The sequence below is a fragment of the Chiloscyllium plagiosum genome, chromosome 29, assembly GCF_004010195.1.
Source record: "Chiloscyllium plagiosum isolate BGI_BamShark_2017 chromosome 29, ASM401019v2, whole genome shotgun sequence".
Lineage (NCBI taxonomy): Eukaryota > Metazoa > Chordata > Chondrichthyes > Orectolobiformes > Hemiscylliidae > Chiloscyllium > Chiloscyllium plagiosum.
The window spans coordinates 20,624,855-20,747,435 of NC_057738.1; the positions used below are offsets into that span (position 1 = coordinate 20,624,855).

Consider the following 122,581-nt stretch of genomic DNA (forward strand, 5'->3'; position numbering starts at 1 on the left):
TGGATGCATCACTGTCAAGATTAGAGTGTTGTTGGAAAAGCACAGCAGGTCAGGCAGCATCCAAGGAGCAGGAAAATCGACACGATTCTAATCTCCAGCATCTGCAGCACCCACCTCCGCTTAGATGTATCACTACCTGGTATGGCAAGTGTACCATTCAAGATCAGAGACGGTTACAGAGAGTGGTGAACTCACAAAGGCCAACCTCCCATCTGTAGAATCCATCTACTAGGCCCGCTGTCAAGGAAAGACCACCAGCATTGTCAAAGATCCATCCCACCCTGGCAATGCTTTTCTACAACCTCTACCATCAGGGAGAAGATACAGAAGCCTGAACACGTGCACCAGCCAGTTTTGAAACAGTTTCTACCCTAGTGTTGGTAGAACACTGAATGGACTCACAAACTCTTAACATTTGCCTGTACCTGTGTTTTTGTTTTTGCTACTGTTTATCTATTATTTACTTATCTTTGCTATTTAACTTTATGATCTGCCTGTATTGCTAACAAGACAAAGCTTTTCACTGTGCCTCGGTATACGTGACAATAAATGAAATTCAATTTAGGTATAGACAGGATAGGTCTAGTGAGTCCTTAGAAGATTATAAACGCAGTAGGAGTACACTTAAGAGGGAAATCAGGAGGGTGAAAAGGGAACATGAGATATTTTTGGTAAATAGCGTTAAGGAGAATCCAAAGGGTTTCCATAAATACATAAAGACAAAAGGGTAACTATGGAGACAATAGGGCCCCTCAAAGATCAGCAAGGTGGCCTTTGTGTGGAGCTGCAGGAGATGGGGCTGATACTAAACGAGTATTTTGCATCAGTGTTTACTGTCGAGAAGGACATGGATGGTATAGCATGTAGGGAAATAGGTGATGACATCTTTAAAAATGTCCATATTACAAATTATGTCTCGCAAATTTGACTGGGTTTTGTAAAGAAGTAACAAAGAGGATTAATGAGGGCAGAGCGGTGGATGTGATCTATATGAACTTCAGTAAAGCTTTCAACAAGGTTTCTCCTAGGAGACTGGTTAGCAAGGTTAGATCTCATAGAATACAGGGAGAACTAGCCATTTGGATATAGAACTGGCTCAAACGTAGAAGACAGAGGGTGGTGTTAGATGGTTGTGTTTCAGACTTGGATAAATAGCCTGTGACCACTGGATTGCCACAAGAATCGGTGCTGAATCCACAACTTTTCTTCATTTATATAAATGATTTGGATGTGAGCATAAGAGGTATAAGATAGTAAGTTTGCAGATGACACCAAAATTGGGTGTAATGGACAGCGAAGTAGATTACCTCAGATTACAATGGGATCTTGATCAGATGGGCCAATGGGCTGAGGAGTGGCAGATGGAGTTTAATTTAGATAAATGCAAGGTGCTGCATTTTGGGAAAGCAGGTCTTAGCAGGACTTATACACTTAATGGCAAGGATCTAGGGAAAGTACAAAGAGACCTTGGAGTGCAGGTTCATAGCTCCTTGAAAGTAGAGACACAGGTAGATAGGATAGTGAAGAAGGCGTTTGGTATGCTTTCCTTTATTGGTCAGAGTATTGAGTACAGGAGTTGGGAGGTCATGTTGTGGCTGTACAGGACATTAGTTTGGCCACTGTTGGAATATTGCATGGAATTCTGGTCTCCTTCCTATCGAAAGAATGTTGTAAAACTTGAAAGGGTTCAGAAAATATTTGCAATGATGTTGCCAGGGTTGGAGGATTTGAGCTACAGGGAGAGGTTGAAAAGATGGGGCTATTTTCCCTGGAGCGTCGGAGGCCAAGGGGTGACCTTATATAGGTTTATAAAATTATGAGGGGTATGGATAGGATAAATAGCCAAAATATTTTCCCTGGGGTGGAGGAGTCCAGAACTAGAGGGCACAGGTTTAGGGTGAGGGGAAAGATATAAAAGAGACCTAAGGGGCAACTCTTTCACGCAAAGGGTGGTACATGTATGGAACGATCTGCCAGAGAAACTGGCGGAGGCTAGTACAGCTGCAACATTTAAAAGGTATCTGGATGGGTATGTGAATAAGAAGGGTTTGGAGGGATATGTGCTGGGTGCTGGAAAGTGGGAGTAGATTAGGTTCGGATATCTGGTCAGCATGTACAAGTTGAACTGAAGGATCTGTTTCCATGCTGTACATCTCTATGACTCTAACCCCAACTCAGCACACAAATCCTTTATTGTTTATTGTTTAGATCATAAAGAAGATATGGGAGGGCCTTTGGGCAATCTATCTACCTTAGGATCAATAAGACAACTGAAATCCCCTCCTAAGATCACATATTAAGATGCAAGGTTAACCAGCTTAGAAAGTATATCGGTCAAGAATTTAAGTGGGTGGGCTGGGGGAACAATAAACATTTGAAATCCTGTATTCTTCCTCATGTATCAAAGCTTTGAGGATTACAAATCTCCCGTGTGTTGCTTTGAATCATTCTAATAACTTAAATGGGTGATTCTTTTTAACTAGAATGGCCACCCCTCTACTCCTCTTATTGAAAGCTGAAAAATAAACCCAGTCATACCCATTCTGTTGCAGCTTCAAATGCTCTGCATCATCCAAGTGTGTTTCTTGTAATAAGGCAACATCCACCCTTTCCCTTTTAAGGCTGGAAAGTACCTTCTTTCTCCTGAATGGCTCCCCTTCATATTCCAGGTGCTCCATTTAAACACATCCTTAGCCATAACCTTCTATAGCACCGTTTAGACTCCAGAGAAGAAGAACCTGAACTACAGATTGCTGAGCTTTAATGCAAAAGAATCCACAAAACCCAAAAACTACACAGACTAAAATAACTACAGCCAACAAATCTACAAAACGTACAAAAACTCTATACAGCAAACACAGAAAAACAAAAAAAATCGCCAAAGGCACTGATTGGAGGAATTTACACCCCTATTCAAACAGGGTACCTACACATCCTACAACCCAACTACCCTCTCAACTCTTACCAGCTAGGGTCGTCACATACTTTGACCACCCGGTAGAGAAAAAACAAATACCAAGAGCAAGGTTAGTACTAGAAACAAGTAAACTAAAAATAAATATGTCACCCAGCCCTTAACATAACTTAGAGATTAAAGATAAATACTCTATCCATCCCGGACATCATTTCTCACAACTTATTACCAGAAAGAAGACTCCACCAAGTCCTTTTTAAAGAAAAGCAAACCCAAACAGCTCTGTCCTCTACGCCTATTCAGTCGTTCGACGTAAGTCAACGTGTCCACAAAGTTCTTTGCATTCTCTGACGAGTCGAACAAATGTATGGAACCATTATGATTAATCTGAAGCATCTCTGGATATCTTAAAGAATACTGGATCCCAAGCTCTCTCAATCTCCTCTCGATGCCATCATAGGACTTCCTTCTCCGGACCACTGCTGCCAAGAGGTCTTGAAAAAACATGACCCTGGAGCTGCCACATATCAACACGCTCAAGTCCCTCCCCTGGGCTCTAGAGGCTTCCATGACCCTCTACTTGTCTTTATAATGATGGAACCTTACCAGGACAGGACGTGGGCGCTAATCTGCACCTGGCTTTCGTGTCGCAATCTGGTGAGCTCTTACAATTGTTATTCTTCCCGTCTCAACCTCCAAATCAAGGAATTCTGGGAACCACTTCTCGAAGAACTCCACCGGCTGCTCACTTCCATCCCCTCCAGTATGCCAACAATGCACAGGTTCTTTCTTCTACCCCTGTTTGAGATTGTCTACCAGATCCAATAAACCATGGACCTGTGTTCCCAGGGGTTCAATCCAGCTCTTAGAGGAGTCAGTCTCTGCCTCTACCTCTGCAGCCCAGCACTCGAGCTCATCAGTCCTTTTTCCCAGGTCTTGCAGCATAACAGATACAGGAGCCAGCTTCTCTTCATTTTTTTTCCTGGATCTGCTTCCCCAGGACCTCACGAGATTTGGCCAGCTTCTCAAGCAGGGTCTGGTGAAGTAAGCAAGCCCGCTGCTTCAGTAGGCTGGGCTGTGGTCCCGGCCCCAGGTGAGCTTCCTCCATTTTTTCAGCATTCTCCAGCTGCAAGGACAAAGGTAAGTTAATTTTTTCAGGTTTCTACTACCCTTACTGTGTTTTTACTCACAGTAAAGTGTTGAGGATGGGTTCTGGCTCTGTCAGGGCGGTGTTGCAGCGCGGATCCCAGCAAATGCAATTCTAACAGGATGCCGCCATCTTGGATCCTCCACGTTTCATATTCTAAGCATTTTCTGATGAATTCTTTATTGCATTTATTAGTGATTATCTTATTTTGAAGATACCTAGTTCTAAACTGTCATATATGCATTCATTTGCACATAACGGTTCCTCAGGGATGCCCCCACGTTCTTTACAACAAATGGATTCTTTTTACAGTCAGCATAAAAAACAACAACAAAATGTACAGAATAGCAAAAAAAACTGCAAATCTTTGGAACAATGCAACTTTATTAAGCATGAAAATGATCAGTGTGGAATATATGAAGATTTTTGTTGGAGAGGTAAATTGTTGCTTGTTCTCTGTGTTAAGTTATACTTTTTTTAACCAATATTGAACATAATCTTGCAGGAACAAAAAGATTATGTTTAGTCATTTTGGAACTGCATTTGCTTCAGGTTGCTTTTTATTAAGTCGTTTGAAGTTTCTGGGTTGTATCAATCCACCTTGCTTATCCCTGAAACAAAATAGAAAAATCAAGTGATTAATAAACGAATTACTGTATCCTCCAAGATGATGAGAGAAAAAAATCATCAAATTCAGGTCTCATAATCTAAAGTACAACTTTACTGCATTCCATCACTTGCCATGTTACACACTATCATTTTCTATAAGAATATATCATTAAAAATAGTTCTAAAAGTCTCTTTCTTAGAGATAATTAAATTATATCTATTTCTGCACTTCGTTATTACAAAAATACAATTGCAAGGTTATGTCATTATTAAGTATGGATTGCCAGTACTAGCACCTTATTTAGTTAACTAGGCAGTATTAAACTAGGTGGAACAAAAGGACAGAAAGGACACACAATATAATGATCATCAATAGTAAGCATTGGAGCAACAAACTCTAAACTCATGTGAAAATATCCTTAACAAGAGTTGTGGGGCATGAGAGTTACAGGTCACACTTTCTTTCAAATATGTCCAAATAATTCCTTTCTAATGTTACATGGTGTTTTAGCGCCACAGAGAGGAGTGGCTATTCCTGGTAGCTAGTTGAACAAAGACAATAATGCTATGAACCACTTGATTCTGTTTACGTGATGAGGAAATGTAGTTACAGTGTGGTTAAGGCACTTAGCTGAAGCACGTTTGGATGAATGCATTGCTGACAAGTATTCCCAAATACACAGATTGTTAGCTGAGCGAGGGTGGGGTTGTGATAGGGAATCAGCAGATTTCCTTACCCATGTTTGACCTGATGCCATGAGACTCCATGGGATCCAGTGTTCATGTCGAGGATTCCCAAAGGAACTCCCTCCTGACTGTGTTGCCACCTCTTGTAAAGGACACCTCATTTCCTCTTTATCTTACAGCATACTTCCTCAAAGGATTGCCTTAAGAGTAAAGTATTCCAACAGCAACAAGGGAAGCAGCAAATAGCAATGTCCCCAATCATTAACAGTGGCACCTTGACTCAATGTGTTCACATAGGATGAAAACTGATGAAGTGTACAAAGTGAGACTTGCATTAGAAGAACAGAGACTTCAGAGGGTTACAGGGTGAGAGAACATTGGAGACATAAGGAGAAATTTGTATACACAGGTGAAAATACTTAAATATACACGTTGTTACACCAGGAGCTAACATAGGTCAGTGAGCACTCTAGGCCATGGGAAAACAGAACTTGAGTGACAGAGTGCAAACCTGAATTGGCTGCTATTGTAAATGGGCTGTATAGTTGCAGCTGTGATCCACCTGACTGCAATGTTCTGCCAAACACCACTGGCCCACATTTCTTGCAATGACACCCTCATCTTCAGGAACCTACCTGCAAAACTTAAATCATCTATGCCAGTGAGGTGTCAGGGTAGGCCCAGCAAGCAGCTGTAGCTTGACAGTTGCAAGAGACGCAAGGCAAGGATGCTAGCCCATGCCTGGCCACTGTGAACCACCATGGTTCCCCAGTGAAGAAACATCCCAATTTTAAGATTCTCATCCTGGTTTTTAAATCCTTCCTAGGCCTTAACATTTCTAACCCCGTAATCTCTTCAAACACCCTAAGCCTGCAAGATACCTACACTCCTCTAATACTGGCCTCATTTGCATTTCCAGTTTTAATTGTCCCACCATTATACTGATGTCTTCAGTATTCTAGCCTCCGAGCGCTTGAATATGCTCCATACATTTTTCTGGCTCTCTGCTTTGCTTTCTTCCTTTAACACTCCTTAGGTTTTGGTCCTCCATAGAATACCTTCACATGGCTCATTGTAATGTTTAGCTCAAAATACTCCTGTGAAGCACTTTGCGATATTCTAAAATATTAAAGCTGCTGCATACATAGGTGTTGGTGGTGTTGCGAATCAACTTCTAAGACTCGGTCACAAGAATAAAGATTTGATTTCTGTGGATAATTTGAAATGTACATCAAACTCAAAGGTCACCATGACTTGGAGGTGCCGGTGTTGGGCAGGGGTGGACAAAGTTAAAAATCACACAACACCAGGTTACAGTCCAACAAGCTTATTTCGAAGCGCTGCTCTGAAAGCTAGTGTGCTTCCAAATAAACCTGTTGGACTATAACCTGGTGTTGTGTGATTTTTAACTTAATCAAAATCAAAAGAAATGTTGAAGAGGATGAGAATGGAGGCAAAATAAAGTGGTAATGTTCCCGGAATTGTTGTTCATCATTTATCTACTAAGAAATTATGCTTATCTGATAGTACTTCCCTATACCACTACAGTAAATGCTCATGCTGTGCTCAATTTCTCATGCTTTGCTGTAACGAGCAACAGTGCATATAAAGGTTACTGTGTTTTCATTCAGTAAGATATATGTATGTATGAACCCCACAGTTACTGTGACAACGTGCAAATGGACTTGCAAAAATTGATTATATCAAGTACAGTACTCTGCATTTTTAACACATACATTACAGATTTCAAAATTTCTACTTCAAAGTTATATTCAGATGGAGATAATTTCCTGGGATAAAGTTTTAAAATGATGCACTTTTTAATACCTTATATAGGAAAGCTTATCAATTACTGGAAAAGATTTGAAGGAGGCAGGAAACCATGATTCCTTGATTTAAGAAACAAAATCATGAACTGCTGGAATAACTCAGCTGGTCAGGCAATACCTACCGAGAGATAGCAGAATTAATGTTTCAGGTTCAGGGACTATTCTTCAGCCTACATTAATTTATCATCATCTACACAAGCTGCTTAATCTGATACCTCTCAATGTTTTTTCAAAGAAATATTTGGTTTTGTCCCTTTTCCAGTAATGCAAAGTCTTAAATAAAGGAAAAAGCCAAAGAATTGCAGATGCTTGGAAATCAGAAACAATGTCATAAATTGCTGGAAAAAACTCAGCAGGTCAGGCAGCATTTTTGGAAGGAAAGTAGGGTTAATGTTTCTGTGATTTTTAACTTCAATTCTAGAGACCTTTTAATTAGTTTCCTTTTGAATTTGTCCTTCAGTATTAGGTATTCTACTGTTTTTACAAGCAAAGACTAAGGTAGAATACTTACTAAATATCTTTGCACTTCTGATTTTATTGATCACAAGATTTCATCTTTCCTCCCCCTTTAACTTAATGTTGACCACCGGCTTGTTTTCACTTTCTTTTTTTCTGATTATATCCTGATTATATATCTCACAGCATTCTTCATATTTTCCCTACCTTTACATCATAAGCCTCTTAATGTTTTGCTGTCATTTCCTAATCATCGAATCTCATCTAGGCTGGGCTATATTCTTTTTCATGGACATTAGCTCATTTCCAGTCAAACGCATTTATCCTCAAATTCTATTTTGCTCTACCTATTTTCAACCTGAACTTAAGTTACTGTCATTCCTATATTCAGGTAATTGTTCTGAAGAAGGGTCACTTGTCTTGGAATGTTAATTGTGTTTTCTCAGCACAGATGTTGCCAGACCTGCTGAGTTCTTCTAGGAATTTGTTTTTCAGATCTCCAGCATCCACGGTCCTTCGATTTATTCAGGCATACAATGTCTAATTCATTACCAAGAACAGATCCGACAACAGCATTCTTTCATGGCGGGTACGTCACATGCTGATAATCAAAACATGGAGTTGCCAACCCTCCAAGACTGTCTTGGCCCCCAGAAATGGAAGATTAATTTCTGTGACTATGCATCAAAGAAACCAAGTGAAAAACCATTGGAGCATGAAACAAATTGCACTTTTTTATTTTCTTTGAACAATTTCATTTATTCATAATAATATAATTGAAGCTTCCTTTAAAAAAAATAGGCCTTTTCTATTAACATTAAAAATCACACAACACCAGGTAATAGTCCTACAGGCTTATTTGGAAGCACTAACTTTCAGAGTACTGCTCCTTCATTAGATTAGTCAAGACTAATCTAATTAGGGGAGAATTTTCTTTCATGTTGGCACATTATGAGTGTGTCGGGGAATATTGCTTCTAAATGAAACATTGTAATAAAACCTCTAGAAATATAGGAGAAAGTGAGGACTGCAGATGCTGGAGATCAGAGTTAAAGAGTGTGCTGCTGGAAAAACAGCCAGTCAGGCAACACCCAAGGAGCAGGAGAATCGATATTTCGAGCATAAGCCCTTCATCCTGATCAGGAAACGCTGATTCTCCTGCTCCTCACATGCTGCCTGACCAGCTGTGCTTTTTCAGCATCACTCTCTTCGACTGTAGAAATATAGCCAACCAGAGTGAATAAACCTAAAGGAATAGTTGAGTTGATTTGAAGATCCCCTCTCAATTTTAATTCAAAACTTTGTCAATAAGCTTCTTTATGCTAGTTACAGATAGATTATTTAACTCTGAGAGCAGTGATTTCTACCTCACAAACAGTGTCTGTGTCTTGCACTTCCACTCCCACTCTCACCATTGTTTCTTGCCTCTACACTAGCACAGTGCTATACTGGGCTAATGAATACTATTCGAGTCATAGATGTTTACAGTATGGAAACTGGCCCTTCAGCCTAACTTGTCTATGCTACCCAGTTTTCACAATTAAACTAGTCCCATTTGCCTGTCCTTGGTCGATATCCCTCCAGACCTATCCCATCCATAAACCTGTCCAAATGTTGTTTAAATGATGAAATTGTACTCGCCTCCATCACTAAATGTGGCAGCCCATTCCAGACACTCACCACCCTGTGAGAAAAAAATTGCCCCCATGGACCCTTTTGCATCTTTCCCCTCTCACCTTAAGCCTGTGTTCACTATTATGAACAGCTTCACATTAAGAATATCCCAACACAACTGTTGAGTTTCTTTTTAAATCTATTCAGATGTACTATTTAATGGCATAATCAACTGAATATTTGGAGGATACCATTAATGCATTGGAAAAAGGCATTGCCACTATAGGTATGTATTCTGGAGGATAAAATTTGGATGTAGACATTTAATGAAATTACAGCTGTTCTTAAAATAACTAAAAACACACACAAAAACCAACTTTGAAAATCAATTCTCTTAGCAAAAATGCCTTTGGCTGGCTCAACTGATTTACCATAAACAAACTTGAGAACAACAAACTGGGTAGTGGGTAATTTGTTATGTAGCATGCTGTCACATGAATTGTGGCTGAAGTCACTGAATGCTATAGGCAGCAGCTATTGGCCTAAATGTAATTGCTCATGCTTCTATCCTTGAATTAATTCTGTCCTTTAATAAAACTAACAGTTAAGAAAACTGCTCACTATATATAGTTCTGTTGTAGTTTGTTAAAGATGAATAATCAATTGATAACTTATATTGCAATGTTACAATCACATGCTAAGCTAAAAATTGTAAAACCAATTACTTGTAACTGTGCATGGAGGAACAGTCAGCATTTAGATAAGTTTGAGTCTTCCATTTAAATCTGTCAGTGTTTAAAATCAGTGTTTCACTTTTGGAATGCTTGTAAATCTTCTCACCAATGTTCTATCTTCTGGTTTACAAAATTTAATCCATCCCACAAAAGATCAGAAATAAATTTCTGTGTGAATTGTTCCACAGTCCTAAATGTTATTTTCAGCTCCAATATGTCGTTCAGCTCCAACTCCAATGCAGGTAATAGATTAACTATAGATTAAATTTTGTTTATTTATTCACAGGATGTGGATATAATTTGTTAGGGCATTTCAGCATTGTCCATCCTTGAACTGCACATTCCAGGAGGTGAAAAGTATAGTTACACCCACGCTGCTGTTAGGTCGGAAGTTCCAGGACTTTGACCCAACAACTCTGAAGGAATGAAAATGTAAATCCACGTCATGATGGTGTGAGTCTTGGAAGGGAACTTGCAGGTGGCAGTGCTCTCATGTATCTGTTACCTCTGTCCTTCTGATGGAGGTGACTGCACTTTGGAAGGTGTTGTCTTAGGACCCTCGATGCATCATAGAGTCGTAGAGATGTGCAGCATGTGCAGCAGACCCTTCGGTCCAACTCGTTCAAGCCGGCCAGATATCCTAACCTAATCTAGTCCCATTTACCAGCACTTGGCCCATATTCCTCTAAACCCTTCCTATTCATATATCCATCCAGATGCCTTTTAAATGTTGTAATTGTACCAGCCTCCACCACTTCCTCCGGCAGCTCGTTCCATACACGCACCAACTTCTGTGTGAAAAGTTGCCCCTTAGGTCCCTTTTATATCTCTCCCCTTCTCACCCTGAACCTATGCCCTTTAGGTCTGGACTCCCCCACCCGAGTGAAAAGACCTTGTCTCTTTCTCCTATCCACACCCCTCCATAAGAGTTTCTGCAATGCATCCTGTAGATGGTACAGTGCTATGCGTCAGTAGTACAGGGGCTGAATGTTGAAGGTGTTAGACAGAGTGGCAATCAAGTAGGCAGGCTCACATCTCCCACATTGCTGCCACATTAATTAGGTTTAGCAATTGCTATGAATCTGACCAGATCACTGATGGCTTCCAAGCCCACCAACATGTGCCATACTGAAAGGATTAAATCCAATTTGTTAATTCTATTCATTTGCTTATAGATGCTACTGTAGGCCTGTTCAGTATTTCAAACGTTTTCTGTTATTATTTCCACTACATCCTCTGGTTGGCTCTCCACAGATACTAACCAGTCTGCTGATAATTTTGAACACTTCTACTTTATTTCAAATTGCCAACATCCATGGCATTTTGCTTTTGTACTGATATATAACAAGTACATTAAAGTTGGTACATCAAAATTCAGAAAACATAGATACAACAAAATGCTTTGTGCAAATAACTATATCGTGGCATTGTGGGGTTTGTTTACCTACAACAATTAGATTCCGTGGCCTTAAAATGACCAACAAACTTGAAAAAGTCTACTTCAGTGGAATAATTAACAAAAATATTATGTAAAGCACAATTCTTTAATCAGTTTACTGCATGAAAAGTCACAGGAACCCAATTGAACAAGAGAAATTACTTGGATTGATATAAGGATGAGTTAAAGTATTTTATTTTGTTCATTCAAAGGATGTGGACATTGCTGGCTGGACCTATATATAATGCCCATCCCTAGGTGCCATTGAGCAGGTGGTAGTGAGCTGTCTTCTTGAACCACTGGAGACTAATTGGTGCTGGTAGACCCACAATACTGTTTGGAGCAAATTCCAGGATTTTGACCCAAGGGCATTGAAGGAATAATGATTTATTTCCAATTCAGGTTAATTATCATCTAGGAGGAAAACTTGCAGGTGGTGGTGTTCCCATATACTTGCTGCCCTTGTTCTTCTAGATGGAAATAGTTGTGTTTGAAAGCTGAATTGAATTGAACTTATTGTCACATGTACCAAGGCACAGTGAAAAACTTTGTCTTGCAAATAATACAGGCAGATCACATAGTTAAGTGGCACAGATACGTAAATACGTAAACAGCAGCCAAAACAAAAACACAGGTACAGGCAAATGTTAAGAGTTTGTGAGTCCATTCAGCATTCTAACAACAGTAGGGTAGAAACTGTTACGAAACCAGCTGATGTGTGTGTTCAGGCTTCTGTACCTTCTCCCCGATGGTGAAGATTGTAGAAAAACATCACCAGGGTGGGATGGATCTTTGAGAATGCTGGCGGCCTTTCCTTGACAGTGGGCCTGGTAGATGGATTCTATAGCTGGGAGGTTGGCCTTTGTGATTGTTGTGGCTGAGTTCACCACTCTCTGTAACTTTCTCCAATCTTGAATGGTACAGTTGCCATACCAGATAGTGGTACTTCCAGACAGAATGCTCTTGATGGCGCACCTATAAAAGTTGGCAAGGGTTTCACCCTTGGAAGGAAATGCCAAATTTCCTCAGCTGCCTGAGGAAGAAGAGCCGTTGTTGGGCCTTTGTAACCAATGCGTCCACATGAAGAGTCCAAGAAAGCTTGTTATGGAGGACCACTCCCAGGAGCTTGGCACTCTCCACTTGTTCCACCTCTGTGCTGTTAACGTGTAGGGGGCATGAGTAGCATCACGCTGAAAGTCAATAATGTGTTCCTTGGTTTTGCCGGCATTGAGAGCGAGGTTGTTCTCAGTTCACCATTTTTCTAGGTCTTCCACCTCCCGTCTGTAGTCTGTTTTGTCATCATCTGAGATTCGACCGACTATGGTGGTGTCATCAGCGAACTCGTAAATGGCATTTGTATTTGGCGACGCAGTCATGGGTATACAGTGAGTACAGTAGGAGGCTGAGTACGCAACCCTGGGGGGGGCTCCAGTGTTGAGTGTTAGTGAGGATGAAATATTGTCCCCAATCTTCACAGGTGCTGCCTAAGAGGCCTTGTGAATTTCCACAGTGCACATTATAGATAGCGCACACAGCTAACATGGTCAGCAGAGGTGACAGCGAATGTTTGTGATGTGAATTAAGCAGACTACTTTATTGTGGATGGAGTCCAGCTTCTTGAACATTGTTGGAGATGCATTCAGCAAGGCATCCATCACACTCCTGATGTGTGCCTTGTAAATGGAGGATAATAGAGAGTCAGAAGGTGGATTAGTCACTGGAGAGATCCAAACATCTGACTTCACAGTATTTATATGGTTAGTCCAGTTCATTTTCTAATTAAAGATAAATTCCAAGTGATTGATAGTATGGGAGTAAGTGATGGTAATGCCATTGAACATCAAGGATGATGTTTAGATTATCTCTTGGTCATTGTCAGTCACTTATTTAGTGTTATGTTACCTACCAATTATGGCTGAAGCTTGAATATTCTCCTGGTTTTGTTGAACGGGCTGATACTATCTGAGGAGTCATGAATGTTGTTGCAGACTGTGCAATCATCAGTGATCATTCTCACTTCTGACCTTATGGAAGGAGGGTTGTTTAGGAAACAACTGAAGGGGGGTGGACCCAGGACACTACTCTGGGGAACTCCTGCAGTGATGTCCTAGAACTGAGATGACTGACCTCCAACAACGACAAACATCTTCATTTATGCAGGTATGATGCAATCAGTGGAGATATTTTCCCCAGATTCCCATTGACTCTACAATGAATTAATAACACTTAAATGGGTAGATGAAACCCAGTAAATCTATGCTTTTACTGGATGTTGATCCAGTGCACTTTGATCTCCTCTTGAACACAATGCCCAGAATCCTTTGATCCACTTAAAATGTCTTAAGACATTGTGCTCCATTTATATTTGAGGGAGATAATCCAGATGGAGTGCCGATTTCTGGATTGGGAACCTGGAAATGGCCATAGTTAGATTTTCAAAGAGCCAGCAACTTGATAGGCTGGCTCCAACAGTCCAGAGCAATAAAGGTCAAGTTGGAGGGCCCGAGATTCGAGCGGCATGGTGGCTCAGTGGTTAGCATTGTTGCCTCACAGCACCAGGGACCAGGGTTTGATTCCAGCCTTGGGTGACTGTCTGCGTGAAGTTTGCACATTCTCCCCTTGTCTGTGTGGCTTTCCTTTGGATGCTCCGGTTTCCTCCCGCAGTCCAAAGATGTGCAGGTCAGGTAAACTGACCATGCTAAATTGCCCATTGTGTTCAGGGATGTGTAGGTTAGGTGCATTAGTCAGGGGTAAATGTTCAGTAATCAGGGATGGGAATGGATCTGGGTGGGTTACTCTTCAAAGGGTTGGAGTGGACTTGTTGGGCAAAATGGCCTGTTTCTACACTTTAGGGAATCTATGATTCTAGGTCAGTGGCAGCACAAGTCAGGAGTGTAATGGAACTGCCCACTTGCCTGATTGAGTGCAGCTCCAAGAAGACCCAAGAAGCTGACAGTTCGCGGCAAAGCAGCCATCTTGATTGTCATCACATCCTCAAAACTCCATTCACTCCACCACCAAGGATCCTTAGACAGCAATGGTCAAACCTATGGCTACTTCCATCCAGCAGGACAAGAGCAGCAGGTGCATGGAATCACCTCCACCTGCAAGGTCTTCACAAGCCACCCACCATCCAGACTTGGAAATACACTACCTATCTTTCAGTATAGCTGGGTCAAAATTCTGCAACTCCCTGTCAGCATCATGGGGGTTAAGCAGAATTTGTGCCAATTTCTAAGGTGTTTATGTTAATAACTGACTAACCTTAAATATTTAATATGTGGCCATTTGGAATGCCATTAAAAAGAGTCATGATAATACGAACTTTTTGTAAAAGTAATCTGAGTTTAACTTGTGTTAGAAAATGGCTGCTACATGTCACCTAATTATAGAACTACAACTTCAGTGTGGATTATAGAGAAATGCACAGACCTGGAAAGACTGATAAAATATCAGGACTTTGTAAACAGACAACGGAGGTATAAGAATTCAAAGAGAACGTCAAAAGTCAAACGACACCAGGTTATAGCTATGCTACTTCTTAAGGGGCATGGTCCGCTCCTGATGAAGAAATGGACTCCTGAAATATTCCAATTTCAAATAAACCTGTTGGACTATAACCTGATGTTATTTGATTTTTGACTTTGTCCACCCCAGTCCATCTCCACTTCAAAGAGAACAGCAGACAACAGGAAGAACTTCAAAGTGACTCACCATAACTTACTGCTTTGTGGCACCCTTAATTCCTCAACACACGCCTGTTACTCAGTTTTGAACTGTATAAAAACAGTCAAGGTGCCAAACTCCAGGAAGAAGGCACTCGGAGGTAAGGGGCCGGGGGGGGGGGGGGGGGGGGGATGATTTGATTGAGGGATGATAAAGAGAAATGAAAAGGAACCATCTGTTGTGTTGAAAGAAAATCAAGCAGTGTGTAAAATCACAGAACTAGAGATGAACAAATAATCTTCTCTCTCTCTCTCTCAAACTACAATTGAGTTCCATTTGTATAAGAAAACACCAGCTAACCTATGGAAGCCATCACAGCTGTTGCATCTGATTTCCTCCTCATTTTAGCAAGAACGATCTCAAGCAACAAACTCCAACAATATACCACAGGAACTTATCAGACATTTCTCAGTATAAGTATTCTTTTGTCTTATCGGTATTTGATTTAATCTCAGTACCTCTAATTTTTTCAGTTAACATTTTTATCCCTTTCATAACTTTATCTCAGGGAGGGATTGGCAACGTGGTAAATATCACTAGACTGGTAATCCAGAATCCTAGACCAATATTCAGGGGAAACGGGTTTGCATCCTACTATGGCAGATGGTGAAATTTGAATTCAGTAAAGTTTAGAATAGAAATGTGGTCATGTAATCACTGTCGATTGTAATAAAAACCCATCATGTTCATGAATGTTCTGTAGGGGACGAAATCTGCCATCCTTATCCAGGCTGACCTACGTGTGACTCCAGACCCACAGCAACGTAGTTAACTCTTAACTGCCCTCTGAGCAATTAGAAATGGGCAATGATTGCTGACTTAGCCAGTGACAACTGCATCCCATGAATAAATAATAAAAAAGTTCTGAAGGAAATTAATTAACTTTTAAGCTGTTGAGAAAAAGCTTGACTGCTAATCTACTTAACTTAAATCATATGTTTTAAAAATGAGGCAAAAAAGGTCACCAAACAAGCACAGATTACTAACCAAGTGGCAGATAAATCAATATGGTTTTGACAAGATGGTTAAAAGTTTTGCTCTGTATTGACTGTATCTGTTACGTATATGTAAAATGTCAATGAAGTATACATGTTGATTGGTGTCACTTCTGAAGCCAAAGCTAAATCTTACACCAATTCTGAAGCAATTATACCATTTCACTTCTAAAACAAAATAGGAGCACAGCCTTCACACACAGTCTAACTGTGAAGTACAACTGTCCTATTCAAAATAATGAGGTTGGTAATTATTTTTCTATTGTATAGATTATGCTTTAGTGTGAAGACTCCCAGTGAAATTCAGTGATCTCTAGAGGACAGTTCTGCTGATAACTTTAATGAGCCTGTACAGGAACAGAAATGTTAAATAAGATAATTAAAAGCAATCCCATGACACCAGCTTGCACATCCTGGAAACACACATTTATCATTCAGTTGTGTAATGATAATTTTGTATTCAACTGAAGATCAGAAGGGTTTGTTTTTAAAGCAGTCAACACAAAGGTGACTATTTTGAACATTTTGGTTCTGATATAACAGAATATATGAAACATAGGGTGAATTATTGGCTGTTTAAAAGATACGTTTCGCCCACCAAAATAAGGGCTCCTTATTTCATTTTACATTCCAGATTCAGGTCTATTTATAAATTTCAAACAATCTCTGACCCAGGAAATCTTTATTACCTAGGCTCACATCTTTTGGAACCAGGATCCCTAATTTTGCTACAGTGAAGTAAAGGTCAACATTGACAAAAGGACTCACAGATAATCAGAAACATGATCTAGCAGACTAGCATGTTTACGTGGTATCCTGATTCCTGTATGAGAGTGCCGATAATCCGACTGAGTAGAATTTACCTCCTTTAATACCTTGTAAATATGCAAACTTTAGAGGGATAATGGGAGGAGGTGGCCCTTGCACGTCAATAAGGTCTTAACTACATTGACATAATGGATGAAAGTGCAGACAAGATTCAAAAGTACCTCATGAAGCAATTATCTACATTCACTAACAATATTATGTTAGTCAATATAATGCAATTTAAAATAGAAAGTTGGAAAGGGCTACATAGGTATACAAAGTAAGTCTGTAACTCTTTGGCAAGTGGAGTTCAATGTGGAAAAGAGTGAGGTTATCTATTTTGGACTTAAGAATAAGTAGATATTTTCTAAATGGAATAAAGCTAAAGTTGTGGATGAACAGAAAGAGATTTGAAGATCCAAGTACGAATATTATTAAAAAAAACCTAGTGAGCAAGTACAAGACATAATTTAAAATATGAACAGTCAAAATTAGAGTGGTGCTGGCAAAGCACAGCAGGTCAGGTAGCATCCAAGGAGCAGGAAAATCGATATTTCAGGCAAAAACCCTTCATTAGGACTTTCCTGACTCTAATCTCCAGCATCTGCACTACTCATTTCCACCCTTAAAATATGAACAGTATATTTAAGCTTTTATCTCGGAAGATCTGGAATATGAAGGGTGAAAGGTATGTTACAGAATTCCGATTGGTACCCACCTGGTTGATCACATATAACTCCAAGGTGTGCATCAGATCCACCAGAATGATAACCAGCACTGTAAGTGTTAAATTATAGACACAGGTTGCTTATATGCTTATATTTCCTAGCATATAGAGTATTCAGGGAAGTTCTGATTGATGTGTCAAAGATAATCAAAACTTTTAATGGGCTAGACATAGATAGATAGGTTCCCCTAGTGGGCAAGTCCGGAATACGGGAGCATAATCTTAAAATGAAGGCCAGGTAATTCAGGGTGATGCTAGAAGTTACTTCTTCACACAAAGGATAACGGAAATCTGGAACATAATCTCAAAAAAAAAGCTGTTGAGGCTGGTACAATTGGAAAATGAATATGAAAACCAATATTGGTTGGATCCTGAGCTCTTGGCATCTGAGCTCACAGAAAATACATCAGAAATGTTTTTGGAGGGTATAGGTTATACAAACAGGCTGGACAGGTTGGGACATTTTTCAATGGAGTGTAAGGGGTTGAGGGGTGATCTTATAGCAGTTTATAAAATCATGAGGGGCATAGATAAAAAGGTCTCTTCCCAAGTTCAAAAGTAGGGAGCATATTTTTAAGGTGAGAGGAGAAAGATTTAAAATGGACATGGGGGCATTGTTTTTCCTCAGAATTGATGTGTGGAATGAACTGCTAAAGGAAGTAGTGGTGTTTAAAAGACATTTGGATAAGTTCATGAATAGGAAAGATTTGGCAGGATATGGGCCAAATGTAGGCAGGTGGGACTAGTTTAGTTTAGGAACATGGTTGGCATGGACGAGTTGGACTGAAGGGTCTGTTTCCATACTAGATGACTCTATGAGTGCCAAATGTTTTCCACATTCAAAGGCCAACCACATGACTGTCATCCAGAAATATGTGTTAGGCTCACCATCACTTAATAGGAAGTAACAGGTTTATAACATCTTTTAATTTTTCCAGGAGGTAGTTCTTAAAATATTCCCTTGTAATCCCTGTCAATGCAAAGCAGCACTTCCTTAGATAACCAGTTCATATGGTGACAATTAACACATACGTCAGTGCTGGAGGTCTCTCTGGTTCTCAGTATAAGCTGCGTATTGCATGAAAAGGTGCTGTGTACCCAGTTAAAAATGATTCACTGCTTCAAACTCAGATCCAGTTCTTAAAGGTTTTTGTAGTGCAAGTGATCAAAATATTAGAATCTAACACCAATGTATGACCATGCAATCACCAAATGTCCCAAAGGAGCAAGAGGTTAAAAGATAAAGATAATGTTCAATAAGTTTATTTATATAATGCCTTTATTGTTGTTGACTCTCAGTTAAAGGGCAGCTAGGCATAAGCTATAAATGCTGGCCAGTCAGTGATGCCCATGTCCCACAAGTGAAGAAAACAAAAGTAATAAAATGTCCAAGGCACTTCAAAGTGGTGTTACTAACAATATATGACAAGCCATAGAATGAAATGTTAAAATAAATGACCAAAAGCTTAATTAAAAACATAGGTTTTAAGGACTGTCATAAAGGAGGAAGGGGAGATGGAGAGACAGAGATATGTGGGGAGGGAATTTCAGAAATTAAGGGCCCAGAGAACTGAAAGCAAGGCCAATGGAGATACAGCAACTAAAACCTGTTCACACAAGCAGACACAGGTAGTTTATTCACAGCACCTCGTATTATCCACTCTCAGCTGGCGTAAAATTATACCTACAAAGAGTGAGTTATATAAAGATCAGTTTCTATTCTAAATGAAAAGCATAGCATGCCAAATTATGGAAGATAATGCCTGTGGCCTTTAAAGTTAATAAAGAGTCAAAACAAGTCCACAATGACCTTATGATAAGGACAATGCTGGTTTCCTAGCAACACAATGCATGATAGCAAGGAGGTAAGAAGCTTTCGTCAGGATAATTCCACATCTCTATTCTTGGAGTTAATTACCAAACTTCAAATTTGATTTCGCTAGATTTAATATGGAGAATTCAACCTCTACCCTTGGGATCACATTATTTGATTTGTACAGAGGAAAAACAAATACAACAAATCCCCCCATGCTATCTTTCCACATTCTTTCAGCATTAACTGAGTTTGAAACATCTCTCTGTTACATCTTATTTAGTGCACTGTCTTTTCATGTCTTCCACATCACTAGTAGGTATTGCATTTAAGAAAAATGCTTTTCCCAGTGATTTTAGTGAGCTGGACTGAATATTGAGGGCTGAAGAGCTATGGGAATAATGTCAAAACTCCAAATCTTGATGTAGGACTTTGCTCACTCTTTCTAGAGACTTAGTTGTATGCATGCATTTTTGCTTAATAAAGATATCCCTTGATTCTCTGGGATGTGGATCTGCTCCTGAATTTTTTTGGACTTTGTAGTTTCTCCTTTTTGGTATATAACTGACCAGAGTTTATTTTTGGGGTCAATAGATATGAGGTTGGAAAAGCACAGCAGGTCAGACAACAACCGAGAAGAAGGAAAGTCAAAGTTTTGGGCCGAAACTCTTCGTTGGGACTGATTTAGTTTTGCCCTTAACTTCCCATTTTTACTTCCTTCCTACATTCCCAATTTCTTTAAAGTGCTGTTTTTTAGAGTTTCCCTTGCATTTTCGCTTTGGCTAACTTTTTAGAGCTGGAAAACTGCTTTCCTACAGTGGAAACAGTCTGCTCCCCCTGTTGATCAGTATTGCCATTAGTGGTAATCCATAAAATGGCTGCTGTACTACTTTCACACTTGTTCACCAGTTGTAAAGACTTTTGAGTGGGTGGTATTGGTTTCTTTTGACCTATTTCAAGTAACTGATTCAGCCGAAACCTTGGTACTTCCCAGGTCATTGCATGATTCAACTCCCTAACTTTGGGCCTTGTGGCGTATTGAATCGCTTTTATAAAAGTTAAGTATTCCTTTGATTCTTAAAATATTTGACAGTCTTCTATTGCATACTCTGATGATGATGTGGCTGGGAATAAGCTCATTTTTCAATGATCCATATCCAAAATAAGTGACAGCCCTCTAAGAAACAAATGGATTGGATTCCCCTGGTCTCTGGGAGCTTCCATTTTGGGTTGAAATATACATAGAATGTCTTTAGGACTGAGTCACATTCAATACATAGCTCCACACTATTTCCATTCTCAATGTATGGGAAGTACGGCCCATCAGTGCAAAAGGTAAGACGGAAGTATTTGATCTTCAGTAAGAAGTGCCGAGAGGATGATCCATTTCTACTTCAGAGTCCCCAGCACCACAGATATCAGTCTTCAGCCAATCAATTCATTCCACATAATATCAAGGACTGGTTGGATTTACTGGATACTGCAAACCCTCTGGGACCTGACACCATTCTGGCAATAGTACTGAAGATTTGTACTCCAGAACTTGCTGTACCCCTAGCCAAACTGTTCCAGTACAGCTACAATACTGGCATTTATCTGACATACCAGGTATGTCCTGTACACAATAGGATAAATTCAACATGATCAATTGTTGTCCCAACAGTCTATTCTACATTATCAGTGAAGTGATGGAAGGCGCTATTGACAGTATTTTCAAAAACATTTTGCTCAGCAATAATCTGCTCATTGACACTCAGTTTAGATTCTGCCACAGCCACTCAGCTCCTAATTTCATGATAGCCTTGATTCCATCATGGATAAAACAGCTGAATTCCAGAGCTGAGGTGAAATTGACTGCCATTGATATCAAAGCCACATTTGACTGGGAGCCAGGCAAAAATTTACTCAATGGGAATCCGGGGAAAACTCCCTGATTGGTTACAGTCATACCTGGCATAAAGAAAGATGGTTGTGGTTGCTGGAGGACAGTCATCTCAACTCCAGGAAATCTCTGCAGAAGTTCCTCAGGGTACTGTCCTAGCCTCAACCATCTTCAGTTGCTTCAGCAATGACATTCCCTCCATCATAAGGTCCCAAGTGGGAAGGTTGACTCATGATTTCACATTTAGCACCATTTACAACTCGTCAGATACTGAAGCAGCCCAGGTCCAAATGCAGTAAGACTTGGACAATTCAGGTTTGGGCTGACCAATGGCAGGAGGTCCTGAGATTATGAAAGACCTGGACAGCACATCATGCACAGTGCACTTGCACATCATGCAGGCCTAAAAATATATCAATGAAACAATGGATTAAGGAGATGATCACCACCTAACGTATTCCTAAAACTTGAGATACAAAATAATATATTTACACAACTAGAAAAGTCAGACTGAAATTCAAGCTGAACTCTACAGAAATGTTTAGTTTTCTCTCATTAGTCAATGCCAGACAAAAACTAAAATTCCTATGCTTTGTCAACTTTATATGAGCACTTTATACTACACTGACCACTTTTAAAGCTCAAGCAACACTACCAATTAGTGAATAATTTGGAGCAACTTGTAATGACATTGTTACTGGATCAAGGCATAGAATCCCAACAAGTGCCAACAACTATATTCCTATTCTCTGGACTAAACTTGAAAGCATTTCAAAAAGTTAACAGACTGCATGTCACCTGCATCTTCATGCCTTAGAGGTTTCTGGTTTTAGTTTCACTTCCAACGTTCAAAAAGCATAACATTGTGGTGGATCTCTGCAAAATCTCCATGAATTCTGAGCCACAGCTGCTAAAGGAATAAGTAACATTTTTGATCAACAAGAATAGCTTAGATTTCCCATGAACCCAGAATTAACTGCACTGGATTTACGTTCATGAAATAGAGATTTTAATTCTGAACATACAATCACTCTTTGCTGATCTATCTCAGCAAAAGTATGCAATTATTAGGTCGCATTTCACCCATGTTACCATGTCTGTTCTCTCTAGATATGAAATTAAATGGGAGCATTCAGCTTTCAAATGGAGGACTGGATTAACAGATCAATGGGGGGATTGTGCATTACAGTCAAGAGATGTAAACCAGCAATTTAGGGAGGATCCAATTACAGACTCTCAGCCTCCTGTTACTGACTCATGAAGACTCATGAACATTGCTCTATCAATATGATTTACTGATCGAGTGTGTTAGCTGGCTTATCAGGTAAAGGTATGGTCAATATAGTCCCACACTCTTGCTATAGAGATGATGAGTTTAAAATGAGAGTCACCATGCCTCAGACAAGGGGCAAGATTGAGAAGGTAGGTCTTTCATGGTAACCCCAGTCAGTGTGGGAACTGAACCCACATTATTGACATTACTTCGCATTGCAAACCACCTCTTCAGCCAACTGAGCTAACCAATGAGTCATACAATGAGTTAGAAGATAAAAATCAAATTATTCAATTCTTGATATTACCCTGAAAGAACTGCATTTACAATAGAGGGATGTGACAGTGAGGAAGGGTTTATGCCCAAAATGTCGATTCTCTTGTTCCTCAGATGCTGCCTGACCTGCTGTACTTTTCCAGCACTACATTCTCAACAATAGAGGAGTGTGACAGTGGAAAGTGGCCACCAGTGGCATTCCAACTTCTGTCATCGAGCTACATTTCACAGACAATGCCTGTGAGTACAGACACTCTCAGGTCAAGCTACAAACTATCATTGAGGCATATGAGGACCTCAGATTAAACATCAGGAAAACAAGTTTATGACCAGCCAAATCCTAACAAACAACACTGCTCCCTGCCCCCACAGCTACCAAGATCCACAGTAAGCCCCTGGAGAACACGGATCATTTCCCATATCTCAGGAGTCTCCTCTCAATAAGAGCAGACATTGTCAATGAAATCCAGCATTGATTCCAATGTGCCAGTGCAGCCTTTGGATACCTGAGGAACAGAGTGTCTTAAATCCGAGATCTCAAACCCAGCATCACACAGGTGGCCTACAGAGCAGACGTGGACCCCACCCTCCTGTATCCACCAGAAACATGGAGCAAATACAACAGACACCTCAAATCCCTGGAGGGTAATCACCAACACTGCCTTTGCAAAATCCTGCAAATCCCTTGGCAGGACAGGTTTATCAGTATGAGCATCCTCTCCCCTGTCGATATTCACAGTATTGTGACCAGCTGCAATGAACAGGCCACATCATCTGCGCGCCCGACATAAGACTCCCTAAACAAGTGCTCCATTCTGAGCTCCACAATGGTAAGCAATCACTAGAAGGGCAGAGGAAATGCTACACCCTGAAAGTCTCCCTAAACAAATACAACATTTTCAACTGACATGTGGGAATTGCTTGCTCTAAACGCACCAACTGGAGAAGAAGCAGCCGCAAAGGTGCTAACCACATCGAGCATCATGAGTGGAATGCGTGAAAGCTGAGCGCAAGCAGCAGGAAAGAGCGTTTAGAGTCCAGAACAGTCCACCCATCTCCCCCCTCAAACACCACCTGCTGCACCTGGGGCAGAGCCTGCCACTCCAGGATTGGACTAGTTAGCCACTGCTGAATGCATCCCACTGGTGTGGAAGCAAGTCATTCCCAACTCTGAGAGACTGGGTTATGGAAAAAATTTAACAGATTAATTGGGTGCCTCAGTGATCCAGTTGGCTCCGCCAAATTCTTTATTCTACTTAGATCACAGTCCATTCACCCATCACCCCAGTGCTTGCTGAGCTACAATGGCCCCGGACAAACAACACCTTCACCTTAGAAATCTCATCCATGTTTTTCATATTGCTCCATAGTGTGTCGCTGGCCCACTCACCCCTCTCCCGATCCCTTTAAGTCTCCTCCAGCCTACAGCTCTTTGAAACATCTGCATTCATTTAGTTCTAGCACCTCAAGCATCCGCGATGTTAGTCAAGCCACTGTTACTGCCCATGCTTTCAGTTACCCAGGCCCTAAGCTGCTGAAATCCTTCCCCAAACTCTATCTCTCTTTCCTCTAAGACGCTCTTTAAAGTCAGTTTGATTAATGTTTTGACCACAATCCCTAATATCACTTCATGTGGATGAATGCCAAGTTTTGCAGTATAATCATAGAATCCCTACAGTGTGGAAGTAGGCCATTTGTTCCATTGAGTCCATACCAACCCTTCAAAGAACATCCAAACATATACTTGCGTGAAGTGCCTCAGGAGGCTTTGCCATATTAAAAATGCTTTATTTTCTAAAGTAAATCAAGAAAATTTAAAAACCTAAAAGCAACTTTCTGCAATGTTGATGAGGAGGAGGAGAGTAGCAAATTAACATTTTTTGATCAGTTATAACAAAGTTATCTGTAATTATTATTTTTCCTATGCACAAGACATGTTTGTGACTTCAAACATCTGGAATTTTGTTTTGGTTGTGTAATGTTATTATTAAGGTAGGTAGATAAGCAGTAGGGATTAACAAACAGCCTAAAAACAGCAGCAAAACTCAGCTCAATCCAAATTCAGCTAAGCTTATCAAATCCAAATCTAGTCTGACCCAGTAAAAGCACTATTCTGGTCAGCAGCAATGTGAAAACTTGGTTTACTGCCAATGTATGTACATCACACCATCACCAGGAGACAGTGGGCAGGGCAACAACACATCCCAATACTATTTCTTTCTTTCACAACAATGTAAAAATTCTAAATGTACTTTTATTTGTTGCAAATCACTATCAGTGATTTGTAAAGCCTTATTGATTCTAGTTCAGCACTATCAAAATTGTATATGTTTTATACTCAGTTTTTCTGATTTGTTGATTGTACTTGTTAACTACAAGACAACGTCATGCTCTACCATCTAACAGATTAATCAAAACAATAATTTCTCATATTACAAGCTATTTTTAAAAATGTATACTAGGCTTTCATAACAAGTTATTCCTAATTCTGTCAATCCCTTGGTCTTTAAAATCCATGGTCTATTGAAAAAATCTTTGGCCTGATTCTAGACTACTCTCAATGGGTGCTCCAGCACATTGTAATACAGTGTTATCTTGAGGCCTCCTTTTAAGATCTTTTTTTTATTTTTGAGGGCTACTTCTTGGTTTTCAGGGACTTTTTTTTATTCTAACAAATGTCTTTATATCATAAGGTAACATCATTGTCTGTATCTGTGTTGAATTTTATTTTAGGGGTTCCTTTTTTAGATAGATAAGATTTCAAGAAATCCAAAGACTATATGAAATCTATATGAAATTCTATAAACTAACTTTGTAAGTAACATGAGTCAACCACATTGCTATGGGTCTGGAGTTACGTGTAAGCCCAACCAGGTAAGGAAGACCAATTTATTTCCTTACAGGACATTGGTGAACCAGATAATTTTTCAATGATATTTGACAGTGGTTACATGGCTGCCATTAGTCTAGCTTTTAATTCCAGATGTTTAAAAAGAATGAATTCAAATTTCACCATTTCTCATAGAAATATAGAATCTATACAGTGTGGAAAGAGGCCATTCAGCTCAGAGAGTCTACACCGACCCTCCGAAGAGCATCCCACCCAGACCCAGCCCCCATCCTATCCCTGTAACCTCATATTTCCCATAGCTAATCCATCTAACCTGCACCTCCCTGCACAATAGGGGGCAATTTAGCATGGCCAGTCCACCTAACCTGCACATCTTTTGTGGGATTCATAACGACATTCTGACAGCATTAGCCTGGAGTTCTGGATTACTAGTCCAGTGATTTTACCATGACACCATCACCTCACCTGTCTGGTAGCTCTTGGACCTGTGGGGTCCTTGATTTTCTGGGACAAGTCTCATTGTTGGCTTGACAAATGCCTGAATGGCAAAAAGGATGTTACAGGATCTCACCGGTTCTCTGGGCAGCAGCCAAAACCTCCATCACTTCCAAAAGATTCTGCCTTGTGCTCAGATTCCCATCCTCCTGCTGAGTTTAGATTAGATTAGATTAGATTAGATTAGATTAGTTTAAAGTCTCCCTAACTGCTCTGGAAACTGAAACAATTTGGATTACTGCATAGCAGCAGGGAGGATGAGTACTTCCTGGATCAGATCAAGGGCAGAGTTGGAACAACAAAGTACTTTCTAAGAGTTGCTGAGCTGGAGCAGACAACAGAGTTATGGAAGGGCGGGGCCATAAAGGGAGTTGAAAACCAGGAAGAAAACATTAAAGACAAGGCATTGGTTGAATGACAATCCAAGCAGGTCAACAGAGGTGATAGGGGAAAGGAACTTGCTATTTGTCAAGGCACAGGCAGCAGAGTTTGGATGATCTTGTGTTTGCAAGAATATGAGAACCCAGCCAATGGTGGAAATGTAGAACTTGCTAACACAAGGAGTAGCTGAGACAAATAGCAAATGTTACATTATTTGTAAAGAAATAGGATCTAATTGTAATCCAAATATACATCCTGGCTGTTACATTTACTACTGCCTTGCAGTCAGGTGCCAAGCAACAATATATCAGTCCATAGACCATATGCAAGTAAGAGATGCAATCAATTCATGCCGCATGTTATTATTTATGAGAACCAGAAAACATAACAGTATAGTTATATTTAAGGGCTAGATAAATACATGAGGAAGAACTAACTAAAAGGATTAGCAGTTGGTTTTGTAACAAGTAGGCTAGTAGAGGTTCTATCATGACAATGGTTTATAACCCTAGTGTGTATTATGGTATATCAAAATTTTAAGTACCACATTATTTCTTTTAGACATACAAGCCAAAAGATGGCTTAGGATTTAAAGTAGGTGGTTATCTAAAAAACTTTTTGTATTACACTAAAGGAATCATAGAATGTTAAGTGTGTCAAGATAATTTCAGACAGCAACATTTCAAAGAGAGATGCTATTCAAAAATTGACCAGTGATCTCCTGTGGGTTGTATCCTAGGTTGTGAATATGATCTGAGTTGACAGAAAGGTAATTCTGGGTGAAAGACATGCGTATGTTTTATCCCTCCTGGAATTTATAGGAAAGGATTTAAAACCAATTGCAAACTCTGATCTCTGTGTATTCATGTGCTAGAGAGCTGACATGCTACTGCGCCAGAATGTGAGTCAAGTCCCATCCGCAGGGATGAGTCACAGATAAGGACTCACGTGCTGCCTCCACATGTACAGGTAAAAGGACACAAGGTCACTTTTTGACTGCTGAAGAAGGGCTTATGCCCAAACGTCGATTCCCCTGCTCCTTGGATGCTGCCTGACCTGCTGCGCTTTTCCAGCACCACATTTTTCAGCTCTGAAAACAAGGCCACTTTTGAATGAACTGCAGCAAGATTTTCCAAACAGCCACCCAACTGTCAATGTCAGTGCTATGAAAATCATCCACATTAATAACCTCAATGTTTCACACTCCATTTGTCATGGGCAAGCCAAAGACAGATTCAGATTGTTTTTAAAGTTTTAGTTTCTTGACTTGCTTCTAATTTCTAATGTGCATGTATGTGTCACATTTTATTATTGTTTCTCACAGCTTATTAGTTAATAACCGTAGCATTATCCAGCTCCTTTCAGTTCCAAGGAAGAGTCAAACTTGGATTCAAAACATTAACTCTATTTCTGTTTCCACTGATGCTGCAGACTTGCAGAATTTCTTTAGTACCTTCTGTTTTTATTTCAGATCTCCAGCATCTGCAGTATTTTGCTTTTAGCTAATAAATTCTCTCCACTTTACCTCAAGAAAATCTAGTTAAATTAGCTCCTTTTAAAATATAAAAGTACTTGGACTGGGAATAGGAATCCATGGGAGGATGGATCATTTTAAAATTAATCTTGTTGAGGGTGGGTTTCAGCAAAGTCATACAGCCTGTTTATCCTTCCGCTCCCAGGAATGTAACTTTTTGGGGTGACGGGGGGCATTATCCAATCCAACATCATCAGAAATTGAGGATAGGTGTTCAGGGATGTGTCATAAAATTCAAGTTTCGTATCAACACTGGCAAAGGTAATGTAAAATCTGTTATGTAGTCAAACGATTATAGTTTGTAGGTTGCCGGTAAAGATCATTTACACTAAAAAAGTAAAAGGTATAAAATCCAAAAATCCAGCAATTGCTCCCAAAGCTCTAAAACAAAATATTTTAAAAACATTTTTAAAAGTTCCTTTTTCACTCTTTCATCCATTCATGTAACATCATCTTCATTTATCCACTTACAATATTATGCTGCACATTCCACACTAGTATAGACTGCCCTCTATTGTTCAACACTGATTATTCATTCCTCCGGGATATAGGCTCCTTTTCTTTCTTAACCAAGCTGATGTCGTATTTATGAGTGATAAAGTCAACCAGATGCAAGGGGTAACTGCATTGAAATCAGGAGTAGGCATCCTGGCTGATTTTCTGTCCACTATTAAAGGACAATGGTCAAATATAGCATCTTTGTGGCCATGGCAACTCAGGTTTCATGATCATTTTCATTTTTATGACTCAAAGGGTCACTGCATAAATATGCAGGGACATTGAATGAATGCACTAATTAATGATTTATTGTCATGTGCATTTTACAATGAAATACAATAAAATATAGGGAAAAGATTTCATTTGTCACTATAACCCTGTACCATTTCAATAGTTTAAGAATAATAGAAAATGAAAAGATGTAGCTGAACGAATTTTGAGCCAGCTCAGAACCACCACTGCCTCATCAGACCCAACTAGGCCTGGCTCACTCTCGCTCTCACCCTGCTGAAGATGCTGAAAAAGGATTTTAAAGAGAAAAAAAAAGAAAAAGTAGCCATCTTATTCTGTTTTTAATATCAAATTTCCAGCATCTATTTTCATTATAGACCATGTAAAGAAATCCAAACTCTTCTAAAGGTATTTAAATATCAAAAGGGTAAGAATAAGAGGAGATGAGGAACCAAAGGGAGCTCTAGGCATAAAGGCAGAGGTTCAGGTACTAAATGAAAACTTTGCAATTTTCTTTACCAAGGAAGATGATGCTGCCTAGACATAGTGAAAGAGGTTACAGTTCAGATGCTAGATGGACTAAAATGCTATGGAGGAGGTTTGAGAAAGACTGGCTTACTTCAAGTTGATAAATCACCAGGAGCAGGTGAGAAAAATGTGAAGATGCTGACAGAGGTAAGGGAGGAATTTGCAGAGGCACTGGCTATAAATGTCCTATCTTCTTTAGATATAGAGGTGTGTAAGAGGACTGGAGCACTGAAATTATTTCACCTTCTGCACTATAACTATTCTACTACCTAGAATTCCTTATGAAGAATTAAAGCAAACATAGAAAGGCAAGTGATGATAAGATTCTGCTGATATTCATATCATTAGTAACTCTTAATGTAATATTGTCTTTTGGTTGTTATTCTGTATTCAATTTTAAGTTTAGTATTCAACAAGTGTCATTCTGCACTTTTTTTTAATCCATTCAATTGAAGTTAGAAGTCCCCAGAATGTCACAGCTGACTTGTATGTATACTCACACATCTTCCTGTAAAGCTTGAAGGGTTGCATGAATTTCAGACTCTGTAATTTCCTCATCCATCGTTGCTAAGTAGATGTACAAATACTTGAAGGTTTCAAAATCGATGTGGGCAGCACCTCCAGTTGGGTCAGACGTTAGGATTTCACAGGCATATTTCAAGGCACTGAATAGAGTCTTAAAAAGAATTTTATATATACGTCTGTAAAATGTGATCATATGGTTCTGTTGACGTTTACAGCATAAGTATTTCCCAATATAGTACAATATAAACAGTGCCTTTGGAATTGAGAGCTCTGCAGCTGAGAAAAGATGAGTAGAATTTCCCTGAATAAGCGAATATCCTTTAGATTAGATTACTTACAGAGTGGAAACAGGCCCTTTGGCCCAACAAGTCCACACCGACCTTCCGAAGAGCAACGCACCCAGACCCATTCCCCTACATCTAACACTACAGGCAATTTAGCATGGCCAATTCACCTAACTTGCACGTTTTTGGACTGTGGGAGGAAACCCATGCAGACACAGGGAGAATGTGCAAACTCCACACAGACAGTTGCCTGAGGCAGGAATTGAACCCTGGTCTCTGGCGCGGTGAGGCAGCAGTGTGCCACCGTGCCGCTTAGCCATGATAAACAAGGCTGATATGAATGGTGGTAACTATAATAGGAAACCTCATTACAGTATGCAATTAATAGTGTGCTACAATAAGATTTACTGACTGTGCAAGAGTGGCACAAGCAAATCCCCAGTCAATCCTAACTTCAACAATGTTTTCCCAAGTCCCACTTGCTCCTACCTTGGGAAAAAGGATTCCAAAAATCTGTACATTGGATTACTAATAGGACAAATAGGTAGAAGAAAATCATTTCAATGATGGTATGAGACAGCTATGAGTGGTGGCCTCATTCATGTCTCAGTTTTGGCACTCACTTCCTGATGTGCACATCATTTAGATAAGGTATGGGCAAGATTTTAGAGTGAGAACCCTAATGTTAGCATCAAATGGAGGTCGCTATCTCATAATACTGGAAAGCAGTCATCAGAATTCACAAATAGCATTGGCCCTCCAGAATTTTTACCAGCCTGTCAATTACGGTAAGAAAGAAAAAGAGGACACCTCCTCCTTACCCTCTAAGCAACTTTAAAACTAAAATAAATGCCACAGCCAGCAAGACTACGATCTTGCAGGAGAAGCTACTCCACAGACTGGCTAATGAGCACAGCTGAAGCTGGGTAGAAACAATGTGGTCTGCAGTCAACAGGCCACCTCTCCTTGACGCCTCACAAGCCTACATCTCTTTCAACAATTGGCCTTAACTGGCCATGTGTTCACTTCGATTGGTTAGCCACTGCTTGAAGGTAGGAATCACTGTGAAAATAGTTCAGGATCAAAATGGTCCACTGTTACTACAAGTATAATATTTTGGTTCTTTTGACAGGCAGTTGAATAGTTCTTAGTTGACAGATGAGTGTGCTGTTTATTTTACCTTACTTAACAGAATTTGATATTATTGATTAATCAGTGCTTTAGTTTTGCCCAATGGGTATATCGCTGGGGAATTTGAAATGTCTAAGCAAACAAGGGGTAAATTCAAAACATTTAATTAGGCTTGTACAAATAAACTGGATAAGTATTAATCACCTAGACACCCTTTCCAAAATTATAAGTCCTGGTGCTCCAATCCAATAAATTTTAAAATGTCATGTTTATCAACAAACTCCTTTGTAGCTTTGCTCATTCTGTAACCTTCTCCTGCCTTTTATCCACTTCCTTCAGTTCAAAAAAGTCTTGGTTCAAAAAGGGAATAGATTTGTATTGACATCATTTGATTACCATGGATTTAAATATTTTAATCCGTAGAGTGCTAACCCCTCAGGTGGTCAACTGGGTTGCCTATTCAGAAAATCCTAGGAAAATAGAGAGAGCCACAAAGATACTGGAAATACATTATTTTAAGCTCTAAGTTCTTTTATGCCATTTTAGGACCTTACAACCATCTTCCCATTGGGATGGGAGCCACAAACATGCTCTTTTGCTCTGTTTATTTGTTGATATAGTCTGAGTGGCAGGACATATCTTGATATTTTTGTGCCCCCATTAAGAGCTCCAATCTAAATTGAAGCCTCTGTTGACTGAGAGGATGACCAAAACATCTGCCTTGGTCTTTGGACTGCATTTTAAGGCCTGTCCTAAAATTCTCTTCTTCTTGATGGTTGTCAAGGACCTTATTTTAACCCAGTTATTGGAGTTAACCTATTATACAGTCTAGAAATTAGTATTCACTGACATGAAGTTGGCAATCTCTACAAAGTAACCCTTGTGGTAACTTTTATATTAAATGACATAATAGGCTTTTTATGAATACCATATTTATCACTTCAGTTCATGCCATGTACAGTAGCACTGCACTAGTTTGTTTATTAGTACAACCTAATAACAGCGAAAGTGAGAAATTCAACAAATAATGCAAATATAATGCTCTATTAATGTGTCATGAATATTTCATTGTCTATTTGGCTCATAACTTCACTGTTTTTGGCATTTTAAGGTCTGTGTTAGTTTTACAGATATAAACAGTTTACAAAATTATACATACCCCACCCAAATCGCTGCAAGCAAGTGCCAAGAATTTCATCCATTCAATCTCATTCTGTAAATTGCCCAGTTGCAGAATGTTTTGTAGTTGTTGGAATGGCAATCCTAGGTCTTTCCATTTTTCCATTATCTCAAGCTCGTCAACAATCATCTTTGAAGAGAGCTAAAGCACATAGGTACATGCTTTTAGATGTTGATTTTCAGTACAGTAATATTTAAAGACCTTCACAAATATAAAGCAAACATCAGTTCATATCCGATAACAATCTAATGCAGCTAATACAAATGCATACAGACATATATAAAAAGAGAAGGAACATTCCTTCAATTTACCGAATTGTCATTCATCAAGATATAGGTTCTGAGCAGAAGGCCCTTAAAGCCCATTTAATCTTAAACCATTTTAGCATTTAGTTTTTTTCTTTTATTCAATGTTCTGTCCCAATCACTCTTCGTTGCACTCTTCAATACCCTACTTTTAAATGACTACCTAACAATGGGGCAGCACAGTGGCTCAGTGGTTAGCACTGCTGCCTCACAGCACCAAGATCCCAGGTGACTGTGTGGAGTTTGTATATTCTCCCTGTGTCTGCATGGGTTTCTTCTGTGCTCCGATTTCCTCCCACAGTCCAAAAATGTAAAGGTCAGGTGAAGAGGCCATGCTAAATTGCCCATTGTGTTAGGTGCATTAGTCAGAGGGAAATGGGTCTGAGTGGGTTACTCTTCGGAGGGTCGGTGTGGACTGGTTGGGCCGAAGGGCCTGTTTCCACACTGTAGGGAATCTAATGGTTCCAAATTTAGAAGTGAAATATTGGTGATAAATATAGAGATCACCTATTTCAATGCCAGAAAACATTGCTGACATTCATTTTCACACTCAGGCCTCCCAAACTGTCAGTTATTCTGCTGAGGTTTTCTCCCATCTGTGATCAACACAAGACCCGCAGTCTCATTTGCTACATCTCTTGTGATCCCAGCTTATGGCATGACTAGTCAAGTTGGATCCCAGAATGAAATGAGACTTGATAGATTACATAGTTAATTTTTATTTGGTTAGCTAATGTGGTGGTTAGTCACAAACATACTCACACAAGACTGCAATTATTATTTGACAACAGAAGAAATGTTTATTACAAAAATAGAAAAGAAACAAAATAATTAATATTGATATATGACAGAAAGATCTGAACACAAACAGCAAAATAAAGTCTCAATATGTCCTTCAAAGCTTTCTCTAACAGAACCTGAAGTCCAGAGAAATTATACTCTTATTACAACTCTAAGTTTCTACTTGATCTACTCCTTTTAGTTTCTTTCTCTTTGATTTCAGAGAAAATTTTATGATGTTTTCCTAGCTTGTTGGCATAAACATTTCACTATTTCAAGGGCCAAAACATTCTGATTTCTAACTTGGAGTCTTCTAATCAAGTTCCCCAGCATCGAAACTCCACAAGACATCTCCTATGGCAACTGATTCTCCTCAACAGATCGATGCTCTTGTTTCTCCTGCGCTGAAGCCAAAAACAGAACTAGTCGATTTCTCTGCCTGTCACAGACCTACCAATGTAAACATTTTATCCATTAACAATACAGGGATTCTCCTAAGCACTTGACTGCGGTGATAAATTTAGCAAAATCATTCCCTTTGCCCTCATCCTTTTTATTTAAATTTTCAAAAATTGTATCCGATAACTGAACTAACAAACCATCTCCTTTTTCACAGACTACTCCCCTTCCTGGCCAATTCTGTGGGCCTGAGATTTTGTTACAACACGACCAGGAAACAATCCAGAGTGCTTCTCCTGCAATATCTCAGTTTCTTCCACCACTGCTGGGTGTTCTACCAACTTCATTGAGGAGAAAGTGAGGATTGCAGATGCTGGAGATCACAGTCAAGAGTGTGGTGCTAGAAAAGCACAGCAGTTCAGGCAGCATCTGAGGAGAAGGAGAATCGATGTTTTGGGCATAAGCCCTTCCAGAGGAATTCCTAATGAAGGGCTGATGCCCAAAACATCAATTCTCCTGCTTCTCGGATGCTGCCTGACCTGCTGTGCTTTTCCAGCACCACATTCTCGACAACTTCAGTGAGGCCAATATTTTTGGATCAGCCAGGTTATTCTCCAAGATAAAATCACTTCCTTCCATGGGGGTTTGTTCCATGATTCCAACTACAAGCCCTCCATTTACTAAATCATTCTTTAATGCAACACTGTGCAATTGGACTAGTTTGATATTCCACTTAGTAATATTTTCTCCTTCATAAACCTCCTATAAGACAAATGGTATCATCAGTCAGTATCAGAGACTTGCTTCATTATCTTTCAGCAATTTAATTGGTTTATCCCCTTGGTCTGAACAATGAGGAAATACGTCTCCCTTTGAATTAATATATTCAGAACCTGATTCTCATTATCAACATGTCTATCTAAGTCTTATCTAAGTCAAATTCTTTTTTCACTTCTATCTGAATTGTCACTAATTCTAGCTGTGACATCTCAATTTCAGATTTCTCTCTTTTTAATTCTAAATTCTAGCTAATTACTTTAAGCATCTCATTCTTGTGAGATCCTGCTTTTCATTATATCTTTAATTTATCAGCTAACTTTCCCAGTTTAGCCTTGGTCAAAGATATGAAACAATAAACGCTTATGTCTTCTAATTCCAGAAACATCTTAGTTACATTTAAAGTTGTTTGGGAAGCCTAATCTGTGCAATAAACTCCTGTTTTATGTTCAGAACCTCAGCGTACCTGTTACTTTTCAAATGTTGCAGATCACTCGCACTCAATAAAGCTGGATTTCAGACAAGCCTCCACTTTGTTACGATTCCAGCAGCTGGTACTACTGTATAAGTCAGATCACAGTATGAAACTGGCTTGGCAGATTCATATTGACATTTAAAGCACAGAAAGGGCTATTAGGCCCATTGTCTTCGTACCGGTCAACAAAGATCTGATTACACTAACCTTGACCTTGGAGGCTATGGCAATGCAGGCAAATGTCTAAATACTGCTTAAAAATAATGAGGATTACTCGACCACTCTTTCAGGCAGTGAGCTCCAGACTTCCACCATTACTTGGGCGATAAAAATTCTCTCAATTCTCCTTTTAGACCACTATCTCTAATGGGAAATATATGTTACTTGGTTATTAATTGTTCTGAAAATGGAGAAAATAACTTCCTATCTACCCTATTTATGCTCCTCATGATCTTATATACCTCTATCAGGTCCTATTTCAAACCTTGGCATAGCCAAGGTAAACAACTCCAGCCTATCAAAGTTTTCCTCATTTGTTTAGATTCTCCAGTGCAGGCAGCATCTTGGTAAATCTCTTCTGCACTCTCTCCAGTTTAATTTTTATTTGTTTAGTTAAAACAGTGTTAATCACCGGAACATATTCACAGAAGGATGCAGAAGCTCTTTAACAGTGCCACATGTTTATTACATAAACACAGTGAAGAGAAATACAAACCAAACAATACAGATACGGAAGACAATTTAGAAAGATCTTAACACAGATGGCAATGCCACATTTCAACCTGTTACAGAGTCAAGTCTTAAAAAAAATGTACTTCTATCTCAGCTCTTTATGCTTGTACTTAACTGACTACTTCCAGTTTCTTTTTTGTGGACAATTTTACTTATCCTTTCAAAAACTGTGTGCATGAATGTTTAACAATTTTGAAGGCCTAAACTTTCTCAGTCCTAACAACTTGAAGACTTTTTTATGTGTTCTGGCGTGGAAGATTGGAGACCAGTTCTGCTGCAGTGACTGTTCCCCTGAACTGAACTACTGTATACTCTTGTTTCTTCTGAACTGAACTGATGACTTTGTTCATTTTATGCTGCCTGTCATAAACTTCCCAATATAACCATCTTATCCATTAACACTATAGGGGTTCTTCCGAACATTTTATTGCAGTCACATACTTTCAGCTCACAATTACAAGTTGACTTCCTGACTTTTTGAAATAAAAAACTTCACAGAGCTGACCAAAATCTCACTGCCTCTATTGAAAAATCCTACTTCCAAAAATGTCAATATATGTTATACTCTTTTCATCGCACAATGCTGTAATCTCCTGTTCCTCCCTCACCTTCTACTTCCACAGCCTCTGCCTCACCAAATCATTTTTACTATTTCAACTTTGGACAGATGTGTTCTCAGCACAAACGTCTTCTGGGTTGACAAGTATAAAACCACAAGACTATAAGATCATAGGAGCAGAAATTAGGTCATTCAGTCCATCAAGTCTGCTCTGCCATTCAGTCATGGCTGATAAGGTTTTCAACCCCATTTTCCTGCTTCCTTCCCGTAATTCCTTGGCAATCAAGAACTTATCTATCTCTGTTTTGAATACACTCAACAACCTGGTCTCCACAGCCTTCTGTGGTAATGAATTCCACAGATTCACCACTCTCTGGCTAAGATTTCTCCTTAACTCCATTCTAAAGGGTCATCCACTTATTCTAAGGTTTTGCCCTCAGGTCCTCATCTCTCCTGCCAATAGAAACAGCTTTCCAATGTCCACTCTTTCCAGGCTGTTCAGTATTTTGAAAGTTTCAATCAGTACCCTTCTCATCCTTCTAAACTCCATTGAATATAGTCCCAGATCCTCAAACATTCTCATATGTTAAGCCTTTCATTCTTGGGATCACTCTCGTGAACCTCCTCTGGACCCACTACAGGGCCAATACATCTTTCCTGAGGTATAGGGTCCAAAATTGCTCACAATACTCTAAATGTGGTCTAACCAGAGCCTTATAAAACCTCAGATATATACTTCTGCTTTTATATCCTCATCCTCTCGAGATGAATAACAACATCGTATTTGCCTTACTAACTATCAACTCAATCTGCAAGTTTACCTTGAGAGAATCCTGGACTAGGACTCCCGTGTCAGAGAGTCATAGAGATATACAGCACAGAAACAGACCCTTCAGTCCAACTCGTCTATGCCGACCAGATATCCCAACACAATCTAGTCCCACCTGCCAGCATGTGGCCCATATTGCTCCAAACCCTTCCTATTCATATACCCGTACAGATGCCTTTTAATGTTGCAACTGTACTAGCCTCCACCACTTGCTCTGGCAGCTCATTCCATACACACACCACTCTTTGTGTGAAAAAGTTGCCTCTTAGGTCTCTATTATTACTTTCCTCTCTCACCCTAAACCTACGTCCTCTAATTCTGGACTCCCCCACCCCAAGGAAGAGACTTTGTATATTTACCCTATCCATGCCTTTCATGATTTCATAAACCTCTATAAGGTCACCCCTCAGCCTCCGACGCTCCAGGGAAAATTGCTCCACCTTTTCAACCTCTCCCTATAGTTCAAATCCTCTAATCCTGGCAACATCCTTGTAAATCTTTTCTGAACCCTTTCAAGTTTCACAAAGCCCTTCCGATAGGAAGGAGACCAGAATTGCATGCAATATTTCAAACTGGCCTAATCAATGTCCTGTACAGCCGTAGCATTACCTCCCAACTCCTATATTCAACACTCTGATCAATTAAGGAAAGCATACCAAAAGGTCCCTTTGCACTTCAGATTTCTAAATTTTCTCCCCATTTAGAAAATAATCCATGCCTCTATTCTTCCTACAAAGTGCATGACTTCATACTTTCCCACACTGTATTACATCTGCCACTTCTTTGCCCACCCTCCTAACTGATCTAAATCTTTCTGCAGCCTCCCCATTTCCTCAATACTACCAGCCCTTCTGCCTATCATTGTATCATCTCAAACTTAGCCAGAATACCCTCAGTTCCATCATCCAGATCAGTATGTATAAAGTGAAAGGTTGTGGTCTCAACCTCGATCCTTGTGGAATACCACTAGTCACTGGCTTCCATCCTGAGAAGGACCCTTTTATCCCCACTCTCTGCCTTCTGCCAGACAGCCAATCTTCTATCCATGCTAGTATCTGGCCTCTAACACTATGGGCCCTTATCTTACTCAATAGCCTCCTGTGCGGCACATTATTAAAGGCCTTCTGGAAGCCCAGATAGATGACATTCTTTGGCTCTCCTTGGTCTAACCTGCTCATTACCTCCTCAAAGAGTTCTAACAGATTTGTCAGGTATGACCTCCCCATGATGAAACCATCCTGATTTTGCCCTACTTTATCATGCACTTCCAAGTATTCAGAAATCTCATCCTTCACAATGGACTCCCAAATCTTACCTACAACTGAGGGAGACTAATCAGCCTATAATTTCTCACTTTTTGCCTTGTTCCCTGCTTAAACAGGGAGGTTACATTAGCAATATTCCAGTCCTCTAGGACCCTCTTTGACTTGTGATACCTGAAAGATCACTACTAAAGCCTCCACAATCTCTTCCATTATCGCCTTCAGAACTCTAGGGTGTAGCCCATCTGGTCCAGGTGATGTATCCACTTTCAGACTTTCCTGTTTTTCTAGCACCTTCTCCTTGGTGATGGCCACCATTCTCATCTCTGCCCCCAGACTCTTTTGAATTTTTGAGATATTATTCATATCTTCCACTGTAAAGACTGATACAAAGTAGTTACTCAGTTCCTCTATCATTTCTTTGTTCCTTATTACTACTTCTCCAGCATCGTTTTCTAATGGCCCAATGTCCACTTTTGCTTGTCTTTCGCCTTTAATATAGCCAAAGGAACTTTTGCAATCTTTCTTAATATTACCGGCTAGCTTACCTGCATAATTAATATTCTCGCTCCTTATTTCTTTTCTCGTTGTCCTCTGTTGAGCTTTGTAGACTTCCCAAGCCCATGGTTTCCCACTGCCCTTCACCAGACTATATACTTTCTCTTTTGCTTTTATGCTGTCCCTGACTTCTCTGGTCAGCTATGATTGCCTCATCCTCCCTTCAGTATGCTTCTTTATCCTTAGGTTGAATTTTTTTATGTCTCTCAAATTACTCCCAAAAACCCCTGCCATTGCTGTTCCACTGTCTTTCCTGCTAGGCTCCTCTCACAAATCAATTCTTGTCAGTTCCTCCCTCATGCCTCTGTAGTTGCCTTTCTTCAAGCCGTAATACTGTTACATCTGATTCCACCTTCTGATTCCACCTTCTCCCTCCCAAATTGCAGAGTAAATTCTATCATATTATGGTCACTCCTTCCTAAGGGTTCCTTCACCTTAACAAGTCTTCCTCACTGCAACACAATAAATCCAGAATTGCCTGTTTCGTAAACTGCTCCAAAAAGCCATTGTGTAGACATTCCATAAATTCCTTTTCTTGTGATCCACTACCAACCTGGTTTTCCCAATCCACCTGCACACTGAAATCCCCCATGGTCATTGTAATCTTGCCTTTCTTACAAGGCTTTTCTATATCTTGGTGTATCCTATGCCCCAAATCCTGGCTGCTGTTTGGAGGCCTGTAGATAACTCCCATTATGGTTTTCTTACCTCCCCTCAACTCTACCCACACAGATTCTACAACATCTACCAGAATTCATTTTGAATGCGGAAGAGAACAAAATAATGATTCTTGGCACGTGAACTTCCTTGCACTATTGGGAAAGATCAGAAAATATCCAACAAAGGGAGATTGTACAAGTGGACATCCCTCTAAACTGCAACCATGGTCCTATCCAGGGCACATGAACCCATATGAGAGTAATTAAAAAGCTAAAAAGTGACACAAGGATACAAATGGGCAGCATTCCTTTCTCATTCCTATCAGGTGTGTTTTGTTTGATTATCAATTTTGGGCCATCAGATCAGCTTTAATACAGGAACATCAATATTTGATCCAATTCGATTCATTACACTGTACTCCCAAATCTAGAAAGCAGCAGGCAAATAAATAATTATTATTGCATAGAACCTGTTTTGGCTCTACAAGATGACAGAAATATGGAAAATAGAGCAAGGGTAAGCCATTCAACCCACTGGGCTCATTCTTCCATTCACCATAATCATGGCTGATCCTCTATCAGAATGGTATTCCCAAGCTCCTTCCCAGTTATCCTTGATACGTTTAGTCTCTAGAAATCTACTTTCTTCATTCTTAAAAATATTCAGTCACTTGGTGCTTACAGCTCTCTGCAGCAAAGAGTTTCACAGGTTCACCAGCCTCAGCAAAGACATTTCCCCTCATCTCAGTCTGGAATGGCTTCCCCATATCCTGACGACCTCCCAGCCAAATAATATAGATAATATGAAAGATCTTAGCACAAACAGCCAGGGTAAACAAAACCGAAAATGTGTTGCTGGAAAAGCGCAGCAGGTCAGGCAGCATCCAAGGAGCAGGAGAATCGACGTTTCGGGCATGAGCCCTTCTTCAGGCTCATGCCCGAAACGTCGATTCTCCTGCTCCTTGGATGCTGCCTGACCTACTGCGCTTTTCCAGCAACACATTTTCGGGTCTGATCTCCAGCATCTGCAGTTCTCACTTTCTCCAGGGTAAACAAAATCCCTGCATCCAATCTGCCCAGTCTTTTCAAATAAAAACTGGGAACATTTAACGAGTATAAATGCAAGCAAGGAATTGTGGTCATTTTTGGCAGTGATGGTGTGTCTTTTCAGATTGTTTCTAATAGTAGTCTTAAAGGGCATTCTTTAACATTCTAGTATGGTACCTGATTGTGCAGAATCTTCAGAAGACCTGGTGTAAGACCAGTGTTATTTTTTTGAGTTGCCACTGGCATTTCATACCGTTCCTTCACTGGAAGGGTTTCACCTTTAGACAACGCTGAAAAATACCTAAATTAACAACAGTTATCAGAATGTGACATTTGTTTCAGCCATATAGTAATCTATAGGATAATTATGAATGCACCATCTTGTCACAGCTTGGAGAAGGGAGTATTTCTGATAGTATTCTTAAAGCATCTTCTACATTTTATTCCTTTACCACAGTCATTCCCCGGGCATTGGTGAAATGAAGGGGGGGCGGACAATTCTGTTCTTAATCAGAGCAAAAATGGTTCATCAATAGATGTACTTCTTGTAGGAAAGGGACGGTATTAAAACTAATGGCTATAGCTTACTTAAACTGTTTATGTTCTTTCACTGTAATCGCTCTTCTCCCACTTTTGGAAACCATGTCTTCATCAGCACCTAAATCACATACTCTGTAACTCCCTCTATTATCTCACTGTCTCCCCAACTGCTGCTACTCCCTGTTCTACCTCATCCCTCCTAATAACTTTCATTTATATTTTTCAACTTAAGCCTCTGAAAACTTTGGGATATTTTTACATCAAAGGCACGAATGGGTGAAAGTTCTTGTTGCTGTGGAAGCTCAGATAGAGATCAATCAATGTCTAATTGTTAGTGACATCAAGGGATTATGGGAAAGCATGGGAGAATGCCATTGTGGTAGGTGATCAGCCATAATCTAGAATGACAGAGTAGGCATGAGGGGCTGAATGGCCTACTGCAGTTCCTATGTTCCTATGTTTTTTGAACATACAAATGTCATGACATCACAATTTTAATTTATGCCCACAAGCTCAGACTGAATTTTGGAGTTACATAATGAAATGGCCATCTAAAGATGAAGCAAATTTGAGAGTAACTCATTCTGCCCTAGGTACATTGAATGTGTGAAATATTTGCAGTTTGCTTTAGACTTCAAGAGGAGCCAAAATCCAGTTTCAGTGAGACAAGACAAGATTCTCCAGGACAAGTGAAGACTAATTAAAACTGAAGGTAGAAATTATATTAATATGAGAACCAAACCAATCTCAGATTAAATTAACTACTTGTAATGGAAGGCCAAGTAAATAATATGAAGTAAGGCAGCAAAATGTGACCAGAGGGTCATCGGATAAAATGAACACTGAGTCATATAATAAATGATTAGAACAGGTGTCCAAAACCATGATCAGACAGATAAATTTTAAAGTGAATCGATATGGTGGAGAGGAATGTAGAGAGGCTGAGAAGTTTTGATAGGAAATTTTAGAGATCAAGTCCTAGCTAACTACATAAGTAGCTGTTCAGAGAGTCAAAAAGTGTGCGGCTGGAAAAGCACAGCCGGTCAGGCAGCATCCGAGGACCAGGGGAGTTGATGTTTCAAGCATAACCTCTTCATCAGGACTCCTGATGAACAGCTTATGTACAAAATGCTGACTCTCCTGCTCCTTGGATGCTGCCTGACCTGCTGTGCTTTCCCAGGCACCACACTCTCGACTCTGATCTCCAGCATCTGCAGACCTCACTTTCTCCCAGCTGTTCATGGAGGGCAATTAAAATGAGGAGGTGGAAGAGGCCGAAGTAGGTGGAATGCTGAAATCTGAATTGTAGAGGTGTGGACATTATCACAGCAGGGAAGGAGAGACCGAGAGGGATATGAAAATAAGTAAGAGAACTTTAAATTAATTTCCTGTCAGTCAACCACCGCAGTTCTGCCAGTGCAAAAAAAGTGTTTGAGTGGTACTTGATATGATTTAGGAAATGGAAAACAGAGAACTGGATAAGCTTAAGTCGATGGAAGGTTCAAGGAAATTGGCAAATGTAAAGAAAGTTATGGATGAGGGGTTGAATGGCAAATGCGCTGAAGCAAGGAAGGGGATGAGCACTATGACAGAGGCAAAAGCAGGTTGTCTTGGCGACAGGGAGGATTAGCAGATTACACTCTGGTTGAAGTAGGAATGCAAAAAGTCTGGTACAGTCTCAAACAATGACCAGGGAAAGACAGCAACTTGTTCACTACAGGTGAAGCTGAAAAAGCCTTCAGGGATAACATAAATACCTTATCCACACTATGGTTATTTTGTTAAATAAATAATGCTTCAAATGTACAAACAGTCTGAGTACATGTTAAGTGTTTTTTTTATTCCTGCTTATAAGTATTTGTGAATAGTTTTGCAATTTAAAAACTGAATGGCATGAACAATGAGAAGAGCTATTTATTTTCAAGGTCGCGTGCAGCAGAATGTTGAAGAATTGAAGTCTCCAGAGGGTGGAAAAGAGGGGAAGGCAGCTAGGAGAGGGAAAAAACGCATAGGTTAGACGGAGATAAAGATGTGGGTGAGAGATTTAGCATTAGGCATGTTGTGGCCAGTAGAGACAAGGTCAGGACAAACATCTAAATGACTGTTCTTTAAAGTGAGAAGTTTCTTATCCACTGTTATTACGCACCTCTGGAGGAACCTGAACCCAGGGGATACTATCACTGTATCCCAAGAGCCCCTCTAAAATAGCAAGTCTTCAGTCCCTGATTGGGAATTGAACCCGGACTGTGGAGGTGAAAGCATTGAACACTGACCACCAAGGCAGCTTCTGCTAGAATATATGGGGTCAGAAACTCAGATCAATGTCAAAGTATTAGTGACATAACAGATTTAAGCTAATTACAGAGCCTGGATTTTGGCTCTGTACTATAAAACGTATTGTCATTTAATCTGACCTGCTCTCCACCCAATAAAACACTTTCTTTTGTTTTACTAATTTCCGACCCCTGTCTCCTTCATTTTCTCAAAACCTACCATGCCTTCCATCTTTTGGAGCTAAAGACCTGAAACGTTAGGCACCTTTCCATACATGCTGCCTTACCTGCTGAGCACTTCCATTGTTTAAAATCTGTTACGCATCTAACAATTGCTGTTCAAAGAAAGGCCATCAAGCCAGAAGGTTAATTAGGTTTCTCTCCACAGATGCAGACTCTACTGGTGAATATTTCCAGCATGTTCTGTTTTAATTCTATTCTTTTACAACCTTGGCTTTTCAACTCAATGTCTCAATACAAAAAGACATGCAATTTTGAACCTGTTAGTTCCGATATACATAGGTGTTACTCACGCAGCAGACCACTGAAGAACATCACGTGGCTGGGTCCGGATGGCAGCTTTTGTAAACTGTTTTAAAATGTCCGGAAACTCAGGTGGAATTTCAATCTGCTGAGCGCAGAACATAACATCAGGAAGTGGCATGGCTGCTGTAAAGAAGAATTAAAATGAAAGACACTAAAATAGGACCATATCAGGGAAGCATAGATCAGAACCACACCTAAACTCCAGAACATTACAGCTGTGATACCCAAGTCATTTTCGCATGAACCAAATTAAGATTGTTTGATGATGGAAATCTAGTAACGTAAGTAAAACCGAAAAGTGAAAATTTAATACTAAAATCATCGAATGGTTACTTCACATACAGAAGGACGCCAATACGCCCTCTGTATCTGTGCTGGGTTGCTGCAAGAACAACTGACATAGTGCCAATCTCCTGCCTTTCTGTCTTTAGATAATGATTCAATTTATTTTATAAAGCACAATTGAGTCTGCCTCTATCACACTCTCAGGTTATGTGTTCCAGCTCCCCATTTGCTGTGCGAGCAAATTTCTTCTCATGTCACCTTTACATTATTTTACCAATCAGCTGAAAGTTGGAGCCCTGGGGCTCTCACATCCTTTCAACTAAAGGAACAGTTTCCCTCATGATTAAATTTCTTCTCAACCATCTCCCCTTCAGACAGAACAGCCCCAGTTTCTCCTGTGGTGAAGTCCCTCATCCTTTGTAAGTATTCGAATGAATCTTTTATACAAACTCTCTAATGACTTAACTTCCTTTCTAAATTGCAGCATTCAGAATTGGATGCAATGCTCCAGTTGGGGTGACCTACTGTTTTGTACAGGTTTATCATAACTTCCTTGCTCTTGTGCTCTATGTCCTTATTTGTAAAGACTAAGATGCTTTATTAACCGTTCTTTCAACCGGTCCTGTCCATTACCCACTTGCGTGGTAGGCAGAACATCTTTCTGTCTTGATGACAACATGCTTCTGAAGGAATATACCTTCCTGGGACTACTACATTGTAGCAGTCTGAAATGGCTAGCTCCAGCTCTTGCTCCAAGTTTATTCAGATATCTTACCATTCAGGATAATTTGAGGTCAAATGGAGACTTTTCTGGGGTAAAGTGCTGGTGCCATTCCAAGTATGCCCCAATAACTGGCAAATTGTACCAAATGGCATATCCTTTCACAATAGGCAGAGTACTAAGAGCACTAAGCTGAGCCTTGTTTGCAAAACTTGGAGCACAATGTCTGAAATTAAAAACGATTCCATGACCATCAGTATTTATCAAACAATCCTGAATGTGTTAAGAATTATCCAAATAATTAACTGAAGATCAGAATCACAATGTGTTCCACTTACACCTGCTAGAAGTAGGAACCAGCCAATTGCAGACAAGAGGAAAGAAACCAGGTATTTTGCCTTCTTGAATTAAACAAAAGCCCAGAGGTCAATAGTTCCCTGGCACATTTGCAACTAAAGAGCGTTGGCTTGTCAACGAATCAGTACCCTTCTGTCGTGTAGTATCAATCATTGCTCCCTTTGAAACTTGGCTTTCTTACGTCAATCATAATGAACCAAGATGAAAAGCTTCCTCAAAATATTTCTTTTTTCACCAATAATGCTTCTTTCTTATTCACTTTAAACTTAATTAAACTTTAAATGTGATTTTAATATGTGAACTAGCAGATAATCTGAATAAAGCATGTTGACTATAAGCGAATTTTCATTGTGAATATAGCTGAGTACTGAATAGTCAAACACTTGCATAAAATAATTGTCAATGGCTGCAAGATCAGTATGATATCTATTAAATAAAACATAGAATTGTTGCTTTGCTGAACTTCATGTAGAACTGGCAATTGTGTATTATACTTTGTTGGGAGTTAAACCACAGAGTATAAGGTTCTGGCATATGCTGTCAGCTGCCTGAATAACTGCTCCTTATTACTGACTGGGATGTGATTCCTGCAGGGTTCAGGAGGATGTCTGAGGCGGAGTATAGAAATGAGATCCGTGATAAAGAGGGATAATTCAACAATGCCTGGTCACGTTCTGTTGCAGGATGCAGAACCCAAAGTTCATACTGATGGCTCTTTACAATGAGGTTAAAAACAATGACTGCAGATGCTGGAAACCAGATTCTGGATCAGTGGTGCTGGAAGAGCACAACAGTTCAGGCAGCATCCAAGGAGCAGCAAAATCAACGTTTCGGGCAAAAGCCCTTCATCAGGAATAAAGGCAGCGAGCCTGAAGGGTGGAGAGATAAGCTGGAGGAGGGTGGGGGTGGGGAGAAAGTAGCATAGAGTAAATAGGTGAGTGGGGGAGGAGATGAAGGTGATAGGTGAGGGAGGAGAGGGTGGAGTGGATAGGTGGAAAAGGAGATAGACAGGCAGGACAAGTCCGGACAAGTCATGGGGACAGTGCTGAGCTGGAAGTTTGGAACTAGGGTGAGGTGGGGGAAGGGGAAATGAGGAAACTGTTGAAGTCCACATTGATGCCCTGGGGTTGAAGTGTTCCGAGGCGGAAGATGAGGCATTCTTCCTCCAGGCGTCTAGTGGTGAGGGAGCAGCGGTGAAGGAGGCCCAGGACCTCCATGTCCTCGGCAGAGTGGGAGGGGGAGTTGAAATGTTGGGCCACGGGGCGGTGTGGTTGATTGGTGCTTCCCCCACCTCACCCTTGGCCAGAAATTCAGGACAGCAACGGGAGCAACCTATCAGAGCGAACTCCCAGGTTTTCATGAGCAACTCTTAGTGGTGGTGTTTGAATGGAGGAAGTGACATCATGTATTCATAAGGGCAAGGCGAGTCAGATGAGAGCTTTGCTGGGAGAGTAACCCTGACAATGCTATGGGTTTGCATGACATGAGGCATTGGTATGCCTGCTACAGAGTCTTTGGTAGCTATCGAGGCACATGGAGCAGCCTGACTCCAATTTTGCACAAGGCTTCACACAAAATTGAGAACTCCTCCTTTCTGGTAGGGAAGTGGCAGCTAACTTCATGGTCGCACTTGTAGATCCCACAGTCAGGAAGCGGCATGTGGGAGCCAACGCCTTATCTTGCCGTGCAGGTTCACCCAACATCCCAGTGTTGAAATACTGGAAGCACCAGTGATTGCTCAAACTGAGATCATGAGGGCCATGTAGGCTCACACCTACCCATCTCAAGAGACGTCCACCAGTCTGTGCCCTTGTCGGATTAATGAGGCAAATGCTAATAGCTTCAGGGATGCAAAAGTCTGCTGGCCTCATTCAGAATGCCAACATTCGTGTTTCTATTTCTATGATTTGCCAGTTGGCTCTTAGCAAGTCATCCCAGCATGCTGTTGTATATGTTGTGTTGCTCTCGTCTAAGAAAGGGTCCTCAAGACCTCAAGCAGCTCAAAGTTATCCTATAAGGTCATCTGCAGTCTTGTCAGCCAGGCACTATAGGAACAATACACATAGGCACATAGGACAGTCAAAGTCACCAATAAAACAGCTACCAGGGAATGTACCAGTGTGAGTAGTTAGGTTTGTATATATTATTGGAAGTGTAGCTGGGTAAGGTTTCTACGGAATGGGTTTCTCTTTTTGTCAGTAACCTTTATTTCAGAATCTTGTCTAAGATGACACAATGTTGGCACAGATGATAGATTGAGAAGTTCGACATTTTGAAGCAATTGTGATCCGAGGATGAGATCTGAGTGGAACTGGAGTCTAAGCACCCACTCACAGTTTGTTGATTGAGCTTCCTCTTCCCTTCCTCCGCTTTCTCCCAAGATAGCCTCCACAGGGCTGATGACAAATTCTGTGGTTTAATGATAGTGAGGCTGTAAAACACACAGGAGATAACCATGAACTTGAAAACAACTCTTCTAAGTAATGGAGAGCTCCCACAATTGGTCTAAGTAACAAACCTACTGTTGTACGATGCTGGTAACTTAGCTTGCTCCTGACTGGTTGGCACTGCTGACCACACATCATCACGTGGCAGAGAAGAATCTTGAGACAAGGGTGAAGTGGTCATACCTTGTCAGCTATCCGCCAGCAGGCTGAAGGTGGCCGGTAGGGGTAACTGGTGCCAGTGTTCTCTGAGAGAATTTTGGGGGTTGTTGCACACCAATCAGATGTTAATGGTGTGATCTCCCTTGTAGATGTGAAACATCTCCATGTTAACATGTGGAGCCTGCAGATCCATTTACACACCTGCAATTGCATGGCATTCTGTGTCATTGTGGATTCCCCAAGTCTGGAAGTTCCAAGGGCTCTTTCCTCTGCTTCTGGCTCATCATCGAGAAGATGGTGAAGTCTCTACTCATTTTGTCACCTCCCTGATGGATAACTAACTGTGACAAACTGCTAATGTCGCCTGCTCTGAAGTGGAACAATCCACTCTAACCATGTTGACCCTGATGGCCATTGGCAGCACCTTCCTCACTGTGGTATAGCTATAGGGAAGCTGGGACATGGCCCTGTCACCATGTTCTTAGTGAAAAGCACACACCTCACATGTCCTACTTCTACCTCAGTGGCAAGTGCCCATTGATGGGTCATAAGGGTCTGCCTTCCTCTGTTGCATTTGCTCCATTTACGAATGATACCCCAGCCGAAGAGTTACCTATGTGTGCAATCGTATGAGATGGGGGAGATACTAAACAAGTATTTTGCATCGGTGTTTACTGTGGAGAAGAATATGGAAGATAGAGAACATGGGGAAATAAACAGCGACATCTTGAAAAATGTCCATATTACAGAGGTGGTGGTGCTGGATGTGTTAAAATACTTAAGGATGGATAAATCCCCAGGACGTAATCAGGTGTACCCTGGAACTCTGTGGGAAGCAATGGAAAAGATTGCTGGGCCCCTTGCTGAGATACTTGCATCGATAGCCACAGGTGAGGTGCCGGAAGACTGGATATTGGTGTTAACGTGGTGTCACTATTTATAAAATGTGGTTAAGGAAAAGCCAGGGAACTACAGATCAGTGAACCTGCCATCACTGGCAGGAGAGTTGTTGAAGGAATCCTGAAGGACAGGACTTTTATGTATTTGGATAGGCAAGGACTGATTAGGGATAGCCAACATGGCTTTGTGTCTGGGAAATCATGTCTCACTAACTTGATTGAGTTTTTTGAGGAAGTAACAAGGAGGAATGATAAAGGTAGAGTAGTGGACATGATTTATATGGACTTCAGTAAGGCATTTGACAAGGTTCCTCATGGCAATTAGTTAGTAAGGCTAGATTAGATTAGATTCCCTACAGTGTGGAAAAAGGCCCTACGGTCCAACAATTCCACACCAACCCTCCGGGAGAACTAGCCAGTTGGATACAGAACTGGCTCAAAAGTAGGAGGCAGAGGGTGGTGGTGGAGGGTTGCTATTCAGATTGGAGGCCTGTGACCAGTGGTGTGCCACAGGAATCGGTGCTGGGTCCACTGCTTTTCGTCATTTATATAAATGATTTGGATGTGAACGTAGGAGGTATGGTTAGTAAATTTGCAGATGACACCAAAATTGGTGGCTGCAAAGAAAGGTACCTCAGAGTTCAGCAGGACTTTAATCAGATGGGCGGATGGAGTTTAATTTAGATAAATGTGAGGTAGGAAGACAAATCAAGACACTATTTATACACTTAATTGTAAGGTCCGGGGGAGGGATGCTGCTGACCTTGGAGTGCAGGTCCATAGTCCTTGAAAGTGGAGTTGCAGGTAGATAGGATAGTGAAAAACTCATTTGAATGCTTGCATTTATTTATCAGTGCATTGAGAATGGGAGTTGGGAAGTCATGCTGTGGCTGTGAAAGACATTGGTTAGGCCACTTTTGGATTACTACGTTCAATTCTTGTCTCCCTGCTATCGGAAAGATGTTGAGAAACTTGAAAGGGTTACGAAAAGATTTACAAGGATGTTGCTGGGTCGGAGGGTTTGAGCTATAGAGAGAGGTTGAATAGGCTAGGCATGTTTTCCCTGGAGCATTGAAGGCTGAGGGGTGACCTTACAGAGGTTTATAAAAGGCTGAGGGGCAAGGATAAGAGGCAAAGTCTTTTCCCTGGTGTGGGAGAGTCCAGAACTAGAGGGCGTAAGTTTAGGGTGAGAGGGGAAAGATTTAAAAGGGAAATAAGCTGCCAGGAAGTACAACATTCAAAAGGTACGTGAATAGGAAGGGCTTAGAGCGATTGGCCAACTGGGACCAGATTAATTTGGGATACCTGGTCGGCATGGACAAGTTGTACCAAAGGGTCTGTTACCATGCTGTACATCTCTATGACTCTATAACTTTACTACAGTTAATGGCCCTGTTATGATTTCCTGGCAGTCTTCCCAATTCTTCTGACCTAAGTTTCAAGATTGAACACCACCTCCTTCATAAATTATAGAATCCAGCTGACCTTTGGACTGTGAGGGGAAACCAGAGCACCCAGTGGAAACCCACACAGACTCAGGCAGAACGTGCAAACTCCACACAGACAGCCACCCAAGACTGGAATTGAGCATGGGTTCCTAGCACTGTGAGCCAGCAGTGCTAACCACTGAGCCACTGTGCTGCCTGTGTCCAAATCCAAAAGGCTTACAAAACTCCTCCATTAACACAGACCACAGGACTGCCACTGACTTTGCACCAGCAAACAAAATTCTACAGTAGTGGCGGCATGGTGGCTCAGTGGTTAGCAATGCTGCCTCACAGTGCCAGGATCCCAGGTTCGATTCCAGCCTTGGGTGACTGTGTGGAGTTTGCACATTCTCCCCGTGTCTGCATGGGTTTCCTCCGGGAACTCTGGTTTCCTCCAACATTCCAAAGATGTGCAGGTCAGGTGAATTGAATTGACCATGCTAAATTGGCCATAGTTGTTAGATGCATTAGTCAGAGGGCGGGTGGGTTACTCTCCTCCCGGAGGGTCAGTGTGGGCTGGTTGGGCTGAAGGGTCTGTTTCCACACTGTAGGGAATCTAATCTAATCTAATCTAATCTAATCTACATCACACAAAAAAGATGTGTGGCTGCCCCTTTAAAGAATAGTAAATTGGGGCAGGTCCTTTGTGTAGCTGATTACATGCTCAGCTGGGAATGAGGGGATGGAGTCATTAACTAGAGCTTGTGGTGCAGTGGTAGTGCCTCTATCTCTGAGCCTGAAGACCTGGGTTCAAGTCTAACCCGTTCCAGAGGTGTGTTATATCAACTCTGAAGAGGTTGGTGAAATTAAAAATATGGATTTGGTCACAAATTCCAAGATGGCAGATCGTGAGTCAAATCTATTTCTCAAGCCTATTTGACATCAGCCTGACAATTAGTAACAAGATATGACAAGTAACAAATTTTTGTTCCCCCGAATTTGCTGCGCTTGAGAACCTGAAGTTAGAAATGCTCTTTAAACACAGGGGATGGCTAGTCCATTACCTTCCTCAACCTGTTATCTACATTGCAGGTAAAGTAGCTTACCAGACCTTAGACTGATGAAGCCATTAAATAGGCAATTGACATACAGGATCTCAGTGCACCTCCAGCATTAATCATTTGTTCTGTGGAGTGAGACAGGGGCAAACCAAGTAGTCCAGTATCTTGACTGCCCCTAACTACTGTTGTTTAGTAAGGGGAGGGGAGGGGTGAGGGGGAACATGACACTTTTGCTGTTCCATGCTTTGGTATCAATGGAACTCTCTTTGAGGACAAAATTTCACCAGGACCCTGCCTATGAGTTTTTTCTCAATCCCACTCCTGTGCACCAAACACTTTCTGATTTCAAAATGAGGTCTCTGTTTCCAACCCAACACTAGGCTTTGTTTCACTTCATTTTTTTGTCCATTGCATTTTTATTGTTTTTAAATCCAGGAGTGCTTTTACCCAAAGCTGAATGTTTGTTTTACTCCATCACCAAATCACCCATGGTATTCCATTGCTTTTTTGAATTTTTTTCAAAAACCCATCAACAAATCCCTTGTTTGACTAATTGAAGAATTAATGAATTGTAAGCACTGCCCACCAGCAGCGCTGCTCCATTGTTTTTGCCCTAAAGAAGGGTCATTGGACCCAAAACATTAACTCTGCTTTCTCTTCTCAGATGCTGCCAGACCTGATGAGTTCCTCCAGCAATTTGTTTTTATTTTAGATTTCCAGCATCTGGGGTTTTAATTTTATTATACCATATAATTTTATTAACTGTTGAATAAGCAACAGCCCCTATTATATTACAATACTCTAATTTACCAATAACCTCCAATCTTGTTACTAATGCCTCTGTTACAGGAATTTTACCAATTTTTCCTCATTTTACCAATGCCTCTGGTACACATACAATACTGTTACATCACATGCCCTAATAATGATAATAATAATAATAATAATAGTAGGTGAAATCTTATAGGGGCCTAACCAACATGGACGATGGTGAGACTGAGACATGACAGGATTGTGTGAGATAGCCAGTGAGGGCTTTCTCAACATTGGAAGCAACTTGCTATACCCTTTATGCATCTGCTATATGGCATGAGGTGTTACTTGCTAGGCAGCTGTGAGTTGCGAATTAAGGGGGGCTCTAACTTGTTAAATTCTTTAGCATCTCAGGGCACAACCTATGGGCAAAAGCTACACCCACTGCTCATCCACAGACATTGGTATCTGACATCTGCCAACACATCATGATCCTCATGGCATCTCTTCAATCCATTTATAGGACACTCAGGAAGTACAGATCCTCAGAGCTACTCACTTGCTCTGAACGCTCAATCACCTGCATGCTAATAGCATCCATGCCATGCCATGTCTATTACAATGTGCCACATCAATCAAAGCATAAAGGCTATCAGTACTGCTGCATCGACGATTTTGTTTTGCACAGATGAGTTGCTTGTCATGTTTGTCAATAGGTATCTGTCCGGTGGGAGCAGACATAGACTCAGTCATACAGCACAAAAACAGACCCTTTGGTCCAACCAGTCCATGCCGAACATAATTCCAAACTAAACTTATCCAACCTGTCTGCTCCTGGCCCATATCCCTCCAAATCCTTCCCATTCATGTAACTATCCAAATGTCTTTTAAACACTGTAATTGTATTCGCATGCACCATGTCCTCAGGAAGTTCATTCCAAACACAAACCACCCTCGGTGTAAAAAAATTGCCTCTCATGTCTTTTTTAAATCTCTCTCCTCTCACCTTAAAAGTGTGCCCCCTCGTCTATCCTAGGGAAAGGATCGTACCAATAGCTCTATCTATACCTCTCATTATTTTATAAACTTCTATCAGGTCGCCTCTCAACCTCCTACGCCCCAGTGAAAAAAGTTTCAGCCTATCCAGTCTTTCTTGATAACTCAAACCTTCCATACCGGCAACATCCCAGTAAATCTCTTCTTGATAATACTCTCTCTGGCTTGATAATATCCTTCCTATATCTGGACGACCAGAACTGGACACTCCAGAAGAGGCCTCACCAATGTGCCTTACAATCTCAACATTACTTCTCAACTCCAATACTTGAATAACTGAGTAATGAAGGCAAGCGTTCAAGTGCCTTTTTAACCACCCTGTCTATGGCACATCATGCTGTTCATCCAGCACCCACACCATGTGCCAAATATCTGCATGGCAAACACAGTACCCATTTATACAGCCATGTTGGAAAGTAGGTGGGGACTGCTCTTCAGTACAGTCAAGGGGGAATGCTATCAGTCAGGGTGGGGGTGCCGATTCCATCACTTACGGGCATAGTCTGCACACAATCCAGAGGCTGAGTCATGGCTATTTGTTTGCTTGGGCTGGGCATGGTGAGGGGATCTGTCAAACTACAATCCTAGGAGTGGCTAACAGGCAGCCCTGTAGGGCTATCACAAGCAGTCAGCGGAGTCATATATCATTAGTTGGAGAGCTGCAATGACAGCAATCAGGAGTCCAGTCAGTCATACCAAGGGGCTACTCGTCGGAAGTCAGTCAGGTCTTGGGGCAAATACAATCCTAGACTCTCTGCATTGATTATTGAGGAGGATGCAACAAGGGCACGTAGGGGCAGTGGAAGGATTACTGCCAAACGAGGAGGGGAGTCAAAGGTTGTGAGGGGAGTGGTGGGGTGAGAGAGACATATGCAAAGGTGAGAACAAGGGAAACTCAAGGTGTATGGGGATAGGCTGATATACCAGCATGATAGGCTATAGGAGGTAGAGTTCTTAGGAATAATTACCACCATGCACAGGGAGAGTCTACAGGACAAGGATGGGCCTCATTAAGATATAAGGAAGGGGCTAATCATCCTGGCATGCTACACCCAGGTGTGCTCTGCTCTGTACAACTGTAAAACCTGTGCCCACACCTCCTCCCTCACCTCTATCCAAGGCCCTAAAGGAGCCTTCCATATCCATCAAAATTTTACCTGCACATCCACTAATATCATTTATTGTATCCGTTGCTCCCGATGCGGTCTCCTCTACATTTGAGAGACTGGGCGCCTTCTAGCAGAGCGCTTTAGGGAACATCTCCAAGACACCCGCACCAATCAACCAAACCGCCCCGTGGCCCAACATTTCAACTCCCCCTCCCACTCAGCCGAGGACATGGAGGTCCTGGGCCTCCTTCACCACCGCTCCCTCACCACCAGACGCCTGGAGGAAGAACGCCTCATCTTCCGTCTCGGAACACTTCAACCCCAGGGCATCAATGTGGACTTCAACAGTTTCCTCATTTCCCCTTCCCCCACCTCATCCTAGTTTCAAACTTCCAGTCCCCTTGACTTGTCCGGACTTGTCCGACCTGCCTAGCTCCTTTTCCACCTATCCACTCCACCCTCTCCTCCCTGACCTATCACCTTCATCTCCTCCCCCACTCACCCATTATACTCTATGATACTCTCTCCCCACCCCCACCCTCCCCTAGCTTATCTCTCCGCACTTCAGGCTCTCTGCCTTTATTCCTGATGAAGGGCTTTTGCCCGAAACGTCGATTTTGCTGAAGCTCCTCGATGCTGCCTGAATTGCTGTGCTCTTCCAGCACCATTGATCCAGAATCTGTACAATTGAAGCAGGTAATGAGGTTATGTGATAGATGTTGAGAATGGGAGTAGTCTTCCCAAGAGGAGGATGAGGACATTGCGAAGGAGAAAGCTCTCCCTGAGACTGACAGAGCTTAATAGTGTCGACATCCACAAGACAAACAGCACCTGGTCAAAACTCGGGTTTCAGTAGATGAGAACTGGGTGCAACAGACCATAATTGCCTTTAAAATGTAGTTGTAGATCATCATGCCAGCGTTTGATGGGAGTGAACTGCAGCCTCTATTTGTTTCATTTGTGTTTCCTTTTTGCTGAGTGTTAATTAAAGCTGATGTTTGAAACTGTCTAATTGTTTGCCTGTATATACCGTTCCCCTGCTGGACAATGACAAGCTGTGGATCTCCATTGGGCATTGGCTATAAAGTAGTGTTGACTTGGAGAAGACATTCAGATGGGATGTGGCTAAGGATGGGTAAGCTGTGTGCCCTGTTGGTTAAACAGCAAGCAGGGTGCGAGAATGGGTGCAAAGGCATATCAATCATGTCATTATGAGCTATTAGCATTGCGATATTGTGGTTGCTGAGCCATTTGTTGCTGTTAAGGGACAATGCTGGATTGCCAATACTCATCTGGGTACAGAGTAGCTTTTAAAGATTGGCTCAAGGAATGCCTGTCCTTTATTGGATATCCAGGAAGTACCAAGTTATTCTGGAAACAGTGCATGGTAAAATGGAGCTAGACTTGGGCAGGAGGGACACCATAAGGGCAGACTGGTTAGTTAATGAGGTTCATTTGGGAAGGCATGGTGAGAAATCTTGCTATGCTTTATAGTGGAAAACCCTCCAAAAAGCTGGACTCAAACTGAATGTGGTGTACATGGATTTTAGCAAGATGTTTGACAAGGTTCCCCATTGCAGGCTCATTCAGAAAGTAAGGAGGCGTGGAATACAGGAAAATTTGGTTGCCTGGATACAGAATTGGCTGGCCCATAGAAGACAGAGGATGGTAGTAGGTGGAAAATATTCAGCCTGGATCTCAGTGACCAGTAGTGTTCCACAGGGATCTATTCTGGGACCTCTGCTCTTTATGATTTTTTATAAATGACTTGGATGAGGAAGTGGAAGGACGGGCTACTAAGTTTGCTGATAACACAAAGGTTGGTGAACTTGTGAACAGTGTGGAGAGCTGTTGTAGGTTGCAACGGGACATTGACAAGATGCAGACCTGGGCTGAGAAGTGGCAGATGGTGTTCAACCTGGAAAAGTGTGACGTGGAAGTGATTCATTTTGGAAAGTCGAATTTGAATATAGATTATAGGGTTAAAGACAGGATTCTTAGCAGTGTGGAGGAACAGAGGGATCTTGGGGGTCCATGTCCATAGATCCCTCAAAGTTACCACCCAAGTTGAAAGGGTTGTTAAGAAGGTGTATGGTGTGTTGGCTTTCATTAGCAGGGGGAATCAGTATAAGAACTGCGAGGACCTGCTGCAGCTGTATAAAGCCCTGGTTAGATCACATTTGGAATATCGTGTTCAGTTCTGGTTACCTCATTATGGGAAGAATATGGAAGCTTTAGAGAGGGTGCAGAGGAGATTTATCAGGATGCTGCCTGAACTAGAGGACATGTGTTGCAAAGAAAGGTTGAGGGAGCTAGGGCTTTTCTTATTGGAGCAAAGAAGAATGAGAGGTGATTTGATAGAGGTGTACAAGATGATGAGAGGCATAGATAGAGGGGATAACCAGAGACTATTTTTTCCAGAGCAGAAATGGCTATCAAAGGGGGGGCATAATTTTAAGATGACTGGAGGAAAGTTTAGGGGAGATGTCAGAGGTAGGTTCTTTACTCAAAGTGGTGGGTGCATGGAACACACTGCAACTGGTGGTCGTAGAGTCAGATATATTAGGGACTCTTGGATAGGCACATGAATAATAGTAAAATGAAAGGTATGTAGGTTAGTTTGATTTTAGAGTAGGATAAAAGGTTGGCACAACATCAAAGGGCGAAGGGCCTGTACTGTGCCGTACTGTTCTATGTTCTAAACAACACATAGCCAAGAAACACAAGGTTCAGCATAACATCCCTGTTTACCAAAAACAGTCCATTTCTCTATTGACCTCTTGTACAAATAATAGTTACATCACTAATATTCCAGTTATGCTACAAGATCACCGTTGTACCTAATATCTCATTAATAGCATTTTGCCATTATCACCTATTACATCACTGATATCCCACTTATAAGGCAAATTTCCTATGATTTCCCTGATGCCCTATTTTATTACTAACACCCCATTATAGCATAAATATCTTGTTATAACAATAACACCATGTTATAACTCTAATGTTCTTGTCATACTCATCACATCATGTTATATCACTGATGTTACCACTATACCAGTAACAACATGAGTAACACAATGGTATGCTTGTAATGCCCACATTATAAAAGAATTGATTGTTGAATGTCCCGCTTGTTTTGGTATCATCCTATTAAAGAACCCAAGGATCTTGCATTCATATAGTTCTTTTTCCACAGCGTCAGGACTACTGTATTATTTTAAAATCCTGTGTTGCTTTCAGAACTGGATATTCAGATGAGCCAAGGACAATTTTATGCCTTGGAAAACCTCAAAGGTTTTCTCAGAGATGACGACCAGACCATTCCATTCCCTAGGCATCATGGTAGCCCACAAACTCACCATCACACTGAAACAGCTCCTGGTGAATTTAAAGGACCCCTATACCAACAACAAGATAGAACAAATGTCATATACAAAATACCCTGCAAGGACAGCAACAAACATTACATTGGACTGACAAGCAGAAAACTAGCAACCAGGATATATGAGCACCAACTAGCCACCAAAGGAAATGACCAATTATCACTGGTATCCATACGCACAGACAAAGAGGGACACTAGTTCAACTGGGACAATACATCCACCCTGGGACACGCTACAAAAAGACACACACAGGAACTCCTAGAGGACTGGCATTCAAATTGGAACTCCATTATCAAACATATAGATTTGGACTCCATTTACCAACCTCTCAGAAACAGAACAAGAAATGATATCACCACCACAACAAACCGAGACAGATAAATAGCAAGCAGGACTGAACACCAACACTTCACCGGAGGCTCACTGATGATGTTACCTAGTGTGGTGACGAAACATCTGAGAACAAACCCAGCAGCTCAGTGAGCAAACTTCCAATCTGATCCACAACCTGAGCTACAAATCTTCTCCAAAATCTCAAAAGTAAAGCACATATCAAGACAAAGAAGACATGCAGAAAGGTCAAGAATATTTTAGTTTCCTAGCATCATATGTACAAAACTTTCCTGAAAAAGCATCATTGCTAAGAAAACTCTTAAGGAAAGGTGTACACATATGTATGATAAGAGGATTGACATATTTATGAATTACTCAAAGAAAGACTGTCATCAGAAGCGTACATACTACAGTAGAATGACTCAAGAAAGAAGACAACCTTAGAAATCGATGCATCTCAGAAAGAGCTAGGAGCTGCATTACATAAGATAGCAAACCAGAGGCATTTATATCCTATGGTCAATCACAATCTCAACCTGATTCTTTCCAACATTAAGTGTGAAATAGTTGCTCTGGTGTTTGGTATCACAAGATTCCATACCAAGATTTCCCTTTTATTCGCAAACTTCCAAAAACCGAAGCCAATGTGTAAGCACACTGATTTGCATATGTGGAATCTCCCAAAGGCCACGGTGCTTAAAGGGAATGTTGTTCCAAACATACCTATTCAGTTAGCAATTCATTGCAGATAGAGATCACAAACCATTGGAAATTATTTGGCACAAACCACTGACAAGTTACCAATTGAACTACAATGACGTTTAGTAAAAATACAGGGATATATCATTTCAATATCTGTTACAAACTTGAAACAAATATAGCTACAGCTTTGGACATGGGCTTACTGTGACCAACAGAGATTACAACTGGAAGACAAATTAGGAACCTACCAAGCAATCACTATTTTATGTCCTCCAAGACACAGAGGGAGAATGAAAGTGATGCATGACTGCTGTGTAAATATGAAACTGCCTAATCTGTACATAGGACAGGTCAGAGTCATTCTCCTCAAGATATGTGTTACCCACAGAGGTACCATAATGTGCCGTACGCCTAGATCCTACAAAGTCACAACATTGAATGGAGCAACATTGAGGAGAAACAGAAGCTAACTCATGGAACTGTACAATATTCCAATTGTGCCCAAACATACACAAAACTAAACTCTGAAAACCCAAAGATGTGGAATACAATCAGGACAACATACAATATGTTAATAACATGCAAGACTCTAAGACATTTTTAAGTCAACAACATTCAAACTTCAGAAGGCTGTGCCATCACACGACCTGAAATGATTGTCATTAGACTCTTAGACTCATAAAATCTCAAGTTTGTCAAGTCTTGTTTCTGTATAAATTGATTTTCAACTAATGCATGCATATATTCCCTCTTAATTGTTGTGATTTTATTTTTGAAAAAAGAGATATGTTGGTTATTGCTTGGAGATTTTAAGAACTAGTTACAGTAATAAGCCAAGGACTAGGAATGACACCATATGACCATCTATCCTGTGCTGTCAGCAGAACCAATGTTGGAAGGAGAGTGCATTCTTTGTTATCTCAGAGAGTTCTATTTAGATCTATAAATTAAATGTTGAAGAAATTTTCAGGCATAGTGAATCCATACTATTTAAACTGTTACATACCAATAACGCAAGAAATACAACAAAAACATCCCAAATGCCTTTAAGCCAATGGAGTATTTTGAAGTTTGGTCACTGGGGTAATGTAACTTCACTAATGTCCCTGTTGTATAAGTAACAACTCCAGATTATATCACAATGCCCTGTTTTATAAGTAACTCCCCATTATTTGAGAAATGTCCCTGTTACACCAGTGATATGTGTTATTATGACTGCATTTGCTAGATCAGTACCACAACATTGCATTACCAATATTCCTCTTATATCAGTGACACCCTGTTGCTTTACTGATATCCCTTGTTATATGAGTTACACCATGTAAAGATAGGAAAAAAGAGCACGAGTCATCCAATCTTGATCAGTTGAGGAACTAAGGTTCCAGGGAAAGGGCAGGGAAAGTGGGCATAAAGAATGTCGGGATCAGCCATGTTCCTACTAAATGGTAGGGCAGGCTCTAGGGGCCAAATAGCCGACTCCTGTTCCTATTTCTTATCAGGCCTTTGTTTGCTCCACCCATTCAGTAAAATCAGGGTTAAACCTTCTACTTGAACTCCATTTTCCTGTCCTGTCCTCATATTCCTGATTCCATTACTGCCCAAAATTCTATCAATTTCAGACTTGAATATATTCATCAACTGAGGATCGACAGCTCATTGGGATAAAGAAGTCCAGATTCACAAACCCTCATTATAGAAATCTCTGCTCATTTCAGTCCTGAAGGGCCAACTTTTTTCTGAAACTATGGCCCCCAGTTTTAGTGTTAAACAACTTTGCCATGGCTATCCTTTATAAGAATTTTATATGTTTCAATCAAGCCAGTCTTCAAAACTCCAGAAAATATAGACCCATTCTACATAATTATTTGTTATAGGACAATCCTTTCATTGCAATAATTAATTGAGTGAGCTTCAATTGCATTGCCTTTAAAGCAAGCAAATCATTCCTTCGGCTACATAATACTTCCAGATGTCTTCTCTTCACAGTCCTAGAGAATTGCAGAAAGATTTCCCTACTCTGAAATTACAACCCCTTTGCTAACAGAGACTAGCAAACTACTTGCTCTTTTTCTTTGATACTAACTTACTGTGATTCTAATACAACACCTACATTTCTCTGAATCTCAACATTTGCAAATTCCATGAACACTCCATTGTTGCATCAGTGCCCCACTTTATTGACATATAGCATTTTTCACTAATATCAAGTTGTATAAATATTAGCCCCTTATTTCACTGATTCACCCTTAATCCCTTTATCAGAAAGGTCCCAGCTATTATTACTATTGTCCCACTTAGTTCACTGATAATTGGCTCGAATGGAATCTCACTGATATCCTCTGCTTTCATCACTATTTACCTTACAATCAACGAAAACTAACGTACCAGTCTGCTGCAGGAAGGTGCGATTGCAACTCAAAGGTTTTAGACAAAGCCAGAACCCCTCAATTAACACACTCTCTCTGCTTGTTTTGATTGATGACGACACATGCAAAAATTGCCAAAACAAGCATACCCTTTGGTAGACTTTGAAAATCAATCTGGAACTAAAAATCTCCATATCAGACTGCAGTGGTTCAAGAAGGCAGCTAACGACCATCTTCCCAAGGGCAACTAGGACTAGACAGTAAATGCTGGCCCTGACAGCGATGCCCACATCCCATGAATGAATAGCAACAAATAAGCAAATTCTGTAGAGCAATAGGTCCTGCCCATTCTGCTCTATCTATGCAGCAAGAGCTGTACTGAGTACTAGCCTCAGAACATAACCACTTTTACCTCAGCTCTCTTTGAAAGCATTGGAAGACCATGACAATGTACCAGACACTGAGATACTGACCTGAGCTGGCAGGCTTAGCATCCACAACAAATTGAGACAGTCACCAAATTGGGCTGGTCTAACACTGACTTACCAAAGCATCGTTTCTGAGGAGAGCATGGATCAGGGGTTTAGTTTATGCGGTTCAAAGACCACGCTACAAGGAATTTTTGAAATTGACCTGGGAGAAGCTCACTCAGAAAAGAACACCTGGCACAACCAAATAAAAAGTGGTGTGGTCTCCTTCCAGTGCATATCAGAGGCTGAGAAAACCCAAGGAGAGGCAATCTCAAGCCAACACATCATGTAAAAATCAATTGCCTATGGTATCCTGTCCTCTGTGCAGCAGAACCCCTCAGATACTGATCAACCTGAGCAGCCATCCAAACACCCCAGAGGATGAACATGGTGACCTTAACCTCGTAGGGTTTTTTTTATATATTCACTCACAGGATATAAGTGTCTCTGGCCAGGCCAGCATTTATTGGCAATAGGACAGTTTAGAGCCAACCCACAATGCGATGGGTTTGAAGTCATGTCTGGGCCAGACCAGGTAAGGATAACAGATTTCCTTCCTTAAAAGGACATGAGAGAACCAGTTGGGTTTTTCTGCCAATGACAATGGTTTCATGGTCATCATTAGGCCCTTAACCTCAGATTCTTCAAGAAGAGGAGTTACCAGAGATGGTGTAGATCTGGAACTCACTGCCTGAAGAAATGACAGAGGAACAAATCCTCACTGCGTTTAAAATGTAACCTACAGGACTAAGGGTGAGGAAAAGGGAAAGTGGGATTTGCCAGCAGAGGCACAATGGGCAGAACGGACTCATTCTACAGCCCCACGCTGTACGTGATGCCCCCCCACCCTGACTGTGCCAATGTGTGTTGCCTGTGAGTGTATGAGAGGCCCGGCCGGCCCCAAGGAAACAGTGATGGCCAGTTACCAGCTGCCACCTTACCTGCCCGGCTCCGGCCGCTCCGCTCTGGTGGGCGGGGCCAGCGGGAAGCTGTGTTGCCATAGGACACCGGTTACTCGGGCAACCATTGTGTTCGTCTGGTTGCTCGGTTACCGGGCAGCACGCGGATGTTAGCTGACGTCACGCACAATGATGTGTGAGACTGAGCTGGAACAACTTGGACTATGCCATGGCAAGTAGGTCAGTACAACTCAATATTGGTCAGGGCTGTACAGTTCAGTCTGCTGTCGTATAATTCATTCCACTGCATATACTTCAGTGCAGAATAATTCGTTACAACTCAATTTAGTGCAATGCAGTGCAGTTTAATTCAATTCAATGTAGTATAATACATGATTCGGAGATGCCGGTGTTGGACTGGGGTGTACAAAATTAAAACTCACACACCAGGTTATAGTCCAACAGGTTTAATTGGAAGCACACTAGCTTTCGGAGCGACGCTCCTTCAATCACCTGATGAAGGAGCGTCGCTCCGAAAGCTAGTGTGCTTCCAATTAAACCTGTTGGACTATAACCTGGTGTTGTGTGATTTTTAACTTAGTATAATACAGTTCAACTCCATATATTTCAGTGCAGTATAATTCAATGCAATTCAAAAAGGTTCAGTTAAACTCAATGTAGTTCAAATACCATGCTGTATAATTTAATTCAGTTCAGTATAGTACAATTCAGTTCAGCTCCACATATTTTCGTGCACTATAACTTGGTACAACTCAATTTAGTTCTGTAAGGTTTGGTTTCAGCCTCAAAGCCTTCAAGAAGACTCAAGTCAGATTCACCCGATCCCAGGGCAAGTTCTGGTCAATCCCTCTATTAAGATCCACAGAGTAATCCTCTGAAATGTAGGGCACTTCCCTGTTTCAGGGAGCCACCTCTTATCTCAGGCTGATATCAATGCAGTAATCCAATCTGTGAACACCACCAAGATGCTCCCAGGGACGATCATCTACCACAATTGTGACATCTTTGCTGTTATCAAAATCTTTGTATTTAAGGCAGTTATCCTCCAACTCTTCTATGTGAAGCCGAAACTTAGACTACATTGACATCATCTCAGGGCCCTTTATAAAAACCATTAATGCCGTCTGAGAAGAATTCTCTGCATCAGTTGGGGAGACAGATGGACAAACATCAGCATCCTTGAAGGAATTAAATAGCACCAGGATCCAGGTCATTATCATTCGAAACCAATTCCACTTGGCTGGCCATGTGCTTAGGATGCTGGAGTAAATCTTCTTCGTCCAGCCCACAGAAGGCATTAGAGTCATAGAGGTGTACAGCATGAAAACAGACCAACTCATCCATGCTGACCAGATATCCTAAATTAATCTAGTCCCATTTGCCAATAACTGGCCCATATTCCTTTAAACAATTCCTATTCATGTACCCTTCCAGAAGCCTTTTAAATGTTGTAATTCTACTAACCTCCATCACTTCCTCTGGCTGCTAATTCCACACAAGTACCACCTTCTGTGTGAAAAGCTTGCCCCTTGGGTCCCTTTCAAATTTTTCCTTTCTCACCCTAAACCCCCAACCCAGGGAAAAGACCATATCTATTTATCCTATTCATGCCCCTCATGATTTTATAAACCTCTATAAGGTCATCGCTCAGTCTCTGATGCTCCAGGGAAAACAGCCCCAACCTTTTCAGCCCCTCTCTATAGCTCAAACCAACATCCTTGTAAATCTTTTATGAACCCTTTCAAGTTTCATAACATCCTTCCAATAAGAGGGAGGCCAGAATTGCATACAATATTCCAAAAGTGGCCTAACCAATGTCCTGTACAGCTGCAACATGACCTCCCAACTTTTATACTCAGTATACTGACCAATAAAGGAAAGCATACCAAATGCCTTTTTCACTCTCCTATTTTCCTACAACTCCACTTTCATGGAGCTATGAACCAGCACTCCAAGGTCTTTTTGTTCAGCAACACTCCCCAGGACCTTACCATTAAGTATATATATCCAGCCCTGATTTGCCTTTGCAAAATGCAGCACTTCTAATTTATCTAAATTAAATGCCATCTATCACTCCTCAGTGCGTTGACCCATCTCGCCAAGTTCCCATTTTACTCTCAGGTAATTTTCTTCGCTGTCCACTACACATCAAATTTTGGTGCCAGCTGCAAGCATACTAACTATACCTCCTGTGTTCATATGCCAATCATTTATGTAAATGATGAAAAGCGGTGGACTCAGCACTGATGCTTGTGACACACCACTGGTCACAGGCCTCCAGTCTGAAAAGCACCCCTCCACCACCACCCTCTGTCACCTCCCTTCAAGCCAGTTCTGTATCCAAAAGGCTAGTTTTCCCTGTATTACATGTAATCTTCGAACCAGTCTGCCATAAAGGGAACCTTGTTGAATGCCTTACTGAAGTCCATGTAGAACACGTCCACTGCTCTGCCCTCATTAATCCTCTTTGATACTTCTTCAAAAAATTCAATCGAGTTAGTGAGACCTGATTTCCCACGCACAAAGACATGTTGATTTCCCACGCACAAAGACATCCCCAATCAGTCCTTGCCAATCGAAATACATGTAAATCCTATCCCTCAGGATTCCCTCCAACAACTTACCCACCACCAATGTCAGGCTCACTGGTCTATAGTTTCCTGGCTTTTTCTTACCACCTTTCTTAAACAGTAGCACCACATTAGCTGATCTCCAGTCTTTCAGCACCTCACCTATTACTACTGATGATCCAAATATCTCAGCAAGGGGCCCAGTAATCATTTCACGAGTTTCCCACAGAGTTCTAGGGTACGCCTGATCAGTCCCTGGGGATTTATCCACCTTTATATGTTTTAAGTCATCTAGCACCTCCTCTGAAATATGGACATTTTTCAAGATGTTACCATCTATTTCCCCACATTCTGTATCTTCCATGTTCTTCTACACAGTGAACACTAATGCAAAATACTCATTTAGGATCTCCCCCATCTCCTGCGGTTCCACACATTGGCTTCCTTGCTGATCTTTGAGCGACCTTATTTTCTCCTTAGTTACCCTTTTGTCCTTAATGTATTTATAAAATTCCTTTGGATTCTCCTTAACCCTATTTTTTTCCCTCCTGATTTCCCTTTTAAGTATACTCCCACTACCTTTATAGTCTTCTAAGGATTCACTCAACCTCTGCTATGTATATCTGACATATGCTTCCTTCTTTTTCTTGACCAAAATATCAATTTCTCTAGTTATCCAGCATTCCCTAGACCTACCAGCCTTGCCTGTTACCGTAACAGGAATATATTGCCTCTGGACTCTCGTTATCTCATTTTTGAAGGCTTCACATTTTCTAGCTGTCCCTTTACCTATGAACATCTGCCCCCAATCAACTTTTGAAAGTTAGAATGACAGGAGGACAAAGAAATGATTTCAAAGACTCTCTGAAGGCTCCCCTCAAAACATGCAATGTAGATGCAACATCAATGCCTGGGAGACTCTCATTCAGAAATCAACTTGGAGGTATAGAAAGACATAATTCTTCAAGAACACCAGTTGGCAAGAGGAAAAGGAATCTGAGAAAGTAAGGCCAGCAATCTCAAAGCTAAGGAACAATTCTACCTTCCTGGAAACATCTACCAAATATGTGTTGGAGATGTGGCTCTAGGATCAGGCTCATCAGTCATGCAAGGATCCACAGTACCCATGACCCATAATATGGAATTTTCCTAGGTGGACAATCATACATGATAGGGAGTGATTGCCAATGATGAATTTAGTAATCATTCAGTTCCATTCAATACAGTTCCTTCAGGAATGAGGAAGAAGGGCTTATGCCCGAAATGTCAATTCTCCTTCTCCTTTGATGCTGCCTGACCTGCTGCGCTTTTCCAGCAACACATTTTTAAGCTCTGATCCCCAGCATCTGCAGTCCTCACTTTTTTCTAGATAATTCTATACTGTTCAGTTCAATATAATTCAGTACAACGCAACATAATGTAGTACAATTCAATGCAATTCAATACAGTATAATTCAAAACAATTTGATACAGTAAGTCTGTGGAGGTCAATACAGTTCAGTTTGGTGTAATTTGGAGCAAGGCGCTTCAGTACAGTATACAATTTAGTAGAGTTTTGCAGTTGTTATGGGTATGTTTTCCAAGCCAGGAATTTGATTTGCAGATGTTTAGTCCCCTTTCTAGGGACATCCTCAGTGCTGTGGAGCCTCCTGCAAAGCACTGCTATACTGTGTAGGTTGGAATTTATTTGGTTTCATTCCCGCTACTTCCAGTTGCTCGTTGCAGTGATAGGTATATTGGGTGTAGATCAATGTGTTTATTGTTGGAGTCCATGGAAATTTGCTAAGCTTCTAGGAATTCTTCGACTGTCTTCTGTTTGGCTTGTCCTATAATTGTTGTGTTGTTCAGTTGAATTTGTGGCTCTTGTCATCTGTGTGTATAGATTCTCTGGATTGCTGGTCGTGGCGTTTGGTAGCTAGTTGATGCTCATGAATGTGTTGTCTGCCTGTTTGTCATATATAGTGTTTCATGCAGACTCTGCATGGAATCTTGTATTCCACGTTTGTCCTGCACATGATGAGTATTGGGTCCTTGTTCTGGTGAGTTGTTACCTGAGCGTGGCTGTTGGTTTATGTGCTGTCATAAATCCAAGAAGCCAAACAGAGGACAGCCAGAGAATTCCTAGAAGTTTGGCACATTTCTACGGACTCCATCAATAAACACATTGACCTAGAGCCAATATACCAACCACTGCAACGAGCAACCGGAACTGGCAACCGGAAGAACATAGAACATAGAAAGGTACAGCACAGAATAGTACCCTTAGGCCCACAATGTTTTGCCGAGACTGAATCCTAATGTAAAATATAGTAACTTAACCTACGCACCCCTCAACTCTCTGCTATCCATGTGCATGTCCAACAGTCGCTTAAATATCTCCAATGTCTCTGCTTCCACCACCTCAAATGGCAATGCATTCCATGCATTCACAACTCTCTGCGTAAAGAGCTTACCTCTGATATTTCCTTTAAACCTTCCTCCTAATATCTTCAAACTATGACTTCTCGTACCAGTCAATCCTGCCCTGGGGAAAAGTTTCTGGCTATTGACTCTATCTATTCCTCTCATTATTTTGTACACCTCGATCAGGTCTCCTCTCTTCCTCCTTCTCTCCAGAGAGAAAAGTCCGAGCTTATTCAACCTTTCATACGGTAAGCTCTCCAGTTTCAGGCAGCATCCTGGTAAACCTTCTTTGCATGCTCTCCAAAGCCTCTGTATCTTTCCTATAGTAGGGCGACCAGAACTGGACACAATATTCCAAGTATGGTCTCACCAGGGACTTATACAGCTGCAGCAAAACCTCGCGGCTCTTAAACTCGGTACCCCTGTTAATGAAAGCCAAGACACCATATGCTTTCTTAACAACCCTATCCACTTGGGTGGCAACTTTGAGGGATCTATGTACTTGCACACCCAGATCCCTCTGCTCCTCCACACTGCCAAGAATCCTGTCTTTAATCCTATATTCAGCGTTCGAGTTCAACCTTCCAAAATGCATCACTTTGCATTTATCCATCTGCCAGTTCTCAGCCCAGCTCCGCATCTGTCTATGTCGCGCTGCACTATACTATCAACACCTTCAACCTTTGTGTCATCTGAAAATTTACTAACCCACCCCTCAACCTCCTCATCCAAGTCATTTATTAAAAACTACAAAGAGCAGAGGAAAAAGTGAGGACTGCAGATGCTGGAGACCAGAGTTGAAAACTGTGGTGCTGGAAAAACACAGCAGGCCAGGCAGCGTCCGATTAGCAGGAGAATCGATGTTTTGGGCATAAGCCCTTCTTCAGGAATGAGGCTGGTGTGCTAAGCAGGCTGAGATAAAGGGTAGGGGGGTGGGAATTTGGGGGAGGGGCGCTGGGAATACAATAGGTGGAAGGAGGTGAGGGTGAGGGTGATAGGCTGGAGAGGGGGTGGGGGCGGAGAGGTCGGGAAGATGATTGCAGGTCAAGAGGGTGGCGCTGAATCCAGGGATTGGGACTGAGATAAGGTGGGGGGAGAGGAAATGAGGAAGCTGGAGAAATCTACATTCATCCCGTGTGGTTGGAGGGTTCCTAGGCGGAAGATGAGGTGCTCTTCTTCCAGGTGTTGTGTGGTCAGGGTCTGGCGATGGAGGAGGCCAAGTACCTGTATGTGGTCGACAATGCTCTCCACCGCATCTCCTCCACTTCCCGCACCTCCGCCCTTGAATCCCGCCCCTCCAATCGCCACCAGGACAGAACCCCACTCGTCCTCACCTTCCACCCCACCAACCTCCAGATACATCATCTCATCTTCCGTCATTTCTGCCACCTTAAACAGACCCCACCACCAGGGAATGTATTTTCCTCCCCACCCCTATCAGCGTCCTGGAGAGACCACTCCCTTCGCGACTCCCTTGTCAGGTCCACACACCCCACCAACCCAACCTCCACTCCCTGCACCTTCCCCTGCAACAAGTGCAAAACTTGCGCCCACACCTCCCCCCTCACCTCCCTCCAAGGCCCCAATGGATCCTTCCATATCCGTCACAAATTCACCTGCACCTCTACACACATCATTTACTGTATCCGCTGCACCCGATGTGGTCTCCTCTACATTGGGAAGTCAGGCTGCCTACTTGCAGAACATTTCAGGGAACACCTCTGGGACACCCGCACCAACCAACGCAACTGCCCCATGGCTGAACACTTTAACTCCCCCACCCACTCCACCAAAGACATGCAGGTCCTTGGCCTCCTCCATCGCCACACAATGCCTGAAGGAAGAGTGCCTCATCTTCCGCCTAGGAACCCTCCAACCACAAGGGATGAATGTAGATTTCTCCAGCTTCCTCATTTCCCCTCCCCCCACCTTATCAGTCCCAATCCCCAGATTCAGCACCGCCCTCTTGACCTGCAATCTTCTTCCCGACCTCTCCTCCTTACACCTATTGTATTCCCAGTGCCCCTCCCCCAAATTCCCTCCCCGCTACCCTTTACCTCAGCCTGCTTAGCACACCAGCTTCATTCCTGAAGAAGGGCTTATGCCCGAAACATCGATTCTCCTGCTCCTCGGATGCTGCCTGGCCTGCTGTGTTTTTCCAGCACCACATTTTTCATACAAACTGCAGAGGCCCAAGAACAGAGCCCTGCAGGACCCGACTCAACACTGTCCTCCAGGCAGAATATTTTCTATCTACAACCACTCTCTGCCTTCTGTCAGCCAACCAATTCTGAATCCAGATAGCCAAATCTCCCTGTCTCCCATACTTCCTGACTTTATGAATGAGCCTACTATGGGGAACCCTATCAAATGCCTTGCTGAAATCCATTTACATCACATCCACTGCTCTACCATCATCGACCTGTCTTGACACCTCCTCAAAGAACTCAATAAGATTTGTGAAGCATGACCTGCCCCTCACAAAGCCATGCTGACTGCCTTTAATCACACTATGCTTTGCCAAATAGTCATAAATCCTATCCCTCAGAATTCTTTCCACAACTTTGCTGACCACAGACGTAAGACTGACTGGTGTGTAATTGCCAGGGATTTCCCTATTACCCTCCTTGAAAAGTGAAACAACATTCGCCTCCTTTCAATCCTCCGGTACGACTCCTGTGGAGAGTGAGGCAAATATCCTCGCCAGCGGCTTAGCAACCTCTTTTCTCACTTCCCGGAGCAGCCTAGGATAAATCTGATCTGGCCCTGGGACTTGTCTCCATGGGGAGAATGCGGGTAAGTGGAGTTGAAATGCCCATCAGCCATGATTGAATGGCGGAGTGGATTCGATGGGCCAAATGGCCTTACGTCCGCTCCTATGTCTTATGGTCTTATAATGTTTGCAAAATTTCCAGCACATCAACTTCCTTAATCTTGATTTGGTCAAGACTGTATCCCAGCTCCTCTAAGTTTTCATTTACAAATTCCCTCTCCTTGGTGAAAACTGAAGCAAAAAACTCATTTAGGGTTTCCCCTATCTGCTCAGACGCCACGCACAAGTTCCCTCCGCTATCCCTGATCGGCCCTATCTTCTCCCTGAGCATTCTCTTATTCCTCACGTATGAGTAAAATGCCTTTGGGTTCTCCCTAATCCTTCTTGCCAAGCCTTTTTTGTGGCCCCTCCTGGCTCTCCTCAGTCCATTTCTGAGCTCCTTTCTCGCAAGCCTGTAATCCTCTAAAGCTGTGCTAGATTCTTGCTTCCTCCACCTTATGTAAGCTGCCTTCTTCCTTTTGACAAGAAGTTCCTCTATTCTCGTCATCCAAGGTTCCTTAATCTTACCCCTTCTTACCTGCCTCAGAGGAACAAAGTTGTGCATCACTCACAGCAACTGCTCCTTAAATAGTCTCCACATGTCTGCTGTGCCCTTTCTGTGGAACAATTGCTCCCAGTCTGTACTTCCCAACTCCTGTCTGATAGCGTCATAATTTCCTTTTCCCCAATTAAATATCTTCCCTCGATAACTGCTCCTTTCACTCTCCAAGGCTATGCTAAATGTGAGGCACTTGTGATCACTTTCACCAAAAATCCTGACAAACTGTTCCAAACATTCCTCAACAACCTTCGTTTCTGTAGCTGTAATGCACTCTCTGATTAGCAATGCTACATCCCCTCCTCCTTTTCCACCCTCCCTGTTCTTTTTATACGTTCTAAACCCTGGAACATCAAACAACCATTCCTCCTGTTAAACCCACATCTCCGTTATGGAGACGTTACTTAAGAAGTGGGAACGAAACAAAATAAATTCTGAGACGGTACAGCAAGGCTTCACAGGAGGCTCCAGAGAACTGGGGATGTCTCTAGAAAGGGGATGAAACATCTGCAAACCAACTTCCGAGCTCAGCAAATATACCCACAACAACTGCAACCAGCACCCAAGCTACAAACCTTTACACATATCTTAGGAGAGTTTTGTTCAGTATAATTCAATAAAAAATTCATTACAATTCATATACGTTCAGTGCCGTGTAATTTAAGTGTTCCCTATATATATATATATATATATAGTATTCGCAACTATTCATTTTGCCCTGTCAAATGTAATTCAAAACACAGTGCAATTCAAGCCTTTGCAAGTGAACTTCAGCATAGGATGTCAGCATGTATAACCTGGGGTAATTGTGTGATGCCAGGGTCAGCGATCTGCTCACGGCAATGTGAACAAAGACTTTCCCTAACCATGCCTAACACACAGATGCCACAGTAATTGTTACTGTCAATTTAATGTGGTTTGTTTTTGTACAAGGTGACTATTTTTGCATTACGCATGTCTTGAGTCACAATTCTATCAGCAGTTATATGGAGTTTAATATTACCAGATATTTGACTTTCATAAGGGGCAGGCAAACTGGAACAGGTGGGAGTTGGCCTGGTAATAAAGTTTGGAAGAGACTGTAGAGAGAAAAAAAAAAGAGGTGATCTCAAATAGTCAAATGTAGATCATCGCAGTCCCAGAAAATTTCTGCTGGAGTTCCTCAGCATTCTTTCCTAGTTTCAACCATCTCCAGCTGTTTCGTCTATGACCCTCCATCTATCATAAAGTCAGAGGTGTGGATGATCGTTGATGATACCAAATTGTTCAGCCTCATTCATGACACCTCAGATGCTGAATCTATTCATGTCCGTATTTAGTAAGACCTGTACAAAATCCAATCATGAGCTGACAAGTAGCAAGTAACACTTGTGCCACACAAGTGCCAGCAATGACCATCTTCAATAAAAGAGAATCTAACCATCACACCTTACATGGCATTGTCATCACCGAATCCCCTAATACCAACATTCTGCAGGTTATCATTGACCAGAAACTATACAGGGCCAGCCATATAAATATTGTGGCTATAAAAGTAGGTCAGGGGCTAGGAGGCAGCACATAGATCACCTCCTGTCTCCTCACTGCCTGTCCACCATGTATAGAATCATAGAAACCCTACAGGCCATCAAGTCCACACTGACCTTGCGAAGAGCACCTCCCCCAGACCCTGTAACTCTGGATTTTCCATAGTTAATCCACCTAGTCTACACATTCCTGAACTCTATGGGCAATTTAGTATGGCCAATACACTTGACCTTCACATCTTTGGACTGTGGGAGGAAACCGGAGCACCCGGAGGAAGCCCACGCAGACATGGGGAGAACATGCAAACTCCACACAGATATTCACCTGAGGGTGGAATCAAATCCGGGTCCCTAGCATTATGAGGCAGCAGTGCTAGCCACTGAACCTCAAATCAGAAGTGTAATAGATCATGCTCCACTTGCCTGGATGCATTCATCTCTAACAAGACTTTACAGGACCAATCTGCCTATTGCTTGGAAAGCCATCCATCAGATTCAACATTCACTACTTTGCCCTCCAACATACAGTAGCAGCAGTGAGTGCCATCTACAAAATGCACTGCAGTAATTCACTGAAGCTCCCCCAACAACACCTTTGAAAATCATGATATTTACTAAAAGGGAAGTTGAGGTATGGGAGCTTCATCACCTGAAGGTTCCTCTCAGTCTACACACCGTTCTGCATAGGAACTACATCACCATTTCTTCACTGGGTCAAAATCCTGGTACTCTTTTCTGAGAGCACTTACAGTTGAAACTTTATTGCTGGAACAGCACAGCAGGTCAGGCAGCATCCAGGGAACAGGAGATTCGACGTTTCGGGCACAGGCCCTTCTTCAGGAATTATTCCTGAAGAAGGGCCTGTGCCCGAAACGTCGAATCTCCTGTTCCCTGGATGCTGCCTGACCTGCTGTGCTGTTCCAGCAATAAAGTTTCAACTTTGATCTCCAGCATCTGCAGACCTCACTTTCTCCTGAGAGCACTTACACTCAAAGGAATGCAGCAGTTTGTGGAAGCAGCTCACCACCAGTTTTTCCAGGACAATTAGGCATGGATAATAAATAATGGACTCACCTACAGCACCCACATTCTGAAAACAAACCTTTAAAAACATTTTAGATGGAGCTATGAGACATAAGGCAGAAAAGTATGGGAGTAATTCAAAAGCTCCCTCACAGAAATAGTGGCATCAATCAGAGTCTAAACTAAGGTACCCTCTCACTACAATATCAGGTTGCCCATTCTGTATGTAGATCAAATACCTGTGATAAAGGCACAGATGTATAAAGTGGAGTTCATGAAATGTTTTCAAAAACATTTACGGGGTATGTTGAAGAACATTCTCCAGAGCAGAATATTTTAAATATTGTGTAATGATACATGGTTAATTCATAATTGTGTCATAACAGAACCTCTGGGGACAAATTATTTTTTATTTGGAGTTTGAAAGTGACTTAGTTAAGCCATGATTGTGAAAGAAGGAAATTACATAGATATAAAAGATAAAGTGTATAAAGTCAATTGGCAATTGATTTGAAAGACATAAAAGACAAATAACCAATGATAAACTTACAGAAAATTCATAATTTGTGACAACACAACATGCAGTCAGAATGATGCCAACAGTCCAGGTTTGATTCCCATTTCAGCTGGGGTAAACTTGGTAGCTGCCTCTCCACTCAGCCTGGATTGGAGTTCAATGGAACAAGACCACGGTAAAAAGGGCAAAAAGCCCCAGCTCAGTATGAAGTATCATTATGTATTGAGCCAAGGACCGGCCTGCAAAGCAGAACATGTGTCTGAGATAATGATCTCAACAAATTGTTCAGTCTCATTCATGACATCTCAGATGCTGAATCTGTTCATGTCTGTATGTAGTAAGACCTGTACAAAATCTAATCACGAGCTGACAAATAGCAAGTAACATTTGTGCCACACAAGTGCCAGCAATGACCATATTCAATAAAGGAGAGTCTAATCATCACCCCTTCCAATTTGGGAATAAAAGACCTACGAGAAATGTGGTCCAGCCATGGTTAACAAAAAGTTAAAGATAGTCATAAAGGAAGAAACTTGAAATGTTGACAAAAGTGTAGTAAGCTGGAGGATTTTAGAAATTAGGATACAACAAGGAAATTAAGAGAATGAGCAAAACAGAGGAGAATACAGGTAAAAACTCTGGGGGAAGAAAACAAGTTTCTATATCAAAAAGGTCTTACCTGTATCCAGACCTCAGTTTATTATGCCACATTGCTTCTTGAAAAGGTAGCAATAAACATGAAAACAAAGTGGTTTGTGACAATCACTACTCTTTTTGGCACAAACACCACATTAGGGCACAAACCTACTATTTATAAAGCTACAACAGAAAAAAAAAGGTGAAGCCAACACAAAATAAACAAAGCATAATACTCAATATTGATTTTCATTCTGACACTTTTAAAGAACACAAGGCAGCACTGCAGGAATTGAAAGCAAACATCTAAACATTGATTGACAGTCCAGTGACCTTTTAAATATTTGAAATTCAAATAAAGAGAGAGATTGAGTCTTCACTTCTTGGATCAACAAATAATTGATAAAGAAAGTTAGGCATTCAAAATTCTTATATCCTTGGGGGATGAAGAATAAAATTCTCCATTATTTTGAGAGCTGATCACAAAGGTCCTGACAAAATGTTCCAATTTTCAAAAGATCAGCTTAAGGTCCACATCAATTTCAGGATTCACAGGCTTGAGTTTACGTCATACTATCAACAGCATGGCGAAAATATGAACAATTCATAGGTAGGTGTCAAGGCAAAGGTATGGAATGTGATTTTACCAATGCTAACTTAATTGTATGGCTGGTAGAACTGATCATTGCTTCTATACCTATCAAATATTTCCAGAAAGGTACTTCTAGACAAATCTAAAGATTAACCCACTGATGCATTAAAAGTTATAGAGTCATAGAGATGTACAGCACTGCAACAGACCCTTTGGTCCAACTCATTCATGCTGACCAGATATCCTAATCTAATCTTGTCTCATTTACCAACTCTTGGCCTATATCCCTCTAAACCCTTCCTATTCATATACCCATCCAAATGCCTTTTAAATGCTGTAGTTGTATCAGTCTCCACTACTTCCCCTTGCAGCTCATTCCATCCATGCACTAGCCTCTGTGTGAAAAAGTTGCCCCCGAGGCCCCTTTTATATCTTTCCCCTCTCACCCTAAACCTATGCCCTCTAGTTCTGGACTCCCCCACCCCATTATCTATTTATCCTATCCATGCCACTCATGATTTTATAAGCCTTGATAAAGTCACCCCTTAGCCTCTGCGCTCCAAGGTAAACAACCCCAGCCTATGCAGCCTCTCCCCATAGCTCAAATCCTCCAACCCTGGCAACATCCTTGTAAATTTTTTCTGAACCCTTTCAAGTTTCACAACATACTTCTGATAGGAAAAAGACCAGAATTGCATGCAATATTCCAAAAATGGCCCAACCAATGTCCTGTGCAGCCGTAACATGACCTCCCAACTCCTATACTCAATGATCTGACCAATAAAAGAAAGAATACCAAATGCCTTCTTCGCTATCCTATCTACCTGCAACTCTACTTTCAAGTAACTATGAACCTGCACTCCAAGGTCTCTTTGTTCAGTAACACTCACTCAAACCTTACCATTAAGTGTGTAGGTCCTGTTCTGATTTGCTTTTCCAAAATGCAGCACCTCACATGTATCTAAAATTTCATTAAAATGTAGAACTGCAGATCTGGTGACTCTTGTTTTGCAGCAAGTATTGTATCGTCCAGCCAGTCAGTAAAATATCCAAAGCTTGTACAAGACGTGGATCTCATCCATTAAAACACTGTCCAGCATTTTGTGATTCATTCAGCTATAATCTTAAAGTGGATATTGGGCTAAAATTTGCAAGATATCAAAGTGTTTGGAGAAAGCTAAAGTGAAACACTATTCTCCACAGGAGCATATGGAAAACACAAATCAATGAACAATGCCAAACATATTTCCAAACTTCCATCCGTGGCATGCAATCATGTCAATGATGTCCATAAGGTGACTTGACTGCAATGTTACAGCTTACAGACCCCGGTCAAACAGTACATGATATCAAATTGACACACTACCTTGGTGCTGTCAGAAAGGCTGAGGTCTTTACCCACAGCCTAGTGATATATCCTGAAAGAGCAACATGCACTAAATACCAATATTGACACTTCTAAATGTCAATATTGCTTCTTGTATAGACACCAGAAATGTTTCCACCATTGATAGCGAAGCCTCTTATCATTGGTCCACCAGCACGCACTGAACTATGTATCAACAAATTCCATAAGCTAACCAATATGGCAGTTCCAATACCAGACCACAACAAAGTCAATCAATGACCCAACCAACCTCTACCATTTGATTCTATTGGTAACTTTAAAGGCAGTATTACATCAGAAAGATGATGTCCAATCCAGCATTGACCTTCCTCGTAAATCAGCATTCACATTCAGATTAAGCTCACACTGGAATTGGATTCCATGGTTAAAGAAAACATTATTTATAAAGCTGACCATCACACTGTTTAGTGAATCCTCTTCACACATTTTGAAGAAAGATGACACTCCATGCCTATGTTTAGATCCAAGGTGACTAAACTATGCATTAACAAGATGTCCATACAAGGTTCCTACTGAAGGAGAACTTTTTTAAATTATTCATTCACAGGATGAGGGTGTCACTAGTTAGGCCAGAATTTATTCTCCATCCCTAATTGTCCAGGTGATTAAGAGTCAACTACATTGTTGTGAGTCTGGAGTCACATGTAGGCCAGACCTGGTAAGGATGACAGTTTCCTTCCTTAAAGGACATTAGTGAACTAGATTTTTTTTTAACAATTGACAATGGATTCAGTCATCCCCAATTCTGACCTAATGATAATGAGGAGGTCATTGATGAAGTAGCTGAAGTTGGTTGGGCTTGCAATACTACCCTGAGGAACTCCTGCAAAGATATCCTGGAGTGAAGATAACTGACGTTCAATACCCACAATCATCTTCCAATGTCAGGTATTACTCCAAACAGAGTTTGCTCCTGGATACCTATTATTTCCAGCTAGGGTTACTTGATACTATGCTCGATTTAATATGGTCTTAATGTAAAGGGCTGTCACTCTCACCTCACCTCTGGAATTCAGTTCTTTTGTCCATGATTGAACCAAGACTGTTGTGAGGTCTTGAGCCAAGTGACCCTTGCAGAACCCAAATTGAGCAACACTGAGCTGGTTATTGCTAATCAGGTGCTGCTTGATAGCATTATTGATGACACCTTCCATTATTTTACTCATCATCAACAGAAGACTGTTTGAGTAGTACTTGACTGGAATGGATCGGTCCTTCTTTTTGTGAACAGGACATACCTGGGCAATTTTCCATATTGTCCGGTATATGCTAGTGTTGTAGCTGTACTGGAGCAGCTTAGCTAGGGGAAGTCTTCAGTACTATTGCTGGATCATTATCTGGGCCTGTAGTCTCTGCAGTATCCAGTGCCTCCAACTGTTTCTTGACATTATGTAGAGCGAATTGAATTGGCTACAGGCTGGTATCTGTGATAGTGAGAACCACTGAAGAAGGCAGAGATGGTTGAAGACAAATACATTCTAAAAATGTATGGGCAAGAGCTTAATGGAAATAAAGAACTGATAGTTATAGAATCCCTAGTGTGGAAACAGGCCCTTCAGCCCAACATATCCACACTGAGCCTCCGATGAGTATCCCAACCAAACCCATTCCCAGTTACTCTACATTTTACCCCTGATTAATGCACCAAACTTATGCATCCCTGAACACTATGGGCAATTAACCATAGCCAATTAACCTAACCTGCACATCTTTGAATTGTGGGAGGAAATCCATGCAGACAAGGGGAGAACGTGCAAGCTCCACAAAGTCAGTCAGTCACCAGAGGCTGGAAATGAACCCGGTCCCCTGGTGCTGAGAGGCGGCAGTGCTAACCACTGAGCTGCCCCAGATATAGTAATAGAGAAATTAATGAGCCTTAAAACCAGCAAAACCCTTGATCATAATTGTAGCATATATAAAAGGTGTTGAGAGATGGTAGGTGCATTGGTTTTGATCTTTCCGAATCCCTACATTTCAAAATAGTCCCCACAAATTTTGAAGTTATGACATAAACTCCTGACTTAAAAAAGGAGAAAAAATGTGGACATGTCCTTCAGCTAGCTTAACATCAGACTGGCATCGTCTCCACTTCTATTATTAGGCATGTGGTAACAGGATGCTTAAAATGACAATAATGAATTGATGGAGTCAACAGTGTTGAGTCAGTCAACAGTGTAAATGTGCTTCACAAATCTGAGCTTTTCTGAGATTTTAAGGACTAACGAAGATAAGGAGTCAATACATTTGTATTTTTACAAAAGTATTTGATAGGCTTCAAATATACATAGCACCTTTCATGAGCACAGAACATTGCAAGGCATATTCTAATCTATGAATGCAGTCACTATTTTAGTGTAGGAAATGCCATAGCCAAATTAAACTCAGCGGATACTCACCAATGCATGGTAATGATAACCAGACCTGATTTTCGATGTGATTAAGAGATTTTTTTGGCGAAGATATTGTACATCTTCCTTGCTTTTTTTCCCCAAAATATTGTGATGGGATATCTGATAGTTTAACATCTCATCCAAAAGATGACACATTCAACAGTATGGCAGTGCCTCATCACTCAGTAGAGTACCATCTTTGATTTTTGCACTCAAGCCCTACAGTTAGTCTTAAATCCATAATTATCTGACTCAGAGACAAGAGCACCACAAACAGTGACATAGTTTATTTAAAAGATTCCACACACTAGGCTATAAGACAAAATGGAGGCTCATGGGATAGAGGAACATCATGACAGAAGGGTGGAAGAATAAATGGTTTATCTTCAAGTTTGAAAGTTTTAACTATTGAAGTGCTGCAAAGGTTACTATTTGAACCCGTCATTTACAGCCTATCAATGGTTTTCATAGGGGACCAAGTGTAAAGTCGACAGACTTGTGGACAATATGAAGTTAGATGGTAAAGAAATTAAGTTTTGCCAAAGATGCAAGACATCTACCAAAGGATACAGACAGGTTAAGTATAAGGACAAGATAATGGTAGGTGGAATATAATATGGGTAACGTCAAATTATCCATGCTGGAAGGAAAAGTTTAAAAAAAAGAATATTTGTTAACCAGTAACAAACTATGACAAATAGATATTATGGTTTAAGATTCCTTGGTTGATAAATCATAAAGTAGGCATTGTAAACAATTTGGAATGCAAATTATATATTAGCCTTTATCACAAAGATTTAGATTACTTACAGTATGGAAACAGGCCTTTTGGCCCAACAAGTCCACACTGACCTGCTGAAACGCAACCCACCCAGACCCATTCCCCTACATCTGGGCGGCACGGTGGCACAGTGGTTAGCACTGCTGCCTCACAGCGCCAGAGACCTGAGTTCAATTTCCGCCTCAGGCAACTGACTGTGTGGAGTTTGCACGTTCTCCCTGTGTCTGCGTGGGTTTCCTCTGGGTGCTCCGGTTTCCTCCCACAGTCCAAAGATGTGCAAGTAAGGTGAATTGGCTATGCTAAATTGCCCGTAGTGTTAGGTAAGGGGTAAATGTAGGGGTATGGGTGGTTTGCACTTCGGCGGATCGCTGTGGACTTGTTGGGCCGAAGGGCCTGTTTCCACACTGTAATGTAATCTAATCTAATCTAACACTATGGGCAATTTAGCTTGGCCAATTCACCTAACCTGCACATTTTTGGACTGTGCGAGGAAACCGGAGCACCCGGAGAAAACCCAAAGGAATTAGGGTAAGAGAGTAAATAAGTCTTGCTGGAATTATAGTGACTGGGTGAGAGCAAAGTTGAACGATTATGGTTTGGCACTGTATTCAATAAACATACATGTCTGAAAACAAGTTTAACTAAAGTTCATTCAACTAATGATAGGAGGAATTGTCCTACACAGGAATATTGAGTAGACTCTGCCTATATTCCTTGCAGTCAAATAAAACAAAATAATTGTATATTCTGGAGATCTGAAATAAAAGCGAAGTGTGAAAGAAACACAAATCTGGCAATATCTGCAGAATGAGAAGCCAAGTTAATGTTTCAAGTTGAATATAATTCTACTTTGGAACAGAACTTTGATTCCAAAGTCGTCATATTGGACTCAAAACATTAACTGTTTCTCTATAGATGCTACCAGATCTAATTGCCAGCACTTCACATTTTTATTCTCATCAGTTAGTAATTTGGCAGATAAGCATCAAGCCATAGCTCAATTTTTGAGAAGGAGGGCCTTTCTTGTTAGAGCCTTCCTGCAATCTCGAGTCTCATCAACATTGTGCCCTGTCATTAAATTGGCTGTTGTGGTTTTGCCATACAGGTAGAGATGCGCGGTGGTTTTCATTGAGATTCACACTGCGTCAATACCCTCATTATAGGTCCCTGGAAGCAACTTGAGTGGAACAAGTACAGCTGCTTGAACACTATGAACTTGGTGAAAGATGTTCATTGGTTTGTCCATTGCCTTTCAGTGCAAACAGCTGATGATGAGTGTTGCAGACTGCCACATGGCAGGAAATAAGCCTACATTACGAGTGATGCACTGAAGATTGGAACACTATGAAGAATCAATGAAAAAAAGACCACAATGCCCTCCTGAAGTGCTGAAAAACATGTAAAACCCATTGGAATGTATGAAACAAAGGATGTTTGACATGAAATTTACATTGTAGATAGAACATCTTATTCTCCCTGTGCTTAAAGAGAATGAGGTGATCTAACAAACATTAAAAATAGGTGTTGTGGTTCCAACGAGCACCCGAGCTACAAATCTTCACCCAAACTTTGAATTAAAAATAGGATTTTCACAGAAAATGTGATATGTCAAGAATCGGAGGCACAGTCTCAGGAAAAGAAGTCAGTTATGTGGGACTGAGAAGAAATTTAATGTTTGAGAATTTTCATAATTCTTTAACCTAGAGCTGTAGATGTGCAGTCATTTAATGTGCTCAAGTCAAAGATCAATGGACTTTTAGATGAAGTAATCAGAAGAAATGGGCATGAGACAGGAAAGTCAAAAAGTGGTAGACTATAAGCCACAATTTAGTTGAGCATAAGAAGGTTGTAATGTTTCTGTTTGACAGTGTTTGCGATGTGGGCTCACTAACATGTACAGCTTTTATCCCGTTGTGCAACTGAAATAGAGATGGTTCAGATGAAGTTTACTAGATAAGCACCTGGAATGAGAAGGTTGCCTTATAAGTTTGGACAGGCTGGACCTGTTATCCATTGGAGGTCATTAGAACAAGGGATCATTTGACTCATGTTTAAAAGATCCTGAATAGTCTCAAAAATTTATACTTGTAAACCCAGCAATATCAAAACAAATTGCTGGAGAAATTCAGCAGATCTGGCAACATTTGTGGAAAGAGAAACTGAGTTAACATTTTAAATATAGTTGAACCAAAAATGTTAACTTTCTCTCAATATGAGATACTAGTTCTGGGCTTCTTTAGATTCTGACAAAAGTGTTTAAGGTATCTATGAATGAGTCAGCCAGGTAAAGGTTCAAGCTCTAAAGTCAGTTTCACAGTAAAATTCTCAATCATGAAGACTGAAGAATTACTAAATGACGACTAATTGTAATCAAGTCTAAACTGATGAATGTTCACACTTATCTAGGCAAGTGATCATAGAACAGTCTCCCATATCAAGCACAAAATGCAGGAATAGGACGATGTCAGATGATTACTTTTGAGCAGCATGGACATTATGGGCCACAGAACATTTTTCCCGTGCTGTAGATCTCTAACAGCAAGGCCCTAAAGCATTCTTCATCAGGGCTCAAGCCATTCTGGAAACAGTGTTATATCATACAAGCAAATGCATGCAGACTGCCTACCATTTCTCACTAACCTCAATCCCTCCCAACTATCAGCATGATTTTTATGCCTACAACAGGATGTCTTAGGGCTAGAAAGCATGCAATAAAAATGGCTCTCAGTAATCTGTCCACATTGACTTTGCTTGGGAAAATCATCAAATTTAGTCTGATTCGGATATCGCCAGTAAGTCATTTGTGTGACATCATTTAAGTTTTATTCCATCATCCCTTGAAGTAATAACATTTTGTTTTCATGACCCAGTGGTTAAAACTAAGCAATGTCCGTCAACTGTCCCCACCCCCAGTCAACTGTTCACAACCTGCTAATTTGACACAGATCATGGATTGAATGCAGAATTTTGCATTTTATTTTTTTGAAATCTTACATCTCATGGATGTCACTGTTAAGGCTGACATTTATCTTATTCATTCCCTAGTTGCCTCTTGAAGATAGTGAGAGCCTGCATTCTTTGAACACTGCCAGTCTGTGTGAAGTTGCTACTGTTGTGAAAGGAGCTCAGAAATATAAATGAATACGGAAAAATCCTTTAAACTTAAACTGAGCAAGATCAATAAACCAAAATAATCTTACTAAACAAATACTATGTACTTAATTAGCTCCTTATTAAGAGTCAGTGTCATTGTGGCATACATGTAGACTCCACTCCCCACAAGTGCCCATCCACTTCTCTTTTGAAATAATTTTTGCCAATTTGACCAATCTTGGAGGTACTGTATAAAACAGTTCTTCCTCACGTACTTTGCATCTTACTCAAAATTTCAAATTTATGCCCTTATCACTTGCATGACGAGCCAACAGAAAGTTTATCAAAAACCTGTCATGACCTTGTACGCTCCCATAAAATCTTCCCAGAACCTCTTATTCCAAGAACAAGGCCGTCTTCTCCAAACTACCCTCAAGACAAAAATCCCTCATTCCTTGAAACATTCCAATGAATCCCTCTGCATTCTTTCAAGAGTACTCTCATCATTCTGAAATGATTTCACAGGTTTTTTGGATAAGGTGGGATGGAGAAAAGACGGGGAAGGTATTGGGAAAGTTTCACTGATATTACCCTGGCTATAGTATTTTAATGATGCGTGTTCTAGGTTTGTATTTTCAAAAGGCATTTGATTAGGTACTGCATAAGAGCTAAAACTAAAGCAAATAGTGTCACTACGACAATGATTAGAAGGCTTGATAAATTTTTCTCTTGTTGGTAGATGAAGCAGATTTTATGACCCTTTGAGACCACTCTGCCACGCAATACGATCATGTCTGATCTTCGAAGATAACTTTCCTACAAACTTTTTGAAGTGACAAGATTATAGATCCTACCTGATGCAATTACAGGAGTAAGACACTAGGTGAATCTTAAATGTTGAAAAAGGAGAGACAACATTATGGGACAGTATTAAGATTACAAATGTCATATTTACTGATATTCTACATGACTTCTTACTTGTCTTGTATGCCTTCTATTGGGCCAACTTAATGATCAGCAAATTTATTAAAACCACTTTTGCCTGGGGCGTGCTGAATTAATTTCAGTCAGAACAAGTATATTCCTGGTGAACATGGAGAAAGAGTCAGAGCTGCTGCTTGAATTAATTATGCTGAAACTGCATAAGAATGAATGTTAGGCTAAATGTGCTCAGTTGAGATAGCCATGGACATGATCAGGAAATGACTAGGAAAGAAAAATCATGCAGAGTAACAGTCTTTCGTTATGTACTGCAAAGTGGGTGCAAATAGAGAAAGCATCTACAACATATCATTATATTAAAGGTTTTATGATACCATCCTAAATGTCACCTTTGTAAATACAAAAATTTTCCAGAATAGTTTAATATCTGTATTAAATGTTAAAATAAAAATTACATTTACAGTTGACATTTCAGTACATCCCAGAAGTCATCTTCATTTGTTCACCAGTGCTGAGGTTTGCTTTCTTTGATCGGCTGGAAAAATCATTCCAATCCAGATACAAAATACAAATTGGACAAATTTTCAGGTGGTCAGCAACATCCGCAAACATTACATTGCAGACACATGCTTATTAGAAGCATGGCAAAATTATGGAAACTAAAACAGTTCACCCCCTCCCCCTTAAAAACACCATGGTAACATCTCCTCACCTCAACAGACCCTCCCAAATGCTATCACAAGGAAAAGCAATGAAGACCAGTACTTGTACTGACAACTATTTCAATTAGATTTATACTCATGCAGCTCTGAACTGAGAAGATAGCCCATGATCAACAGGATAAGCAATTCTGTGCAAGCAGCAAAAGGGTGAACCTACTCTTTACTGCATGAACTCACTTTTCAATTGTTTACATCTTCAAGACAAGTTGTTTTGAAATCAGGAAACTGACATGATATTGTCCTTAAGAAAAGAACAAAGTTCACAAAAATGACATTCATTGAGAAGTCAGTAGTGAGTTGATAGAGCGCTGGATTGCTGACTGGGAAGTTTTAATCTGAATCACAATATTAGTTGACTTATTGAGCCTCCAACAGAGGCTAGACTAAGTAGCTGATGCTGAAACTCATCTGCTCTAATGGTCAAGGACGATCTGAACTAAGAAAAGGAATAATTCCTTTACAAAAGGCTTGTGCGCCTCTGGCTGATAATGAAATCATTTCGTGCACACACCTGAAAGTGCTGGGGTTGATTCACTGAAAAAAAGTTTGGCTTAGAGGAAATGAACTTGGACTTTATCATTTTTGAAATTTTAACTCATCAGTATTGCAAGATTTCATTAGTATTGGGTGCTTACTGTAGGTAGGCTGCATAATATGGTTGCACACAAGTGCAGTTACACGTTTAAATCAGCTGCATTGTATAATATTTAAAAAATAATTTTTCATCTTTTGATAATGCATCATCTTTTCACTAGTACTTGCAGTGAAAATAAAGTTGTAGATTAAACAATAGCTTGTATACACGTCATTTTGGCAGATTCTTTTAAAATATAAGAACAAATATAATCAAATTTGGGAAAACTGTATTAACTAGTGTCCAGATCTAGCCAATATTAGATTTCATTACCTAGTAAGATATAGTTTTAAAGTGACAAATTGTTTTTAAGCATGTCTTTTAACAATTAAGTTCAAAATGAAATGTTCTCTACACCTCACACACACATAGTCTTATGTGAAATACACCCTAGTCCACCAGGAGTAAAGGTAGTATCACCAGCTGCTCACTGTTATATTCTGCAGAATATAAACTCAATGAACACACTGATTCACAGTGCTTGGCGTTTATGGAATGAAGATCATAGATTAAAATCTTTCAGATATCTAATTTTTAGCAAAGTGTGGGTACCATGAATTACAAGGTGTCATGTCACCGCCTGAGCTAGACAGCCTGAATCTTAACCAAAAATGTTCTTTACACTGCTGAAAAGACAGCAAATGAAGGTATGGCATCAGAGATTTCAAAACAGAGATACTTCTGAATTACATCTGTATGGAGATTTTAGGGAGAACAATATATTGTTGTCAAATATACATCAACCTATAAAGAGCTTCTGTGGAGGTATTACCAGTATAATGCTCTACTATAGATTGCAATACTGTTGATCTCAAAAGGATTTTCTTCCAAACAAATTTTAAAATGGTCATGCTATTTAAGTATGACTATTGCGTTAAGATGACAAATCATATAGAGAAATGTAATTGGTATAATGCACTGATAGGTTTGTTTTGCTTTTCCCTGTTAAAGAGTTATTCTTATTTCAGAGTATTAATACACCAGTCAGTATGAACATTTTTTTTTAAAAAAAGTGAGCTCATGAAGTCTTCAAACACATCTTCACTGTATTGCTTCTGTGCCATTGTCACTCTCAAAATGTAGGACAACAGTTCAAATAAAGTGATGACTACATTTAATAAATTAATATACATATTTTAAGATTTACAATGCACATTCATTTATCTTTAAGGGGCTCAGAATGTTCATTCTATTTACACATATACAGTTATCATCAACAACACTGGGGAAGAAAACAGGACAATATTGGGCTCTTTTTGCTGGACATTAGCAAAAATTGCATGTGAAGATGGGAAGAGAAGGGGGCGGGCAGGAGGAGGAGGAAGAGCACACAGGAGGGATGGCAGGGTCAGTCAACATCCACTACTCTTCAGAAGGTGACGATGCCGTCATGGTTTGTTTACCCGTCCTTCGCTCATAGTTAACAAGCCGTTGACCAACAAGATACCTAGGTTTCAGATAAAACAAAAAAGGATACAAACATTACAACATTTTGGAAGATACTGTTAAAAATATTTAGCCACATAATTAATCGAGTCAGCCACTTGTGACATAAATATAACGAGCTATTTTATGTAGTGTGCATCAGCAAGACAGTCCAATGGAGAAATCCAGACCACCCTTCTCTTTCTACAACTTGCACACTTGCAGATTTAAAAAGTAATTTTAAAAAAAAATTGTCTTTGTGCTTCTTGACATCACAGGATAACAGGAAATTAAGATACATCTTCCTAATGTGCATAAGATATTGACATCAATTCTGATTGCCATCTAGGATGGAATCATTCCAGAAACACAGACTCATCTTTCATTTAATGAATCCTTTTGAATTCCTGGGAGATATTGCCTACACCAGTTTCAATAAACCAGTAAAGACAAGACAGCAACGCTCTTCTGTTCCCATTATTGAGCAGCACACAAATGCACTGTACAAGTGGTGGTGATCTAGACCAAGGGCAGTCTCACTGTTCATTTCTCCACACCTCAATACGCAGCACTTTCCTATTGTGTTTTAAATGATTACAATGTTCACAAATATGAGTGGGAAAAGGAATACATAGTGCAGTTTCTTGGTTGTTTCCTCATGCTTAAGAGATCATAGTCATTTTTCTGAAGATTATACTGCCTATAGGAAGTCATTGTACCTTGAGGTTTTAGCGCCTTAGACATCAAAAATGCACTGTTGACCATGGGATCCTTACCCTGGTGACATGAAAAAGGGATAGCACAAATGGGGTCTCAAATGACCCAGTTACCCAAAGATACTGCCAAATCAAAAACCTACAAAAAGTTTATTCAAATTTTCACATATTATAATAAACCATGAATAAGAGAGTGCAAGCCTATAATCTAATCTCAAGAACAGATGAAATTTCTGTGGCTTAACATTAACATTTCATTAGTAAGTGAACAACATTGAATTCAATCGTATGCATGCATTAAACTACATTCAGATCTTTGATTGGACAGATTCATGTTGAGAAAATAATACAAATGTTTTACTATTTTTATTCTCTGGTCAATGGTGAGCCATTCAGTAATGTACACTTACTTGTCATTTTTAATGTGCTCATAGAGGCGCTTGAACTGTCGGATTTGGAAGGATAGGACCCCCATCAGTATCACAACCATGAGAAGCAAAGGATAAATTCGACGCTGGACTAAGTTCTGCATCTCAGTAGTTACACCTACATGTTGCAGTGGGAACAAAAGGACAAATTTAATTTATACTGAATACATTGCATACACAAACAAATTGAAAATCAAACAACTTATTTCTGGTGTATGATTCAAAATCACTGGCAAAGTTTGAAACAGATTTTTTTATTCAAAAAAATTAACAACGGATTCTGGAGACCTAAAACACACAAAAGCAGAAACTGCTGGAGAAACTCCAGTTTGGCAGCATCAGTGGAGAGAAAAAAAACACTGACCGAAAACAGCTCTTAAGGAGAGTCACTGGACTCAAAACATTAATTCTACATTTTCTCCACCAATACTGCCAGGCCTGCTGAGTTTCTCCAGTAATTTCTACTTTTGCGTTTCAGATTCTTTAAACAGTTTAATCATGCCTACTAATTCAGTTATTTCAATATTTTAAAGCAGAAATTGTTTTAGTGACAAAGCTAAAATGATTAGTTTGTCCCATGCAAAGATGTGAACCATTACCTGGCAACTTTATGAAATATTCATACAGGCTATAAACGTTTAAATGAAAAGGATTTACTTATACTGTCTTATCAATAGATGGCTTCAAATATTACAATACGTGCTGCTGGATACATTTATTCAACAAATATACCCAAGATAGCAGTGACTTCACGACATAATAATGGAGAAAGTACATCGAGGTAATAATTTACACTCCATTTTTGAACTTTAGCATCTAAATAAAGAAAAGCTCAGACAGCCAGAAGGTCTCGAGCAGAATAATGTATCAATAAACACTGTCAAGCAAGCAGTCATTCCAACAAATAGTTTTAAGCAAGCAATCCCAGGCAAATGATTCAGTACCTACCCAGTAGGGGTACAATTCCAGCAGCTATGACATATGGCAGGCAGAGTGATAACAGCAGCACCGCAATAACTGGTGCTGCAAGTTTGCAAATTATAAAATGCAAATCAATATTTCGAATTCCATTTGCATAGACCTAAAAAAAAGGAAGTTTATGCTGATTTATACATTCACATACAAGCAGCATTGTGTTAATTCTACTACTTAGAAACATAACTTAATGTAAACAAGTATGAAAACCTACTGGTGCAGGACAGGTGCGATGCAACCTCAAGGTAATTAACTGGCAACATTTGATTTCCTAGCCTTACCGAGAAGGGTCAAGAATAACAATAAAAGTTAAGAGGCATTCTAATTGCCGATATAGACCTGTTTGCCCCTGTTTATAAAGTCACACCTGCCAACAATTTCTGGATATAACCTATGTCTTCTAGGACTTTATAGAAAGAGCTTGCGTACGTGGCAGTGAAATCAAAGGTAGTCAGCGCTAACTCAAAATGATGTGAGCTTGAATATGTAAAGTCTATTATAAAAGTAGTACTTTAGAATCACTGCAATGATGGTCTCTGCCTGAACACATTAAAGCAAACTAAAAATTTAAAAAAATTTAAATGAATTAACAACAAAGCTCCTTCAGTACCCAACAGTAACAAAGGAAAATTATTTTCCATTTTACAAGTTTCTATCAATACTGATACTAACTGCAACAGTGACATTGTAATCAGTTGCTGATTTGGAAAATAATTGAGTATTGACAGAGGTAGTAATAGAAGAGAGTACAATATAGTAATTTAAGAAACATTTAGGCAGGTTTGTGGATGGGACAGGTATGGAGGGAAATGGACCAACTGCAGGCAATTGGGACTAGTTTAATTGTGAAAACTGTGCAGCATGGACAGATAGAGCCGAAGGGTTTGTTTCCATGCTATAGAGCTCTATGACTCTATGACAGCAACAAAGCAAATTATTTCCTCTAAAATTTCTACTACATACATTTTTTTCAATTTTACCTGCTCAATGACAGTTTTCAGCCACCACTGAGGTCCCATCAGTGTTATAGCAGCAATTATTTTAGCATGGAGAACACCAAGAGCCCAATCCTGTTACAAAAACAAAATATCAGAATCCAAAAAAATGGAACAACAAGTGGTTATATATTTAATTAGAAAGACCATTCCTCCCACAAACTGTTTTCCCGAATGGAACATCTTCAAAACCTGAACATGACTCAAATCACAATACTTACTGGATTAAGTTCTCTGTAAAGGAGTAACCAAGAGGCATAATCAACTGGAAGATTTGCCATTTTCATTGTAAATTTAGTTATACAATGTGTAAAGTGTTGGTTAGCCTCTAGAAATCATACTAGGTTTATGTAATTCTGTGTTTATGTTAACTCATCAGTAGAGATATAGTTTGCTTTTATGTCCTTCAGTTGTATTGAGGAAAAGTTATAATATATAAAGGTATAAATAGCAGGAGTTCTCAATTGTGATCTCAAGATTTGTACCAGAAAAGTACAGATGTGCAGGAGCCTGAAAGACAGCATGGAGTTCTGCTGTAACATGATCCATAAACCATTGCAGCTATGACCCAGACTTGCACATAAAGGAAGACAAACTAATGGAATGATAACCAAAAAGCAGTGTTGGCAGGGATTGGAAGTATGATCACGAGTTGACTGGTGTAAATTCAACTGTCAGCTGCTAATATCTTAAAATATCTGGTTCTAGAAACAGCTTGGCAGTTTAATGCACCCTTGAATAGTTTCTCAAACATTTTAGCTCAGTTTGAGTGGCAGTAGTCTAAACTGCCCAGTGCACCACTGAAGAAACACTGCCTTCTTGTCACAGGTTTGGATCTCTTAGATGAGGCATTAAAATAGAAATTCCCTTTAGTCCATTTGGTTGCATGGGAAAATTCCATAAAACCTTTCAGAAAACCAGAGTACACCCAATGTTCCTTTTCACTACATCCTCAAACACTGCTTGAAGCAGATCAACTGGAATTTGACTGTCTTGTATGGAACACTGGAAAAATACAAGCTGCATGTGTCTCCAAAACTGGATATCAAAAATAATGCACTGGATTTAAAGTGCACAGCAATATGTAAACCGCACATTTAGATTACGTACAGTGTGGAAACAGGCCTTTGGCCCAACAAGTTCACACCGACCCGCCGAAGCGCAACCCACCCAGACCCTTCCCCTACATTTAGCCCTTCACCTATCACTACGGGCAATTTAGCATGGCCAATTCACCTAACCTGAACATTTTTGGACTGTGGGAGGAAACCGGAGCACCCACAGGAAACCCATGCAGACACGGGGAGAATGTGCAAGCTCCACACAGTCAGTCGCCTGAGGTGGAAATTGAACCCGGGTCTCTGGCACTGTGAGGCAGCAGTACTAACCACTGTGCCATCGTGCTGCCCACTTTTTAAAATGCTTAATCTGCGTCTTGTAATCCTTTCTGAAGTATTTAGAGGAAGTAAGGAAGAAATGCAAGCTATTTTTCTCTGACTCTGCATTTCTGTCTAAAGTAGTTTCTAATGATAGGAGTCCAGAAACTGATTCAGATGCTGTGCTGAAAGAAACCAAACGATTTGACTGACATTGAGTGGCAGCAGATGGAGCTTAATTTAGATAAATGTGAGGTATTGCATTTTGCTAAGGCAAACCAGGGCAGGACCTACACAGTTAATGGTATGGCCCTGGGAAGTGTTGCAGAACAAAGAGAACTAGGGTACAGGTGCATAGTTCCTTGAAAGTTAAGTCGCAGGTAGGCAGGGTGGTGTGGTGGTAGTGCTTGGCACGCTTGCCTTCATTGGTCAGAACGTTGAGTATAGGAGCTTGGACATCATGCTGCGGCTGTACAGGACTTTGGTTAGGCCACTTTCAGAATATGGCATGCAATCCTGATTGCCCTTCTACAGGAAGGATGTAGTTAAACATGAGATGTCCCAGAAAAGGTTTACAAGGACGTTGCCAGGACTGGAAGGTTTGAGTCATAGGTACAGGCTGAATAGGTTATGGCTCTTTTCTCCAGAAGTAATTGGAGGCTAAGAGGTGATCTTAGAGATTTTTAAAATCACTAGGGGCACAGGTAGGGTGAATGGCCAATGTCTTTTTCCTACGGTGAGGAGTCCAAAACTAGAGTGCAATAGATTTGAGCTAAGAGTGGAAGGGTCCGACACAAAGGTTCTAAAACAGGCACAAAACAAATGATCAGATAAGCTTGCTTTTCTTTAGTATATACAGAACCACCTAGATTACCTGAACGAGATGGGTGAGTATTTTGTTTGGATAAGAGAGTTCGGATAACTGAGGTTGTTCTGTGATTAAAGTACTTATAAAATATTAAAAACCGTTCTAAAAAGTTTCCATCCTGTTTTTAAGATCTTATGCCTAATGAAGATATAATTTATGTTCACATTAAACGGATATCAATTTGAATTATTTCCATAGTTCCTCTGCCAATATGTTTTGTGGGATGTGTTAGTTATTTTGTGTAGGCAACGTGACAAAGAATATACTGAAGGCACTTCACATACCTGCCATGGGTAAAAGAGTGGTGTCTGATCCAGAGGGACCCTCAAGGGGGCGACAATAACTAGTTCAAACAAGAGTCCTAAAAGAAGAGGTACCATTCCAGCTAGAAGCAAAGCCACAACTAGTGTCTTAACGATCTGCAGAGAAAACAAAACAAAACAATTCATGCATTTTCAGTCACATTCTTCTCCAATTGTCAGCTGTAAATATACTTGGGGAAGTGTATTAGAGGAAGTATACTAATGGTATTGCTGGTTTAGTAATCCAGAGATCTAGGCAAAATTCGGTGAAGCCAGGTTCAAATCCCACCATGGCAGAAGGTGGAAACGGAATCAGTAAAAACCTGGAAGCAGAAGTTTATTGATGACCATGAAACCATTGCCGATCATTGTTAAAACCCAAATGGTTCACCAGTGTCCAGATGAACAGTAATATGGCTGACCATATTGAAATGCCCTAAAAAGTTATATGGGCTGGTAGAGACTCAAAACATAAGGAACAAAACTGGACAGATCTCCTAGTGTCAACTATAGCACTGAAAATGACCTGTCGATGCTGCAAAGTCTTCATGATTAATAGCTCGGGGTTGGGCAGCACAGTGGCTCAGTGTTTAGCACTTTGCCTCTAAATGCCAGGGACCCGGGTTCGATTCCCGCATCAGGCAGCTGTGTGTGGATTTTGCACATTGTCCCCATGTCTGCGTGGGTTTCCTCTGGGAGCTCCGCTGCATTAGTCTGAGGTAAATGAATGTAGAGTAATAGGGTAGGGGAGTGGGTCTGGGTGGGTTACTCTTCAGAGGGCTGGTGTGGACTTGTTGGGCTGAAGGGCCTGTTTCCATACAGTAGGGAGTCTATGAAAATAGTTGCAAAACTAAGAACTGTTTCACAGACTACTGAAGCAACAACCTGACTTGGTCATAACTCTACAATATCTTATATACAATGTGTGAGACAAGATCATCAATGGCAGGACAGACGCAACAGAGGTGGTGGCACAGTGGTATACACAGTGGAAGGAAGCTGCATTGGGATTCCTTGAAATTTACTCCAGATCACAAAGTCTGATGGCAAAAGGTCAAACATGAGCAAGGAAACATTGTGATTAAATCAGGGTCACTCAGCTCCCCATCTCCTTACAGTCTTGAACCAAACATGGACAGTGGGTTGAATTCCGTCACCTTAGAGTGTGGCATCAAGGAGCCTGAACAAAACTAGAATAAATGGGAATGGGGGGAACTCACCATTGGTAAGAGTCATACCTAGCACAATAGAAGATGGTTGCGGCTATTGGAGATCAGTCACATTATCTCCAGGTCATCTCTGCAAGTGCGTCTCAAGGTAGACAGTGCCCAATCAACTTGTTCAGAAATGTTATCCCGTACCTCTGGAGCAGCTGAATCTGGGCCTCTTGGTCCAGAGGTAGGGAAACTACCATTGCATCACAAGAGACTAAGAGTTCTCCAGTGTACAGTCTCAAGCCCAACCATCTTTGGCTGTTGCATCAGCTACCTTCCAATTAGCAACTGTTGCCTTGGGTTAAAATTTAACACCAAGTACACAAAGGATAATTTTTTAAAAATATTTTTGAATCAACCTGTTTAGTAATGTGATGATACACATCTGGAGAAGGTGGGACTTGAACAAGAAAGCTCCTGAAATTGTACAAATTGATCTTCCTTTTTGTACTATATACTTTCCCCTTTCAAATGTTTATATCGGTGCTGGTGAATTTTTGATGCTGAGTTTTATTATCTTTGTCCTCAGGATTAGGAATCACTAGAATTCCTTTTTCTTTCACTCAAAAATACCGTGCAATCAGCTCCAAAAAAATCAATATAGTTTATCATTTAACAAGTACTGTGATATTGCTGTGAACTAAACAGTACATAAATCTTTGTCATGGCCATTGGTTAAAAAAAAAACAGGAACAGATTTACCCCTCACCTGGACAGAACACAATGGTATGGTCAGGTGCCTACTGCTTGGCACTGGATTCGGAAGGTGCCACTGAAAGAGCTTTGGTGAGTAGCCACATTGCATCTCAAAGCACATTGCTGCAACTGTTTGCAGTTATTGCAGGAAGTGAACTCTTAAGCCGGTGGATAGGGTGCCCATTAGTGGGCTACTTTGTCTTGAAGTTGGAGTTACAAAGTTGCTGGAGCAACACTCATTCAGATTAGCAGACTGTATTTTAACAGAAGTCTAACCTGTCTTGTAGAGGGTGGACAGGGGAGTCAGATAATGAGTTACTTGCTTCAGAATTCCTAGTCTCTGACCTGCTCTTGCAGTCATTTTAAAAACATAGAACACAACGTGCCAAGACTCCATAGTTCTGTGCCATATTCCCACGTCCACCAAAAACATTACATGCACATATCTGTGACTGCGGTAATAAATACTATCAATAATATTTCGCTGGGCACCCTAAAAATAAAAGTGTAAAAATTCAAAGGATTATATTTATTTAATATCATTTATTCGAAGTTTAGGTTTGAGTCAGTGTAAAAGTGGATGTTGCTTGCCTGAAGTCAATAACTAATTTATGCTTTACAGTAACCATTGTGATTAGTTTTACAACAGTTTTTGAGACCTGGCTTTACAGTGAACGGGCTTTTGTGCACCACTGGTGGACTTCTGTTTATCTTACACTGTATTGCGACCCAGCAAGGTAAATAATGGTGACTCAAGCTTTGTTAGAGATCTGAAACTTGATTTTTATGAAGCTCAAGGGAAACTTCATAGCTTAAAGAGGAAGGCTTTTGGTTTCAGTTTTAATTTGAGTTTTCAGCAGTCCTCTGAAATCCTTGGAACAGGACAGTTGTATGGACCTGTGCTCCTGAGAAGAAAGAATACATAGTGAACTAGGCTCTTAGAATGAAGTGTTATAGTTAACCCCAGACTAGAAGCGTTGGGATAAAACCTCAAACAGGTAGCTTAAAGCTAACTGCATTTAAGTTCAGGTATGTGACAATTTCAGGAAGCTATTTGCAATGCTATTCTAAAATCTTATGGTCACAGGTTACTTAAATCTACCAAGCTGTTAGATACAGGGACCCTGAAGAGATTATATACCAGAGGTACCCAGGATATACAACACGGACAGTTGTTGTCCCTTTAAAATTTTGAATTTTATTACAGGTGGATGGTTTGGTCTTTTATTATTCATTCACAGGATTAGGGTATGACTGGCTAGGCCAGCATTTATTACTCATCATGAAGGGCAGTAAGAGTCAATATAAGTCACATGTCAGCCAGACCAGGCGAAGGTGGCATAATCTTCCCTAAATGACATTGATAAACCAAGTGGCCTTTTCTGACAATTGACAATGGTTTCATGGTCATCATTAGACTCTTAATTCCAGTTTTTCTTACTGAATTCAAATTCCACTATCTTCTGTGGTGGGACTCAAATTTGAGATCCCATAACAATGCCTGTGTCTCTGGATTAAATGTCCAGTGATAATACCACTAGGCTGTCACCTTCCAGATAATTCTATTTTTCCACTTGGTTTTCATTGCTTCTGTTAATAAACTAGTTTTATTGTCAAAGCAAAATCTGCAACATTGTGTGTTTATATTTCAGTGAAAGACTACTTTGCTAAATCCAAAACAAATCAACATATGATCTATCTAGCCAGACCTGTATATATGACTTTGCCTTCTGACATCAGCCAGAGTCATCATCATAATATGCTGACAGAACCAAGAATAATTGTGCCAACTGTGCCAATTCTGTGAACTTATTTTTAAATTATTACTTTATAGAATTATTAGATTTAACATTTTACTTTAAAAAACTCCTTCTGATTTCCATGCTATGTGCCTCAATGACAGCAATAGTTAAGCTTTCTAGAGTACTCTATGATCTCCTGAATATGTACTTAGTAAGCAAAAACAGGACCAATTTAAATTCAGGTGAACTGACTCACCATGAGGGACCATTCTTTTAGTTTCTGAAAAATAACATCTCGCCCCTGTGGCATCCATGCTGCTAACACTGTAATTGCTCGTATAGTCAACCAGCAGATATACAATCCACAGGCGGCTGTATATAGCTCGTGGATTTTGGCACTCCCAGTCCAAAATGACATAATCCAACGGCCTGCTGAAACTGGAAACAAAATAAGTGCCAGAAGGGTGTGACTGCTTGAATGCAATACAAAACACGGTAAAATTAACTACATTACAGTTCAACAAGACGACAAGGCCTAGGAACATCTTTCGGGACTTAAACTAACATCGGCTTTTGAACAATTCAACTGGAGCTTTTAAAGCTTAGATGTCTGGAATCACAATTCACCCAAACTAAAACCCACATTCTGAATGGCTAAGGGCCATTAATTGCAGTTTGCCTGGAAGATCATTTTAAACAACCATTAATATTGAGCAAAATGGAACCTAATTATTTTGTTATTTTAAATTCTACTGAATCGTGGTATTCAATTCATCTTAATTATCATCCAATCAATACCATTTGAATATTCCATTTTAAAACCCACCTAAGGCTCCTCTTAATCATGTAGACTCCAAAATTTTAATTCCTTAAATTTTCCTCAGTCTTGTGTACATACACCCACTTTTGATGATTTTTCAAATCCACTTCTAATGTGTCAATGTTACTTTTGGAATGGTGACCCACATTCCGAGGTGGCTCAAGATCTTGGAGAACATTTATTGGTAGCTACAAGCAAATGCCTGAAACTTGAAATCCACACTATTAGAGGTGGCTAAGAGATTTTTAAAGAACTATTGACATATGACTGCTATTCACTGCTCTCTGAAACCCCCGCACGTAAACATATTTTAAGGTATGTAATAAATACAACATACTCTGTATAAAAATATGAGAGGATTATCAGGAAAGAATACATTCTGGAGAAGTTTTATGATAAACTGCAAGTATGCTCATAAGAGTTATTTCAAGGGATAGTAAATATTCACGCACCTGGTAAAGTGAGACAGATGAGACTGGCAATCAACAGCGTCACACACATTAAAATTACCAGTAGTAGAATCTAGATGAAATAAGGAATAAATTTTTCTAAAATACATGCCAAAACATTTATTTCCAAGCCAATGAGAATGCTTACATCAAAATACTTCAATGGTACAGACCTGGCTTGAAAGCAAATTACAATATTTTCATCAGAACTCTTAAGTTTGTATACCATTGAAACTTCAATAAGGGAGGGCAGGTTCAATTTTCAATGATTTGGAGATGCCAGTGTTGGACTGGGGTGTACAAAGTTAAAAATCACACCAGTTTATAGTCCAATTGGTTTATTTAAAAGCACAAGCTTTCGGAGCGCTGCTCCTGACCACCTGATGAAAGAACAGCACTCCGAAAGCTAGTGCTTCCAAGTGAACCTGTTGGACTATAAACAGGCATGGTGCGATTTTTAACTCAATTTTAAATGCTGGCTTACTGCCACAAAACAAATTGAGTTCTTGGGCTAGAGTTTCCGCATTGGACACAACCGAGAAGTTATCAGTTAAACTAGAGTTCAAGTTTCTGATTAAAAAGCATTTTTGCATTATCACAAATGCAAAATCTTGCATGCACCAGTGCAGTGAAATAGAATAATTTGTTTTCTTCTTTCCATTGAAATATATTCACTGGCTCATTTAAGAGCAGTAACTTAGTTCAATTTTATTACAATAGAAAAGGAGTAAATTCAAATTTGTTTTTGATGACATGCCCAACCCCCCCAGTGGAAATAGGTTTTGAAATCACTGAAAATAACTCTCAAAAGCTATAATGGACTATTTACTACTTTCATTGCTACCCACCAATTTCCTAGAAAATTAAATAATTGGTAGATAGTGCTACTGATTTTTAAAAAATAAAAATCAGATGCCCTGAATCAGCAGAATTGCATGATGCCGACCATCAAGCCATGTTTTCAAAAATGAGTTATTAAAAAAAGGACACTATGAATTGATTAACTTTATAAAGGTTAATCAAGGTCAATTAGCTCAGTCGTCAGGACAGCTGATTTGTGATGCAGTGTGATGCCAACAGTTCAACTCCTGCACCGGTTGAGATTACCATGAATCTGAAGCGTAGCGACCTTCCGGTTAAAGTCACTACCAGTCGCCTCTCTGTCTCTCTAATGAGAACAAATTTGAGTAAAATACATGCCAAAACATTTAATTCCAAGCCCTCTGGGACTATGGTAACTTTACAAACACAAATTCCAATCAGAAGCATCCTTGGGTATTTGCAGCCATTTTCAAATTGTTTACCAGTTTACAATTTATTCACTTACCAAAGAATAATGAGTAAGCAATAGTAATTTTAAAAAAAAATTACCTCCCAATGAGTGGTTTGAGACCATGACTTCGAGCATAAAGCAGATTAATTATTAACTGAGCTAGGTGAGAAATTCCTACACAAAAGGTTTCCCACTTGCCACATCTGCGATGCACTGGAAAGTCAAACTTACCCACAAAGTAAAGCAGAAATTTGAACTGGGATGTGATGCAGCCTACATGTTAGATACCCATACTAATGAACTGGAAAGACAACAGGATCAGGTGCTCACGCACCAGCAGCATTAGTTAAAACCTAGTACACATGCTCTAGAGATTCTGACACCTTTGATTTGTAGTGGAATTCAGAAATTAATTCAGACAAAATTATTTTGTCAATGCTGACAATTATAACATAGGAACAGGCCCTTAAGCCCAAAAGGTCTGTGCTGACCACGATGCCATGCCCATCTGCCTGTAAATAGCCTATATCCCTCTGCTGCCTACCTGTTTGCATTTATCCGAATGCCTCAAACATTATTATCGTATCTGTTACAACCAAGCCCTCTGGCAATGCATTCCAGGCACCCACTCCCCGTGGAAAAAAAATGGTCTTCCATGTCGCTTCTATACTTTCCCCTCCAAATATGGTCTAACTAAAAGTTTATTCAGCTGCAACACAATTTGCCAGCTTCTATATTCAATGCAGGCAATAAAGGCAAGCATGCCGTATGCCTTCTTTACCACCATATCCACTTGTGTCATCATTTTCAGGGAGATGTGGACTTGCATTCTTAGATCTCTTTGAATAGCAATGCTCTCAAGAGTCCTCCCATTTACTGCATACTTTCTTCTTGCATTTGACCTCATAAAATGCATCACTTCACATTTGTCCAGATTAAATTCATCTGCCATTTCTCCGCCAAACAATCCATATCCTGCTCTATCCTTTGACAACCTTCCTCACTCTCCTAAACGCCACCAATTTTCATGTTGGCTGCAAACTTACTATTTAGATTACATATATTTTCAACCTGAACATTTACATATATTACAAACAACAGATATCCCAGAACCAATCCTTGCTGAACACCATTGTTCACAGACATCCAATCAGATAAACACCCATCCACAGCCTTCTATAAACCAATTTTTTATCCAACAAAACATGAATCCCACATGACTCAATCTGCTGGACTCGCCTACCATGAGGGACCTTGTCAAACGTTTTAGTTTTGGTCTAACGCTGAAGTTGCATTCCTCTGCAACCTCACACTATAGAAAATTGTGCCATGGAAAACTGCTATACCTGTTCAGTACAAAGTTAGCGTTGTAGCCAATTCGCATTGACAAACGTGCGTTGTATCAGAATGACTTGGACTGCCCTACCCCCAATTAATTTTGTCATTTTCTCAAAGAACTCAAATTGGAGACAAAACCCTCCCCTGCATAAAGTCATGCTGACAATTCCTAATGAGTCCATTCCTTTCCAAATGCAAGTATAGTATGTTTCTAAGAATTTTCCCTGATATTCTCCCCACCACTAATGCAAGACTCACCAGCCAATAATTTCCTGGATTATCTCTGTGCACTTCTTAAACTAAGGGACAACACTGACAATTCTCCAGTTTTCTAGGACCTCACCGGTGGTTAAAAAGGATATAAAGATCTCTGTCAAGGCCCCAGCAATCTCCTCCTTTGCCTCCCTCAGTATCTAGGATAGATCCCTTCAGGCCCTTAACTTATCTGTCTTAAAATTGTCTAAGACATCCATTTCCTCAATATTGACATGTCCCAAAATAACACATCCCTCCCTAGTTTTATCACTGTCCATATTCTTCTCCTTGGTGAATACTGATGCAAAATGCACATTTAGGACCTCACCCGCTTCCTTTGGCTCAACACAAATTCCCTTTGCCCTTGAGTGGACCTACCCATTTCCTAGCTAATCTCTTGCTCCGAACATATGGATGAAATGCCTTGGGACTCTCCTAATCGTACTTGCCACGGACACTTTATGGACCCTTTTCAACCTCTTAACTCATTGTTTAAGTTCTTTCTTATTTCCTTTATCTTCCTCAAAGGCCTTGTTAGATTTCAGTTTCCCGTTTTAATTACCTTTCAATAACTATCATTCAGGGTTCCAAAATTTTGCCATCCTTATCTTTTATCCTCACATGAACATGCTGACTCTAAACTCCAATCAACTGTTATTAAAAGACTCCCAACTATCAGATGTGGATTGTGCTGCAACAGCCATCTCCCCCAATCTAATTTCGCCTCTTCCTGCCTAATATGGTTGTAATTCACCCAATTTACACTTTCACTTGTGGACCAATCTTACCCTCATCCATAGATATCTTAAAACTTAGGATTAATGTTATGATTATAGTTTCTAAAACTTCCATCAGCTAGGTTCATTTCCCAATTCAAGGTCGAGTATGGCCCCTTCCTTAACTGGACTATCCACACATAGTTTCTTGAAACTATTCTGGCTGCACTAAATTCTGCCCAATCTAAGGCCTCTCAGGTGTAACCCTTCTTCAGGCTACATCCGAAATGTTGACTTCTCCACTTCCTGACTGGCTTGCTGTATTCTTCCAGCCTCCTGCCTATTTTGGATTCCAGCATCTGCAGTTTTTTTTGTCTCCAATCTAAGACCTTGGCACTAAAAGGAGCTCAGTCAGTACTGAACAAGTTAAAATCACCCACATCTTACTATGATCTGCTCACATATCTGTTCCTCTATCTCCCACTGGCTTTTGCAGGCTTGTTTTTTAGCTCCATCACAGTGACTGCATTTTTTTTTAATTCACAAGTTCTACTCATTTCGCTCTCTCTCATTCTTCAAAACTACAACAGACAATAACTACTCCATATTCCTGTGTAAGAGTAAACTTTCAACTCTATCTATCGGTCCTTTTTAAAAGCAGGAATTTACTCTTCAAGCATTTATAATCCTGTGACACACAGATACAAAAAATTTACACTTATGCTTATCTCGTTAAAGAATTTTGACGATAATTAAATATTAAACCAAGGTTGAAACTTTAGAAGTCACTTACTCTCACAGGAAACTGTAAAGGCTTCCGATAGGGTTGAAAGCCGACAGGCCCACCCTGCTGCAGTATGGCCTGGTGAGCTGCATGAAGTCCTTCCCCTACTACAGGGATGGCATTGTTATTGCGAGCTTGCTGGTTATTGTTTGCCTGTTGGTTCGCATTGTTCTCATTTTCCTCCTGGTCTCCGAGCAAGTATGAATGGAGGTCCCTATTAACATGAAGAAAATGCATTCAAGATATTAAACAATAAGAAATCCTGAAGTTTTATACAACCTGTTTTGCAGCAAATGGATTTACTCGGTACTTATTGTGTCTATGTAGTATTCATTCTGCTGAATTTATTCTTAAAGATGTCTATCAGTGATACACATCAGAATTTCTGTACCTGGATAGACTAGATCAAAAAATCATGAGCATTACTGCTCCCGAAACTGAAAATTGTGGAATTTGCACATGCACAATTAAATATGTTCATCTAGAGACTGCTATTGGTGATTCTATGTTTCTTTAGAGGGTGTGTTGTTCTTTGCATAAAGCCTTTTTTTTTTACAATTAACATTTACCATAGTCTGATATGTATACCATGATCACTTCGTTTATCAAGTAACATTTAAAATTAAATGTGAAGGGACACAGTTATTTTTCATTCTGGTGCGTTGTCTGCACGAATAAAGTTTTTAGCTGCCTACCCTGATGGATGCAAAGCAATTCTCTCAACTTACAGCTAGATTAAAACTGATGGTGTGAAAGGAGAAACCTGTGCCAGCAATCACTAATTTAACATGAGCAGCTTTCCCCAAGCACAGCAGCACGCACCAATGCTTGCAATCAGCACACAGCAATTAGATCTCACCTAATTTCTAAGATGAGTGAAAGCTTCCTTAAGTCAGAGGATTGTAGAGATTTACAGTACAGAAACAGATCCTATGGCCCAACTCACCCACGTCGACCAGATATCTTATACTAATCTAGTCCCATTTGCCAGCACATGGCCCATATCCCTGTAGACCCTTCCTATTCAAATACCCATGCAGATGCCTTTTAAATGTTGTAACTGTACCAGCCTCCATCACCTCGTCTGGACTTTGAAATCCAAGTGTTATCACTTAGAAAATCCACTTTAAAATAAATTGGATAAGGGAACAATATCATGACATTAGACTGTTCAATCACAGTAAATATTTCCTACTGCGAACAAAGTATTATCCTAAACACTCAGATGTGTGCCTGCATGAATCTTTTGCGAACAAGACCTAACGTAGAGTCCAAATTCTTACCGTATCAAATATTACCAAATAGAAAACGTTAGAACTACGTACAGCAAATATCCAGCTGAGACTGTCCAAGCTCGGACCAGACCCTTCAACCATTGTCGAGTGTGTCCTTGCTCCAGTAAAGCTGGCAATACAACTTGCAGTAGCAGAAGTTCTAGAGACAGTTCACTGACTGGGGCATCACTGCAGAGAAACCAAAAAAAGCAAATACTAAACGAATGATACACATTTAACAAGATTGCAAATTAGAACACAAAAAGGTACAAATCTTTCCGATCAGCTGATAGCCAAGAACTTTCATTTTCTCCTCTTGAATTTTCCCTTCTCTTCAAACTCCTGGATTTCATTTTTGTCTAATTTACAAATAATGATTATTAGACCTCGATCAGTCGCAAAATTTGCTGGTATGGTCTGGGATCATAACACTTACTAAACTCACTGCAGTGTCTTGGCCACAGGAATCCATCATAAATGGGAAGGTGAACAAGAAAGCAAAGAACGCAATTACACACCAATTTCATGGCACTGAATACACTGGATACAAATTAATCAGTGAGAATGAAAAAGCAGTTCTTGAAAATCAAAAAGTAGCCATTGACAAAATCTCAAGAGAAGCCCTCAAAAGACTTTGATCCCAGCTGTCACAGAACTTTCAGTGAAGTGTGCATACAGGTTACAAGTTGTTATGCCGGCAAGTATAGATAAGAACAGGCATTACCTGTAAAGCATTACATTGTATGGTAGAAAATCAGGGAGTACAGTCTTAATAATACGAATTGGCAACCAAAGCATAAGGAGGACAATAGAGCCAAAGACAATCTGCAAAGAATAAGATAAGAATCTTAATCAAGTTATACATAAAAAATTAAAATAAAGTTTTCAGATTTACATAACTTCAAATTTCTATACTTAGATTCTGTCTGATATTTGCCAACCTACTTACATGAAACTTGTGTAAGTATACCTGCGTTTACAGATAGATTTGCAAAGATTGAGTATTTGAACAAAAAAAATTACTTTTGTTCCACTAACTTTCAAAACGCTTCTCTGAAGCCCAATTGTTGAAAAATAGTGATCAACTACGACTAAAACCCCTGATGGAATTACAAGCTTCCATTATTTCCTTGGTAGATCTCCACCTACTCTTACAATGACAACTAAAAAAAAATTAAAATATTCAAAAGCTCAACGTTCACACACACCACTCCACTATGTGTACTTCACAGAATCATACTCACCTGAATACTGCCAAATTCAGTGTTTCCAAACAAACTTTTCTTGAGCCAGAGGTTGCTCATCCCTTTTTCACCTAATACATCTGCCCACTCAATTGCACACGGCTACAATTTCTTATTGTGCATTCCTTCTTAAGTTAAATTCTCTCTTTAGAATAAAGAATTTAATTTCAAGATTAATCAAACATTAATACTGTACTTACCACAGACAATATAAAGCGTCTGAAATGCCTATAAATAGGTAGATGAATCATCTCTTGGACTGGATTAAAATCTGGATCATTCAGATTTCTCAAAAACCATAAGACACCTGGTCTCAACACCTGAAACAAAACATTATACACAGCACTTAGGAGCATCAATAAAGTAGTGAAAGAGGCAGGAGGCTTCAAAAAATTCAGTTGAGCAAAATTCAAAACTGTTGTCAATTAGCTGTGTGGTTGATCAGGTTTCCCCAACTAAGGAATAGCTAAGTTTCTAAATTTTAATCACTCTGGATTAATCACATCGATTATAGTATAGCAAAGTATCAACAGTATTTAGCATAATCTTTTTTTAAATAAAAATTTGAGAGCAAATATTCAAACTAAAAGCAATATCTGCAGATGGTCAAAATCTGAACAAATTTGCTCTTTTTAAATGGTCAATCTAAACTGCATAGTTTTATGGTCTTGTTCCCTTTCCTGATACTTCCATCTCATTGCTCAGAACCAGCCCTAACAATGCTTCCTTCCCCATCAGGCTGGAAATTATCAAAAGGTTATGAACAGATCAGAAATGTTTCACCCTCTCTGCATTTCCAGCATTCAGTTTATATTGGGAGAAGCCATTTTTAAAAAAATAACTATCGTGCACCTATTGAATACCGATGCAAATTTCCTTGAAAATTTCTCAGAATCCATTCAACTAGTTGGAAGTGAATAGAACACACCAAGTTTTGTAGTGACACCAGTAATGTTTGTTAACTTCAACCAAATACATTCTGGTATGCACCCACTCCAGGAGACATCCTTTCTTTAGACTGCAACATTATTAATCAATATTACCAATGCTTCACTTTGCTTTCTTTCATTCTGCATCTTTCCAGAACAACTTGCATTCAAGAAAGTCAAATATCCAATCACTCTCTTTTTGGCCCATGTCGGCATTATCACAGCAATACCCCAGGCACCTATTTGTGTCAGCAGTTCGTCAACCTGATTTACAACGATTCATGCATACTCACACATGCACTGAAATTATCTTAGACGTTCCTGTATTTGGGTATTTGAGAGCTTTCTACCTTACACTCAACATGACAATTCAAATGGCATATCAAATGGCAATATTATTTTAAAAGTGTTAACTGGCTGCCAAATAGGTTTTGATCAGTAAAGGTGGTGCCATGAAGAATTCACCAGTTAATGAAGACAGATAATTAACTACCAAGATTTGTTTAAGTTTTAAACCAGGCAGATTGACTCAGATTGGTCACAATATTGCCCAGATTGCACCTATTGTTTTGAGTTGGAATGGGCAGTACGTATATGCATTCTTCCTATCTAGGAAAAAGTGAGGACTGCAGATGCTGGAGATCAGAGTCGAGAGTGTGGTGCTGGAAAAGCACAGCTGACCAGGCAGCAGGAGATTCGACATTTTGGGCATAAGCCCTTCATCGGGGATGAGGCTGGTGGGCCAAGGTGGGTGAGAGATAAATGCGAGGGGGTGGGGCTGGGGAAGGTAGCTGGGAATGCAATGTTTAGATGAAGGTGGGGATGAAAGTGATAGGTCAGAGAGGAGGGTGGAACAGAAAAGTGGGAAGGAAGATGGACAGGCAGGACCATTCAAGCGGGCAGTGCCGAGTTGGAAGATTGGGACTAGGATAAGGTGGGGCGGGGGGGAATGGGGAAACTGGTGAAATCTACATTGATCCCATGCGATGGGACCGCCCCAAGTGGAAGATGAGGCGTTCTTCTTCAGGTGTTGGGTAGTTAGACTTTGGTGATGGAGGAGGCCCAGGATCTGCATGTCCTTGGTGGGGTGGGAGGGGGAGGTGAAGTGTTCGGCAACAGGGTGTTGGGGTTGTTTAGTGCAGGTGTCCCACGGATGTTCTCTGAAACAATCTGCAAGTTGGCATCCTGTCTCCCTGATGTAGAGGAGTCCACATAGAGTGTAACGGATACAGTAGATGACATTTGTGGAGGTATAGGTAAAATTCTGGCAGATGTGGAAGGATCCTTTGAGGTTTTGGATGGGGGAGGAGGGAGGTGTGGGCACAGGTTTTGCAATTTTTGTGGCATGAGGGGGAAGTGGGTTGGGGTTAGCGGATGTGGTGGTTGGGCGGCAGGGGGGGGGTGGACCTGACAAGGGAGTCGTGAAGGGAATGGTCGCTCTGAAGTGCAGATACGGGACGGAATTATCTCTCTGGTGGTGGGGTCTGTTAGTAGGTGGCGGAAATGGTGGAGCATAATGCAATATACAGAGGTTGGTGGGGTGAAAGGTGAGGACCAGAGGAGTGTTCTCCTTATTCTGTTGGGAGGGGTGGGGTTCAAGGACAAAGGTGGAGGAGATGCTTTGGAGGGCATGGTCAACCACAGGGAAATTGCTGGCACTGAAGGAGGAGGCTATCTGGGATGTTCTATGGTGGAATGTGTCCTCCTGGGAGCAGATGCGGCAGAGGAACTGGGAATAAGGAATAATGTTTTTACAGGAGGCAGGGTGGGAGGAGGTGTAGCCCAGGTAGTTTGGGAGTCAGTAGGTTTGTAGTGGATGTCAGTGTTGAGTCGGTCGCCAGACATGGAGAGGTCCAGGAAGGGGAGGAAGGTGTCTGAGTGGTCCAGGAAAACTTGAGGTCGGGGTGGAAGGTGTTAGTGAAGTTGATGAAATGTTCAACCCCCTCATGGGAGTATGAGGTAGCACCGCTCCAGTCATCAAATGTAGCGGAGGAAAAGGTGGGGAATTGTGCTGGTGTTGTTGCGGAAGATGGACTGTTCCACATATCTGAAGAGGCAGTCATAGCTGGGGCCCATGCAGGTACCTATAGCTACGCCTTTGGTCTGGAGAAGTTGGGAGGATTGGAAGGAGAAATTGTTGAGGGTGAGGACCTGTTCAGCCAGTCAAATGAGAATGTCAGTGCAAGGGTACTGGTTGGGTTGGGGTGAGAGGAAGAAGTGGAAGGCTTGGAGGCCTTCGTTATAGCGGACAGATGTGCACAGGGAGTTAATGTCCATGGTGAAGACAAGGCGTTGGGGACCAGGGAAACAAAAGTCATGGAGAAGGTGAAGGACGTGGGTGGTGACCCTAAGGTAGTTGGGGTGTTCCTGGATTAAGGGGGACCGGACAGTATTAAAGTATGCAAAGCTAAGTTCGGTGGTGCAGGAGCAGGTTGAGATAATGGGTCGACCTGGGCAGTCAGATTTGTAAATTCTGAATAGGAGGTAGAATTGGGCAGTGCGGGGTTCCCGGACTATGAGATTGGAGGCTGTGAATGGGAGCTCCCCAAAGGTAATGAGGCTGTGGATGGTCTGGGAGAAGGCACTTTAGTGATGGGAGGTGAGGCCGTGGTCGAGAGTGCAGTAGGAGAAGCTATCTGTGGGTTGGTGCCAGGCTTCAGCCGTATGGAGGGTGGTGCACCAAACTACCATAGAGCCCCCCTTGTCTGCTGGTTTGATTGGGATATTGGGGTTGGAGCGGAGGGAGTGAAGGGCTGCGTGTTGCAAGGATGAGAAGTTGGAGTGGGTGAGGGGGGTGGACAGGTTGAGTCGGTCTATGTCACAGCGGCAGTTGGAAATGAAGAGATCGAGGGTGGGTAACAGGCCAGCACCGTGTTGGAGGCACGAGTCGTCGTCCTCGGAGGGTGGACAGGAGTCTTGATGGAAAAAGCAAGCCAGGAGGCGGAAGAAATGTTCAATGTCGCATTGTGTGCTGAATGTATTGATCCAGGAGTGTAGTCGGATGAAGGTGAGGCCTTTACTGAGGACAATCTGCAAAGAACAGGGCCTTGAACATTAACTATGTCACTTCCAATGCACATAAGTGCACCATATTGCAAGCCCGACTGAAAATCCTATGCAACAATGACTTGCATACAAAAAAAGTGTCTTTTTGCAGCAATATTTAAATTTTTGTATGTTGTTCATGCCTCCAAATTCCATACTATTTCTTAATGTGCTACTCTCCAACTTACCTAATCCATATTTTTATTTTGTTTCTACTTTCTAATTGTGCAATCTAGTGCCCATCACCTTGCCAAATTAACTTAGACCCTGCCCAACAGCACTCGTGAACCTCTTGGTGAATGCCTAGCTCAGAAAATAAAAGAACAAGATAATATTTGTTCATCGAGCAGGAAAAACCTCAGTGCATGGTTTATCTAAAAGCAAGAAAAATGTTGCAATTCAGCGACAGACGCCTGATACAAAAAAAGCTTGACACACTTTAACTCGGCTGAGAACACACAGAAGTTGCAGAATCAAGCTGTTTTCAAACGATATAAGCATAACACAACAAGGAGACACAAGCAAGGCACTCAAGCACTGTGAAGCAGAATTGAGAAACGTTGTGAAGGTGGCCACGATTGTGTTGCCATTAGATTTCAATCATCTCCTAAAAGGAATGTAGGAATCAATAACTTCATTACAGAAATCCCAGCAGAACTTCAAGTCTATGAATGGCTGAATTAGCATCTGCTCACCTCTCTGAGTAGAAGAATGAAAGATGCGAAGTAGAACACATAGACCATCCCCACCAGCCAGTGGAGGAACATTGTGGTTCCAGGCGCAGATTGAAAACTCAGCTCTCTGTCTTTCAATGTAGCATCAAACATTTCCTGGAGCAGATTAAAATCAGCAAAATATCAGACCCATCACTGCAGCTAATCCAGATTTCATGATAGCCCCATTTTTAAAAATACACTTTTTAATCCAGGCAAAAAATGATTAAAAGTCAATATCCATTTCACTATTAAGAACCTAATAGTCCTTTTAGATGTGTCATTGCTTCATTTACAAATGCTAGCTTTCTTTTCACTCAGTAAATCTGAAATTATGAAATCTTATTTCTGGTTTCCTGTAGGTTTATAAAGTCCTTAATTTTTGTTGTGAGCAGACAGCTTTTTTCCCTGGATTAGCAACATTCATGCAAGTGTAACACAATCAGGTTAAATTATACATTTGTACATTGACACTGTTCTGAGATATGCCATAAAGTATGGTTGTAAGGATGCAGAATTCAATTACATGTCAGAGATCAAGCAAAAGAAAGCAATTGTTTATCAGTTGTTCATTTAAATGACAAGCACATCGAGGCGGCTTCAACAGAAGACCCAGTACAGAGTCAGAACAGTCTTGCAGAAGAATCCAGAAAACAGTTTGCTATCCATCCCAAAAAAAACCAAGGCAGACTGAAAATGTTCAATCCTTTCCAGAATGCACTAGAGAAGCACAAGACAGCATAAACAATCCTGGACCTAAACTCTCTTACTGGCTCTAAGCTCAGCCAACCATTCAGTCCATGTCATCTTTTGAAGCAGGCATTTTAAACAGGGGTCCACAGAAAGTTTCATACAGTTAATCTTGTCAAAAAGAAAAGTATTACCCCAATACAAAAAAATTAATTGGAATAAGAATATTGCGAAGATGAGCCTCAACTTAAATGATCTTAAATCATACCGAACAGTGTTGATTAACTAATTTTGCACATGTTGAGGAGCTCAAGTAGCTAAAATGTTCTTCACTCAGATTAACACAGCTGGGCTCCATTTAAGAGCAGGTGGGGTGGAGAAATGGTCAGTCACTGTCAATACAGAAACATATGGGCAAATGGATTAGCCAGAGTGCCTGTTACTCAAGAATGACAGAGCTAAATTTCCATTAAGATGCTCCTGGGTAATTAAGACTGTTGAGGTTTTCCATTGGTGGAGATTAAAATCAGGTGGGTTCAAGAGACCAGACTGGTGTAGTGCAGAGATCGTGGACCTGGATTATGTTATGGATACAGGAATGAGTGAAGTTATAATGAGATTTGAAAATGAGCATGTGCAACAAGTTTAACAGCAAATTAAAAACATACTTGATTAAAACACTTTTTTAAAAATACAGGTTAAAACTTCAAGAACTACTGTTCCAATGAATCACTGATAAAGCTCATTATCATGAAGCAACTTACGAGTGAACAGATGTCAAGCCACCAGCCGCATATCAGAGGGAAAACACCAATTTCCACAACTACCAGCAAGGACACCTAAATAAACAAAACCATGATGTTCTGTATAATATACATAAAGACATCACTGGCTAAACACAATCTCCATCTATACATTAGACAACTCTATTATGCACACTTGAGCAAATCTTATTAATTATAATTCTTTTTGCTGCAACTGTGGGTAATCCAAAACGGAGGACAGGAAAAAAATTGTGGCTGTAAGAGCTGCTTTTTTTTGAGGTACTTTCATTGTTGGAGCAGATTTTCTCAAATTCAAGGAGCAGTAATTGGTGTTTTATAAGCTGTTGCATTGCTTGGGATCTTTGGGAAAAGCAGCTTTCAAAACAACTGCACTTTTTCCCTGGGTGAAGGATTCAATAACAGTCATGCTTTCAAGGAGAAAGGTAGAAAGTTTAAGGGGGATACACGCAGCAAAAGTACTTCACACAGAGGATTGTGGGCGTTTGAAACTCGTTGTCAGGACTGAAGAAGGGCTTATGCCCGAAACACCGATTCTCCTGTTCCTTGGATGCTGCCTGACCTGCTGCGCTTTTCCAGCAACACATTTTCAGCTAAAATCAGAATGCCCTTAGTGTGGGACTTTATTCATTGATAATGAACAAAAACCTTTTTTGTTTGAAAAGATAATAAGGAAGTTTTTGCTAATGACCTTTTTAAAGGCTTGAGGATAGCAATGACAAAAGAGAACATAGTAGATTTTATTGAGGTCAATTTATTACTGACAATAAAAGCAAATTCAATGGGTAATATATTTTATACCTGAAGCCAAAAACAAAATACAATCAACACTGGAAATAGAAATAAAAGCAGAAATGATAGAAACGTGCAGCAAATTAGGTCATATTCGAGAAGAAATATAACATTTCAGTTTGATAGTCTTTCATTAGCGTTTACAGATGTAAAACATTGTAAAGCAATTGAAAGGAAGAGGACAAACAGTGCCTGTAATTCTCAGCTCTCTATCTTCAACTTTTGGAGGTTGTTCCAATGAAGCACAATGAAGAAAAACACCTTTTTTGTTTAGACATTTTGCAGCCTACTAGCCTCAACAGAGTTCAACAATTTTTGACCATAACCTTTGTCTATTATTCCTTCCTGGCTTTGGTTTTTCTAATTTTCTTTACTTTTGCTGGCAGACAACAGCTTTTCAGCATTTGGTCATTCACAATCCTCCAGACCCATCCTTTGTTTCTTTACCTGTTTCAGCATCGCTCCTTTGGCCTTGCGCCATCAACCCACATCAATCTTTCCTGCTTTCCAGTCTATCCAGGACCTTTTATTCTTTTTCTCCAATCTCCCCATTGATTGGTTTACAACCTAATACATCTCATCATCTTCCCCCGTGCTAATGAAAGGTCAACCTAAAATATGCTTTCTCTCTCCCCATATCCTGACAGACCTTCAGCACTTTTTTGTATTTTGTATCAAATCTTTTCACTGCGGAGTTTCAATAAAAAGTTGTTTTTGAAACCTTCAAAAATATTATAACATTTGGAATCATAATTAGGATACAGTATTTTTAAGGTTTACCAGCACACATAAACAAAAGATCTAAGATAAAACACATTGATAGTTGTAACAATGCAACGATACCTTCACAACAATATAACAAACGCCCAATAAACGTCGGGATCGTTGGAACTTCACCAGTGCAGCCAAGCCCTGTTCACAGTTAAGTTAAACAAACGCTTTATGTAAACAGTACAATGAGAACAAACCATATCAGAGAGTGGACCTAATCTTGAATGGTATATTGTCAAGACAGTACACTTACATATTCTGGTTCTACAAATTAGATTTTTGTTTAATAGCATACTGCATTCTGTGGGTGGTGGTAAAGGTTGAACAACTCCAATCACAACAGACTAGGCAACTGACCAATTTTGCAAGGCAGTCAAAAACAAGGCCTCTATGTTTGCAAGGGAACTAAGCCAAGTTTGGGCATCTATCTGGAATGCCTGCATAACCATCCTTACTGATTACTGGGCTGCCTTTAAAGTAGTGCAGAGAGGACATAGGACATTGTACCCTGAAACTGGTCTGACCTAACCTGGTTCTACTCAAAGCATAAAAGATAAAGACCAGGCTACTGAAATAATTCACTACATTTGCATAACCTGAAAGAGCTGAACCATCATTGCTTGAAAGGCTTTTCTGAATGGTTCAATGGGTTAGTCCAGCACAGTTGAATTCCCTGGAGTATTAACTGGTGTATAACCTTCAGTAACTTTTTTTTTCATTTGCTCATAGGATTGTGTCACTGGCTGGGCCAGTACTTATTGACCATCCCTAGTGGCCCTTGAGAAGATGACAGTAAGCTTCCTTCTATAACTGCTGCAGCCCATGTACTGTAGGCTGCGAACTAATGCAGTTAGTGAGGGAGTTCCAGGACATTCACCCAGTGACATTAAAGGAACAGCAATATACTTCAAGTCAGGATAGTGAGTAGCTTGGAGAGGAATTTGCAGGTGGTGGTGTTTCCATGGATCTGCTGCCCTTGTCCTTCTGGATGGAAAAATCACCATGGGTATGAAAGGCTCTGTGTAAGGAGCAATGGTGAATTTCTACAGTTCATCTTGTAGATAGTACACATTTATTAGAGTTTTGTTGGTCAAGGAAGTGGATGTGATGCCAAACAGGCTGCTTTATGTTGGATGGTGTCAGACTTAGAGTTCTTAAACTGTTACCATTTAGCAATGAAGACTACATTGTTACTTGGAGTTCACAACCAATTCTGATAATAATAAGGATACGTGACAGATTATCAGAGTCATAGCCAGGAGTACATAGCCCACTATAGTTGTTATCAGGCCTTCAAAATGTGAAGCTTGAACCTGAAAAAAGAATAGCAATTGGTACAAAGATCAATAAAGTTACGATAAAAGTTACCAAAAGATCAAAAATCATAGGATCTTTTGTTTGATAATTTTTTTGCATAAAGAAAACACATATTTAAGTCTAAGAATAGATTTAATACTGTTCTGTAATGGTAGCATTACCATTGAGCATGAGAGTATCAATGTTTTTCCATCATTTATAACTTAATACACAATATTCACAATTTTTTCAAAATATAGTTAAAATACTTTTATAAATTTAGAAGCTATGAAAATGCAACTATGTAGTAATTCAAGAGACTTCAGTTATAAAACAGATTATTAATCAGAAATACTGTTCTCATGATGGCAGAATGCAGTGAACTACATGGGTTGGGGGAGGACAAAAAAAAAGAGTCCAAATTAAATCGCTGGTTTGTGCTCAGGAAGCTAATGCTAACTGGGATATTAGTACACATGAAAGTATCTGGGATAGGAAGGAAAATGAGAATGACATTGAATGAGCAAGGGAGAGGCCAGGAATATTCAACCCAAGATGCAGCACAATCAATGTGACACACTAATTACTACATTGTGTTCCTGCTAGATATTCATATCTATTGGCAACCCAATGGTATAAAAGGGCAAAATGACAGAACAGACCTGAGTTCTTCAGGAAACTAAAAGTATATTTTTTAAAAAAACACATAGGTTTTTCAAATAATTTTTATTTTTAAATAAAGCTGTTCAAAATAGCAATGCAGTGTGGAAAATATACCACAGTATTTGGATGTGGCACCAAACTCTTCAAAATACAATGACCTGTGGTAAACAAAAATTCCCAACAATTTGCTGGGAAAAACCAAACTGTAACCTGGATTACCACAGCATATTAAAAAAAAAACAAGCACAGGTACTAATTTACACAATATAAATATATTTACAGATGACACAGAGACATTGTATGAATTTAGTTTAACTATCTATTATCGTCTCAAAAGGACACGCACAATATCACTGGTACTTACATACTCCTCAAAGCCCAAACCAACAACCGAGAAGTGTCCAATATGGTACGGACAAAATGCTGAAACATACAAAAGCATTAATATTACTATCCGTGTAATCACAAATTCTACTTCTAATAAGTCACACTAAAAGTATAGACAAAAGCAGTATCAGCACAGCAGCACAAATCTTAATGTGATTTTCCTTATTTCATCCCTCTTAGTTCTCAATTGTCTTTATCACATTTGTAATTATCTGTATTTTAATTTCCTTGTCCTTTTTCATTCAGGCAGCTCTGGAGTGGTTTTGCTCTCCTTTTCCCCTTTGACAGAATATTTTTTGACTGGACCTGAACCATCTCCTCAATGAATGCACTCCATTGTTCAACTACAAGTCTCATTTCACCCCATCTAGCCAGCTTCTGATTCTGCTTTACCACAGTTAATTAGATAATCCACACTAAGAAAATGTTCTTTCCTATCATCACCCTAAACAGTCTGTCAAATGCTCCTCCATTAATACTTGATCGACTTGGTCCACGTAATTTCCAAGAACCAGTTCCGATAGTGCATCTTTTCAAGTTAGACTGGACACACTACCGTAGGAAGCTTTTCTGAACCCAATCCAGAAATGTTTAACTCTCCATTCTTACTGCTACCACTGTCCAAGTGTACAATCAGGTCATTAAAATCCCCAGTTCAAACCGCTCTATAACGTTGGCATATCTCTAGCTTTCCTGCCAATTTGTTCCTCTACATCTTTCTGCTAGCTGATGGTTTATAGACTACACTAAACACAGTAATTTGTTTATTCCTTAGCTCCAGCGAGATAGATTCTGTCTTTAAACCCGTTGGGATATCCACTTTTGCCATCATTGCAATGCTCTCCTTCTTTACCTACCTTTTCAGAACACTTTATGCCCAGAAATATCTATCATCCAGTACTCCTAGTCCTTCTTAAGCTGGATCTCCTATCGCCACAATGTATTTCCACATGGCAATCTATGCCCATAACACCCCAATCTTATTTATTGTACAAACAGAAACATGCAGTTACTCAGATTTAGACTTCATTAATTTCTCCCTTTCTCCATTGTAACTTATTGACTTTCTGATCTCTATACCAGCACTATCTGTCTCTCCAAGTACTGTGTACATTCCAGTACTCCTCTAATAGTCTTTCTTCCCACATTCATGTCAAGTTAGTTCAAGACTTTAATGACAACACTAGCAAAATGTCCCGCAAGGAATCCAATCCAGCTCTGTTCAGGACAACCCATTCAGTTTGTACAGGTGCCATTTTATCCAGAGATAGAACCAGTGTCCCAGGAACCTCAAGATCTCTCTACTGCACCAGTCTTCCAGCCACATGTTCATCTGTCTTATTCTTGCCTTTTTGTATTCACTTGCATGTCCTATGGATTATAATCTGTAGAATACTATATTTGAGGCCCTGTTTGTTTTCTACTCAGCTCCTTCAATTCTGATTCCAGAACCACATTTCCTTTCCTATCAAAGTCATTGGTACCAATGTAGACCAAGACCTCTTGTTGTTCACACATTTAAGAAATGTTTAGTGCTCTATTCTTCAATTGGTGTCGAATAAAATGATTTCAATCAAGGCAGAGGCAGCGAGATTATTGTTTTCCACACACACATTATAATGGAGTGGAAACCATGAACCAGGAATCTAGTTTCCTGATTGTTGTGCTGCAATCCCAATTGGTAACAAATTTGGGAGGATGAAATAAAATTTAGTTGTTTGGCCTTATAGTTTGATCAGTGGAAAATCATTAATCACAATAAAAATACATAAAAGAATGCCTGTAGACTGTAGAGCTACACTGCAGCAAACAGGTGAACTCTGAGGGACACACTAAAACTAGGCAAGAGAAAAGGCAAGTTATTTCAGCGTTCACTCATTATTTGATGCCCGTTTTAAGAGTTTCGATGGACTCAAGTCAAAATATCACCAATGTACATGTTCATGGCACTTTAATAACTGAGTCTTACCTCCCAAAATTTCTATGCTGAAAAGGTTCGAAAGCAATCCAATCTAACGATAGGTGATCAGGTGAACACAAGCTATAATTTGCCACGAGGACTCTACAATCACTTTGTCAAATAGCTTATTCAATACTTCCATCTCAGCTTCCACAATTTGCCCAGAGTTAAAACATTTTTACTATTGCGTTACGCAATGCAATGTGGGTTTCTCAGGTCTTGTCCAGCAAACATGATCAATATTAAACTAACACCACCTGTGGTGTGACATCACCAGTGTTATTGCTCATCCTTGTTTGACAACATTATTTTAGTAGATGTTTATGTTGTCACTAGGGTAACAATGCCCTTTGAATGTATTCAGCATCACAAACCTATAGCCCAAAAAGGGATTCAGCTTAAAACACAGTCCCAAAGCACTGGTAACTCTTGTAGGATATCTATTTACATTCTTGTAGAACTGAGATTTTTTTCCTTCCTTTACTTAAGGAAAATGCACGAGTACAAAAGGAACATTGATGACATCCCATCCAGAACTGCATTTTGAATCAATGACTCTGCTATTGAGAATGCAATAGAATCCATAAATTACTTTCATACATTTATACTTTTTGCCTTGACTATTAACTGGGGATATGTTCTGGGATGCAACCATTACCATAATTGACTTCCCATGGGTGGATGTACATATAAAACAAACTATTTACTCAACTCTAGTTTGAAGATTTTATAATTAGATACAAGATCTAGATCAAGAGGTACTTACCAAACACAAGAATAAACAGCGTATTTAATGAAACCACCCAGAAAACATGCTCCTGTCAGAAAAGTACAAAATGACAGTTTGGATTAAATAATGACAACTTTACAAAGCTTTTTAAAAAGCAGGATTTTTAAACCATTCCTGTTTTAGCTATCACATTTAAACGATAAAGTTTACTAACAACTTATTTACAGACCTAAATGGGACCATTTTTGTTTTGATAAAGTCAGCCATGTTACTTTTCTCCTATATTATCAAAACATTGTGCTTATATTATCAAAACATTTGATAATATAAGCACAAAATAGTTTTAAGCTAGCTAAGCATAAAGAATCTACAGTTTTAACCACGAGCTAATAAATCTTAAGACACAAAAGCTCTTCTGTGTATTTCTGCTGAGCTATAAATGGGTTGACAGCATTAACAATTGCAGCAAATTTTGTTTTAACTGGCACCCAATGATTCATCACCTCGATAAACTAGCAAACATTATATCCCTGAAATACCAGAGGTTTACCGTATTATCACAATCTCCGCGATTACGGAGTTGTCAGTTGAGGGTGTGACTGAGAAGGTTCTCTACTTCTAAATAATTACTTTAATAAAACTTATATGGTATATGGTGAAAATAAAGTATAACAGTGATGGATTAATTTCTATTACTTAGTGTATATTTTTACATTGATTGTACAGACCTCTTGGTAAAAACAATGACTGCAGATGCTGGAAACCAGATTCTAGATTAGAGTGCTGGAAAAGCACAGCAGTTCAGGCAGCATCCGAGGAGCAGGAAAATCGACGTTTCAGGCAAAAGCCCTTCATTAATCAACCAGTACACACTTGGTTTTCCCCCCATAAGTGGGGATTAATAAAAGGTTTCCTGTACATCAACTGCAATATTCTCTTCCATTCTTGAATGCAGAAAGATGACTTATTAGAAAAACGGAACTCCTTTTAAAACTTACCAGGAATACAAGGGAACCATCCAATCCTAGCATCTATGAAACAAAAGTGGATGAGTTTTAACAGCACACGTTTTAATCACAACGACTTGATTCCTGAAATTTATTTTTAACTCCTCACAAAGCTTATTTTGAGTTATACAGTAATTCAAATTAACTAAGTGCATTTATGCAATGCAAAAATACACCATTAATTGATCAATTTGAAATAACCAATTCTAAATTGAATAGCATACGAAACTTTACCCAAATTGCAATATTAACTTTAAAATATATAGAAGACCCAATATATTAGAAAACAGCATGAACTTGATGGACTGAATAGCTTCTTTTTCCGCTCTAATGACTCAGTGTTGACATTTAGCTGCATATTGGTGATGGCTATATGTGGCAATGTTATGTGATAAATTTCATAATATTAACTAGATAAACAACTATTATTACAAAGTTTAAAAAGTTCCTGCAGTTGCAGATTGCTGCTCAAATGTCATCATAGAACACCTCAGCTCTCAGCCCCCATTGTATTCACCTGCAACCATCAAGGTACTGGTGAGCAAAATGGATAATTAGGACTAATTACAAACTATTATTCTCAACCAATTAGTTAACCCAAACTTTCTGTCACCAGACCATCTTAGAACTTTCTTCCCAATGTATAAATACCCTACGCACTTCATTGCAACACAGTTGCATTTTCATTAACTTGGCCCCACATGCACAGACATATCAGATGTTGTTCACACTGCATCTCAAGTTAATTTTATTTCCGCTCCAGTTACACTAAAGCCCTGACCAATTCATTTTACTGAGCAGATAACATCCTTGTCCCACTTTGCTCCTTCACAGAACCTCATAATGTGAGCTAGACTTCCTACAAGAGTTCAGTCTTATCTAAGGGCAGCAAATCATTGATGACCAGTGATATCTTCAATTAATCTTGATTTACATACCCTAAACATTATCTGTAAATTCATGCTAGAAGCGAACTTAAAGGCTTGAATATCTTTCATCACCTTAGTTTGCTAACAAACTAAGTAGTATACAATATCATGCTATGGACAAATACCAGAAGGTGCAGTCATATATGATTACCTATGCAATCTAAAATATTTAGAAGAGAGATGCATGGACCACCTCTAAACAGATTTTATATTGCAGATGTATGGTCTGTGCATGTGTATGCAAACGAAAATGAGCTGATAATAATTGGCCTGTTTGAATTAGTACTCACAACTAGTTTTTCATATAAAATTCTTCTATCTTGGAGGAGAAATTCCAACTGTTCATAAAGAATGACTACCCTTCTGCAGATCTGGTAAATGCATACTTCAGATGCCCATCACTATCAGTAGGGACTGGAAACCTTCCCAGGCCTGAAAAACAACCTAGGTGCTTCAATGCAATTCATGATTCAGAACTGATCGGGTTGTCTATATTAGGTGATGAGGTCAAGGGAAAGTTGCATTTTTAAAATCAAAATATATTCTTGCCATTTACCCTCACTGCTGAAGTAACTGTTTATTTTAATTTTATTGCAATTAACATTTTTAAAAGCACTCAAGAAAGTCAGTTTTAATTTCAAAATCTCTATAGTAAAAGAATAACTGAAGTAGAGTTTGTGATCACATACCCGCTCCCATGTAAGCTCTTCTGCAGCTCTATCCCATTCCAATGCATTCCAATTCATATCATCTGAGGAGAGAAAAATAGCTTTAATCCATTAATTGCCAATATACTAAACGTAGTTTATTTATACAGTAATCTCCTTCAGCACTGAAGCCATCAACTGCTTTGGCAAGAGATTTGTCATTAACAAATGACAGAGAAAAGAGTTGGGAAGGTGTATTGTTGGGTAGAGGTGTGGGGCAAAAGTAACTTCTGAAGCTGATTAAAAATCAACTCAAACAAAACTAAGACCAGTGATTCATGACTCGGAGTGCATTAACCATTCCAATCAATATATTTCACATAAGAATAGAAACAAAGTTGCTCAGGTTGTGATGAGACTGTAAGCAACAAGGTACAAACAGAACAATGGGAGAAAAGTTTCAAACAGATTGAAGACCAGCCCTGGAAGTGCCGTGAATAATTTCAAGTGATGAGATTGGGTACATGGAATAAGCTGAGAGAATTTCAAGATGAATTGCAATAACTCCAGAAGACAGGACTGGCTGAAAGCTTGTGATTTTTTTTTCATTTGGGGGAAGTGGGTTCAACAAACTGGGTCAACATTTACTGTCCATCTCTAGTTGCCCTAGAGGTGATGGGGTGAGCCTTTTTGAATCACACCTTTGATGTGGGTAGATGCACTATTTAGGGAAGGAATTCCAGGAGTTTGACCCTGCAACAGTGAAGGAGTAATTTTATGTTAAGTCAGGATTTTGATAGATTTGGAGGAAAACTCATAACTGGTGGTATATCTGATGCTCTTGCCTTTCTAGATGGCAGTGGCCATGCATTATGATGCTGCCAAAGGAGCCTTGGTGATTTTCTACAGTACATTTTAGAAATGGCACATCTTGCTATTACTGTCTGTCAGTGGTAGAGGGAATGAATGCTTGTGGATGCAGTGCCAATTAAGCAAGTTCAAGTTTTGACTGTTATTAGAGCTGTACTCATCCAACTAGGTGGGGAGATTCTATCACAATTTTGATAGAATTTTATAGCCACAGTATTTATGAAGCTTGTCCAGTTCAGCTTCTGGTCAATGGTAATTCCAGTAGTGGGAGATTCAACAAAGGTAGCGTCAGTGAATGTCAAGGGATGGTGGTTAGATTATTTTGTTGAAGATAGAATTTGGCTGGTACGTTACCCAAGTCTGGATATTGTCTTGAGCATTAACTGTTCCAGTATCTAAAAGAGTGGTGAACACCATACAAACATCCCCACGTCTGACCTTATGATGGAGGGAAGCTAATTGGAGGATGCTGCTGGAGACCATTGGACCTAGGACATTAACCTGAGGAACTTCTATAGAGGTGTCCTGCAAATGGGGTGATTGATATTCAACAATCACAAACATCTGATTTTTGTTACTGACATGACTAACCAGCAGCTAGTTTTTCCAGATTCCCTCTGTCTCTAGTTTTGCTCTGGCTCCTTTCTACCATATTGTGAAATGCGGCCTTAATGTCAAAGGCAGTAATAGTCACCTCTCCTCTGGAATGCAGTTCCTTTGTCCATATATGGAACAAAGGCTTTAATGAGTTCAGGAGCTGACTAGCTAACAGAGCATCACAGAATCCCTACAGTGTGGATGTTGGTCATTCGGACCATAGAGTTCACACCAACTTTCTGAAAAGCATTCCAAACACACCATTTCCCTGTAACCTTGCCTTTCCCATGGCTAACACACCTTGCTTGCACATCCCTGGACACTAAAAGGCAATTTAGCATAGACAATCAACATAACCTGCACTGTGGGAGGAAGCCGGAGCACACGGAGGAAACCCATACAGACACGGGAAGAATGTGCAAACTCCACACAGTCACCTGAGGCTGGAATCAAACCCTGGTCCCAGGGGCTGTGAGGCAGCAGTGCGAGCCACTGAGCACCTGCCGCCATCACTCCCACCAGTAAGCAGATGATTGCTAAGCAAGTGCCGTTTCATGGAGCTGTTGTCAGGACCCGTGGAAAATGCCAATAATCATGCCCACTGTTCCACAGGCCATCACAGTATGTAAAAATGTATAAAATCCCAATGAGACCATAAAAATGACCAATTTAAATTATTTTTTGTTCCTATGATGTGGGCAGTAATGATTGACCAAGGATTTATCACTAATCCTTGCTGCCCTTGAATTAAGTTACTTGCTGCAAAATTTCAGAGCAATTTAGAGTCAACTGCACTGCTCTGCGTCTGGAGTCTCATCGTCCATAATAGGCAAGGGTGGCAGATTTCCTTTCCTAAAGGATATTAATGAAGGAGACAGATATTTACAACAGTTGATAAAGATGATATGGTTGCCATGAGGGTAGCTTATAATTTCAGATTTGTTTTATTTGAATTCAAATGTCAATACATGCCCTGGCAGGATTGAAACCCATGTCCAAGAACTGGGATCTTGAATTACCAGTCCAGTGACAATACCATTAACTAATTTGCCATCAGGTTGCAACATTAACGTAGGTAATATATTGTAATATGTTTCACATAGCAGAAAACAAAAGTTTTCTAATTTTATGCAAACTATACACTCTCAAAACCCCAAATAAACACAATCACAACAGTACAGAAAAAATGGTGGCACAGTGGTTAGCACTGCTGCTGTACAGAGCCAAGGATTCCAGCCTTGGCCAACTGAGAAAGTGGAGTTTGCACATTCTCAGTGTCGACATAGGTTTCCTCCAGGTGCTCTTGTTTCCACCCATAATCCAAGATGTGCAGGTTAGGTCAACTGACCTGCTAAATTACTCATGGTGTACAAGATGTGAAGGCTAGGTGAATTAGCAAATGGGAAAAGCAGCACTTTAGGGATGAGGTTGGTTGTGTCGCATGCTCTTTTGAGGGGTTGCGTGGGCTCAATGGGCCAAATGGCCCGCTTCCACACTGCAGGGGGGGGGCGGGCGAGC

At 40.4% G+C, this 122,581-nt stretch overlaps 2 protein-coding genes across 3 annotated transcripts in view; both read right to left on the minus strand.

Annotated features, from left to right (window-relative positions):
* Positions 1–4,444: 4,444 nt before the first annotated feature.
* On the minus strand, positions 4,445–62,810 carry ropn1l (rhophilin associated tail protein 1-like). Its single transcript, XM_043719240.1, has 6 exons — positions 62,779–62,810; positions 44,294–44,429; positions 41,125–41,248; positions 32,545–32,706; positions 29,946–30,121; positions 4,445–4,672 (listed from the first exon to the last, which is right to left on the minus strand). Exons 2-6 carry the CDS (start codon positions 44,422–44,424, stop codon positions 4,588–4,590), a joined length of 678 nt encoding a protein of 225 aa, XP_043575175.1. The 5' UTR covers positions 44,425–44,429; positions 62,779–62,810; the 3' UTR covers positions 4,445–4,587.
* Positions 62,811–84,360: 21,550 nt separating this feature from the next.
* The window catches only part of march6 (membrane-associated ring finger (C3HC4) 6), a 105,575-nt gene continuing 67,354 nt past the window's right edge, over positions 84,361–122,581 (minus strand). For both annotated transcript variants that reach the window (XM_043719241.1, XM_043719242.1), the window contains exons 8-26: positions 119,639–119,700; positions 118,012–118,044; positions 117,050–117,101; positions 114,301–114,359; positions 113,210–113,290; positions 112,050–112,118; positions 110,397–110,471; positions 108,925–109,059; positions 104,456–104,575; positions 103,736–103,836; positions 103,063–103,200; positions 101,747–101,951; positions 97,375–97,444; positions 96,359–96,540; positions 92,433–92,567; positions 89,890–89,979; positions 88,883–89,015; positions 87,917–88,052; positions 84,361–86,812 (exon numbers count right to left, since the gene is read on the minus strand). In XM_043719241.1, coding sequence (XP_043575176.1) covers positions 86,728–86,812; positions 87,917–88,052; positions 88,883–89,015; positions 89,890–89,979; positions 92,433–92,567; positions 96,359–96,540; positions 97,375–97,444; positions 101,747–101,951; positions 103,063–103,200; positions 103,736–103,836; positions 104,456–104,575; positions 108,925–109,059; positions 110,397–110,471; positions 112,050–112,118; positions 113,210–113,290; positions 114,301–114,359; positions 117,050–117,101; positions 118,012–118,044; positions 119,639–119,700 — 1,961 coding nt within the window. In that variant the 3' untranslated portion in view covers positions 84,361–86,727. The remainder of the gene's footprint in view (positions 86,813–87,916; positions 88,053–88,882; positions 89,016–89,889; positions 89,980–92,432; positions 92,568–96,358; positions 96,541–97,374; positions 97,445–101,746; positions 101,952–103,062; positions 103,201–103,735; positions 103,837–104,455; positions 104,576–108,924; positions 109,060–110,396; positions 110,472–112,049; positions 112,119–113,209; positions 113,291–114,300; positions 114,360–117,049; positions 117,102–118,011; positions 118,045–119,638; positions 119,701–122,581) is intronic.

What these genes read in the sequence shown, in the direction of transcription:
- ropn1l (XM_043719240.1), bottom strand. Translation starts at nt 44,424, where the DNA reads ATGCCACTTCCTGATGTTATGTTCTGCGCTCAGCAGATTGAAATTCCA. An exon ending in GTTCTTCAGTGGTCTGCTGC is followed by an intron (nt 41,249 to 44,293) that starts GTGAGTAACACC and finishes TTGTTAATTTAG; the next exon opens with GTATTTTTCAGCGTTGTCTA. An exon ending in CTTGCAGCGATTTGGGTGGG is followed by an intron (nt 30,122 to 32,544) that starts GTATGTATAATT and finishes ATTCTTTTTAAG; the next exon opens with ACTCTATTCAGTGCCTTGAA.